The sequence below is a fragment of the Vulpes lagopus genome, chromosome 4 (assembly GCF_018345385.1).
Source record: "Vulpes lagopus strain Blue_001 chromosome 4, ASM1834538v1, whole genome shotgun sequence".
NCBI classification, from domain to species: Eukaryota; Metazoa; Chordata; class Mammalia; order Carnivora; family Canidae; genus Vulpes; species Vulpes lagopus.
Window position 1 is genome coordinate 93754697 of NC_054827.1, and position 144179 is coordinate 93898875.

At 39.2% G+C, this 144179-nt stretch overlaps 1 protein-coding gene and 1 non-coding gene across 3 annotated transcripts; both read right to left on the bottom strand.

Annotated features, from left to right (window-relative positions):
* Positions 1 to 17007: 17007 nt before the first annotated feature.
* GABRA5 (gamma-aminobutyric acid type A receptor subunit alpha5) lies at positions 17008 to 98907 on the bottom strand. 2 transcript variants are annotated; one of them, XM_041752893.1, is made up of 11 exons: positions 98840 to 98890; positions 97319 to 97378; positions 96774 to 96933; positions 83280 to 83401; positions 80683 to 80750; positions 80349 to 80569; positions 43487 to 43569; positions 27624 to 27767; positions 24497 to 24649; positions 21539 to 21750; positions 17008 to 17860 (listed from the first exon to the last, which is right to left on the bottom strand). In XM_041752893.1, exons 3-11 carry the CDS (start codon positions 96857 to 96859, stop codon positions 17558 to 17560), a joined length of 1392 nt encoding a protein of 463 aa, XP_041608827.1. In that variant the 5' UTR covers positions 96860 to 96933; positions 97319 to 97378; positions 98840 to 98890; the 3' UTR covers positions 17008 to 17557. The 2 variants fall into 2 exon arrangements, with proteins under 2 accessions (XP_041608827.1, XP_041608828.1); XM_041752894.1 differs by lacking the exon at positions 97319 to 97378 and having other exon boundaries at positions 98840 to 98907.
* Positions 98908 to 102298: 3391 nt separating this feature from the next.
* On the bottom strand, positions 102299 to 102402 carry LOC121490220. The gene has a single exon (XR_005987548.1). It is a non-coding gene; the product is annotated as a U6 spliceosomal RNA (small nuclear RNA).
* Positions 102403 to 144179: the final 41777 nt, after the last annotated feature.

The window sequence follows — 144179 nt, forward strand, 5'->3', positions numbered from 1 at the left end:
GGTAAGATTATGACCTGCGCCTAAACCAAGAGTCAGGGAGCTCAGCGGCCTGAGCTGCCCAGGTGCGCCACCTGCTGGTTGTAAAAGGTGATTTCTGTTGTTCCCTCTACATTTATGAGTTATTATATTATAAAAAGGAAGCATTTTTCTCTTATTATTTTCTGCATGCACTTCTAGTTTCTTGTTTTATTCAACGTATTTTAATACCTTGTTGTAATTATTTATTATTATTCTCATGCTATCCAAGATTTAGACAGTAGGAGCCTCTTCAAGCTGACTCCTAACTCTTTTTATTATGTCCCCAGTATATTTTTGAACACATTTTTAGTTTGGGGTGCGAGAAGATTTTCAAAGCCCACTCCTAATTTCCTTCTAGCCCTTGAAAGTCACAATTTCTTCTGGTCCCTTTTAATTGGGAATGATATTCAAAAAACAAGATCTAATTGTTCTAATGTACCATTGATGAGGCTTTCTAGAAGAGTGAGCTAGAAGATAAACATTCTATATATATTATACTGAACTACACTACACTATTATAGAATATTATATCATATATCATATCATATTATGTTATAGAATTAATGAGTACTGATGGTTCCCATAGTATTCTTCCTTGTCTTTGCACTTTTTAAAAAGATTTATTTATTTGTTTGTTTGTTTATTTATTTATTTATTTATTTATTTATGATAGACACAGAGAGAGAGAGCGAGAGAGACTGAGGCAGAGACACAAGAGGAGGGAGAAGCAGGCTCCATGCCAGAAGCCCGACATGGGACCCTATCCCGGCACCCCAGGATTGTGCCCTGGGCCCAGACGCTAAACCGCTGAGCCCTGAACCACCCAGGGATCCCCTGCCTTTGCACTTCTATCTGTAATTCTCTTCTTCCACACTGAAACTTCCAATTCTCAACAAAGTAATATATAAATTTGCTCAATCCTACAATTCAGGAGAGAGTGTTTTAGAATTACTATAATCATACTACAATGAAAAGCAGATTTCTAGACTGAATTCAAGATTTCTTTTCAGATCTTTTTGTCCTCTTTACGCTAAGAATACAAGGGGATAGTCAAAATATTGTGTTCAAAGTTATTTGGCTTAGGTTTTTTTGTCTTTCTTCCCCCAATGTGGGTATGGTATTAATTTAAACTGGAGCAGACTTCATTTGTTTCTATTTGTATTCAACTTAAGAGTTTTTTTTCCATTCGTGGTGAATTTAAATGTATTTTTAATATGTACAATATTAAAGTCAAAACTATACAAAAAAGGAATAAGAATACCCAGAAAAGCGTCATTTCACCCCATCTCTTCCATTTGCCCCTCACCACACATAGCTTTCTTGTATATAACCTAGTCTATGAAAGTCTGCTTCATGTTTTTCTTTTCTACCTTTCTTTTTTTACAAAAGATAAATAGGTGGATGAGTATTTTCTCATTCCCTTCCTTTTTTTTTTTAATTGCATGCTAGGTAAAACTTTACACATGTTGTTTCTTGGACTTCTTCAATAATATATCTTGGAAAACACTCTACAACAGTTAATGCATCTCTTAGTCATTTTATGTAGCTACTCTGTGAGTAAATACTACTCTTTTTAAATCATCCATCTTTGTTGGGGAATTTTAGTAGTTTCCAATCTTTTGCAATTACATATAATGCTGGATTACATAAGCTTTTTCATGTCTATTTTCATCCTTTTGGAGATGTGTCCATTTCCTTCATTTTTGTATATTTATATATATTTATTTACTTACATAAATATAAATATCTTATATTTTAGCAAATTGTCTTCCCATGCCCTTTGAGCATTTTTCTGTAAGATGTCTTCATATCTAAAAAAAAAGATGTCTTCATATCTTGTCTTTACACTTTAAAAATTTGTACTTTTATATATTATAGCTATTTTTCTATAGTATATGTTACAAATAATTCCTTCTCATTTGTCATATTTCATTTGACTTGCTTAGATTTTTCTCATTATATAAATTTTAAAAATATTTTTGTAGTCAAATCTATCAATATTTTATTGTATCTTGATCTCCATTATTAGATACTAAATTTCTATATGTAATTGGATCTGTCTTTGAGTATGCATTGAATTCCAATGGCTGTTTTACTACTAATGTGCTAGTACCACCATTTTAATTATAGAGACTTTGTACTATGTTTTAACATTCATTTGGGTTAGCGATAGCTCTTAGTCTTCTTGTACAATATTTTCATGATTTCTCACATATTTTTTTTCCAAATTAACTTTATTCTCAACTTGTAGAGCTACAAAAAACAAACAAACAAAACAAAACAAAACAAAAAACAACCCACCTTTCTTAATTTGTTTTTATTACTCATTTTACTGGAGTTCTATTAAAAGGAAAAATTAACTTAGGGAGAATCAACATCTTTATGATGTTGAGTTGTCCTAGACAATAACAGGGAATATTTTTTAAATTTAAATTCAGTTAATTAATATATAGTGTACTATTAGTTTCAGAGGTAAAGTGATTCATCAGTTTATATGATACCCAATGCTCATTACATCCTGTGCCTTCCTTAATGTCCATCACCATCCCCCCACCCCTGTCCCCTCCAGCAACCCTCAGTTTGTTTCCTATGTTTAAGAGTCTTTTATGGTTTGTCTTCCCCTCTGATTTTGTCTTATTTTATTTCTCCGTCCCTTCCCCTATGATCCTCTGTTTTGTTTACTAAATTTCATGTACAAGTGAAATCATATGATAATTGCCTTTCTCTGATTGACTTGTTTCATTTAACATAATACTCCCTAGTTCCATTCATGTCATTGCAAATGGCAAGATTTCTCTTTTTTGGCTGAGTAGTATTCCATACATATATATATATAAAACACCTTTTCCATTCATCTCTTGATGGACATCCGGGTTCGTTCCATAGTTTGGCTATTGTGGACATTGCTGCTGTAAACATTGGGGTGCGGGTGCCGCTTTGGATCACTGCATTTGTATCTTTAGGGCAAATACCTAGTAGTGCAATTGCTGAGTCATAGGTAGCTCTATTTTCAGCTTTTTGAGGAACCTCCATACTGTTTTCCAGTGTGGCTGTACCGGCTTGCATTCCCACCAAGAGTGTAAGAGGATTCTCTCTTCTCCACATCTTTGCCAACATCTGTCATTTCCTGAGTTGTTAATTTAAGCCATTCTGACTGGTGTGAGGTGGTATATCATTGTGGTTTTGATTTGTATTTCCCTGATGCCAAGAAATAGAGCATTTTTTTCCTGTGTCTGTTAGCCATTTTTATGTTTTCTTTGGAGAAATGTCTGTTCACATCTTCTGCTCATTACTCTTTTTAAAATATTTTTTTTATTTACTCATGAGAGACACAGACAAAGGCAGAGACATAGGCAGAGGGTAAAGTAGGCTCCCCACTGAACAGAGAGCTTGATGCGCGACTCAATCCCAGGACACCAGGATCACGCCCTGAGCCGAAAGCAGATGCTCAAACACTGAGCCACCCAGGTGTCCCTTCTGCTCATTTCTTGGTTGGATTATTTGTTCACAGGTTTAGAGTTTGATAAGTTCTTTATACATTTTGAGTACCAGCCCTTTATGTGATTAGACATTTACAAATGTCTTCTCCCATTCTGTAGGTTGTCATTGGTTTTGTCAACTGTTTCCTTTTCTGTGAAAAGCTTTTTATCCTGAAGTTCCAATAGTTAACTTTTGCCTTTGTTTCCCTTGCCTTTGGAGATGTGGCTAGCAAGGAGTTGCTATAGCCAAGGTTACAGAGGTCGCTGCCTATGTTCTGCTCTAGGATTTCAATGAATTTCTATCTCACATTTAGGTCTTTCATCTATTTTGAGTCTATTTATGTATATGGTGTGGGGAAATGGTCCAGTTTCATTCTTTTGCCTGTGGCTGTCCAATTTTCCCAGCACCAGTTGTTGAAGAGACTGTCTTTTTTTCCATTGGATATTCTTTCCTGTTTCGTTGGAAGATTAACTGACCATAGAGTTGAGGGCCCATTTCTGGGTTATCTCTTTTGTTCCATAATCTATGTGTCTGTTTTTGTGCCAGTACCACACTATCTTGATGATCACAGCTTTGTAGTACAGCTTGAAGTCCAGAATTGTGATGCCATCATCTTTGGATTTCTTTTTCAACATTCCTTTGGCTGTTCCAGGTTTTTTTCTGATTCCCTTGATTTCTCTTTCTTCTGTCTTATTGTTAATATATAGAAATGCAACTGATTTCTCTGGATAGATTTGATATCCTGCCACTTAACTGAATTCCTGTATGAGTTCTAGCCAGAAACCAAATGTTTCTATCTCAGACACACAACCTGTTTTGAGCCTCCAAACTCTGCAGAGTTCTGCAGCCCCACACTGGGACCCCACAGAAGGGAGGTGGGTCTTGCTAGGGTTCTGTCCCTTGTTCAGCCCCTACTTGGAGAGTGCCTAACCATGTTGCAGTTTATGGTAACACTGAGCTGACAGCCCACTCCTGGGCTTGCTGATTGTGGCCGACTTCCTCACTCCAATACCTGGGAACTCTGCTGCACTCAGGCCCCCCGTTCTTTCTTTGACCCCAGGGATCCTGAGACCATATTGTCCCACCTAGGATTCCATTCCCCTTCACCACCTGAACATCTTTCAGGTAGGGATGTACCTCACCAAACAGACTTCTAAAAGTTCTGATTTTGTGTTCTGGTGCTATTTCACTTTCTGGTAGTTGGCTTAGGGAGGCTCCCCCTCAATCCCCTGTAGTTTATCTTCTGATATATTGTCTCAGATTCACTTCCCTGCACCTTCTACCTCGCAAAAAGTGGTCACTTTGATATTTGTAGAATTGCAGCAATTCTTAGATCACCTGTTAGTTCATAGGTGTTCAGAATGATGTGATAGCTATCTAGCTGAATTTCAAGGACCAGACGAAACCAGGGTCCCTACTCCTCTGTCATCTTCCTCCCTCCCCTGTGTATTAGTTTCTTGATCAATTTGTTTTCTTTTCTCCCATGGGAAATGGCTTCTTTAAGCTAAAGCTATCTTTAATGAGGTTAATTTCAGTAAACTGTATTTCCTCCAAGAACTCGTCCATGTTTCTGAATAATGGTATGCTAAGTAGTCTCTTTTTGTTTTGACTTCTTTATGTTTTTCTCTGTATATATAGTATCATTTCTTATTTTGGGTGTGATTCCCTTTTTTTCCCAAAATGGATTGTACATTTCATTTTATTTATCACCAGAGTTTTGGTTCATTAGTTAGATCTACTGTTTTTATGTGTTCTACATCACTAATTTCTGCTTTTATCTTTATTATACTTACCTTGTGCTTTCTTTTGATCTATTTCATTGTTCTACTTCTAGCTTTTGGAGTGAGAATTTAATTATTTCTTTTTGCATTTTTTCATTCTTATTGATATAAGTATTTAAGAATAAGATTTTTCTCCTGATATGCCTTAAATGTATCCCATAGATTTTTATGTATCATTTAAAATTACATTTGAACATTTTTTTTTTGGTAATTTTGGTATTTTTTAATCTCCTTTTCATTCTTGTACTATTTAATAGAAGAATTTTTACATTTCTAGTTGGAAGAGACTTTTTTGAACTTTGTATTTAACTTCTAGTTTTATTACTAATGGCCAAAGTACTGTTCATGAAATTTCTACTTTAAAGAGATACTGTTTTTTTTTTTTAATATCGTGAATAACCTAATAAGTGTTTAATTTTGCTGCTGTTCCATGTATATTTGAGAAGAAAGTATATTCTTAATCATGAGTGTGTAATATTCAATATATGTCCATAAGACCTACTTCATTCTAGTGTTTAGGGTTTTTTGTTTTGTTTTGTTTTGTTTTTTTACCTTATTTACTTTTTGTCCTCTTGCTTTATTTTGCCCTAATATTGGTGTGTTAAAGTTTTTAATATTTATGTATTTATATCTCTGTCTTCTTTCATCTCTTCCAGTATCTACTTTGTATGGGTGATCATTGTACTCTTTAGTGTATTTCTAGATATTCTAACTATTATATCTTTGTAGTTGTGGCTTGTCATGTTCAATCACTTTACGCCTGAATGCTTCCTTGGCTGATGCCAGGATTTCAAACCCTGCTTTCTTCTAATTTTCATTTATTTACCTTGTATATCTTTGCTGTTACTTTTATATTTGGTTTGGGCCAGTATGTTTTGTGGGCATTTCTTCTATAGAACATAAGATTGAGTTCTGCTTTTAGAGCCTACTTAAAACTATTTTCCTTTTGATAGAAGAGGTGAGCCTTTCACCTTTATAAGACTCATTTTGGTACCAGGTCTCAACTTTCTCTATGTGTATCAGATGCCTTCTTTGTTCTTTTTGGATTTCATTCTGGAATACATTTTATTTTCCACTTCAGCTGTTTTGAATGCCCTTCTCTTTTGCCTATTACCTCTACAACAGTCAAGATCTTCCCCTTTCTCTCTTCATCCTGTGCTCATTCTTCAGTTTTATTCTTTCTGCTTTGTCACAGTATTTAACATTTGTATACTATTCTCCTACCCCTCATTCCCACCCTTTGAATTTTTAATCCAAAATTTAATATATTAAATACTCATGATCAGTTATTTTAACATAGGTTCCTGAGGCTTGCCAGGATTAAAAGTAATAAAATATTTACTTCATTGAAAATAATATGAGTACATTGAATATCCTAACTCCAGTCAGACACCCTCCTCCTGCTACATCACAGTCTATAATTGTCCAAGACTTTATTTTTATCTTTTATTTTCTTTCTACACATTTAACAATGTTTACATTATTTTTGTGTTAGATTTATCAACACATTCACAACAGTTTTGCTCACATTTCTTTCTTCCTATCATAACTCCTTCTAAGATCTGTTTCCATCTTCTAGAAGTTTCTTTAGTGTAGTTCATTTTGCATTAAATCTCAGACTTTATTAACCTAAATATGTCTCCACTGTATTTTCTTTCTTAAAAATATAGTTGTCTTGGGTATAGAATTCAATTTGAAAGTGATTTTCTCTTAACTTTCATTATCTTCTGGTTTCTCATATGCAATGGAGAAAAGAGATATCAATTTAACATTTATTTGGTCTTTTTTTCCTCTGTACTTTTTTTAAATTTGGAAAGCAAGGCAGTTTTAACTAATTAAGCATTTTTAATTCTATATAATTGCAGATTCACATGAACTTGTAAAAAATAATACAGAGAAATCTCATGTATCCTTTAATAAATTTCTTCCTTAGGTAACAACTTAATAAATGATGGTACAATATTATAGCCAAGGTATTAACATTAATACAATCAAGATGTAGAATACTTCCCTTACCACTGGGATCTCTCATGTTGCCTTTTTATAGCTATCCCCACTCATTTCCACTTCCACCTTTAGCACACCAACTTATGCTACCTTATGTCATATTTATTCCACAGAAATCTTGATCACTTTTCCCATACAAAAAAAAGGAAGAGATTCGAATGCCCATGAACATTTTACCTAAAAGGAAAGATGTCCAGACGTTTGAGTCTGTTCTATTTCATGGGCTGTGGCCACTGGTGTGTCTGGATAACCAGAGACTTGGAGGGAATATGGCTGGAATGTTGGCAACAAGGTGGTCTGGGGAAGATGTATATGGAAAGAACTTTTCATATGTGCAGTGAAGGAAGACATATGTCTCATGAGAATGCTCTTCTCATGCTCATAAGATGCTCATAAGATGACCTTATGACTTTTAATAAGTCAAAGCAGAGATGACTTTTAATAAGTGCGTAGAGAGTATGACCCATGCTTGGGATACTAGACAGCTTCTGTCTTCAGCTACTTATGTCATAGACCAGTAGGTGAATGAAGCCATGATGGCAAGAATAGAGGTTGTGCATAGACTCAGCAACATGGACTCAAATAGGGCAACATGGCTACAGCCACTGCCAAGAGCACAATCATCCAGCAGCAGGGAACTACACCGAGTCCTCAATATAGCACCAGTTCACATGGTAATCAGTTGGCTAGCTGGAGGTGGGTTTTTTACTTTGGATTTTCCATTATAAAAGGGGAAGCATTCTGTTCTTATTGGAAAAGATACTTTTTCTGGATATGAAGTTGCTCTCCCTGCCCATAATACTGTGTCAAAACTGCTTTCCATGGACTTAACAGAATTCCTTATCCACCAGCATGGTATACCAGACAGCATTGCTTTTAATCAAGAAATTCATTCACAACAAATTTATTACGACAATGGGCCCATACTCATGAAATTCGTTAGTCTTACTATATTTCTCATTATCCTACAACAGCTTTCTTAATAGAATGGTGGAATAGTAGTATAGACTAAATGTGTGTATTCACCTAAAATTCATATGTTGAAATATTAATCCCACTGTGATGGTATTAAGAGGGCCTTTGGGAAGTTATTAGGTCATGAGAGCGGAGCCTTCATGATGCAATTAGTGTCTACAAAAGAGAGTTGCAAGGCTTGCTTTCTTTCTCTCTGCTCTCCTTTATAATGAGGATACAATGAGAAGACAGCCATTTGAAAATCAGTAAGTGGGCTCTCAGCAGACACTGCCAGCACCTTGATTTTAGGCTTCCCATTATTTAGAACTATGGAAAATAAGTGTTTGTTGTTTCAGCCACCCAGTCTCTGGTAATTTATTATAGCAGCCAGAACTAACTGAGACAAATACCCTTTGAAGACTCAGCTATGACACTGGTTAATTGGCAATACCTTGCAAAATTTTAGTTCCCATCCCCTTGACCTTGGACTCTGCTAGTCTAGAGCTCTCAGTTCCAAAGGAAGGAATGCTTCCACCAAGGGACATAATGATTCCATTGAGGACTAAAAGATGAGACTGGCAACCCACCATTTTAAGCTCCTCATGCTTCTAAATCAATAGGCCAAAAAAGAGTCACTTCTGGCTAGATTGACTAACCCTGATTGCCAAGGAGAAATTGGATTACTCTTCCACAATGGAAATAAGAAACAGTATATCTGGAATACAGGAGATCTCTTAGGATATCATTTCGTACTCTCATATCCTGGGATTATAGCCAATGGAAAGCTCCAAGAATCCAGTTCAAGCAGGACAACTAATAGCAGACACCTTTCAGGACTAGATCTCGTTCACCCCATCAGCTGAAATGTTTGCTGAGAGTTAAGCAAATATGAAATTATTTGTGGAAGGAGGTATTTTTAAATACCAGCAACAACCATGAGGCCAGTTTCAGAAATGAGGACTAATGGTTACAAATATTTCTTCTTTATTTTGGTGTGAATATTTTTGTATGTGTATACAAATATTTTTGGGTTTCTCTTTATTATTCTCTCATCTAATATAACATGTATTGATAGTAGTTAATTTTATATCTCATTATTTAAGTTATAAGATATCGAGATGAATGAAAAGCAACCAAAGACTTTTTTTACTCATCTGGGGAAAGTGTTGCTGTATTTTTGGTTGTGGGTGGGTTAGTTGTATCAAATTATGCAGAGATATAACTTTGTTATTATCTTTATTTGGAGATTGAGGTTTGGAATGGTATACATTTCTAGTAAAGCATGGAATTTCCAGGTAGATACTATAAGTAGAAAATAACCATTTTAAACTGCTAAGCATTCCCAGGGCCAAGACAGAGTCCATAGCCAAATGCAAAAAAGGGAAAAAGTCAAGCTTTTCTTTAAAAGTTCCCATAGCCTATTTTTGTCATATGGATTTAAGTTAAAAGTTAAAAATTCTAACTAAGTTTGTGTTTAAAAATTGTTTTAGGGGCAGCCTGGGTGGCTCAGCAGTTCAGCGCCACCTTCGGCCCAGGGTGTGATCCTGGAGTCCTGGGATCAAGTCCCACATCGGGGTCCCTGCATGGAGCCTACTTCTCTCTCTGCCTGTGTCTATGCCTCTCATTCTCTGTGTCTCTCATGAATAAATAAATAAAATCTGTAAAAAAATTATTTTAAATAGGGACAGGGCATACTGAATTTAAGATTAATTCATTTGAAAATAAAGTGCACATCTCCTAAAATACCCTAATTCAAATTGGTCTAGAAGATATGTTGCAAATTCAAAAGTCCACAGGGTGAGGTAGGTTTCACACTGGAGATGACTGAAGCAGAGGGAGGGGGAACTATGGAGACCTGCAGAGTGGATTCCCTGCTAAGGGCAGGATGAACACATGCCTTGATTTGCTCAAGGTAGTTTTCATTTATGCCTGTTGTCCTGGTGTGATGATCAGTATTGAACCCCTCTTAAAAGTAACCTCAATAAGTACATAATTAAATTCCACTGTGTTTAGAAAACATACTTTTATTTTTCAATCTCTTTAAAATTGTTAAGACTTGTTTCATGGTACAGAAAATGTGCTATCCAGGAAAATGGTGCATGTGCATTTGAAAAGAATATCTGTATTTCTGCTGGTATACCATGCTGAATGGTGCATGTGCATTTTAAAAGAATACCTGTATTTTCTGCAGCATTCTATAGATACCAATCAAGTTAAGCTATTTTTGTCTTCTGCATCCTTGCTGATGTTCTGACTACTGTTCTATCAATTATTGAGAGTGGAGTATTGATATTTTCTACTATTGTTGTTGAACTGTCTGCTTCTCCTTTCAATTCTGTCAGTTTTTGCTTCATATACTTCATATATTTTGGGGTTCTGTTGTTAAGTATATACCTGTTTTTGATTTTTATATATGCTGATGAATTGAATGTTTTATCATTATAAATGTCTCACTTTGACAGTAGTAATATTTTTTGTATTAAAGTTATTTTTTCTGATATTGGTATAATCATGCTAGCGCATTTTTGGTTACTGTATGCATGCATGGTATATATTTTTTATCCTTTACTTTCAATCTACTTGTGTTTTTTAATCTAAAACCTGTCTCTGATTGACAGCATTTAGTTGGATCTTAAAAAAAAAAACAACTCAGTTGACAATCTCTGCCTTTTGATTGGAATACTAAATACATTTTCTTCAATGTAATTATCGATATGATTAGATTTACATTTTCTGTTTTGCTATTTGTTTTCTCATATCCTTTGTCTCTGTGTTACTTGTATTTGCCTTCTTTTGTATTAGATATTTTTTAGTGCATCATTTTAATTCCTTTTAGCACTGTCTTATGGCCTTCATGGTTTCTGATGAGTAGTTAGCTGTTAAGCTTGGGAGGATCCCTTGTACATGAGAAGTCTTTTCCTTTGTTGCTTTCAAGATTCTTTCTATGTCTTTGGTGTTCAACAGCTCAATTATAATGTGTCCAGGTGTAGATCTCTTAAAGTTTACTATACTTAGAGTTGGTTGAGTCTCTTTGATGTGCAGATTAATATTTTTATCAATTCTAAGAAATTTTGACCATTATTTCTTCAAGTATCTTTTCTTTATCTTTCTTCTCTTCTGGAATTCCCATTATGCACATGTTGGTCCATTTAATGGTGTTCCACAGGTATCTTAGGCTTGGTTTATTTTCTCCATTCTTTTTCTTTCTGTTCCTCTGACAATAATCTCTATTACCTGTCTTCAAGTTTGCTAGTTCTTTCTTCTACCTGCTCAAATCTGATATTGTGACCCCCTAGTGAATTTTTCATTTCAGTTATTATTTTAACTACAGAATTTCTATTTGATTCTTTATAAAAATAATTTCTCTCTCTATTGGTATTACCTATTTGGTGAAATATTGTCCAACTTTTACTTATGGCTTCCTTTTCTTTGATTATATTTATAAAAGCTCATTAAAGTCCACCTACTAAGTCAAACATCTAGATACCCTCAGAGTCAGTTTCTTTGGATTGTTTTGTTTCCTGTACAGGCTGTACTTCCCTGCATCTTTGCATATCTCGTAATAGTTGTTGAAAACTGAACATAATAGATGTATATTTTAGTAACTTTGAAATCTGATCATCCTTCCAACCTCCCCACTGTTTGTTGTTGTAGTACCTTTTTTGTTGTTGGGGATGAGATTTGTGGGTTTTTTGGAGACTCCTCAGGATAAGTTCTATAGTGTTTGTATTGCATTGTATTGTGAAGTCTCAGTTTTAATTCTTGGTTAATTTTAGTTCTTGCTTCTTGTGTGTGCTTCCTGCTTCAGCATAGCTCTCTCTGCAATTTCATTTAATCCTGAACATGCAAATAACATTCTAGATCCCCCAGAAATATGTCAGAGGTGTTCCTAGCCCACTGTGGACATGTAATTGCCTAGATCTTCTTTTTAAATTTTTGTCTGGGGTCCTTATTGCCCAGCTGATATCACAGCCTTAGGAAGCCATGTAATATACCTTCCCTGACTGCTACTGGTTTCTACTGTTATCGACTACACCCTGGGAATAAAGCTTTTCCATGAAGCTCCAAGTCAGGTCAAATAGTGGCAAAGCCCTAGGGACAGGGTTTTTTGTGGAGTTCTAAATCACATTAGCCCCCTCTGGTGGCAGCAAGGCTATTATCTTCATGTTATCATTCTAAAGAGTTGGTAGGGAGAGGGGAGTATCCCTAAGTTAAAATGTCACAGACTTCTCTGTTCTAACTTAGGTTTAGTAGTTTTTCTTCAATAAGTACTTTTAGTTTGTGTCTTTGGTTAAATTTCCAGAGTTCTGGAATGATTGGTTTTGGTAATCTTGCCAGTGTTGCCATTTTTTTTGACAGGAGAGAATTTACTGAAGTATTCACTCTACCGTCTGGAAGTCTCACCCATGGATAATAAATTTTATAGTCTCTCCAACTAAGGGGTTAGCCTGTTAGTCAAACCAAGCTGATTGCCACCATGGGGGGATGTGTTCCCACTAGTGTTGTTATTTGAAATATGGGTAAGTTCATAAAAATCCTGAAATTTTTATTTTATACCTTAAGAAAATATTTTCCATAAGTGGAATACAACTACCCTTACCCAAAGAGAGTTCATGACATTCAGTCCACCCACTTTCTAGTATCTATTCCATTAGTTCACCTTCATTGAGCACCTGTCACTGCCCTGGAAAAATGCTGGCTACTAGAGAGGCAATGGTAGCAAAAAGAATAAAGAATGTAGAATAAGAGTGACTTAAATTAGTATTGTCAATTACAGCTCACTTCAAAATCTGCTTTCTAAGATTATACATTATGAAATGTAATATCTGATCTTTGGTTTTGTTTGTCATTCATGTAAACTCAGAAAAGCTAAGGAAATACATTTCTTCAGACTTTTATATTAGGGAAATTCTAAGCAGTAAATATTTTTGAATCACAGGTTTCCATAAAGAACCCACGCTCATTTCAAGATAAGATATAGGGCATCTGAGTTTGGGATTGAGATAATCTATTGAAAATGACAGTGACAAACAGATAATCATGCAAATCTTTGATGAAATGAACCTTTTGCACATTTTAAAACCATTACTTTATATCACTGCAAACCTGGCAAGTAATTGCAATGATCAGAGTTATTCATATTCAAATTTTCACCATGTTTGCTCATGGCATTGATTGTCCCAGATGTGCTAGTTTTGTAAAAAAGACATTAAGACTAATTTTTAAATATTTAAAACACTGTTTTCACTGAGAGAACTGTGGCATTTCCAATTTTCAAAAAATAGTTCTTTTTGATTTGAAACCAGCTCTTACAATGGAAGTTAATGTTGATTGAAGACTTGATGTCATTGTAGTTATGTTTTCTCCTAGAGGTAAGACCCCGCCCAATGCAGTAACCATAATCATTTACATCAGTGCTCTGGCAGGAGCAATCATATCAAGATACTTGGCTCCAGTTAATAAGTGCTTCTCCCCATCCCCCACTTCCTTTCTCCACCCATTCCTGCGCCCTGCTTCTTCCTTCCCTACTACTTCCTCCTTACCACTTCCCCCACTCTCTGTTTCTCCTCTTTTAGATGGGGCAGGGGGAGGGCAGGAGAGTCCTGCACTGACAGATCTATTCTATCAAAAGGAGGTTCTAAGACCACAGAAATACATAATTTTTATATAAAAAAAATAACAGACGTAAAGGTCATGCTTTTGGGGGCACCTGAGTGGCTCAGTCATTTGGGTGTCTACCTTCAGCTCAGATCATGATCCCGGGGTGTTCTGGGATAAAGCCCACATTGGGCTCCTTGCCTGGAGAGGAGCCTGCTTGTCCCTTTCTCTTGGTCAAATAAATAAAATATTTTAAAAATTTAGAAAAGTCATGCTTTCAGTGCCCAAAACAAAAACAAACCAAAAATATCCTTTAAGGTGTTCTTAATAGATAATCATTCAACCAGAGCACAAAGCAAAATTTTTCATTTTAGATTACATTTTTGTTCTAAATCAACTTCCATCTGGAAACAGTCACGTGGCATTGTGAACTCAGAGTTAGGAACTATGAGAACTAAAAACTAGGCCTGCATTTTCTTCTAACATGTGATATGATTTGAGTCAATGGATTAATCTTTTTGGGTTTCAATATCTTTATTTGTAAAACAGATTTCTCATTTACCATACTTATTTTCTATACCTTGTTCCATAGGAGACATAGAACACTATTTCTAAGGCATTCACATACAAATAGGTTAGAAGATTTACAACCTCTTTATCAACCTTCAATGAGATGGGATAGTGCTTGCTATACCATTTTATTATTTTTTATTTATTTTTAAATAATAAATTTATTTTTTATTGGTGTTCAATTTGCCAACATACAGAATAACACCCAGTGCTCACCCAATCAAGTGCCCCCCTCAGTGCCTGTCACCCAGTCACCCCCCCCCTTCCACCACCCCTAGTTCATTTCCCCAGAGTTAGGAATCTTCCATGTTCTGTCTCCCTTTCTGATATTTCCCACCCATTTCTTCTCCCTTCCCCTCTATTCCCTTTCACTATTTTTTATATTCCCCAAATGAATGAGACCATATAATGTTTGTCCTTCTACGATTGACTTATTTCACTCAGCATAATACCCTCCAGTTCCATCCACATTGAAGCAAATGGTGGGTATTTGTCATTTCTAATGGCTGAGGAATATTCCATTGTATACATAAACCACATCTTCTTTATCCATTCATCTTTTGATGTTGCTATACCATTTTAACTTTGACAGTTATTTTAGAAGCATTTGAGCCCAATTATTGTATACAAGCTTTAGTCGAAGCCTGCCCAAGATAGATCCATAGATTCCTGAGAAATACAGAAGTAATTGCTGACTTATTAAAATATTATATTTATGGTAATGTCAAAAGAGATACATTTAAATACATACCCTCATTCTAAAAGTAGAGCAGAGTTATAATTATCTCCAAATTTTTTTTATATCTTGCCTTGTTATCGTTTTTCTCAAGGTGATTCTTTATTACATCTTCATTAAAAATAAAACACTGAAATATCTACAATACAAAATCAGAGAGCAGAAAGCTTACATGATCAGATCATTTTTAAGACTGAGCAGCATGTAAATGCAATAGGTGTATCTTCAAATTGGGATTCACCCAGCAGCGCTCCTAGGACTCCCTATAACAAAGGCTAGAACTTGTCAAGAAAATTACTGCAACTTGATATGGAAGACACCATTTTCCATTAGACGTTTAAGATGTCTGTATGTACAGCCATCTAGACCTAACTTATAGTATGCTTTTCTCCAAGCCTCAATGCAATGCTAAACTGTAAAGACTATATAGGAAGACTACAACTAAACAATCCATAAAATAGAAGCTTCATGTCATTTTTTTTAACCTTCATGTCAGGTTTTTTTAAAACCTGAGCCAGGTTTGCCTTCTGTTATGGCAGGTTTATGCTGTGGTGTAAGGAAAAGCACACACATTATTCTACAAATATAACCCCATTTATAATAGAGAAATGCTTCTTGTTTGAGGATTTAAGAGCATCTTTTTGTTGACCTTTACCTTTCTATGTGTGATATCCCGAAACCAGGCAGAAATAGTGAAAAATGGGCACTTACGTCTTTGAAGAACAAAATGATCTCTCATAATACTCTAATTGAATATGGTAGATGACCTTGAATCCCATGAAAACCCTTTTTAAGATTAATACTTGGAGTTCTCAATGAATGGATGTTAGGGGCATTTACATGGCTATTCAAGATGAAAGGTGTTGTTGAATATGTCTATGTGTATGTCCCTGGCCATGGCCATGTCTATCAAGCACAGTGAAATAAATTGGTATTAAAGAATTATGTATCATTATGTAGTCAATTTAGTCAGGCCTAATCTTGATACTGTTTGCTAACTATCATAAGTCCCCTTTATAATTCTGAGTCACAGAGAAGGCAGGAAGTATTCATTTTATATATGTCATTCCTGTAAATAGACGGTCCAAATGCAGTACTTTGTTATCACTGTTCATAAACAGCAAAGGGAAGGAGCAAGGACTGAGTAGTTACTTTGCTCATAACAAGCACCCACTGTGGGAACATCCTCAGGTAGGATCCTATCATATAGAGACCGATGTGACATATGTAATGCCAATGAACTTCTGGTTTTACCTATTTACCCAGTTACCTATTTACTACTCTACTCTAGAGAATTAGATTGAAATAGACATGAATAACCAAGAGTTTTTTTGCAAGCAAGTTCATGATTGGTTTTCTTTATGTCATTTTTAGGAAATGAGCCCCCCAAAATATGATTTTTTTTTTTTTAAAAAATGACATTTATCCATAAAATCAGTTCATTTTTTATTTTTTAATGAACATTTAAAGTTCATATACAAAAGCTAACAGAGCAATAAGTCAATCATGAAATAAGTACAAGGAAATAAAATGGAAAATAACTCAATTACAATTTCTCACCACTGAAGCACTACACACTGGTTGTAGCGAGAGGTGGTCAATGTTTCAGCCAGTGAATGCATATGCCAAAATCCAAGACTGTCATCACATCACTTTTTGTTTTAACAATTCCTTTTCTTTCTCTGATCAGTATTCAGTTGGGTAGGGTGGGGTGGGGAGAGAAATGTTTCTTTTCCTCAAAAAAGAAAAAAAAGATTTTTTAAGCAGTTAAATTTTTCCTTGGGGAAATATTTTATCTGTTAATCTATCATACCTTATATTTCTGTTATTAAATTTATCTGCATAAATATTTGCCTAATCTATTTCTTAGTGTAATATCATGCAATATTTTCTAATTTCAGAATAGTAAGAATTATCAAAGGCAATTAGTTTTGTACTTAAATGTCCAGTTTCCTTTTTAATGAAAAATGTGCTCTTTCTGATTTGTTTCTTGCAAGAGAGTTGGTCAAGTAATAATCATGGAGCATTTCCTAAAATATTTATTTGCTGGGAAAATTTGTATGAAATGACATTTGAAGTATAAAAAACATTGTTAGGTAACACTTGGAACAGTTAAAAATATACTTATCTTGTTTGTAAACTATCAGTGTAAGATACTGAGTATCTGAGTGTCAGAGCCATTGTCTCCTGTTTTTCTAGAAAGTTGTTTGCTTTATTTATCAATGTGACATCTTTGAAACATCCGACATTATATATAGAAACATCAAGACAATATTATTTGTACATATTATTAAACATGCAAAAATTTCCTGAAAGATAGTGCCCGAATATGGAAAATTCCTCTGAGCTCAACCTCTCCTTGGTACCATTCTGCTGGAAGTATGGCTCTCTTGGAGTTTGGGAGTTTGGTGGGTTATTTTGGAGAGGTAGCCCCTTTAATCACCGGTTCCCTATTCAAATATGTTGCCCAGTAAACTAAGTTGAAAGTGCCAAACAAGACTGGGAATACAATTCGGGACATTTTGTCAATCTTGCTGATGCTGTTGTAAGTCTTTTTGTTTTCAGAAGTCTTCTCTTCAGAAGGCTTTACTGAGGCTGACGATGCATTTGAGGTCACTGCTGGGGTCTGCTCCTTTGGGATGTTGGGGGGGTGGGTCATCTTCCCAGTAGTATAAGCATTTGTTGACTTATTTAGTATGAGTTCCCGCTCCTTTTTCTGCAAAATATAATAAGATTTTAAGGGCATGCCATTTGCAGGTAATTGTCAACTCATTTTTGAAGATTCTAAAGGTTTATCTCTCAAAAGAGAGACAGAGAAACATCAGCTTAGCTCTGGGGGAGGACAGTTCTCCAGACTTCTAAGCCTACAACCACACATGGCCAATCTTGAATAAGAAGTTCTAGAACAGGATAAATAATTTATGGTGAAAGATATCAAAATAGCAGGTGTCTTTGTTGAAGTGGATATTGGAAAGGGCTTAGTTGATTGGGAAGTGGCATGGTAAACTTTCTGGAGAGCTAGTAATTTTCTCTATCTTGATAGGGATTTTGTGTTACATAGGTGAAAATGTTCATAAAAATTCAGCAAATGTATCCTTAATATCTGTGTATTTTACACTATGCAAGTTTTTCTTTGAAAGAATCAAACTGTAAACAAATATTGAACTCTTGTTAATAATATATAAATGTCCACAAGAGCCAAAAAGTGGGAGGAGCCTCGGTGTCCATCGAAAGATGAATGGATAAAGATGTGGTTTATGTATACAATGGAATATTACTCAGCCATTAGAAACGACAAATACCCACCATTTGCTTCAGCATGGATGGAACTGGAGGGTATTATGTTGAGTGAAGTAAGTCAATCGGAGAAGGACAAACATTATATGGTCTCATTCGTTTGGGGAATATAAAAAATAGTGAAAGGGAATAAAGGGGAAAGGAGAAAAATGAGTGAGAAATATCAGAAAGGGAGACAGAACATGAGAGACTCATAACTCTGGGAAACGAACTAGGGGGGGTGAAAGGGGAGACGGGCACTGAAGGGGGCGCTTGATGGGATGAGCACTGGGTGTTGTTCTGTGTGTTGGCAAATTGAACACCAATAAAAATGAATTCATATAAAAATAATATATAAATGCACATGTATAAATATATTTAGTCATAAATGTACTATCCTCTAAAATTTACTTTGAAATGTATAAGAATATAAGATGGATTGAGAATGAGTGAATGCATGGATAGATAGATAATGGACAAATAGACAGTAGTGACATGTGCATAGTAAAATGTGCATAGTAGAGAGATTTTCATTATAAAATTCTCTATACATTCCTGTCAGTTTGCAAATGTACGTAATAAAATGTTGCAAAAAAATTCTGTTCCTTTAATATCATGCCATTAAATAAAATTTAATTGGAAAAACTCATTCATTTGGGGAATATAAAAAATAGTGAAAGGGAATAAAGGAGAAAGGAGAAAAAATGAGTGGGAAATACCAGAAAGGGAGATAGAACATGAAAGACTCCTAACTCTGGGAAACGAACTAGGCGTGGTGGAAGGGGAGGTGGGTGGGGGGTGGGGGTGACTGGGTGATGGGCACTGAGGTGGGCACTTGACGGGATGAGCACGGGACGGGTGGGCACTTGACGGGATGAGCACGGGACGGGTGGGCACTTGACGGGATGGGTGTTATTCTATATGTTGGCAAATTGAACACCAATAAAAAATAAATTTATAAAAAAACACATATAACACCCAGTGCTCATCCCATCAAGTGCCCTCCTCAGTAACAAGAGACTAAATTAAAAGAAACATATGGAAAAGATAATAAGGAGAAAGGAAACACATGGAGCAAGGAGCAGGAGGAAGCAAGTGAAAAGAGAGGTAGAGTAAATGTGGAACCAGATGCAAAGAGCATGGTGACCACCTGGGGACACGGTGAGGTAGGCTACAATAGTCCAGCGCCAGAGTAGGGACCCCCTGGACCACTCTTCAGAAATACTACAGCTCTTCCACATACCAGTGATCATGTGTGTACCCACACTGGTCTGCCAGGAGAAACTATGAATTTATGACACTTCAACTGCACAGCACCTTCCAGGCTTAAGGGGTAAGACCCCCAGCACCACAGTCTTCTGGAGAACAACATGTAGTTTTGAAGTTCCACAAGACACTGAAGTGTGCTGCTTATTCTAAAAGAACAGCGTGAATCTAGGACTAGATAATCCATGTTAGCTTCATCTCTCCCATCTCTCCTTCTCCCTTCAGGTCTGGATCTACAGCAAATGGTAATAGCAGTGGAGGCAAATGTGAAATTGGTGGCTGACATAGATAGTGAGCTTATATGACAACATTTTGGGGCTCTCCAATCATCCCTTCCTGCTATACTCATAGACATTAGTCTGAAGGCCTCAATTCCGTAACAGGTTGCTTTCCTACCCCGACTTGGCTATCTCCAGTTCACTGTCACATAGCCACCAAGACCCAGGCCCTTAGCAATCACTTAACTTCTGACAACACAGAGCTGAGTGTTGGGAAACCCTCTCTTCAAATTCCATTCATATTCTTCCCTTCACAAACCTCCTCTGTGGCTCCTTTTGTTTTTACCATCAGGAGCAGATGCTTTGGTCAAGAATCCCCAGTCTGCCTTTACAAGTGTTTTCCCTGGTCACCACCAATCATCCTCTATGGTCAGCTCACCACTATTCCCCCACTCCATCCCCAACCTCCAAAACACCCACTCCTGAGGCTGCTACTTGTCAAGGCCCTCCCTCTTCTCCCTTCTCTCTTAGGAAGGCCCAGCATGGATCCCTCCCAGGTCTTCCTCCAACTAGGGAAGCTGGACTTGGAAATGAGTTTTCTATGACTGAAACTCTGGCATGGGAGGGTACTCTTGGTGCTTGGAAGTAGGAAGAATTAGATAGATCAAGTTAACTCAGAACTTCTGACTTTTCCCAGGAAAGGAAATAGCTGTGTTAAATGCAAAAAGCAAGCATGAGGCCATCAATGAGACACAGCTGACTGTCCTCAACAAAAAGAGCATCCTGAGTTGCTGTTCCTGGTTTGTGGCCCTGGTTGGGAGGTCAGGCCATACAATTTCAGTCTTCTATGATCCTTGCCAGGGCTCTCTTCATACTGACTTCTCATGGACAGATTTTTGATTTTCAAGGACAAATTTTTATTTCTACCCTGATAACTTTGGCCTGCTCTTCTCTCAGAGCAAAAGCTTTGCCTATTTGTTTAATGCATGGTATAATTAACAGTTTATCACGTGCTGTTCCTTTTTTGTTCCACATAGGTTATTCTCATCTCCCCAAGGACATGGTTCAGCTTAGAATTCTGTGTAATCTTTTTTTCTTCAAGTATTCCTTAGATTCAGGCACCAATCACCTTCTAAATACCCAATGTTTAATTGCTTTGAACAGAGTAATGCTTTTGATAATTAATGTGCATCTTTTAAGTGAACCAAATCATCTCCTCAGTGGAACTAGGTATGTTTTGCTGCTTCCAGTAGGTCACATGCTCTCCTCACGTCCTTAAAGCCACTCTGCAGAAGATCTACTGCATGGTTAGGTGACAAAGCAATGAGCAAAAGAATGTATAATTCAAAACTGGACAAGTAGTCATTGAACAGACAGGAGACACTTTAGCAAAAATAACAGTCCTAAGTCTAAACAAGCCCAAGCCATTCACATGACATCAGACCTTTTGCTTGATCAATGCAGATGATTCAAAACAATTCAGGACCTGCTGCAATAAGACTTGAACATATGGAAGGGGCCATTTTTTCATGGGGGGGGGGGTGCAACATAGAGAGGAGAAACACCTGTCTTATATTTGATATTTTATGTCAGGCACATTTTCTTTGGAGGAAAGGGGAAAATGCAGTCAGTACCTTGACCTTGGCTGCTTCTGAGGCTTTTTTGCCATCCCACGCCCAGCCTCTCTTTGTGAAATAGTTGACGGTGGCAAACTCGATCAGCGCGGAGAACACAAAAGCGTAGCACACAGCTATGAACCAGTCCATGGCTGTCGCATAAGCCACTTTGGGCAGAGAGTTCCGAGCACTGATGCTGAGAGTCGTCATGGTCAGCACTGTGGTCACCCCTGTGGTTGTTAGTGACAGGGGTCAGGCAAGGGGAATGGAAACAGGAATCAGTACTGACACCGAGACCCCAGTAGAACACCTTGACCATGACAGATGAAGACAGGAAAGGAACTGGTTATTTTTATCCCTAGAAAAAGCCTCCCTTTCTATTTTAGTAACACTTAACACACTCATAGCATTTATAATATTTCTTATTTTATTTATCTTATTACTTGGCTCCTTCCTCTGGAATATAAACTGAGGAGGGTAAGGACCAGGTCTGATATAGACACATACTTGTGTCCCCACTGTCCTGAACCAAGACCAGCAGATAGCTTGTGTCCACCAAGATGGGTTGAATAGGTGGTATTTCTCTGTGGCAATGTGGCAATACCCAATTGTGAACAGGTAATGACATTCACACAGCATCTAGTGAAGTGTTTCACAAAATGTGCTATGCACCCTGTGAGTACTGGGATTGAGACAAACTGAAGAGACAGACTTGCTTTTACATGGATTAACACAATTTGCAGACTTCCAGGAACCAAGAACCCAGGTGCAATACCAGTTCTGTGTCTGAATCTGGGTCTCAGCACTTCACTCGATCCAAGAGAGATCACTCTTTCCTCAAAGCGATTGTGCGAGATGTCTGTGTCTGTCTGCCTTGGCTTCTGTGGGAGCTTTGCAGTGACCATGCAGCAAGGACAGACAGTTGGAGGGGGACATTCAGGACTGGCAGATTATGAGCCATCTATCTAGTCTCCAATAAGTGCCAGACTGATCTAAGCCACATTCTGGATGGGTGTCATTATCCCCATTCATAGGCGAAGAGCTTAAAGATTTAAACATACTTAGCAATGTACCCCATTTCACTAGCTGGCAAATGTGAACCCATTTTGGGCCCTTTACAGCCCTTATAGCTTCCACATGCTCTGTGCCTTCCTCCTCACCACAGTTTTGTCTGCATGAGGGTACACCTATGTGCATGGGGTATGGGTGCAATATACCTGTTATAAGTTGATTTTGTATCTCTCACAAATTCATATGTTGAGGTCCTAAACCTCAGAACTTCAGAATGTAACCTTATTTGCAAATGCAGCCTTTATAGAAGTAATCAAGTTAAAATGAGGCTGTTAGGGTGGATCCAATATGACTGGTGCCCCAGATGTGCACACAGGGAAAAAAGTGTGTGAAGACTGGAATTATCTGCCACAAGCCAAGGAACTACAGGAAGCTAGAAGAGAGGCCTAAAACAGACCCTCCCCTCAGAAGAAACCATTTTGTTGGCCTCTTGATTTTGGACTTTGTAGCCTCCAGAACTGAGACAATTAATTTCCATTATTTAAGCCACTCAGGGCATGATACTTCATTATGGAGCCCTAGGAAATCAGTAGGCATCTTTGATTTTTCTTAGAAATGTACTTCATATTGTGCTGGGGAAAAATGTTCTGTGCATGACCTTAAACAGGCTCCTTGCAACTTCTTGGGTCGTTTAACATCTTAATGTGCATTAAAAATCTCCAGGAAGAAACAGACACTAATATACAGCATTCTCCAAACTAATTTTTTTTCCCTGCCCACCTACTAAAGAGCTGGAGAAGTATGGCTCTTGAAACTGGCCATGTAGATGGAAGTAGAGAGATGATCTGACAGGAATACTCCTGGGCCACTCACTTAGAAACTCCCTGGGCTCTCTGGTTCCCTACAGACTATGGAAGGGTTAACATGAAATGTAAGTCTTGGTTTCCTTCTTTGTAATAGTAAGAGCTGAGGCAGGGGGTGTACCTTACAATTGGGAAATACGTGAGCATCCATTACCACAACTGACTTGCAAAACCATCTTGAGTATCGCTGTTCAAATGTAAGGAAGCAGAGCTTCAAGGTAAGAGTTAAATGCTCAACTATCTGCTATGCCGAGGTACCTTCTGAACTAGATCTTGCTAAACCCAATTTACGTCTTGGGGATGTCAAGTGATGTTCTGGATTCTTATCATATATAAGTATATATACATGTATATGTGTATATGTGCATAAAATATATGCATTATGCATATATGAAAATATCCATATATTCATATCATATGCCCCATCATAAATATGGTATATATGACATATAGATATGTAATTTCTTATTACCATAACACGTATGATGTATTGAATGCCCCTCAAGAGTTCATTTTATTTTATTGTGTTTTATTTATTTATTTTAAAGATTCTATTTATTTATTCATGAGAGACACAGAAAGAGAGGCAGAGACAGAGGGAGAAGCAGGCTCCATGCAGGGAGCCTGACATGGGACTCGATCCCAGTTCTCCAGGATCACACCCTGGGCTGAAGGTGGCCTAAACCACTGAGCCACCTAGGCTGCCTGTAGAGAGTTCATTTTAAAGTGGCACTCACATTTCAAAGAAAACCGCCTGATAACATACAAGTTAGTACTTTAGGAGAAGTGTGAAAATACCGTAGCAAATCTCACATAAGACAGATTGCTGGTAATTTCATATCTCAAAAAAAGGCTACCAGCAAAGGCTTTTCAAAACAGAAACAATGATCAAATAGACCATGCACCATTTCCTAAACCCTTGTTAAAGAGCCATCCTAAATCCTAATCCTTAACATTGAATTTTTAACTAATCGGTCTATTTGTTTTCCAGGTCACAGAACAGACAGTAGGCACTAAGGAAGAGTTTAGAGGCTATTGCTGTTTGGGGGTTGTTAGAAGCAGTCTCAAAACACCAGAGCAGGTCTGGCTGGAGGACACTCACCAAACACTGTCCTGGCAGGGACTGATTCTCTGTTCAGCCAAAAGGACACCTGTGATAAGATCACGGTCATTATGCAGGGAAGGTAGGTCTGGATGACAAAGTACCCAATCTTCCTCTTCAGATGGAAGTGAGCCGTCATGATTGTGTATTCGCCTGCAAATAAGCAAATTAATTCAGGACAACAACCTGTCCTAGAGTCCTGCCTGTTATTCCTGCTTCTGGACCAGAGGTGTCCTTCTCTCCATCTTCCCCTTGGAAAACTGTATTGTTGGAGTGAAGGATAGAATGGAGGATGTATGGATTCCTTAACTGTCATTTTATAAGTAAGTCTTTTGAGCCCCGGCGTCTGAAGAGCTTTTGCTGGTGGATGTTTTTCCTGAGGAAAATCAGATTTGTGTATTTTCCTAATCCCTGGTCCCAATCTGTGCCACTTTCTGTCCACCCCCTTGCTGCTACTGCCATCAGGATTTCAGGATTTAGCCTCTCCAGATATAACTCAGTACATCACAGAACCCTATTGCAGGTGGAGAGTTTTTCTTCCCATTTCTCAGCCAGGGAAGGCTGGAAGAAGCTAGGGGTGATCACCCCTGCTCCATGCTCCCTGCCAGAGGCCAGGTGGAAGCTGAGGGACAGCAGCCTGAGGAGGGAACCGGTCCTGGCAGCCCCTCCCTCCTGCCGCCCACCAGGGAGATTGGGGCATTCCCATGGCAATGCTCCTGTGCCTTCTCTGGATCTGCCTGGCAGTGTGGGAGGCCAGCGGGGACCTTCCGTTCATTGCTGAGAATGATGCCGCCCTGATGGTGAACTGGTAAGGAGCTGAGAGGGGTTCTGGTCAGAAAGTGTGTCAGTGGCTGTCAGCTGGAAAGTCTCCAGTGCTAGAATTTGTTGTTTTCATCGAAGTATAGTTAACATACAATGTTATATTGGTTTTAGGTGTACAACATATTGATTCAACAATTCTGTACCTCCTTCAGCACTCACCATCATGAGTGTAGCGACCATTGGTCACCATATAACATTATTACAATATCACTGACCATATTCCCTGTTCTGTACCGTTCATCTCTGTGCCTGCTCTCTGGGGAGATGCAAAGGCTGCTTTGAGAAGTAGAGGCAGAGTTAAGCTGATCTGAGGACAAGCGTTCTTTTGCTGAACTGCAATGAGTAGATGGTGTGGCTGGGGAGCTGGGTAGAACCGTGGAGAGAAAAGGCTTGAGGCCTCCCTAAAGCAGATCTGGTAGGAGTCATCTACTTGGGGTTGCTCTGCTGGAGACAGATAACAGCTCTGATGCGTGCTATTGGAATCAGAGCCCAGAGCACAGCATGGCCAGCTGCGGATGTGTCCCTACATGCCTCTTCTCAGCATGCCAGATGTTAGACTAGGCAAAGGGAACCATTAAAATCATATGGGGCAAAATCTGCCCCCTTACAGCAGCAGGCCATGCATTCTCCATTGTTCCAAGGCCGGTCAGAGCAGAGGACAGCGGCCAAGCAGACTCTAGCACAGCAGAAAGAAATAGCAGCAAAGAGCAGGAGGCTGAGATATATTTAATAGCAAGGACTGGATCTTTATAATGATGCAATTTTGCCTCTCCTCAACATCTGAGAAGAGGGAAATGCCATTCTATTTCTTGGCAGTAGGGTTTGATATTACACTCCTACTTATAATGCTTTAATTGCTGTTCTTTTCATTCTGTTATTTGAGTGTAGTTGACACACAATGTGACACTAGTTTTGGGTGTCCGACATACTGATTCAACAAGCGTATGCATTATGCTGTGTTCGCCACAAGTGTAGCTACCATCTGTCCCAATACATCCCTATTATACTGTCACTGACTGTATTCCTTATGCTGTGCCTTGTATCCCCATGACTCACTCATTCCATAACAGGAAGTCCATATCTTCCACTCTCCTTCACCCATTTTGCTGATCCCTTCACCCCCTCTCTCATTTGTTTTACTTTTGAGTTGAAGGTACCAATATCATATAATGTTTTTTTTTTGAAAGACCATCTCTTTGGAATGCAAATAGAGGCAAAAACCCCATTTATACCTTTTCAAAGAACTATATGAAACAATTCCAAACTGTAGAATCCCATTAGCATGGCAACTCTTTACCCCCAAACATCTACCATGCTACTTTTTCACTTGTTCCAATCAAATTAGGCCTACTTCCTCTTCCTTTCCCTCTAACTAGGCACCCAGGACAAAGCCAATGGGTAGGCTCGGGGAGCCTGTATGTAGAGGACACATGCACTCAAAATCCGTGAGCTTCCTGCCAGCTCCAAGGTTTGGCAGCGCTGACAAAGAGTGGTGCTGACCAGGGTACCTTTTGGGGCCAACCCATCCCCATGATAGGGCCCATTCCATCTTTGTTACACTTTCTTCTCTGCCATGGAGACTCTCTGGGGCCCTGGAGTCTCTTTCTCTGCTAACAGCCAAGCCTCCTGACTGCTATGGCTGGGCCTCCTGTGGCCAAGAGGCAGCCGAAGACACACCTTGCAGGTGCAGAAGGTAGAACACACTCTGTTCTTTTGGACACCTCACCCATTTTGTGTCAGGTGAAGCCAGGTTGCACGGTGCCTGTGGTACCGGCCTTGTACAGATGAGAGTGAGAGCCCCTTCCTGGGGAGGCCTCGGCTATTTCTATGCTGTTTGGTTGTGCTTTCCAAAATTCAACCCCTGGGAAATCTTAGAAATGTTCAAAAAGGAGGTAGGGGAACAGGTAAATAGGAGTACCTCCAGGAAGCTGTCTACTTTTCCTGCAGAAACTTCTGCTTCTGCATCTCAGTGCTTGAAACAGGGGCCGTGGTACATAAGCAGGTTCATGTGGCCTCCAGGCAGGGCATGCAATAACAGGGGTGTGTTCACATGAAGGCAAACATACCTGAGATGAATGCCTCCCACCACCCTTAATGCTGCCAGCCACTGCAGCCAATGCCTCCGTGTGCAGCTACAGGAACTGGGACCTGAACCGGAGGCCTCCTTGTGGCCAGCACTGCACAATGACAGCTGTGTCCCAGATTACTAAGTAAAACTAAGATGCACCTGAAGGACACCCCCCAACATACCACAGGAGCACCGAGCTCTTCCAGGGTGTGGCACTCTGCAAGCACTTGGTCTCACCTGTGCTGGTGCTGATGTTCTCGGTGCCCACTGTCTGCCCCATCAGGTGGTACTGGTTCAGCCTGGAGCCATCTTCTGCCACCACCACTGACTTAGTGGTGCCATTAGTCCAGACATAGACAACTTCGGAATTAGGATATGCATCTGTAAAGGGCAGGGGGAGAGGTGGTATAAATATGGCATCATTTTCAGCCTGGCACAACCAAAGATGTTTCTAAAAGTAGTAAGAGAGATGATTAGAAGGTTAAAGTTAAAGGACCTGAAGGATGCACATGGCAGTCCAACCACTGCAGACAGTGCAGGGCAGACAGGGCAGACACCACCACTGTTCAGGTCCTTCTCATTTCTAAAAATCTGAGTGGTCAGCAATCAGTGCCTTGTGCTTCCTAGCACGTATTTTCTCTGTAGGGTGCACTACTGCATGGGCTGAGATCACAGTTCTGGGGGCTTTCCCATCTCTGTGGTCTTGGGCAAGTCACTTATATTCTGTACTTCAGTTCTTCCATCTGCAAAACAGGGTGGTAATGGCAGCTACTTCTTAGGATTCCTGCTATCACGATACAAGCTCCATAATAACCTAATGCATACAGCACATAGAGCAGCACCCGATAAGGGTTCCACCTTGCAATTTGTATATTGCCCTGTTGTTCAAAGCTGCCCTGGTAGGAGGGTGGCATGGTAGGTAAGACTTCTTCCCCCTAGTGTCATGCCTGTGAATGTTGCCTTATATGGCAAATAGCACTGTACAGACAAGGCTATGGGCCTTTAAATCAGAAGGCTATGGGCCTTTAAATCAGAAGATTATCCTGGATTATCCCAGTACACCCAATATAATCACTTGAGCCCTTAAAAACAGAGAACTTCTTCTGGCTAGAGCCAGTCAGAGACCCAGATTAGAGAGATTTGAAGCATGAAGAAAGTGCTTTACCACCATTGTTGACTTGAAAGATGGAGGAAGGGGCCATGGAGTGTGAGCAGCTTCTGGAGGATGAGAATGAACCCCCACCCCCCTCAGGTGACAGCTAGCAGGAAACAGGGACTTCAAATCCACAACCATACAGAACTGAATCCTGCCAACAACCTGAATGAAGCCAGAAGTAGATTAACCCTCAGAAAGTAATGCAGCCCTGCCAACACTATACCTCTGGCTAATGGAACCCAGCACAGAGATATCAGGCATACATACTGTATACTGACCTATAGAACTGTAAGACGAGAAAGGTATTGTTTTCTTTTTGTCTTTTTTCCAGCTTTACCCAGATATAATTGACATGTAACATTGTGTATGCTTAAGATGTACAATGTAATGATTTGATACATGTACAAATTGTAATTGATTACCACAATAAGGTTAGTTACACATGTATTGCTTTAAACTGGTAAGTTTGTCGTGAAGCAATAGGAAACTAGAACAGATAAATGGAGAACAAACAAAGACTCCCAGAGGAAGGAGACAAATACACATATAATATGTAACAGGTGAATTAATGTTGTGGAGAACTACAAGCTATGAAGAGGGAAGAGACACAATTTTAAATGGCATTGTTGGGGAAGGTCTAACTTAGGAGACCCGAGAAATGTGCAGGAGCTGGCCACATGGCTGTCAGGAGGAAGAGCATGGGTGCTACAAAGGTCTTAAGCCTGAGGAGAAGCCACGCAGACAGGCAATGTAGCTGGACAGAGAAGAGGGCAAAAGGCAGAGGAAAAGACCAGATAGATGATATAGTGCCTGAAGGCCACATGACGGCCTTTGACTTTTGCTGTGAGCTAGTCAGAAGATATGGAGGTAGGGGTGAGGGGTTAATCAAATAAATGACATATTCTAACTTATGCTTTAAAAGGATTCATCTGGCTAAGATGGGAGGATAGAATGTAGGTGAGAACCAGGCAGGAATGGGAGACCACCTAGGGTGATATTAAAATACTCCAGGTGGAAGATGATAGTGGTGAGCAGTGGCTAAGAGAAGAAAAATTAGGAATACATGTCCAGTTGCTAAGGAATCCTGGAGCTGTGAGAGGAACAAGGTGGCTAGGCTGGGCATCTGGACAGGTTATTTGCACTTAGGAGGGTGGCAAAGATTCTGGAAGGACCTAGCTTCCAGTGAAAGAGCAGCACTGCAGGTGTCAATGTGTCAGAGTTGGGGATGCTGAGTGGACAGTTGACTGACTATACAAGTTATCTCATGGGAATGGTCCTGGGTGAGGACATGACTTCTCCCATCACCAGCAGACATATGTCAACTGAAGCACAGGCTGGTGAGATCACCTGAGGAGTGCTAGTGGAGGAGAGAAGGGGGTGGAGCATGACTTTCCAGGGTGCTGCAGGGTCTAGAGTCTGAGAAGGCGAGTGGAGAACAGCAAAGCCAAAGGAGCAGCAGGCACTGCAGTGGGAGGGCATGGGGAAGGGACTGTCGGGGAGGCCTGTGTTACAGGCTGCAGGTGATGGCTCAGGAACAGCCACAGACCGAGAAGGATCTAGCCACCTCAGCAAGAGCAGTAGGCTTTGAAGAACTAATAGGCTGTTTGTTCCAGTTGTCTCTTGAGGCCCCTGAGTGTAAACTAACACACCTGCCCCATAATCAAGCCCATGAGTCTCATCAGATGCCACATCCAACCACTCTGACACCTTCCGAATAAAGCTGTATGCTTTGCTGCCAGCTATTTAAACACAGGAGGACCCTCACTCCAGGTGGAAAAGAACCATTTACTCTCAACTGAGGAATATGTAGATGTATCAGGAGATAAGGGATGAGCTGCTGGCCGGGGAGGTCTACCAAAGTAGGACAGCATGCTCTGCAACTCCACCAGGACGGGCCCTTGGAGCAGTGTTCTGTTAGGTTGAACCAGCAAAACTATCTGCTTAGATCTTAACAGAGAAGCCAGAAGAATGGTCTCTGGAATGATCAAGAGTTCTACTAAAAAGTATGGAAATTTCTCCACTAATGCACATCTCCTTTATTCTTCATTTATGTGCAAAAAAAAAAAAGTACCCATAACAGTTAAAAATAATGAAATCAGCATGTATGTTGGAAATACTGAACTTACAGGGGAAAATAGCAGAATTTTCAAGACCCTCTGTGCATGACTCAAGCTCACCTCCTCCCTACAAGGTGGTATTCTGAGTTTTATGATAACCACTGCACTGTTTGCTTTGTAGTTTTACTTTCTGGGCAGACATTATTAAATGAGGAAGGTTTTTTTTGTTTTTGTTTTGTGTGTGTGGTGGGGGTGGCTTTGCTTATGTCTTCTTTGTTCATGTTTTTACCTATTCGATTCATGTTTCCTTTATACATTCTGATTCTTTTTGCTCTATGTGTTACATATACCTTCAAATTTGTGGCAATTTCACTGTCTTGATGGTTTCTTTTTTTTTTTTGATAAACATTAATTTTAGTCAAGTTTATCCATCTTTTTATCTTGTGGATCTTATTTCAGAGGCCCACCCTCCCTGTTCTGACATCAGACTACATTACACGTGCATTATCAAAGTTTTAATGTGTCATCCTTCACCCTTAGGGCCTTAATTACCAGGAGTTGATTATAGTTGTATGTATTTTCCAAACAAAAGTATCCAACAGCATTTTCTCCATGTGGTTCTCTGTGTTGCCATTGCCATCATCAAGCTGTCTCTCCCACCCACTCACAGAGTTTCCATCATGCACAGGCTTTCTCTTTGCAGATCTTCTGCTCTGTTCCCTTTTTCTGTCCTGGTTTAGAAGATACCAGTAGCTGGAAGCATAAGGTTCCCCCTCATTTCTTCTTCAGGGAGTCCTAGCTATTCTTGGTCATCTGCTCACCTACATACATTTTGGAATTGGCTTCCTTAAAAATACTCTGATGAGATTTATTTTAGAACTGAACTGGATCTATATATTATCAATTGGGAAGACATAACATCTTTTGGTATTGCATCTTTTTCTTTATGGACATGATGTGTTTCTCCATGTATTTAGGTCTTCATAGTGAAAAATGTCTGATAATAAGCTTTTTAGATTATTTTTAGATTATAATATAAGCACCTCATGTTACGCTTTGAGTAGAGAGGTACTCCCTTCAAAGACATCCCTCTTTTTTTTTTAATAAATTAATTTTTTATTGGTGTTCAATTTACCAACATACAGAATAACACCCAGTACTCATCTCGTCAAGTGTCCCCCTCAGTGCCCGTCACCCATTCACCCCCACCCCCCGCCCTCCTCCCCTTCCACCACCCCTAGTTCGTTTCCCAGAGTTAGGAGTCTTTTGTTCTGTCTCCCTTTCTGATATTTCCCACACATTTCTTCTCCCTTCCCTTATATTCCCTTTCACTATTATTTATATTCCCCAAATGAATGAGAACATACACTGTTTGTCCTTCTCCGATTGACTTACTTCTTAAACACAGGTATATAACTACATAAAGAGCCATGCCGCTCCACCCATGAGGTTCCCCTTTTAGAAAGCCTAGAGTGACCTAGATAGCTGGCCACTTGAGTCACTCACTTTTCCCTTCTTGTGCCCTAATTTTTGCTCTTCTATTTTAAATTTGACAAAGAGTGAAACTCTCAAACCCTAGTCACCCTAACCTAGACCCCAATAAAGGAGGAGCCCTAACTCTGCACTCTCTTTCCCTCTCTCTACCTGTGACTTGCTGTGTGGCCCAATGCACGCTGTATACCTTCCAGGACTTGAGAATAACAAATGTTTTTTCAAATGTTTCCTAGTGGTTGTTGTGGAGGTGCATCTTGCAATCATTATGGGAACCACAAGGGCTGATCCCACTATAGCACTGGCTCAGCTCAGAGAAATGTCTGTGGGGACTCACTTTGAGTAATGTGGCAAGGCAACTGCCCAGACATTCCTTTTTATTTTTATTTTTTTTAAGATTTATCAATTTATTCATGAGAGACACAGAGAGAGAGGCAGAGACTCAGGCAGAGGGAGAAGCAGGCTCCTTGAAGGGAGCCTGATGTGGGACTTGATCCCAGATCCCAGGATCACACCCGGAGCTGCCAAGGCAGATGCTCAACCTCTGAGCCACCCAGGTGTCCCCCCCCCCACTTTTTTTTAAAGATTTATTTATTTATGCCCAGACATTCCTCAGTGACAGCATCACTATTGATAGGCTGAGACCAACCCAAAAGAGTCCTCTATATTAGAATATATTTCAATAAGCTTGTATCATTCTCTTTTACTAGATCTTCTCCCCCTAGATGTGTGATACCTAATACTTTTTTCCAATAACCGATGTACCCTGTCCCTGAGCAAAGGCCATTCTGAGATCCATCTGCATATTAATGATGAAATGGAAGTAAACAGACTCTGTTATAGCAACTGATGAAATATTATGGATACTACCCTTAACTCATACTGCAGGTAAATATTGAGTGGTATTCTTGTCTTTTTTTTTTTTTTTTTTAATTAACATGACCTTCTAGTTTCAAGTTTTAGGTAATATAAAAGTAAATGTGGGATTGGATCTGCCCTGAAACAAGTGCTCTCTGTTGTAATTTCCTTTCTCTCCTGGGGAGATGGGTGGCTCTGGGTGCTGAGGATGTACATGGAGGCTGATGATGCCCTCTACTTTGGCAGGCTGCTTTCCAAATATCTGGTCATAGGCACCACGAGGCATATGCTGAGACGGTGAGATTTCTATTCCTTCCTACTGTATAAATGCTATAGGACCCTGAATATCAAAGAGCTGTGGCACTCAGACATGGACTTGAGCAGAGAACCCCACTGGATTCTGGACAAGGCTATGAGTGTGAAGCAGACAGTGGATGGTGATGAGATGGATTCCCTGGATTCTTACTGTCTGCAGACTGACTCAGGCAGCTTCCTTTTCTATTGTCCTATACACCTGCCCTGTATCTTATTCCCAGTTCATCTTGTCTCATATTGGGGAAAGCTCCTGCCCTGTGAAGCTGTGCCCCCTGCCCATTCCTCATAGCTACATTTCCAGTAAGGAGAGCTACAGATGTGCCACTAATACCTCCTCATTCCATTTCCCTATCCACAGGGGAGCTGTGTGTCTGAAATCTGGTCAAGAGAAGGGGTCCCCCACAATCCTTGGGAAATATGAGTATGTTGGAAAATGCGAATCCTGAAGCTCATAAGGGAACTCAAACCTCAAGGCAACAGGCTAGAGTGACCAGGGTCAGTTCTGAGAGTTGGAACATTTAGGAACACAGATGTGTCTAAAAGGGTACAGAACACAGGAAACAAAGCTTTCTTTGTGGAGCTGTCTCCTTGGTGTCAAATGTCAAGAAAGAAGGGAAAGGAAGCAAAGAGCATATGGGAGGCAGGAGAGAAAGGACATTATGACACATGGAGCATTCTGGAAAGTGGTAGAGGTCTTAGGGGCATGTGTACTCTCTGGTGGCCTAGAGGGAGGCAAGTGAGGAAGTGAGGACACAGAGTGGAGTTCTGGGCTGGTGGAGGTACTGAGATGGCCTGGAGACGAGGACAGGACTATGGAACACACAGACACAACCCCATCTGCTCTCCTGACTGCAGTGCTGTACATCACTTTCTATGGGGAGACTGGAGATGGCATGTAGTTACAGATGGCTCTCCTTGTGCTCTGAGGCTATATGACCAGGGAAGCATGGCTGTGCTGCAGGGATCGCTGGCTGGGAACAAGGCTGGCTCTGATACCTACAGATTTGCTGGACACACAAGCCTCTTTCTCCATTGTTGGTGAATGTGTGTGCATGTGGATAATAGTTATCTTATAATAAGGACCCAATAAATAATGGTTGTAACTGGATAAAAGTTACTTGAAATCACAAAGTGATATATGAGAGTCAATGCATACTAATAATTTATATCGTCTTACTTTTCAAACTGTTATCAAGTATTATGTGGCCCACTGATACTGATAATGTTAATAGCATTATTAATAAAAACAATAAGAGGCAGCATGGGCTCTGGTATGTCAGTTCAGCACTGGTGAGTACTGTTCTCTTCATCAAATTAAGAGTAGAATAAATGATCACTCCTGTGCATTTCATCTTGGGTATTTAGCAGCACTAAATTCTTCTCTTTGTGTCAGCTGTGTGGCATTTAATCTCTTAGCCAGGCACAACAGTAAATGGGGCAGTCAGGTTTGTTGTGCTATCATTTGTCATGATTTAGAGCTCCAGAAATATAATGCTCGCCTCCTGTCGACCATGTATCAGCAGAGCAAGGCAGGAAGGTTTGAAATGTTTTTACTCTTACCTAACTTGGGAATTCATCTCAGTTTTCTGAGTGTCTCTTTCTCCTGAGTTGACACTTTCTGTTTCTCTAGGTCTAGCTTTGCAAACCTTGATTAGGAAGCGGCCATGTCACTATTAACCCTTATTTACAAGACCTTTTCAAAGCAATGAGTGTTTGCCCACATATGGGAGAAATATGGCAACATGACTCTGGACTTACAACCAGTATCACTGTGGTGAGCCTCTATTTCCCCATCTCCTACGGGCACTGTGAGGACAAAGTATATTCATCAATGTCAAGTATTTAGCCTATGCCTGACATACAGTAGGTACTTAATAAATATTAGCATAATATTTATCCATATATAGCAAATATTACCCATATATTGGGAAGGATTCTTGGTGTGTGTCAGATGCAGTCATATGAAGAGATCTTTCCACCTGAATTCACTTTCTGTAAGTCAAAAGCAAATACAATGTGTGGAGACCATAGGTTAGCCTTATCTGCTAGGCTGCATGGGTACCTGGGAACCCAGGAACTGCCAATAACCAGGGAGGAAATCTGGTTTGCTTTGTGTATTCATTGCCTATGATGTTAGAAGAAATGTAGATTATGATACACCCCCAAAAGCAAAATTTTGGTAATCTGAAAACATACAGAATTTAAGTTCCCTGACAGCCATGTCCTCAGCCTTTCCTTCCCCCCCGAAACAGAAGCTGGGCATGAGCAGAATAACTGCCTCAGAAGATCTCACTGCCTAACCCCTCTATGATATTCTGCTGGGTCCTCAGCCTTCCTGAACCTCAGTATTCTGAGCTAATATCCAAGTCAACACCTGATCTACCAATTGCATAATCTAGATTACAAACTTCATAAGACATAAATGTATGTAGATAGATCATTTCTAGCAGCCTACTGGATACCCAATATCCCTGCTTTCAAATCATCAGTTAAAAGTCAGATCAGAGGGGCTTTGCCATGCCTCTTTCTTCCTAGAATCAATGGAGACATAAGGGCAGCTATTTACAAATGGAGAGGAACAGATAACATTTCTGCCTTGTCACCAAGAAATTACAGTGGAAGGTTGAGATTTGCTAGTCAAATGGCGCATAACCACTCCAAGGTCCAGTATGTAAAATTATGTAGTCACTGCCTTGACTGGTCTGACAGAGAGAGTCAAAAAACTGCGCTCTCCATGTTCATGGACTTATATGAGAACAAATCAGGCAAGAAGGACTAAGTGCTGTCACCCACCCAGCAGAAAAGGCCCTTCCCTCATGGAAATGAGTGAGGCACAGGGCAAAAGGCTAGAGGTAATATTAGGAGGAAATCCCTTCAAGTAATTTCCCACCATCTTGTAAACCAATCAGCTTTTTTAAACCTTGAAACCAGTAGTTCCTTCTAATTACTTTCAATTTCCTCATGGAAAATAGATTTCCCAAATTACCTAATCCTAAAATCGTAATGCAATCTTTGACTCATGTCCCCCTTTCATCCTGTATATCCACTTGTCACTTCTGGTCACCACCCTACCCTCAACTCTTAGCATTTCTAGTGCTTCAGGGCAAATTCCTAGCTCTTGGTCTCACTGGAGCACATTCTCCCCTTGCTCTACATACATCTCCCACTCCACCACCTATTTACACTTTCACATTTGAGTTGTAATGCCATCCTGTCATTTCTCAAAAGAGGTGTTCATCACCTCCACTAACTGACCCCCAGTCATTTTGCTTTGCTCTTATTTCTGTTATGCCTTCTACACAAATTCTTCCAGATTCCAGGATGATATTTTAAAATATCATCCCCTTAACGAGTTTCCCTGTCTGAATTCCAATTGGCTCTCAGCTGTACAGTGGTGTTTAACCTCATTATGTAATGCATCCATCAACTTTTTGGGGTCACAGCACCACTCATGCTTCTGTGATTCTCACTGCATCTAGCAGAAAGGAGAACACGTCCAGTGTATCTGTTAAATAATAATAATCAAGGTTAATTAGTGCATCTAAACTCAGACACTACACAGACAGGACTGCAACATGTTTCTAAGACCTCACAGATTCACACTAATGCTGAGTGGCTACAGGCTGAGCATGATGAATGCTGTTAATAGTGTCATAATTCCACATGTTTGAATGAACTAATAGCTCCCTACAGTGAGATTTACCCTGATTTTGTGAAATTCTCTCCACTGGATGTTTACCAAAGAGGCATCTGTATCTAATTTAGCATATATTTTCATGAATCCAGATGTAGTCTCATGATTTAATCTACTATTTAATGCATCATTCCATAAATAAAATGAACAAAAAAATTAAATTTTTTTTTCTTTTCTAAAAAGTCTTGATTTAAGCATTTGCTTCCAAATATAAGCCATGCCATTATCTTTACAGAATTTCCTTATGGACTAGGAGATATTCCTCTGTAAACTAAGGCTAATTTAAACATTTGTTTGAATTCTTGAGAGTAGAGATAGCAATAACTGAAATGTCTGTTAATTCAGTTCTGTATTAGAGAAGCCAGAGCATGTGGCTCATTAGAATAATGACACCTATTTGCATTCTTTTGTCTCCTAAGAGCAGAGAGATGTTGGATTGGGTAATTTGAAACTCATTATACTATCACATTTAGCCTCTGCACCATGCTCAGATGCCCATGGTATAAGTGAACTACTTGGCCAAACAGCTACTTTTAGTGAATCAAAAAGATGAAAGACAAGTAAGAAAAACTAAATACTAATTCTTCTCTTAAAATTATAATAAATGTATGAAGAAAACCCTAATTGCTTTGTATCTTATAGTAATGATATTAATGGCAGATAAAAATAAGCAATCAACATCTAAAACCAATTTTCAAATACCAAGCAGATAAAAAAGAAATTTGGCATGAGAGTTTAAAAACTCTACTGATTTCAAGAAATGTTTATATTAGTTTTGGGCTTTCTACTGAATTAAAAAAATACACGCGTGCACACACACACTAATTCCTCTTATTTGGTATGATTGTAGAAGTGATGATGAAATCCTATCAGATGTGTATTTTATCTCTGAATGACTTAACTGCAGTTGGTTGGCTGTTGAATATGAGATAATTTAGCAAAGGATTTAGAGGGTTACATGTTTTCGTTTACCAGAATTGCTTTTGTACTGCCTGTCCTGCACACCATTGTTATACCTTAGTATCACATTAACTTGAACTTATTTAACTAATGATGAAAAAAGTGATAATTTCACTTTTAGTGTTTTGCCTTTAACCAAGAGCATAATTTTCAAATGCAAAGAGGGGTATAATTTTAAGTCATACAACTCATTTCCCTCTTGGGGACAAGAACAATTCATTTCCCTTCAAGGACATCAATCAGTGATTCCCAAATAAGATGTCATACAGATCTTCTGAAGGTTTTGCCTTGAGTACTGATGTGCAAGCCATCCCAAGGCAATAAATGACTTAAATAAATCCTGTAGAAAGTCCCTTTTCATTATACTGCTTCTGCCAAATAAACATGTTTAATTTTCCCAGGCATTTAAGTTTCATAGTTTGAAAAAAAATTATTTCCATCCAACTTAAACTTTGGGCTCCTCACCCACAGTCACCTCTCCTAATTCCAAAAATCTCTTTGAAATGATAGAAATGATACAAAACCCCTGGAGTCAAAAAACTTCCCCTGCTAGTGGCAGTTGTTATCAGGTAACAACTACTAACCCTGGACACCATGTAAAGAAGAACTCCCTGAAGGCCCTGGAGAGTGAACAAATAGAGAAAGAAACTGGAGCGAGTTACCACTTGGAAGAAGGGAATGCCTTTTTACTTAAAAAGCTTTGAGTCAGAGCTGTGAGATGACTTAAGCTTAGATACATCCCTTGGTCTCACTAGCTTGAAGAACCAAAAGATAGTCTAGAGCTATCAAAATAGCATATCAAATTCATGTCCTTCTTGAATGCAAAATATTGCCATTCCACTCCAATAGCACCAAAATATTAATTCATTTCAGCATCAATTCCAACATCTAAAGTACAAAGTCTCATCTAAATATCATCTAAATCAGATATGGGTGAGACTCCATTCATCCTAAGGTAAAATTCTTCTTCAGCTGTTAACTTGTGAAACCAAACAAATTATGTGCTTTCAAAATACAATAGCGGGATAGACAGAGGGCAGACATTCCAATTCCAAAAGAGAAATCAGAAGGGCAGGGGTGATGAGTCTCAAGCAAGTCCCAAATCTAGCAAGGCACGTTCTTAAGGCCTGAGAATCTTCCTCTTTGATTCAATGCTTTGTCCTCCAGGCCCAGTGGGATGGCAGCATCACCCCAATTGCTCTGTGGGGTGCTGCTGCCAAGGCTGTCTGTAAGGACCCTGCCCACACAACTCTGCTGGGCTGGCAGTTCTGCTCTTTGATTCTGAGGCCTATAATGGTACTGGCAGCCCTTATGATCTCTGAATTGCCTTAGTAGTCATTTTTCCTAGTTTCTGTTTAAATGGCTGATCAACATAATGAGTGTTAATTTTACGAAGTCATTGTCCATTCACACCCTTGGTGTTCTCTCCATAATAAGCTTCCTCATTTTTCACAATAGGGCAGGCTAAAGATTTTCTAAATATTTAAGTTCTAGTTCCTTTTTGCTTAATAGTTCTTTCTCTCATTCATCTCTTTCTTACTTCTCATATTTTACTAGAAGCAGTTATGAGGAACTCAACACTTTGCTTAGACATCTCAACAAAATATCTGATTTCATTGCTTACAAGTTCTACCATTCACAAAACACTGGAACACAATTTAACCAATTGTTTTGAACACAATTCACTCAATTTATAAACAAGGATTGCCTTTCCTCCAGTTTCTTATATCTTGTCCTTCATTTCTGCTGAGACCTCACCAGAAGACCTTTCACACCATATATCTATCAGAATTCTGTTCATGATTATTTGTGGATTCTCTGGGAAAATTAAAGCTTTCTCTCCAGATCTCCTTTTTTCCTTCTGAGCTCTTACCACAATCACCAAGTCCCTTGACAGCAATATTTCCTTTTTCTATCATGCACCACAATTCTCTCCAGTCTTTACCCATTATCCAGTTCTAAGGGCACTTACATACTTAATTTTTTTAGGAAACATCCACACTTTTAAGTATTTGTTACAGCAGCACCCACTTCTCAGAACCAGTATATGTGTTAGTCTTCAGAGAAATAGAATCAATAGAACATAGATAGATACGCTTAAATATATATATATATATATATATATATATATATATATATATATATATATATAGAGAGAGAGAGAGAGAGAGAGAGAGAGGGAGGGAGGGAGGGCAGCTCAGGTGGCTCAGCGGTTTAGTGCCACCTTCAGTCCAGGGCTTGATCCTGGAGACCCAGGTTCGAGTCCCATATTGGGTTTCCTACGTGGAGCCTGCTTCTCCCCCTGCCTGTGTCTCTGCCTCTCTCTCTCTCTGTGTGTCTCTCATGAATAAATAAATAAAATCTTTTAAAAAAATTATTATGAGGAATTGGCTCATGTGAAAATGGATGCTGAGAAGTCCTTCAATCAGAAAGCTGGAAACCCGGGAAAAGCTGATGGTGAGTTCCAGTCTGAGAACTGGCTGGCCAGAGACCCAAGAGCTGATGTTTCAGTTTGAGTCAAAGGCAGGAAAAGACCAATGGTCCTGGCCAAGGCAGTCAGGCAAGAGGAGTTTCCTCTTATCATAGGAAGGTCAACTTTTTGTTTTGTTCAGGACTTCAACTAACTGAATGAGACCCACCCACATTAGAAAAGGCAATCTGCTTGCCACAGTCTATTAATTTAAATGTTAATCTTATCCAAAAGTATCCTAACAGACATCTCCTAGAAGAACATTTTACCAAATATCTGGGCATGCCATGGCCCAGTCAAGACGACACGTAAATTAACCTTCACAGAATTGAAAAATACAATAACCATAATACAAAGCTCAATACATGAGTTCATAAGCAGGATGGAGGGGAAAAAGGAAAGAATCAGTAAGTTCAAAGATAAAACAACAGAAATTAAATAATACGAAAAATGGAAAAAACAGGAGAAAATGAAAAGAGCTTCAGAACTTATGGGAATATAAAAAAAGATCTAATATTCATGACATTGGAATCAGGAAAAGAGAAGAGAAAGAACATGAGGGAGAAAATGTATTCAAAGAAATAATTGCTCAAACTTCTAAATTTGGCAAAAATCTATAGATTCAAGAAGCTTATTAGCAAGGCCCATGCGGGATAAACTCAAAGAAATCTACACCAATACAAATAATAAACTTCTGAAAACTAAAGACAAAGAAAAAAAAAAGCCAAAGAAAAAAATGACATCTTACCTATAAGGGAAAGATTATTTGAATGGCATCAGATTTCTCATCAGAAAACAAGGAAGCATGAATAAAGTAGCACATTTTTCAAGTGCCAAAGAACTATCAGGACAGAATATTATATCTGGTGAAAATATCTATCAGGAAGGAAGGGAAAAATCAAAACATTTTCAGATAAAGGAAAACAAAGATAATTTATTGCCAGTAGTCTATCCTAAAAAATGGCTAAAGGAAGTTTTCTAAGCAGTTATAAGATAAGCTTTATTATAAAATATGTTATCACATTATTATTTTTATTACTTTATTATAAAATATCTTGGAGCATTAAGAATTTAAAAAGAAGACAGTAAGTAAAAATATGGATAAATATAACAGATTTCTTTCTTGTTTTGAGTTTGTAGAACTAAGTTTGATGGTTCAAATAAAGACAACACTCTGATATGTTTCTAACTGTACAAAAAACATCTTTAAGACAACTGTATTATAATTATGGGAAGATAAGCATATTTAAAGTGAGGTAAGGTTTTTGTTTTTCAGTTGGTCTGGTAAAATGAAGACACTAGTAAATTGTGATAAGTTATGTATACAGTTAACCCTTAACAACATGGGTATGAACAAACAGGTCCACTAATACATGAATTTTTTTTGGTAAGTCAAATACAATACCATGAATGCATTTTCTCTTCTTTATGATTTGCATAGTAACATTTTCTTTTCCCTGGCTTACTTTATTGTAAGAATACAGTATATAATACCTAGAACGTATAAAATATGTGTAATTTGACTGTTTAGGTTATAGGTAAGGTTTTCAGTCAACAGTAGGCTATTAGTAATTAAGTTTTGGAGAATCAAAAGTTATACATGGATTTTCAACTGTATGGGAAGTTGGTGCCTCTGTCATGTTGTTCAAGGGTCAACTGTATGTAAACAACTACAGCAACAACTAAAAAAGCTATATAAAAATATACACAGTTCCCAATTTAAGATGGTTTGACTAAAGATTTTTCATCATGGTGGTACAAAAACAATATGCACTTAGTAGCAACTGTACTTCAAATTTTGAGTTGTGATCTTTTCCCAAGCTAGCAATATGTGGTTCTGGGCTGTAGCAGTGACCCACAGCTCCCAATCAACCAGGTGATTACGAGGGTAAACAACTGACACATTTGCAACCATTCTATGCCCATGCAATCACTCCATTTTTAATTTTTATACAGTATTCAATAAACTGCATGAGATATTCAATACTTTATTATAAAATAGGCTTTGTGTTAGATGATTTAGTCCAACTGTCTGCTAATATAAGTGTTCTGAGCACATTTAAGGTAAGTTAAAGCAGTAAAAGTAGAAATCTGACAAAGCTGCATACTATAGGATCCCAAATCCTATATCCCAAATATGACATTCCGGACAAGGAAATCTATGGATACAGTCAAAAGATCAGTAGTTATTAGGGACTGAGGGAAGGGAGGGTGAATCAGTGGAGTACAAAGGATTCTAAGGGCAATGAAACAGCTTTGCATGATAATATAATGGTGTATACACTAATCAAAACCTATAGAATATACAACACAAGAGTCAACCCTAAGATAAACTATGAACCTTGATTAATAATAATTTAACAATATTGGTTTATCGATTATAAAAAATGTAGTACATTAATACAAGTCTGCTGCTCAGTCTCAAAGAGCACATTCTTCTGCTTTCAAAAATGAAAACTTCACATAGCATAAATAAGCACAAATGATAGCATAAAGAAAGAATGGAACAGTTTGGTTCTAACCCTGCCTCCCAATATCTCAGAAGTGAGAATGAGGCTGTAGGCATACTTTGGGGCCAGTGTCCTCACTCCACTGTCTGGGATGGCTAGAATTCAAGACTTTCTACTAGAATCAGAGAGATGTTCATGTTTCCCAATATGTGTACAGGGTCAGTAGTGAGGGTGAATATGATAATGTCATTGCTCTCATGGAACATTTAGAAGAAGTGAGTTAAGACAGCAATGACTATAATGCAATAAAAAAAGATACTGGCTGGGTACTAGAAACTGGGTCTTGAAGATTGGCACCTTGGAGAAGGCAACCTGCAGTCTGAGAATTGAAAACAAGAAAGAAGTGTCAGGTGAAGGTCTGGAAACACTTCACCAGGATCAAATTCTAGATGGTTTATGCCTCTACTCATATTCTCTCAGTCACAGATAAGGAAACTAGTCTGTGAGGACAAATGTATAAGAAATCCACAGCATTGGAGTCTTCTCAAGTAGACTGCTATCCATTTCACATATGGAACCTAAATTCTGAATAAATGTGGAAATAACCCCAAAAGTATATCCATGGTTCTTACTTGTGAAAATAACTTACAGCTGCCAAATTTCAGAGGGCAAGCATGGGCATCCATCGGGAAGTCCTCAAGTTGCATTGGGCACTCTGCAGAGATGGTCAAGCTGAAAAGTAAGAGATGCAGACCTTTATTTTTTAAAAGATTTTATTTATTTATTCATGAAAGAGACAGAGAGAGAGGCAGAGACATAGGCAGAGGAAGAAGCAGGCTCCCCCATTGGGAACCCAATGCGGGACTTGATCCATGGACCCGGGATCACATCCTGAGCTGAAGGCAGACACTCAACCACTGAGCCACCCAGGCATCTCGAGATGCAGACCTTTAAATGACTTACCAATTCTGGCTATTTACTGAGCAGCCACCATGTTCCATAAAACCATGTTAAGTACTTCACTTATTATTTTAATTACCATCTTTCATGAAATTGTCTAAACTGTCCCATCAAATTATATAGGTTTGCATTGAAGATGATATCATTTAAAAATAAGGCTTAAGTCAAATCTAGTCAGTTCTGTATCTTGGTCTGTGTGTCTATACATACATTACCACTTGTAAAGCAATTTCAGATGGCTTTAAAAATGATTTATTGTTTGTTTCCCATCCCTTATCCAAAGTAATCTAAAAAACTTCTTTTAAAAAGGCTGAAAATATATTGATTTTCTATAATTGTTTATAAGCTCAAAAAATATAAATGGGCAACATAAATGCTCAGTGAAAATCTTGACCAGAAGCTGGCTACAATTATTGTATACTGGACTGATGACATGACACTGTAGAGAAGGTGAAATTGTATTATGACAGCAATCTTCTGTACAGCCTAATTGTTTTTAATCCAAGCCTTGTCTTCCAGATAATAATACTACTATCTACTACCACTGTCATCAATGACTCAAACAGCAATGGTCATAATAATATCCACCAGGTCTATGCCAGGCACTGTGTTAAGTGCTTTAGCTGCACTAATGCGTCTAATCAAAGTAGCATTGTAAGATTTGTTGCTATTAATATCTGAATTTAGAAGTCAGGAAAGTGATGCACAGACATTAAAGGATCAGGACAAGGATGTGGAGCTATTATGTCAGAAAGTCATCATTTGATTCTAGGCCCTCAACTGCACTGGTTCCCTAATGGCACATCCACCACACACCAAGTGGTAATGGGTTCTGTACACTTCCAAAGTGGCCACACTGTTGTGCTTTTATTTCACTACAAACTTCACTAATTAGGTAAATTTCACTAAATTTCCTTAATGCGTTAATCTTCTGTTTCTTTAAGTTTCTTAATCTACTATTTAAAATGAAATTAAATTACCCAGAATGAACTCATCTCATAAAACATTCACCTTTAAATAACTGTTATATTTATATTTTTAGACAAATAATAATTTGACATGATATTAGCACTATTGGTCCTTCCCTCTTATATTGAGTTTGGATCTTGCTATGTGCTCAGGGTGAGAATAAAAATGTAAAAACATTCATTTTTGCCTTAACTACTTCCTCCTGTTACAACAGATTAACCTTTTGCTATTAAATTGGGCACAGAATTCACACTTGATGATTACAGAGTAGCTAATGTATGTATTCTCTAAATAATGAATGTCACAAACATATGAGTCAGTCTCAAGCCAGTGGCTTGAGAGGCCATTCCCCCAAGGATGGAGCAATGCTCAAAAGGTGTGAATCACATGGACTAGAACACAGCACCAGAGTTTCACATTCGGGCAGGGATATGGTATTTAAAATGACACACTGTATATGTTCATAGAAGAATGTGGAAATGTACAGAGGAACTGGAAGGAGAAAACTACAAATAGATATCATTTAACATAATTTTACCGGGTAAATTTTGTTCAGGGTTTTTTTGACATGTATATGTATACATGTATACATGTATATGTATTTTTTTTTGTAAAATATATGTAAAATTCAGTCTTTTTTATGCCTAACATTAGGAATAGGGTACTTCCCATGTGAAAATCTCTATATAACGACGACTCTAAAACATGAATATTTAATTCTAGGATACAGATGTGTGGGCTATGTGTTTATATATATACATATATTACATGTATATATTATATATACACATGTGTACATAATATGTTTAATATTAAAAAATGTATAATAATAACAAAATAATGCATATATTAAACCAATTAGCTATTGTTAGACTTTTTTTTTAAACAGAAGTGGTTTTTTTTTTTTTTTTATGATAGTCAGAGAGAGAGAGAGAGAGAGAGAGAGAGGCAGAGACACAGGCAGAGGGAGAAGCAGGCTCCATGCACCGGAAGCCTGATGTGGGATTCGATCCCGGGTCTCCAGGATCGCGCCCTGGGCCAAAGGCAGGCGCCAAACCGCTGCGCCACCCAGGGATCCCCTATTGTTAGACTTTTAGATTGTTTACATGAAAGGCCCTCTCCTACATAACACAAACTATGTAAAAGAGCTATTATTAGAGACTATGAAGTGGATAAGTTGAATACTTAGAATTAAGGAAATTATGACTTAAAATGCCTGTGAAGAGAGCATTTAGCCAACACATAAGAAAATAATGCTTACTGTATCTGGCTGTTAGCAAATTTAAGACTTTTTTAAAAAATTTTATTTATTCATGAAAGACACAGAGAGAGAGAAGCAGAGACACAGGCAGAGGCAGGCTCCATGCAGGGAGCCCAACGTGGGACTCGATCCTGGGTCTCCAGAATCATACCCTGGGCCGAAGGCAGCGCTAAACAGCTGTGCCACCCTGGCTGCCCCAATTTAAGACATTTTTAAAGTAAAGCAAATAGTAGGACAGAACATTTAAAGGAGTCAAATATATTTTAAAAGATAAACTCACAATGAACTCAGATAATCTAGAATTTTCTTCAGACGCAAATTTTTAGTGGGATGATAGGAAGTATGTATAGAGCTGTAATGCCAAGTATAAAGCAATAAATATGAGAATAAGCACACAACATAACAGTGCTGTAGGAACTTAGAGGAGACCTGTTTTGATTTGGAGATTCTGTGCTGGTCTACAGCCTCTGTTCAGACAGGTTATGGATGCTGGTGTAAGGAAGACCCTGGGCTCAGTCAGTGGGAGCAGTGGGAGGTAGGGTGTGAGCAGGGCTGCTTCAGGTGATCCTGACTGTCTTAGCCCAGCCACAGGTATGAAGCATTTGAACCAGTAGACCCAGCTCTGCAGTCTTCAAGTTGCCCCCCACCCCCAAATGTTGACAACTTTACGGGCCCTAGTCTCATTATCAGAGTGATGTGGAGATGGTCTCTCCACAGCAGAATCTTCTCTCTAGACATAGCCATGTCTGCCAGCTCACATAACTGAGCTTCTGTCCCCCAGGAAACATACTACTGCCCACCAGGCCTGGAGGCTGACTTGAAGCCAGATGTGTTGTCTGAGTCCTTGGCAGTGTGGTGAATCATGGTTAATTCCTCCTCCCTCTCTGCTTTATGGTGGTACTTTGCTTCCATCTCCATGGCCCCTGGAGGCACCACCACCTGGCATTTCTATTGTTTGCCCCTACTTGTCAGAGAAGATCCCCTCAGGGAGACTTAACCTCCCACCCTGGGCACAGTGCTCACTCCTGGCTTTTTCCCCTTTTCCTCATGTCTTCCTTCTTTCTTGGCCAACATCATGTATTTATAACAAGGATTAAAAGTCTTCCTTTCTGCCATGGTGGTCTCATCTCTTTCTTACTCAGTTCATCTCATGTTCTCCTTTATTCTGGCTGTTTGGTGCTGAGAGCTGGTTACTTCTGAAACCGAATACACTGATATTTAAAGATGATAAGAATTGTATACACCAATGAGTTTGCTTTCAGCATATAGCTGGAGGAGCAGAGAGTTTAGTGATGGTAGGCAGAGACCAGTGGACAGAATTTAGCTGGATCTAAAAAGAAGAATATGTTTAAAGAAAGAATAATTCCAGCAAAAACACACAAAAAAAGATAGCAATTCTACAATTACTATTTCAATAAGTACTATCAGTAAAGCCTCATGGACTGTTCCTCCATTTTAAAAGGCCTCCTTAGAACTATAGTTCTAAATCCTGGAAAAATATACATCTATGATAATGTCTTCTAAAGGATGAATGTATTATTCAGCTAAATCCCCTAATAGCAAATGTTTCAGCCTCAGTAGGCAAACAACGTTTAAATTTTTGATCTCTTCAAACATTTCCAAAATGGCTTATGCCTTTATAATACTCAAAAAATATCTCTAGATAAGAGGAAGCCTTCCATTCATGGAGTCCCTGAAATGTAGAATGCCTCGATATATAACCAACCTCCTTCACACAGAATTGAGATCAAAGCACTCTAAAGAATAATAGATTGTCATAGCTCCAAGGAGCCAGTCAGGACACCTACTAGAAACTTTCACTTTCCAGATGAAGGAAATGAAACCCAAAAGGTTAAGAAATGTGCCTTATGGAAAAACTTTACTGAATTACTAGTAGAACCAAGAATCTAGTACTTTTTTCCCAGAGGCTGAATTTCAATTTTGCTTCCCAGTTCTGTTAAGACATTTACGGATTAACTCATTGAAACATATGTCCCAATTTTCAACAACATTTTATTTTTAGGGTGGGAAGGGGCACTTTGTGAGATAAACTATTTGCTTCAACTTGGATTTATATTATCCTAATTAAGGGTTTAGGATCCTAAACTCACTAGAGAGCTCCCTGCTTGACCAGGGGCAGCTCACATTAAAAAAAAACCCTTAAAATGGTTAAAACAGCCAAATCTAAAGTAGCTTTGCCATTAACTAACTGTGTAACCTTTGTAAAACTGCCTAACTTCTCTGGTCTAGTTTCCCATTTGAAAAAGAAAGAAAATAACAATTGCTTTTACTCTCTGAAAAAAAAAAAAAAGTTGATAAGTGTGAAAAGAGGCTTAGTCTCCAGATGTCTACTCAATAATTTCTTCAGATTTGAGCCTTCTTACATGAAAATACTGCACTAGTGCAGTAGGAGGTGTATTGGTGGCAGGCAGAAAAGTAGTCCTACAAAGATGCTCATGTCCTAACTCCCCACAGTCCCAAACCCATAGATATGTTACTTTAAATGACAAAGGAGCTTTATAGATGTGATTAAATTAAGGCCCTTGGGATAGGAAAGATTATCCTGGTTTACTCAGATGGGCCCAGTATAGTCACAAGTGTTATGAGAGAGAGGAGGAGACTCAGGGTCTAAAAGGAGATGTGATGACAGAAGTAGAGATCAGAGTAATGTGGCCATGAAACTCAGGAATGCAGGTGGCTCCTAGAAGGTTGGAAGAGACAAGGAACAGATTCCCTCCTAGAGAATCCAGAAAGAATTCCAGGGGCTTTATGCAACTGATACAATGATGAAATTGGATACTTAGATGAGATTTCCAAACAAAGTGTTGTAGTTGTGGCCTTTTTTCTTCCTGTTGCTTGTAGTAAAATGTGAGAAGAAGAAAAAGATAGGATGAGGGAATAACTGCCAACAAAAAGGGACCAGGACTTGATGATTTGGGAAATTCTCAGTCTATCCAGGTTGCAAAAGATGCTATAATTAGAAGATTAATTGTCAGGAAAAAAAAAAAAAAAAACGCCTTTAAAATAAAGACATGGGTGTAGTTGGACAGCCTTTTGCTAATGCCTCAAAATATCAAAAGGTCAGAATATTCAGTTACACAGTAGACTCTTTGAGATTAGGTATGTGACTCATGGGTCCCCTCAACTGTGTAAGCAAAAGACAGGAATAAAGATTAGATTATCCATGAAAGATTTAACTAGGAGTCTCTAGTAGTGTGAATTCCTGAGACACACATAAGAGACCTACAAAACTTTTGAGAATTTTATACCAGGAGAAACACTGCCAGTTTGAATTGAAAAGGACAGAGAGAGGGAATGGTGCTTCATTTTTTCCTGACATTTCCCCCCTTTCATATGGGAATATCTGTAACTGTTATATGTCTGTCCTCCATTTGATTTGGGGAGCAGAAACTTGTTTCTTGAGTTCCACAAATTCACAGATGGAAAGGTATTGTGCCTCAGGGTAGATCACACCCCCCCATCATCTGGCATAGCTGATTTAGATATGGAATAGATATGGAATAGATAACTCCAATAATGGTATTTGGAACTTTCGAGATGCCGAGATTTGGTTGAAATTATGGACTTTAATTCAATGCTGTAATGAGTTGTGACACTGGAGATATTGGGATGGGGTTAATATATTTTGCATGTGGGACAGACAGGAGTTTTGAGGAGGACCAGAAGACAGATTGTGGTAGGCAAAATAACAACCTCCAAAGATAGTCATATCCTAGTCCTTCTTATCTACCACAGCAAAAGGAACTTTTCGGGGGGACAGGATTAAGATTCTTGAGATGGGAAGATTATCCTGGGTTATCTGGGTGAGATATCCAATACAATCACAAGGCTACTTATAAGAAGAAAACAGGAGTGTGAGGCTCAGAGAAAGAGATGTAGTGATGTAAAGAGTAGTTCAGGGCTAGGAGCCAAGGAATGCACATATCCTCTAAGAAGCTGGAAAAAACAAGGAAATATTCTTCCTTAGAGAATTTAAAAGGGACCCAGTCTTGCCAAACGTTTGATATTAGCCATGTTAGATCTGCTTCATGCTTCTAGTCTCCAGAGCAGTGAGTAATAAACGTATGTTGTCTTAAGTCACTACATTTGTGGTAACTTGTTACAGCAGCAATAGGAAACTAATACAGGAGTTTCCCTTAAAAAAAATCATATTAATAATCAAATGGCCAGTTGTTAGAATGCTGAAGAGCAGCCCCATGTATATTTTGAAATCATTTTCCAAAGTTAAGAAATGTAGTAATATTAGCAAATTTATAAACAGCTCACAAAGTGTTTGCTACAATAAAAATTCAGAACTTGATAATGAAATAGCATCTCGTGCAAAGTATCCTGGCTTGGTCAGTTTTTGAGCTATACACCGTGCCTCAGCTACATTTACTCAGTGGAAACATAACCTTTCTGTAAAGTTCCTACAATAGCACTCAGGCAATATATGAAATTTGGGGGGAACTCTTAGAATTAAATATTAACATAGCATCTATCGATTGGTGTTATGGGAAAGAAATAAGGCTTAATTTGGTCTTGATACTTTTCTAGCCCTATGAGTCCTTGTAAAGAACAGATGAATGCTTAATGTAGATAACTTATATTTACCATAGCAGCTCCCATATGAAAGGCTGAAGGGTTTTGAGATAGAGCAAGGCTGGCACTGTTCACCTGGCATTCCTGTAGGCAGCATCTCTCTTGTATTGTAGCCTCACTGTGATGCCACTGGCTTATTCCCACCTGTATGGGGTTGTGAAAGGCTCATTCAACCCTCTAGTAGGGATGCTGCTGGATAAGTCTCCTTGCTCTATGGCAAGTCACATTCTCATTGCTGATGTAACTGTAGATTCACACTGCATGTGAGGAGCATCTTTTCTACTGTGAGGGATGTCAAAAGGAAGCCCAGCCCTGAGGGGTATATGCCTCCTCTTCCTATATTTGACTCACCTCTAGACTGGCGAATGGAGGGAAGTTTATTCATGCATTCAGTTATAGAGAATTGACATTATTAATACAAATATGTAAATATATTATATATACAAATATAAATTATATATATATATATTTAATAAGTCACTGGTGCTAGGAATACACATAGCCCTGCTTCTCCTTCCCCTTTGATATCTTCCTGATGCTAAAACCCTACTCCACCCGAGATTTCTCCCTTGTATGCCTGAATTCAGAAAAAAACTTCAAACCTTTTCATTTAATAAAAGAATGCAAGAAAGCATCTTTCGTCTTATAAAACATCACTAACATGATGTGCCATGCATACTATTGGTTAGTTAGGGTATACCAGTTCTTGGGAACCTAAATACAATTTATAATAATGTTTTGAGGAAAAATGTATTCTAAAATTCAGTCAACTACCTAAAAACTGAACTTTTTGAATTTAAACTTTTTGAAACAGTGCATGTTGGAATCCCAAGGTCATTGCCAGGCTCATCCATTCCTCTCCCTTTTTATTAGCTATAGTATATGTACTGATCCCTTCTGTGGTAGTTGTAGATCTACTGGCATTGTGTTGGGTTCAGACCAGAACTGAAAGCCTCATTGCTTTCAGGACCTGGCTGTTGTGCTCGTCCTGGTTAGCCAACCTCCTAAAGGAGCATCACCCTAACACTAATGACCCTACTGAAATCACAGGCAGTGGTTTTGCCTATGATCAAGAATAGATGAGATACCAAGTTCTTCAAGGGTTAGTGAGATATTGGAATGAGGAGTAGCCAATGGAGAGCTAAAAGAATAAAGGGTGCAGTGACCTGCTTAAAATGTAATAAAATTTAAATTCAGTTATGGGCAACCTGGTAAAAAGCAGAACTTAGGAAACTATGTGAAAGTTCCAATAAGAATATACTAAAATGATGAATGTTCTGATTCATACAATTGTAGAGTTCCATGCTTTAAAAAAATCTGTTATGAACATAATGAATATCTTCTTTTCAGCAATGGAGGCAAATTCTATGACTTACTTCAAGCTTGAGTTACAGATTTCAGTAACTCAATTTTAGTCAGTAATTTCAATTTTAGTCAGTTGAAGGCTAATTTATTCATCTTGTACTCATAATAAAAATGTACATGAGACCAACCATTGGAATTATGCTGGCTACAAGTTCTCTGTGAACTTTGCATACCTCTTCAGCTACTGGAAGCAATACTCATTTATGTCGAGAAAGTTAGTGTATGTGTGATAATTTTGCAAAGTTAGCATATTTTGTATCAAAAGGGGACATAAACTATTGATCTATTTTATTAACATGGCTATATCTATTAATACTCATGTTTCTCAGGAAGGCATTCTAATGATTAACTTGAGAGTGGAAGTATTTTGTTAAATTTTTATATGTATTCACATGGCCAGCACAATTCTTACTAGATCAAAAGTAGGAAAATAAAGACAAGCCTGAACAATAAAAAAAAGAATGCAGCAAAAAAGGAACAGCACAAATATGCAAGAAAGTTCCTTTCTCAAAATGAAATTCCAGTGTGTCTTTAATCATAAAGCATAAAATAATCAATACTGTAATGCAGGAGGAAGCAGACAGAAAAGGTAGTAGAATCAAACAGACCCTGCTTTAAAACTCTCATCTCAGGCTCTCAACATTCCTGGGCCTGAAATGTCTTCTAAAGGGGATTATACAGCTTATTTTACAGTGCCATTTTAAGTCCTGAATATAAATATGTAATGCAAGGTCTGACACATAATAGATACTTTAAAAATGCTAGGGAAGAAGTAAAGGAGACATCAGCAAAAGTGGTGAATTAGGGAATGCACAAAAAAGCAATGAAAAAAATGACAAAAAATTGTCACATCATCTCTCTCTCTCTCTCTCTGTTTTTTTTTTTTTTTTTTTTTTTTTTAAAGAAAACTGGAATCTAATAAAGAACTTAACAACAGCCAGGAGAATGCTTAATGAAGAAAAAAAATACCTGAATCACAGTGAGCAAGTTCTGTAGCATTTGAACTTACCCTATTACTAGCCCCCATTTCATAGTTCTGCAGTGACTCTGAAAATAGCAGCCCACATCCCTACTGTAGGATTCTGCGGGAGCTGAAGGTAGGTCCCTGAAGGACTGACTCAGGGTTTGCTTTAGTTTCAAATGACTCAAGAGTTTTCCAAGACTCAGATGTCCTCTAAGGGACCATTTGTTCAAAACATTTAAGCACAAATATATTCACCACAGCCATGGGGCAACATATACAGTGGGAGCAAACAATAGACAGACTGAAAAGTCCACGAATGAGAGCCTAAGGAAAGAGATACTTGGAGAAGTAAGGGCTGAACACTCCAGAGAATCTAGAAAAATATGTGCGTGTCCAGGACTGGATGCATGTTCAGAAAAGACCCAAGAACACTGAGTTCTCATCTCCAGCTGAGCTAAAGGCACTGCAAAAGCAGGACATGAAAGCTATGGAAGTTATAAACTGCCTGGCTGAGCATGGAAGGAGCAACCCAACACAAACAAAACTTATCTGCAAAGACTGAGAATTTTCATTTTTTGGGAAGTGTTCCAGATTTTAATAACATACAAAAATATAAATGCCAGTATTATTATATTTTTGGTTTATAATCCCTCTCTTACCCTATATTATTTAAAAGACAAATGAATAAGATGAGAATTATCAATTAATGTTACTGGCCACACTAAGTAAAATGATATAATTTGTGACAATAACAATATAAGGGAACAGAGCTATGCAAGCAAAATTTTTATATACCACTGAAACTAAGCCAGTATTAATTCAAACTTGATTGTCATGAATTTAGATGTTAATTTAAATCCCCATAGTAAACACTTGGAAAATAACTACAAATATATACAGTAAGAGAAAGGAGATGGAATTGAAACGGTACACTAGGAAAAAAAATTAATGGAACACAAAAAAGGTACTAATGGAAAAAATAAGGAACAGAAAAGAAATAAGACATATAGTAAGCAAATAGAAAAAAGGAAAAGTCTTTTCTTGTCAGTAATTATATTAAATATAAATGGAATAAAACTTCAATTAACAGGCAGAGACTAATAGAATCAATAGAGGAATATGAACTATGCTGTCTACAACAGATTCACTTTAGTTCCAAAAACACAGGAAGTTGAAAGTGAAAAGACTGAAAAAGACAATATATTCAAACCATAACCAAAAGAGAACTTAAGACAAAATTTGTTTTAAGAGACAAAAAAGGACACTATATAATAATAAAAGGCTCAAGCTATCAAGAATATATAGAAATTATATATACATGAACCTCACTTCAATACCTCACTTTCAATAATGGCTAAAAAAATTGGACAGAATATTAATCAGAAAATAGAAGACTTAAACAGAAGACACTGAAAAGCAATCAGACCAAACAACTGTATACAGAACACTCCAACAAACAGCCATATACAGAACCATCCAACAACAGCAGAATATACATTTTTTAAGGGCACATGGAACGTTATCCTGGAATGTTATCCAGGATAGACTGTGTGTTCACCCACAAAAAAAGCTTCAATAAATTTAAATACTGAAATGATACTAAGTATCTCCTCTGACCACAATGGAATAAAACTAAAAATCAGTAACAAAAAGAAAAGTGAAAACTTAATAAACATGTGGATATTAAACAACATTCCTAAGTAATAAATGAATCTAAACCACAAGAGAAATCAGAAAATAACTTTGAAATGAACGGAAATGAAAAACACAGCATACCAAAATGTACAGGATGCAACAAAAGTAGTCCCTAGATTGAAATTTAGAGCTATAAATACCTACATTTTAAAAAGGAAGAAACAACTTAATTTCATATGTTAAGAAACTATAAAAAAAGCAAATTAAACCTAAAACTAATTGAAGGAAAGAAATATTAAAGATGGTATAAATTATATAAAGAACAGAAAAAACAATAGCTTACTGGGCTTACTAAGAGGTCCTAGGGCATAGGGCATGCTAAGTAGTAATGTGAAACCCTCAGAGTCCACAACCCCAGTGCCAATCTTCCACACTACAGATAATGCTGTTTTCAATTTCTGAATCTTTTCTTCCAGATTTCTGAATGCTATAGATAATGAATGGAAAAATTTAGCCAGTTTTAGAGTATTATTTGACATGTTTTAACAAGCTGGAATCTTTCAAATGATGACACCCCATCCTTATTTTGGGGAGATAATAGAAAGGATGGTGTTGCAACAGGTAGGTGCATAGGAGGACACTTGATGTATAGGTGCATAGGAGGACACTTGATGTACTAAGTGACCCTGAGAAGATTGACCCAAGGGCAGCTACATCAGAGTGGCAGCCTGCATCTTCCATGATGCAAGGATTTGTGCTGAATCTTCTGTTGGTCTTTATTCTCTGAGCAGAAAGCATCTCGTTTTCCATAGAGACTTGACAGTGATTTTTCCATTTAGGACTGCCAATCAGTGCCATTGCTCTCAATTTCCATGACTATGGATTGACTCTCAATCTCTTTTTCATACTTCACATTTCAAAATGCTCTATTTTCTACTATGGTAACCTCCTTGTTTTATTGAATATAGTTGACATACAATGTTTTGTTAGTTTCAGATGTATAATGATTCAACAATTTCTACCTTATGAAATGCTCACCACAATGAATGTAATTACCATTTGTTACCATACAAAGCTATTACAATATTATTGATTTTATTCCCTATGTTGTACTTTTTATGTCTGTGATTCATTTATTCTATGACTGGAAATTTCTATCTCTTAATCCTCTTTATCTATCTTCCCCATCCCCTCACCCACCTCCCATCTGGCAACCACTGGTTTGTTCTCTGTATTTAGAGTCTATTTCTATTTTGTTTGTTCATTTGTGTGTTTTTAAAAATTTTTTAATGAAAAAATAATAGTGGTATATATGTAAAATGGAATATTAATTACTCAGTCATAAAAGAAAAATGAAATCTTGCCATTTATGACAACATGGATGAATCCAGAGGGTACTGTGCTAACTGAAATAAGTTAGACAGAAAAAGACAAATACTATATGATTTCACTTATATGTGGAAGCTATAGCAACTCATTCTGTGACAGTCCATCATTCCCACAAAGCCAAACAAGTATTCTAGACTATCTGGAGTTTCTGTGAATCAGGAAAGGTTTCAGATTTCTCTCATTTTTCTTTAAATTCCTGTGCTCAAGGCTATTCAGAAAAGAGTCATCAACTTAGAAATGGTGCATTATTTATAGCAATGTGATAAAAAAAAAAAGCAGTACAAATCTCCTCAATGTGTCAGCCATTGTGGATGCCCTACAAGTGGCATGACTGGTTTGCACCATACTAGCTGGGTAGATGGTGGCCCCCAGAAGGGCCAGTGAAGTATGGTAGAGAAATAATTAAAATTAGACAATGATACACAAAACCAGCTGGTTAACAAAGAACTAGGGACATAGTCACAATTTGAGAACACTGGGATGAGTTTCAAACTTTTGCAGAATGTGCATGAGGAGATGGTATCCTATCCTATAGGACATAATATATGACATAGGTCATAATCAGGGCTTGACTGTGTTTTAGAGCATCTAGGTAAGTAGACCGTACTTGGACCCACCGAAGCAGATGAATGTTCAGAGAAGAAACCCAAGGGTGATGCTAAAGGAACCCTATTCTCTCTAGATCCATGCAGTCAAGTCTCAGTTCAACCACATAAATAAGGCAAAATATATGCTCAACTTCCTTTCAAGAGAGCACACAACACAACTTGAGTGGCCGTGGATGACATGCTTTAGCATCTTTCCTAGTGAGTGAGGAAAGGAACGCCACTGGTGAATGGACATTATAGGAAAACAAAGGCTCATGCAGGGAAGACCAACATATGCTTCAGTGTCCTAGTGTTCTGGAGACCAAGAGGTGAAGACAAAAGAAAAAGGGAAACGGAGGAAACTGGGTGTGACTGGAAGGAGATCTTTGCCAGCCTTTGGCCAACTATTATAAATAGGTGACAAAGAAAGTGCAACAGTCAAAGCTGTGAGAAAACACATATTGTCATGTGTATAATGGGGGTGTAGACAGAAGTACCTCCTGTGTGAGGCTGCAGCCCATGGGGGCATTGCCAGGAGCCTTGCTTGTACCATCTCATTGATGATCTCCCAACTTGGGTGCATGCTACAGAGACTATTCCAATCTTCCTGATGGGAAGTGAGACTCTGAGAGATGGCATCGCCTGGGGAAGTGTCAGATCCAGACCACTGCCAGCCCATCTGATGAACAAGACTTCTGCTCCAGGCACATGGCTAACCTTTCCTTACATGGTCCAAGTATTCAGAGAGAATCGTATTCATTACATAGAGACATGGATCCCTTCCAGAAATCTTTTTTATTTTGATTTTTTCCCCCAAGTGAATGCTTTACTTGCTGGACATGGTGTTTAGACCTCCTGCACCCTGCGGTATGGGGCAGGACTTTCTCATCTGATAGCTTTGATGTGGCCTCTGACCTCACAACATCCTCTCCTGTTAAATGGAACAGTGATTCCTACTACTCCTGGATATCTGAGAAGGAAAGTAGATGTGTGGCCTATGTGGGTGGTCAGGAAAGGTTCTGATTCTTGCCCTAAAACTTCCCACAGCCCAAAGCTAAAGTAATAGCCCTGAATACAGGGATCCTTTGAATCAGTCCCTGTCCATCACTCAGGTCTTATTCCTGCTGCAGCACACAGTTCTTAACTCCTTCCTTCTGACTGCTACTTTCACATTTGTACGTTTGCCCCTATGTCTGGAATGCCCTTGCAACTCCACTGCTCACCCCAACTGCCGCACCTCCTCAAGACTTAGCTCAGGTATCACTTCTGTGAACCCTCCCCCTCTGCCACCCACATGCAATGTCATGCCTCTGCCCCTCACTCACTGCTGTATTCTCAAATTTGCCAGCCTCCATCTCCGTTTTATCCAAGTTCTACAGATGGTGTTCCAAGCACAGGTTTTCAAGGAATTTTAAATCAATGAAGGGATAGAGCAAGTGCAGAGAAAATGAAAGTGAAGGGTTGAGCAAAGGCAAGGAAGCAGTCAGACCATGGGTCAGCTCCTGGGGTCACTGCCTAGTTATTTAACACCCAGAGAGATCAGTCCAAACAAATCTGTCTTGCCTCGCCTCTCCCTGTTTAATAATATACTTTCATTTGGGAGATTAAGGCCTGTCCCCTCACTCCCACCCCTCGGCAAATGTGCCTACACATTGCTCCAGCTTTGGCACTGATATGTTCAGTAAGGATAGTCTCACTAGCTTAGCTGTGCAGCAAGAAAGCAGAGCAGAGAGGGGGAAGGAGTATGTTCTTCAGAAGCATCTCCAATTTTCAGTTATTCAGGTAAGCAAAGCATAGCTTGTATGCCTGGGGCCTGACAGCACACCAGGTGCAGGTGAACACCAGCACAGTGGACACCACCCAGCAGCCTCCAAGAGAGGTTCACGTCTGTCTGCCATCCCTAAGCTCAAGCACCAGCGCACTGACTGCCGGCTGCCCAGAGCGTGGTCTCTGCTGCTCCACATTCACGGAAAGGGCTTAGCAGTATGCTGAGAGCCAAATATAAAACCTCTAGTTTGACTGCATTTTGTCTGCACTACATATCTTCACTTTGTGGTCTCAGAGGCTACACAAGTTCAAGTTATTTAAGACAGAATTCAACCTTTCTCTGACCTTCTCAAGAAAGCCCAATGACCTTCAACTGTTCCCATTCATTCATTCATTCATTCATTCCCTTAAATCATTTTCTTGAGGAACAGTACAACTTCTGCAAGACAGATCTAGGAATCACATTTGACACTTCTCATACATCACTCCATTTCAATTCTATCAACAAATTCTGTCAATTCTCCCTCCAAAATGACTCTGCCCATTTTTTTTTCCCCATCCACGGCTTCTGCCTCTGGCAGATTTGTCATCTCCTACCTGGATATGGCAAGCAGTCCATAACAGCTCCTTGATTCCACTTGGAAGCCTGATTCCTTTAAGCCATATTTTTTCACAAGGCAGCATATTCCTAAGCTTAAATCACAACAGACGTCCCCAGTGCATTAGAATGGACCTCACTCCCCACATTAGCTTCCCCTTATTTCCTTAAAAATATTGAGCTCTGTACATCTACTCACACCACTTTTCTTACCTACCCAATGCTGCCTCATACTTCTAGCCACAACTGCAAAGTGAAAAAGAGCCTTTCTGGCCTTACCTTCAGCCTAAAGGGCCCCTCTTACTATTTTCCTATGTTCTTTTTCTTCTCTGTGTCTCAATGCTAACAGAAAATAACATTTCCTAGACTTATATTTAATAGTGCATATTTATTGACCTTATTAATATTGCTGAAAGCATTATGGAAAAAAATTAGATCAATTTTAAACAAAAATAATTTCAGTAATGCAAATTAGATTAGCAATGTTTACTATTTTCCTTTAAATGTTTATTAAAAATATTTATAGTTTATTTGGTTATTCATATTTTTAAACTGCTTTTCAAAAAAGATCACCCCAATTAAAATATTATAGGGAAGTGATATCACTGAAATGGCAACTTAGAAGAGCCCATCATCTGTAACCCCACAAAGATCAACACTTAGCTCTCCACGAACAAAAACAGCTTTGTTAGAGAACTGGAGTCCACTTAAGTAACTTTAGCAACACAATGGAACAAAAAGTCAGTGGATAACCACACAGAAAGCAAAGGAAGACAGCTTCACTTTGCTCCATCATCCCACCCCCCAAACTCAGAACCAAGAGGAGACTCCCCAAGTAGAAAGTGTACCCCCACCAGGAAAGGAAGAGCTGAGTGAGTGACCAGCTTTCCCAGCCTTTGGAGGCACCACATTAAGTTCCTGCTTCAGTTAGACCCAACCAAGACTGGCAAAGCAAAAGCATAAGTAAAATAGGTGGTGAAGAACGAGGAATAAACACAAGGGCTGCCAGTGGTGGCCACACAGCAGAAGCAAGAGCAGTTCATAGTAGTCTGCTCTGCCAACAAACCCAGCAGATTTTACTGCCAAAGAAACCACAGAGTAGCCCAGACACCACAGAACCCCTGCAGATTCTGCTGGCAGTTGCCCCACAGGTATTCACATTCACTGATGCCAGGCTGCCTGCGTCCCTCCCCACTGTGCCCCAGCCCAGGAACTTTAACTAGCCTTTCTGGCTGTGCATGAGCATGCCCCCACCTGCTCCCTGTCCTGTCTCCAACTCCCATGTGCCTGTGGTATAACCCAGCAATGGTAGTGCACACAGCCAGGACTCCCATGCTGCCAGGGAGACCTCAATTGGCCCCAGGCCTTGCTGCTTGTCCTGGCTCCCACCACTACATGCAACCAGCCCCTGCTACTACATACCTGCAGCTGACTCCGAGTGTGCACACCACTGACTGTAGCCACCACAGCCATCTGCTCTGGTCCCTAGCCACAGACCATGGAGATATTGCTGAGGACCCAATGGCCATTACAGGCTGCTTGCTGCAGTGCTTGCCAAGGGCCACACAGTTGTTGGTGCCGTGGAACCCAGTGCCTGAAGTGAAGAGATATAATACCCCCCATCATGCCTACCACATGGTCTGCATTTGGTACCCTATACCATTAGACTCAGGGTAATATCACCATATAGTGTGCCCCTACCAGCAGGCAAAAGTCAATCCAGAATGTTTGAAAGAGGTTCTTCTTCAAATGTGCAGACACCCATTCAAGGTTACTGAGTCATAAAGAATCAGTGAAATATGACTCCACCAAAGGAACTCTTCGTAACTGGCCCAAAGAAATGGAGATCCCAGAGTTGTCCAACAAAGAAAAATAATTGTTCTAAACATATCCTGAGAGGTACAGGAGAACACAGATAAATAACAACTTTAGGGAAGTAATATAAGATCATAATAGGAGATCATCAAAGATATGGGGGGGGAATCAAAAACAGTATCACTGGAGCTGAAGAAGACAATGACTACTTAAGAATTCAGTGGAAAGTTACAACAGCAGATTATCAAGCAAAAGAGACTATCAGTGAGTTAGAAGATAGTTCAACTGAAATTATCCAGTCAAAGAAGTTTAAAATAAAAAAGAATGAAAAGGAATGAAGAAAACCTCCAGAATTTATAGGACATTATTAAGGGAAAAATATACTATAATCAGAGAGGAGAAGAGAGGGAGAAGGGAGTAGAAAGCTTATTTAAAGAAATAATACTTCAGAATGTCCTAAACTTGGGGAGAAATTTGGATACCCAAATTCATGAAGCTAATAGACCATTCGAAAATTTCAACCCCAAACAATTCTCTCCAAGACAAATTGTAATAAAACTGTCCAATAACAAGGACAAACAAAAATTTTAAAAGCAGCAAGAGAAAAAAAGTCTCTCATACAAGGGAATCTCCATAAGGCTATCAGTAGATTTCTTTAGCAATCAGGCCAGAAGAGAATGAGATATATACCTAAAGTACTAAAGCAAAAAACAAAACACATACAAAAAAATTCCAATGAAGAATACTTTACCAGATAAAGCTGTCCTTCAGAAATGAAGATGTCAGAAAGACTTTCCCTAGCAAACAAAAGCTGAGGGAATTCATCACCAGTAGTCCTGTCTTACAAGAAATGCTGATCAAACTGAAACTAAGGGACATTGATTAGTTATATGAAAATATATAACATAACAGTTAAGGTAAGTATATAGCCAAATTCAGAATACTCTGTAATATTGTAGTATGGTGGTGTGTTAATAAAGGTTAAAGGGAAAAAGTATTAAAAATAATTGTAGGGATATCTGGGTGGTTCAGTGGTTGAGCATCTGCCTTCGGCTCAGGTTGTGATGAGGTCCCAGGATCAAGTCCTACCTCGGGCTCCCTGCAAGGAGCCTGCTTCTCCCTCTGCCTATGTCTCTGCCTCTCTCTCTGTGAGCTCTCATGAAAATATGAATAAAATCTTTTTAAAAATTGCTGCTATAATAATTCATAGATATACAATATAAAGATAAATCAGTTTTAACAATTAAAAACATAAAAGGGGGAATAAGAGAGTAGAGATATTTTATGTGATTGAAGATAAATTGTTATCAGCATAAAATAGATTGTGATATCTATAAAATGTTTTATGGAAGCCTCATGTAAATATCAATTCACAAAGGAAGAGAACAATAGAGGAAGAAAGAAATAGGTAACTACAAAACAACACAAGAAAACAATTAATAAAATGGCATTAGTAAGTTCTTACTTGTCAGTAATTGCTCAACGTAACTACATTAAATTCTCCAATCTAAAGACATAGAATGGCTGGATGGATAACAAAAGTAGACCCAATTACATGCAGCCTACAAGAGATTCAGTTTCAACCTAAGGATGTACACGGGCTCCAAGTGAGCAGATGAAAAAAGATATACCACGAAAATGGAAACAAAAAGAAAGGAAGAGTAGCTATGCTTATATATGACAAAACAGATTTTAAGCTGAAAAAATGTAACATGATATAAAGGAGGTCATTATATAATAATAAAGAGGTCAATTCATCAAGAAGATAGCAATCCTAAATATATATGCACTCAACACTGGAAAACCTAACTGCAATACTAAATGTAAAACCTAAATTGAATACTAACAGATCTGAAAGGAGAAACAGATAATGCAATAAAAGTAAAGGACTTCAATACCTCACTTTCAACAATGGATAGATTATCCAGTAAGAAAATCAATAAGGAAACATTGACCTTGAACCATACTTTAGACCAAACGGACCCAACCGACATAAATAACTATTTGCCAACAAACTGAATGACCTAGAAGAGATAAATAAATTCCTAGAATATACAAACTACCAAAAGTGAATCAGAAAGATGAATCAGAAAATCTAAAAAGATGTATAACGAGTAAGGATATTAAATCAGCAATCAAAACCTCCAAAAAAGAAAAGTCCAGGACCTGATAGTTTCATTGGTGAAATCTGCCAACATTTAAAGAATTAGCACCAATCCTTTTCAAACTCTTCCAAAAAATGAAGAGGAGAGAACATTCCAAAATCATTTTTGCAAGACCAGCATTATCCTGATATTAAGGCTTTCTTCTGGAAAGGAGTAGATAAACATCCCTGGTGAACACTGATGCAAAAGTTCACAACAAAATGCTAGTAAGTTCAATTCAACATTATATTAAAAAGACCACAGTACAGATCCACAAAAGACCTGAATAGACAAAGCAATCTAGAAAAGGAAAAGAAAAGCTAGAGGCATCACAATACCAGACTTCATGTTATATTACAAACCTGTAGCAATCAAAACAGTATGGTACTGGCACAAAAATAGACACCGAGATCAAAGAACAGGACAGAAAACAGAAATAAACCCAAGATTATATGGTCAATTAATGTTTAACAGAGTAGGAAAGAATATCCAATGGGAAAAGACAGTCTCTTCAACAAATGGTGTTAAGAAAACTGGACAGCAACATGCAAAAGAATGAAAGTGGATTACTTTCTTATACCATATACGCAAATAAATTCAAAATGGATCAGAGAACTAAATGTGAGACCTGAAACTATAAAAATCCTAGAAGAGAACACAGGCAGTAACTTCTTTGACATCAGCCACAGCAAATTCGTTCCAGGTAAGTTTCCTGAGGCAAAGGAAACAAAAGCAAAAATAAACTAATGGGACCGTATCAAAATAAAAAGCTTCTGCCCAGTGAAAGAAACAATAAAACTAAAAGGCAACCTATGGAATAAAAGAAACTTGTAAATGTCATATGTAAGTAAAGGTTAGCATCCAAAATATATAAGGAATTTATAAAAGTTAACAGCCCAATATTGAATAATCCAGTTAAAGGATGCCTGGGTGGCTCAGCAGTTGAGTGTCTGCCTTCGGCTCAGGGCAGTTTCCTAGGTCCGGGGATCAACTCCCAGATTGATCTTCCTGCAAGGAGCCTGCTTCTCCCTCTACCTATGTCTTGGCCTCTCTCTGTATCTCTCATGAATAAATAAATAAAATCTTTTAAGGAATAAAAAGAATAATCCAATTAAAAAATGGGCTGAAAACATGAAAAGACATTTCTTCAAAGAAAACATACAGATGGCCAACAAGCACATGAAAGATGCCCAACATCACTGATCATCAGGGAAATACAAATCAAAACCATGAGATACCACCTCACACTTGTCAGAATCGCTAAACTCAACAACATAAGAAACAACAGATTTTGGTAAGAATGTGGAGAAAGGAGAACTGTCTTGCACTTTGGTTGGAATGTAAACTAGTGTAGCCACTCTGGAAAACAGTATGGAGTTTCTTCAAAAAGTTAAAAATAGAACAACCTTACCATCCAGCAATTGCACTACTAGATATTTACCTAAAGAATACAAAAACAGGGCAGCCCAGGTGGCTCAGTGGTTTAGCGCCACCTTCAGCCCAGGGTATGATCCTGGAGGCCCGGGATCGAGTCCCACCTTGGCCTCCCTGCTTGGAGACTGCTTCTCCCTCTGCCTGTGTCTCTGCCTCTCTCTCTTTCTCTCTCTATGTCTCTCATGAATAAGTAAATAAAATTAAATTAAAAAACAAAAAAACCCCACACTAATTCAAAGGGATACATGCACCTCAATGTTTACTGCAGCATTATCTACAATAGCCAAATTACGGAAGCAACTCAAGTGGTCATTAACTGATGAAAGGATAAAGAAGAAGTGATATATACATACAATGGAATATTATTCAGTCATAAAAAAGGATGAAATCTAGTAATTTGCAATGACATAGATGGAGCTAGAGAGTAGAATGCTAAACAAAATTAGAAAGACAAATACCATATGGTTTCATTCATATGTGGAATTTAACAAAAAAAGAAAAAAACAAATGAGCATAGGAGAAAAAAGACAGACAAACCAAAAAAACAAGCTCTTAACTATAGAGAACAAACTGATGGTTACCAGACCAGAGGTTGGTGGGAGGATGGGTTAAACAGGTCATGGGGATTAACGAGTATACTTGTGATGAGCACTGGGTGATGTATGGAAGTGCTGAATTACTATATTGTACACCAGAAACTAATATTACACTGAATGTTAACTAAGTAGAATTTAAATAAAAACTGAAAAAAAGGCAAGATGGCAGAAGAGTAGGGCTCCAAGTCACCTGTCCCCACCAAATTACCTAGATAACCTTCAAATCATCCTGAAAATCTACGAATTCGGCCTGAGATTTAAAGAGAGAACAGCTGTAATGCTACAGTGAGAAGAGTTCGGCTTCTATCAAGTAGGAAGATGGGGGAAAAAAGAAATAAAGAAACAAAAGGCATCCAAGGGGGAGGGTCCCCGCGAGGAGCCGGGCTAAGGCTGGGGCAAGTGTCCCCAGGACAGGAAAACCTCCTGGAGAAGCAGGAGTTTCACCAATCTTCCCGGGGAAAGGCGCTCACAGGGAGTTAGAGCAGGACCCCAGGAGGGTGGGGATGCCCTCAGGCTCCCTGGGACACTAACAGGGCACCTGTGCCCCTGGGGAGAGCTCGCCACACCCCGGCGGCCGAGCTCCCTAAAGGGCTGCAGCAGGTGCCTGGCTGGACCCAGGAGCAGCTCGGGGGCGGCTCAGGCAGAGGCTCCATGCGGAAGGGGCTGCTGGGAGCACGTTTCCAGCGGTGCAGGCCCCCGGGGCCCAGGGCGCTGGGGGACACAGCCTAGGATCTGGCCTCCCCCCGGGACAAGCAGAGGCCAGGAGGACACAGAACAGAGTGGACGGTCCTGCCACTGGGCACCCCCAAGCTGTGCATATCAGCAGCCCCCGGCTCCGGAGCATCCAGGCCCCTGCAGACTGGGAGCTGCGGTAGTTACTACAGGAGCTGACTCCAGGGATGGAGAGCTGGCTGCCCCACTGTGGTTGTTCCTCCTGGGGCCTCACGGGATAAACAGGACAGCAACTTTCACTGAGCCATGCACCAGGCAGGGGGCTGAGCACCTCCCCCAAGGGCTCACACCTGAGAATCAGCACAGCAAGCCCCTCCCCCAGAAGACCAGCCAGACAAGGGAAAAACAAATTATTGACCAAGCAGCACTGGAGAGTTCCAGGGGAAGTCGAGGGATTTACAGTTTATTGAATCAGAGGACACTCCCCCTTGTTTTTTTGTTTTCTGTTTGCTTCCCCCCCCCTTTTTTCTTCTCTTCTGTTTTTTTATTTCCTTCTTAGTTTCTTTTTCTTTTTCTTTTCTTCTTTCTCTTCTCTCATTTTTCTCCTTTTCCCAATACAACTTGTTTTTGGCCATTCTGCACTGAGCAAAATGACTAGAAGGAAAAACTCACCTCAAAAGAAAGAATCAGAAACATACCTCTCCCACAGAATTACAAAATTTGGATTACAATTCCATGTCAGAAAGCCAATTCAGAAGCACTATTATAAAACTACTGGTGGCTCTAGGAAAAAGCATAAAGGACTCAAGAGACTTCATGACTGCAGAATTTAGATCTAATCAGGCAGAAATTAAAAATCAATTAAATGAGATGCAATCCAAACTAGAGGTACTAAGGACGAGGGTTAACGAGGTAGAAGAATGAGTGAGTGACATAGAAGACAAGCTGATGGCAAAGAGGGAAATTGAGGAAAAAAGAGAAAAACAAAAGATCATGAGGATAGGATAGGGGAAATAAGTGACAGCCACAGGAAGAAAAATCTACGTTTAATTGGGGTTCCCGAGGGCGCTAAAAGGGCCAGAGGGCCAGAATATGTATTTGAACAAATCATAGCTGAAAACTTTCCTAATCTGGGGAGGGAAACAGGCATTCAGATCCAGGAAATAGAGAGATCCCCCCTAAAATCAATAAAAACTGCTCAACACCTTGACATTTAATAGTGAAGCTTGCAAATTCCAAAGACAAAAAGAAGATCCTTAAAGCAGCAAGAGACAAGAAATCTCTAACTTTTATGGGGAGAAATATTAGATTAACAGCAGACCTCTCCACTTCAATTCCAAAACCAAAGACCCCACCAAAAAGGAGAATTATAAACCAATATCCCGGGGATCCCTGGGTGGCGCAGCGGTTTGGCGCCTGCCTTTGGCCCGGGGCGTGATCCTGGAGACCCAGGATCGAATCCCACGTCGGGCTCTCTGCATGGAGCCTGCTTCTCCCTCTGTCTGTGTCTCTGCCTCTCTGTCTCTCTCTCTGTAACTATCATGAATAAATAAATAAAATAAAAATAAATAAATAAACCAATATCCCTGATGAACATGGATGCAAAAATTCTTGACAAGATACTAGCCAATTGGATCCAACAATACATTAAGAAGATTATTCGCCATGACCAAGTAGGATTTATCCCCGGGATGCAAGGCTGGTTCAACACTCATAAAACAATCAATGTGATTCATCATATCAGCAAGAGAAAAAACAAAAACCATATGATCCTCTCAGTAGATGCAGTAAAGCATTTGACAAAATACAGCATCCATTCCTGATCAAAACTCTTCAGAGTGTAGGGATAGAGGGAACAATCTGCAGCATCTTAAACGCCATCTACGAAAAGCCCACAGCAAACATCATTCTCAGTGGGGAAGCACTGGTAGCCTTTCCCCGAAGATCAGGAACAAGACAGGGATGTCCACTCTCACCACTGCTATTCAACATAGTACTAGAAGTCCTAGCCTCAGCAATCAGACAAGAAAAAGAAAGAAAAGGCATTCAAATTGGCAAAGAAGAAGTCAAACTCTCCCTCTTCGCAGATGACATGATGTTCTACATAGAAAACCCAAAAGAATCCACCCCAAGATTGCTAGAAATCATACAGCAATTTGGCAGTGTGGCAGGATACAAAATCAATGCCCGGAAGTCAGTGGCATTTCTATTCACTAAGAATGAGACTGAAGAAAGGGAAATTAAGGAGTCAATCCCATTTACAATTGCACCCAAAAGCATAAGATACCTAGGAATAAACCTTACCAAAGAGGTAAAGGATCTATACCCTCAAAACTACAGAATACTTCTGAAAGAAATTGAGGAAGACACAAAGAGATGGAAAAATATTCCATGCTCATGGATTGGCAGAATTAATATTGTGAAAATGTCAATGGTACCCAGGGCAATTTACACGTTTAATGCAATTCCTATCAAAATACCATGAACTTTCTTCAGGGAGTTGGAACAAATCATCTTAAGATTTGTGTGGAATCAGAAAATACCCCGGATAGCCAGGGGAATATTAAAAAAGAAAACCATAGCTGGGGGCATCACAATGCCAGATTTCAGGTTGTACCACAAAGCTGTGGTCATCAAGACAGTGTCGTACTGGCACAAAAACAGACACATAGATCAATGGAACAGAATAGAGAATCCAGAAGTGGACCCTCAACGTTACGGTCAACTAATATTCGACAAAACAGGAAAGACTATCCACTGGAAAAAAGACAGACTCTTCAATAAATGGTGCTGAGAAAATTGGACAGCCATGTGCAGAAGAATGAAACTAGACCATTCTCTTACACTACACACAAAGATAAACTCAAAATGGATGAAAGATCTGAATGTGAGACAATATTCCATCAAAATCCTAGAGGAGAACACAGGCAACACCCTTTTTGAACTTGGCCACAGTAACTTCTTGCAAGATACATCCATGAAGGCAAGAGAAACAAAAGCAAAAATGAACTATTGGGACTTCATCAAGATAAGAAGCTTTTGCACAGCAAAAGAAACAGTCAACAAAGCTAAAAGACAGCGTACAGAATGGGAGAAGATATTTGCAAATGATGGATCAGATAAAGGGCTAGTATCCAAGATGTATAAAGAACTTATTAAACTCAACAGCCAAGAAACAAACAATCCAATCATGAAATGGGCAAAAGACACGAACAGAAATCTCAGAGAGGAAGACACAGATATGGCCAACAAGCAGATGAGTAAATGCTCTGCATCACGTGCCATCAGGGAAATACAAATCAAAACCACAATGAGATACCACCTCACACCAGTGAGAATGGGGAAAATTAACAAGACAGGAAACAACAAATGTTGGAGAGGGTGTGGAGAAAGGGGAACCCTCCTGCACTGTTGGTGGGAATGTGAACTGGTGCAGCCACTCTGGAAAAGGGTGTGGAGGTTCCTTAAAGAGTTAAAAATAGACCTGCCCTACGACCCAGCAATTGCACTGCTGGGGATTTACCCCAAAGATACAGATGCAATGAAACCCCAGGACACCTGCACCCCGATGTTTCTAGTAGCAATGTCCACAATAGCCAAACTGTGGAAGGAGCCTCGGTGTCCATCGAAAGATGAATGGATAAAGATGATGTGGTTTATGTATACAATGGAATATTACTCAGCCATTAGAAATGACAAATACCCACCATTTGCTTCGACGTGGATGGAACTGGAGGGTATTATGCTGAGTGAAATAAGTCAATCCGAGAAGGACAAACATTATATGGTCTCATTCATGGGGAATGTAAGAAATAGGGAAAGGGAATAAAGGGGAAAGGAGAAAAATGAGTGGGAAATATCAGAAAGGGAGACAGAACATGAGAGACTCCTAACTGTGGGAAACGAACTAGGGGTGGTGGAAGAGGAGGTGGGTGAGGGATGGGGGTGACTGGGTGACGGGCACTGTGGGGCGCACTTGATGGGATGAGCACTGGGTGTTATTCTATATGTTGGCAAATTGAACAGCAATAAAAAATAAATTAAAAAAAAACTGAAAAAAGAAAGTCTGTACAACATGATATTCAGGATTTATTCCTGGGATTCAAGGATGTTTCAACATCACAAGGTAATAAATATGAAACACCACATTAATAGAATAAAACATAAAAATTATATGATTATCTCAATAGATGTGGAAAATTTGACAAAATGCAACCGACTTTCATGCTAGAAACACTGAACAAATTTGGTATAAAAGGAACATAACATAAAGAAGACATATAACAAGCACTCAGCTAACATTATACTCAATGGTGAAAGTCTGAAAGCTTTTCCTCTAAGATCAGGAACAAGTCAAGATCAGTGAAGAAGTGTTCACTTTTTCACCTTTCCTATTACATAGTATGGAGTAATGGCCAGAGAAATCAGTTAAGGAAAAGAAACAAAAGGTATCCAAATTGGAATTAAGGAAGCAAAATTCCTCTTTGTTTGCAGATGATATGATCTTATAAAGACAGAATCCTAAAGACTCAACCAAGAAACTGTTATAACTAATTAATAGATTCAGTAAAGTTGCAGGAAACAACATCAACATACAGCAATTAGCTGTGCTTCTCTACACTAACAATGAGACATTTGAAAATGAAATAAAGAAAGCAACTCCATTTACAATAGTACCCAGAAACAATAAATGTCTTAAAAATAAATTTAACTAAAGAGGTTAAAAGATCTCTATGCTAAAAACTACATGACTTTTTTTTTTTTTAAACTACATGACTTTGATGAAAGAAATCAAATGAAGAAAATACAAACAAACACAAGTCCTGTGTTCATGGATCAGAAGAATCAACCTTGTTAAAACATCTATATTTCTCAAAGCATCTGTAGATTCAGTGTAATCCCTATCAGATTCTAATGGTATTGTTCACAGAGATAGAAAAAAAATCCTAAAATTTATATGGAAACCACCAAAGATCCTAAATAGCTTTCTTCTTCTGAGAAAGAACAGAGCTGGAAGATCATATTTCCAGGTTTCAACTATACTGTAAAGCTGTAGCAATCAAAGCAGTCTGGTAACCTGACTTAAATAAAAACACATAGACCAATGAAACATAAACACATAAACCAATGGAACAGAACCAAGAGCTCAGCAATAAATCCTCATGTATACATTAAGTAATGTTTGACAAAGGAGCCAAACAAACACATTAGGAGAATAGTCTCATAGAATTCAATACCAAAAAAAAAAAAAAAGTCAGATTTTTAAGTGTGCCAGGGCACTGAAAAGATGTTTTTCCAAAGAAGACATATAAATGGTTAACAGATACATGAAAAGGTACTCGACATCACTAATTACCAGGAAAATGAAAATCAAAACCACAATGAAATGTCAGCTTACATCTGTTATAATGACTTGTACACTGTAAGTGGGAATGCAAATTGGTACAGCCACAATGGAAACAGTATGCAGATTCCTCAAAAAAAATTAAAAATAGGGATGTCTGGGTGGCTCAGTGGTTGAGCGTCTGCCTTGGCTCAGGGCATGATCCCGGGGTCCCAGGATCCAGCCCCACATTGGGCTTCCTGCATGAAGCCTGCTTCTCCCTCTGCCTGTGTCTCTGCCTCTCTCTGTGTGTCTCTCATGAATAAATAAATAAATAAAAATCTTTAAAAAACATTAAAAAGAGAACTGCCATATGATCCCGCAATCACACTTCTCAGTACATATCCAAAGGAAATAAAACTAAGATCTCGAAGAGACATCTGCACTTCCACATTCAGTGCAGCATTAGTCACAATAGGCAAGACATGGAAGGAATCTAAGTGCCCTTCTATGGATAAATGGATAAAGAAAATGTGGTATATTTATAAAATGGAATATTATTCACCCATGAGAAAAATGGAAATCCTGCCATTTGTGGTAATCATAAATGAACTTTGAGGGCACTATGCTACATGACATAAGTCAGAGACAAATACTATATGATTCTACTTACATGTAGAATCTAAAAAATCTGAATTCATAGAAATACAGAGTAGATTGGTGATTGCCAGGGGCTGGCTGGTGCGGGACATGGGAAGATTTGGACAAGGGTATAAACTTGTCAGATGAGTAAGTTCTGGGACTCTGATGTGCAGCATCATGATTACTTTAATACTGTATTATATACTTGAAAGTTGCTAAGAGAGTAGGTCTTAAATGTTCTCAACAAAAACAAAGGTAGTTATGTGGTATGACAATAATTTTGCAGTATATAAGTGCATCAAATCAACATGCTGTGCACTTACACTGTGTTATATATCAATTATATCTCAGAAAAGCTGAAAAATAAATATATAAGTAAAAGATTGTAGCATAAATGCTTTAACTATCCTTAAACTATTTTAAATGTTATTTAAATCTGAGGATTCTCAGCCTCAGACCATTGTCTTTTCTTCAACCGTATTGGCTGATATGCTGTGTGTTGCAGCTATGATCAGGGCCAGTGGATAAAGACGACCACTCATTTTGTTGTTGTTGTTGTTGCTCTTAAACCAGGCTGATTGGAATGGAACTTTCTGTGATAACCTAAATGTCCTATCTCTGTTCTGTCCAATACTGAAGCCATTCCACATCTAGCCATTGTCCTCCTGACATACACTAATATGACTAAGGAACAGAGTTTCAAATTTTATTTAACATGCCATATGTGTCTGTAGGTTACTGTATTGGACAAAAGATATTATAGGAAAAAAAAACAAAAAACTTGTGACTCCAGGTCACTTGAGAAATATGTTAAGTGTGGAGAACTCCGCCACTTTTTCCATCTTTTCCATTAAGCACCACTTTTCCTTCATTTCCATACCCATCAGCAAATTCCTAATTATTTTCAGGGTAAATACAGAAATCTTCACTTCATTGGCCACATTACCAAGACAATGACTCCTTTTAATTTAATACTACTCAAGATACTTGGCTAATATTTATGGATCATTCAAACTCTGAGCATAAAGAGGGATGAGATATGAAACCAATATCCGCATTGGTTAACCATCATCTTAGTTGATAATAGGAAGGATGGTTATTCACTTTTTTCCAAATGAGGGGAGGGAAGAACTTTCTTAGCATCTCCTTGAAAGTAAGTCAGCACCCTGGTGACCCAATGGCTTGGTGAGAAATTCAAGTTGATTACACATTAGGGAACTGTGGAGCTAAGGATGGATTTCTTGGCTCTGAGCATCCTCAGATCTGTTGCAGATATACCAACTGCATTTTTATGGGAACACAGCCCAGAGATGCAACAGTTTATTTTCCCTGAAAGTGTTTTTTGAAACCAGTGCTTTCCCTGAATCTGATGGAGCAGCAGGGCATTCAGGAACTCTAGCCTAAACTGACATAGCACCACCTGGTGGACCTTATTTTCACACGTGTTGGCAGAAAGGAGTGCAGTTTCCTATTGTACATTTCTTAGATATTATATTAAAATAGATATAGGCAGGTGGAATTGGCATTTGGGCTTTAGTGATAGTCTAATTCCTCATCTGTCAACTGGTGTAATGATGGTACTAATATCTTAGTGCGTTATGAGCTTATGTTTCTGAAGTACCCAGCACATAATGAAGGCCACATACGTTTTTGAAAAGTAATTAGCAGATCAGCTTAAGTGTTTCTTTCTTTTCAGACATTACCTTTGGGAGGTTGGGGGCCTGGGGCTGGGGGCCTGGAGCCAAGGCCCTAGCCAGCAGCTGCCTGGGACTTTCCACCCAGAGCCTGCAATTGTCACCTCCAACCTTTTGAAGACGTGGCCCTGAGCTTGCAGGTGGCTCATTTCCAAGAAGGTCCCTGCCTGGACAGAAAAATGAAGGGCTGCATAAGGAGCCTGGATTCTCTCTCAGTAGGAGAGAGTGTCTGACAGCCTCCATGGGGTCATGACCTCAGAAGACAAAAATGTGCTGGAGATGGCCCATTTGCAAAGGATGAGGTGGTCCTTCATGAAATGTGTTCCTGGCAGTTAAAAGTCCAGACTGACCAGATTGAATTGACCCAAGATAATTTCAGCCATGTTTCAAACCAAAATATGCAAGAAATATGTATTAAAATGTCCTCACTTGTATCTCACAAGTACAGATTGTTAGCCAAATATCAACTCGAATCTTTATAATTTGGCAGAAACCTATGCACTGAACATGTTTGTGAAAGAGAAATTCTGCAGGTCCCCTATCTCAATCCCTCAAACTAAGGTGTGAGAAGCGGCAGGGCCTACAGTAAGAGATGGCAGTGTCGTGCTTCTATCATCACTGTCCCTGCATAAACATGCAGGATGTTCCTCTTGAGGGCCAGCCCAGGCGCCAAGTGCAGGGAATGAGATTACTCAGGGTGCCACAAAATACAGAGGACCCAGAGGTGAGCCAGTGTGCAACAGACTGATGGAGAGCAGAAAACATCAGGAAGAAATCTTAGGGAAGTCTCAGTTTTTGGTGGCTGAGGAAACTGAGGGAGGTTGTGGATGTGTGTCTGATGGAATGATGGAGATCAGAGCAGTGGTGTGCAGGTCAGGATGCTGGTCCCCAAATTAATACCATTCTCAGCCAAGACAGTGCACATACTGTTCTGTGGGAGTCATTTCCCAAAGGGAAAGAAGCAAGCCTACATTATTAGAAATCTCAGGATGAGTCAATTTTTGGACATTGGTGTTAATCACATCTTGTGTAGCAAAAAGGGGCAACAGTCTATCTTTATCTTTGTGTATAATGTGTGAAGGAAGAAGTGATAGAGAGGATCTCCTCTCCCACTGTTGGAAAAAGGGAAATTGCTAGTTTTTCTAGAGAACAACTTGGAAGTGGGTATCAAAAGACCTCTCTTTTGGCCAGCTCTTGGAATTTATCCCAAAAATATAATTACAAATTTGCATGGCAATGTTGTTTATGACAGAGAAAATGAAAATGAAATGAATTTTTGTTAAGACACCATATAATGACGGGATATCCATATGATGGAATGTGATGGACCTTGAAGTTTCAATGATGTTTAATGATGGGGGGGGGAAGTTTTCAATATATTTTAAATTATAAAAGACACTTACAGAACAGTTTTCAGAGAGTGAGACCACTCAAAACCTATAAGAGAGTATATGTGCAGACATACACTCATATACACAGGTGTGCACTTGTGCCTACACATACATACGTACATGATACACCCCAAATTACTAACAGTGATTCTCTTTGGTCTGAGTGTTATCATAGTTGTATTCCATACTTGCTGATTTTCCATGTCTTACACTTTTAATTCATATTTTAATCCTTGTCATTAACATAAATGTTATCTTAAATACTGCATGATTCAGCTAGCACATCTGTTGGTATCACAAAAATCATTTTTATCTAGACACTGGTGTGTGTGTATGTGTGTATAAATACAGATACATCGATGCTTGTATGTGTATATAGGGGTACAAATACTTATCAGTGCCGTTAAAAACTTCTACCTGTAAATGTATAATTTCCTTTAAATATGTTATCCACAAGTCAAACATGTATAATATACATATAGCTTCCTTCAAGTTATAACCTGAACTGATGCTGCCAATGACTATGCAAAAATGTGAGTATGCTGCCTTCCAGTGGCCATTCCGGGAATAAGTGTATATACTACCAGTTTTCATACATTCTCAGAACCTACAGCTATACTGCTCAGGAAGAAAAGAAATGAAAAACAATGACAAAAATGGCTCTAAGAGATAAAATGACCAAGAACTCATGACTACTAAGAGACTGAGTCAGAATTTGAGCTTAAGTAAACCTAATCCTAAGCACATGCTTTTTACTGCATCATAGTGTCTCAATGCAAAGCAGTGCTTTCCACTGATGAAAATCTAAAAGGAGTGTAAGCACTGATAAATATACACCTTTCTATTAAGACAGGTGCTAAAAACACATTTAATAAAGATGCTGATGAGATCTGTATGTGCAGGAAACTTTGAGAAGAATGTTATTTCAGGGAATAGATGATAGATTTCCCATGATGCATGTAAAGAAGTGTTTAAAAATAATTGTAATAATTAAATTTAAAAGTTCTGTACTTGCTTGGTAGGAAAGTGTTTTTTTTTTAAAGATTTTATTTATGTATATCAGAGAGAGAGAAAGAGAGGCGGAGACACAGGCAGAGGGAGAAGCAAGCTCCATGCTGGGAGCCTGATGTGGGACTAGATCCCGGGACTCCAGGATCACGCCCTGGGCCAAAGGCAGGTGCCAAACCACTGAGCCACCCAAGGAGTCCCGAACAGTGTTTTTTCTTTTTTTTTTTTTTTAAGTGAAGAGATGTGTTTGCCATTTTAAAATGCATTTAGAGTAGTGTTTAAAGACACATATAAAATGACAAATACCCACCATTTGCTTCGACATGGATGGAACTGGAGGGTATTATGCTGAGTGAAATAAGTCAATTAGAGAAGGACAAACATTATATGGTCTCATTCATTTGGGGAATATAAAAAACAGGGAAAGGGAATAAAGGGGAAAGGAGAAAAAATGAGTGGGAAATATCAGAGAGGGAGACAACCTGAGAGACTCCTAACTCTCAGGAAGTGAGAAATGAAATGAACAAGGAAATGAACAAGGGGTGGTGGAAAGGGAGGTGGGCGGAGGGTGGGGGTGACTGGGTGACGAGCATTGAGGGGGGCACTTGATGGGATGAGCACTGGGTGTTATGCTATATGTTGGCAAATTGAACTCCAATTAAAAATATGTAAAAAAATAATAATAAAAATTAAAAAAGATGAAGCCAAAAAAGAAACATATAATAAAATTGTTTATAAAAGTTATACAAAAATATGCCTTTATCAAATAAAAATAGCAATTCAAATACATTTTGTGTAAAAGTGAGAATGTGAAGTGGTATTCAGTGAATGACTCTGTCCAGTGCTTTCACTACATGCAGTGCATCCTATGACCCCCAATGGCCCAACAGTCTGCACTGTAAAATATTTGCCTGGATGTCTCTATTACAGGCCTTTTCCAAGATGGTCTTGGATAGAATGGCAGCCAGGGTTTCTGATATAGGTAGAACTGTGTGGTACTAGTACAGTCTGCCTTCTAGTAAGCTCCTTCTTACCTATCGTGGTTTTCTACACAAGAAACTAAAAGAGACTTGCTCTTCTGCTAGAGGCTCAAAGACCAGGGGAATATGCCCTAAAGTGATTCTCACTGTGTGTCTTACAAGAGTTTGCACTATTAAAAGATGTGGGGAACAGAGAGATGAGAGGAGGACATTGTTTCCCAGCTCACATATTCATAAAGGAAAATGGATCATCAGATTTGACATGCTTCCTGAGAGATGTGCTCATTCTATACTGCATGGGCTTGTCCCGGTGTGGAATTGGGACCCACTGCTACATGATGACAACCACAAGTTCTACCCAGGGGAAAGAACAATTAGCAAGGCTGGTGAGAAGGATGAGTCCTTTGGTCCCTAGATGGACAGATGTGAAGCTCTGGGCTCTGCATCTCCTCTCTCCAGCCCTGCAAGGGAAGGCCCGGGAGATGGCTGTGTTGAGGTTCCCTTTGACGTTTCCTGGCCGCCTGTCTAATGTCCAAAGCACAACCTAGGGACAATCTGTAAAATGTATCACTCTGTTAGTTGAAAGATTGTCCTCAACAAATTGTTCGGTAGTCTAGAAGTGTTCTCTCCTTGAGGGTCCAACCGGAAATGTGTGTTGCTCTCTATGGAATTATACTGAGCAGCTGATGATTTTTATCTTTACATCCTATAAGCAGATGACCCATTGGTGGTAGAAAGTTCTCCAGAACAAAAATTGGCAATGGCTTCCAGACAAGCACCTAAGAATTTTTGGCAGACATTTTGAGAGCAAATGATAACAATAGCTTATTTTACCTTGGTGTCTTTAAAATCGCCTATTTAAAGAATTCCATCTTAAGAACTGTGTGTATCTTTGAATGCTACTTTAAATGATCTCTGGAGCATGGTGGGATTTTTACATAAATAAACCCCATCTATGTACCATAATCTTTATGGAGTTACTTTTTAGAAGTTGGTAACGGCACTTTAGTAGACATTTGTCTCAGTGCATCACATGAATGCTCTTCTACACTTTCATATTTCATCTTTTTAATTACCTCCAAAGTCTGAATAAAAATGTAAAAATAGGGGCTCCTGGCTGGCTCTGTCAGTTAAGAGTTCAACTCTTGGTTTCAGCTCAGGTCACGACCTCAGGGTGGTGAGATCAGGCTCTGTGTTGGGCATGGAGCCTATTTAAGATTTGCTCTCCCTCTCCCTCTGCCCCGCCTTGCTCCCACATAAGCACTCTCTCAAAAAAAAAAAAATGTAAAAATACAGTTTTTGTTGGAAAATGTGAATTTTTAAGATTTCTTCCAATGTTTGGTATTATAAGTAACATAATAGAAATCTCTGTGCATAAAGCTTAGTCTATATTCCTAATTATTTCCTTAAGGACATTACATGGGAATTACGAGATCTAAGCATATCATTGCTTTTGCAAGGCTGGACAGAAGTGCTAAACAGAAAGACTGTTTAACTGTTTAACAATGACAGGGTGCTGGTGCTGAGACATCAATGGCTGTCCAATTAGTCCTATCACTCCGTCTTTGCTAAATCAACAGGTAAAATGCTATCAAATTATAGCTATAGCTCTACCACATTGAAACTCTTAACACTTTCAAGTGGAAGTATGTGCACTTTCCAAATGTGTATGACCAAAAGAGAAAACTCATTATCAACTTTGCAAATCATTAGCAGACTTCCTCTGCATAAACAAGGAAAAAATAACTGCCAACAAGTTACTCTGGTTCTCACCATCTTCCTTCTGGGCATGACATTTGTACGACAAGAATAAGAAAAAAGCTAGTATATGTCTAGTAATGCTGCATCCTCCAATTTTCTAGTGTGATGGATTAAGCAAGGAAATTGCTTAGACCAGAATTCAAATTTCTGCTGCCTTTCTCACTACCTGTATGACATTGGGTTGATTACCAAACCTCTCTGAGACTCATTATCTTTGTTGGTTAATGAAAATGACATCATAGTGGCCAGGCTATCTGAAAACGCAAGAATCCTGTGTTTGTGAAGTTGCCAGGTACATAGACACTCAGTAAGCGGCCCCTCTGCCACCCCTTCTCCTTCTAAACAAGGGGCCTACCTAATGCTGTTCAAGCAATCATGCACCAAGATTAAAGCATCCCACTGTCTTAGGCCTAAATACACTCTTTCAGTGATAGAAACCAGGTGTGAATCAAGGTCAATAGTCTGTGGGGACTAGGGGTACTTTTATTCTATGAATAGAAAGAAGGCACACAGCAAGCTCACATGGTGCCCCCACATTAATGGCATCCAATCATTCATGCCAAACAGCACCTTCCAAGACCTGGAACTTTCCATGCCTGCTCTCTGTTTCCAAAGCTGAACAAAGTACCTTTGGATTCACTGCACAGATTCCCTTTTACAAGAATGATGACCAAAGATGAATTTTCAACACTTGAGATATTTTGTAGCCTTTCAGTATACTTCTCTGCATGGAGAAGGTGCTGTCCCAGGGCACTGATGTTCACAACTCATGTTTCCATCCATGGGTAAAATATGTTCAAGACCAACATAGGGAAAAGGAAAGAGTGAGACATAGTAAAATGCTAAGGTGTGTATGGGCTCATTTATCAAAATGATAAGATAGAGGCTCTTTTATCAGAATCCTTACTGGGCTATTTTAAGAAAAATCGAGATCTATTGTCAAACAGGTTTGGGATACAATGTGTCAAAACATTCCTTAGAACTTATGTTAGCACATGCAGCCTCAGAAGATGACAGCATCAATGTTATTTCCACTATGATTACTTCTTTCAAATATAAAGTTTATTGTGAAGAATTTTACGTAAGGTGGAGAGAGAAATCCCAATAATGACTGTACAAATGCATGTCATTTAAAAAATTTTTTAACTTAGCTTTATGGCTTTTTTTTTTTTCTGAATGAAAAATTTTTTTTTCCAAAAATACTTAGGCCCACCATGGAAACTGAAAAGCTATAAAGGAGTCTTTGTCACCAGTCAATGTATTGATTTACTTAATTGCAATGAATAATTCAGAATTTTAAAAAATAACTATGGATAATTTTAATTTAGAAATACTAAAATTTAACCTCAGCATCTAAATGTTGTCAAAGCATATAAGAAATGGGTTTTTTAAATTTAAAAGGGGGCAGAACTGCAATAAAAAAAGGATACTCCTTTGGGCTTTTTAAATAAAATTTTTTATAAGATAAAATGTCCCTAACTTACATTATCTGGGTCACTATTCCAAAGATGCTCCCTATGTTGAACCAAAAAAAGATATATAGTCATCTTTATTTGGTTGGTATATATAGCAAACACAAGTACCTACAGAGTTTGGGTAAATAATCTACATGGACATCAGACAGGGCCAGAAGGTAAAAACTACCCTAAACACGCACGTGCTCGAACACACGGAGCAAGGTGTGAACCCATGAGGCTGTAGGGCCCCCGGGCAGGAAGGAGGCGTTGGGCGCCCTGCGCTGTGCTCCAGAGCGGAACAGATGCACCCCCAGCCAGCAGCCCCGCCTCCAGCGCGCACCCCGTCGTCTGTGCAGGGGGATTCCCACCCCCGGGCGCTGCCCGCCCCCTTCCCCGCCCGGACCCCCCCCAGCCCCACCTCCAGAGCGCACCCTGTCTGCCCAGGGGGGCCCCACCCCACGCGCGCTGTGCCCTGTTGTCGCACAGGTGCTGCTCACCGCATGGTGTAGAGCAGCGTACCGTCGTCCTCCAGCCTCAGCAGCTTGTTGGGCGTGGTCATGTTGTGGGCAATGGACTTTTTCCCGTTGTGGAAGAACGTGTCTGGGGTCCAGATTTTGCTGGCAAGGAGATTGTTGAGAGGGAGGCGCTGCATGGGCCCTTTAAACCGAAGCCTTTCATCTTTCCAGCTTTGTCGGAAAAACACATCTATGGTATATTCCTGATGCAAAGGAAGGCAACCAAGTGATAAGTCAGTGGAGAAGGCCCTTGGGGAGTTGGCTCAGAGACCACTGAGAGCAATGTGGGGGGTGGGGGGCGTGCCTTGAGACCTACCATCTCGGTGTCGGATACTGGGCCGAAGCTGGTGACGTAGATGTCCGTCCGCACCTGAGTGATTCGTTCTGAAACAAAGACACAGGTTCCTGCATGGGCACCGGGCACGGAGCTCACAGGGAACCACCCATCACAGCGTACTCATGTCCTTAGTCTAGTAACCAGTTTCACTCTTGGCAATCACAGGGATTTAATAATGTGTTTATTGACAGACACCAAATGAAACCAAGCTGCTCCAAACTAGAGCAGAAATAAAATGCCCACCGTGCAAGGAAAGGATGTTGGCTCTCATTGTATTTCTTGACCTATGAGGATCAGTCATGAACAGAGGGGGTCTGGCTGTGAGACCTCAGGTGGACTTTAGTTTCCTCCTCCCTAAGCCTGGAACAATACTCCCAACCTCACAATGTGAAACCCGCTCTCCCATAATCAGCAGCTTTTAAAAGGGGTAGGCACTTTTGATGGGGGGATAAGATCTGAAGGAAGGTCTAATCAAACTGGGTGGTCTCTGGGGAAAGGATATATGAAAAAGTGTCCACGGTGTAGTTTGGGACAGGACCGCTTAAAAAGTTGCCTCCTGGGTAGCCCAGGTGGCCCAGCAGTTTAGCGCTGCCTTCAGCCCAGGGTGTGATCCCAGAGACCCAGGATGGAGTCCCACATCAGGTTCCCTGCATGGAGCCTGCTTCTCCCTCTGCCTGTGTCTCTGCGTCTCTCTGTGTCTGTCATGAGTAAATAAATAAAATCTTAAAAAAGAAAAAAAAAAAAGCTGTGTCTCACCTTATGTTGCATTTTTAAATTGTTAGAAATTTCCATCATGACAGATTATTATTATATGAATTACAATAATTGAACTCTATAAAGCACTAAAAAGTAGCTAATAATATTGGGGGACAGTATGTGTTTCCTGGGCATCATCCAGGCCCTGGGACCTCCTGTGGTCATGAATGGGGGCCACACTCAGAGTATACTATAGTTCACTATAAATAACACCACACCACTGATAGCATTGCTGAATCACAGCTGGGGTAGGGGGAGATGGGGACATTTTTTTCTCTGGACATCTCATTGTGTGGTAATCATATAAGTGCACCGTGTGTATTTATGTGAGTGCAGGTGTTAGGATGATGCTGGGTGCTTTCAGTAACTGTGTCCCACTGAGATGCCAGCCCCAGTAGGCAGCCCCTCTGGCTCTCTGTGGTGGTCTCAGGATCCTGCCCCACGGGAGTGTACCACATGCTGGGTGAACGAGAGAGTACCATATAGCAACCACTCACTGGTCTCTACATGCTTTGATCCTCGTATATGTATTCAGAGGGACAGGGGCTGCTGGATATAGGAGGCCCAGGAGCATAATTCAGAGGGCGGAGTAAGACAATGTCAAGGAGGCTTTTTGGACTTGTCTTGCTAAAAAGGTAGAGAATGTCAATTCATGCTTTAAGTGCAATAATGGAATAATGTTAAAAATGCAATAATGGAAAAGAACTGCTTTTTCCTCTAAGAATGTAGTTGGCTAGAGTGTCTCTAACTTACCTAATGGAGCAAGTTCAAATGCAGCACATCTAAATTGGGATGCAGTGAGGGGCAGGGAGGAGGGGAAAGAATTAGCATCTCACTTGCCAGAGGATACAAGTTGCTGCCTGTGCCAGGTTTCTGGTACAGTAAATGCCTGTATGTGCTGCTTACCTTGTTACAATCACAGCAATATTCAGAGGTCTGAATGTAAGATTTCCAAGCTAATTAGCTGTAGGGGATTTTTTGAAATTGAATTATGCAGGAGACAACAGATTCATTCTTTAAAAATGTACTTTGTATATATGGCCACATTTCTAACAACAAATGCACAACATAGGGGCACCTGGCTGGCTAAGAACATGGCACATGCCTGGAAACAGCACAGGAGTCTCACCACAATATTAAGCTGTTCTAATTGTGCCCCAAAAGCACATTTTGCTATCCACTTCTTTTTTTTTTTATCAATTTCCATGGGGTTAAGGTAAATACAAAAATTATGGTCCCAGTGAAAAAAATTAAACATACAAAAATGTAAAGAACAATTGCATGAATTGTGGAAAGAATTTGCACCAATGTAAGGGTAGGAATTTGGTGCCTGGGTGGCTCAGTGGGTGAAGCATCTGCCATCAGCTCAGGTCCCGGGACTGAATCCTGCATCGGGCTCCCTGCTCAGCCCAATGTCTGCTTCTCTCCTTACCCTTCTCCCCCGTTCATGATATGATCTCTCTCTCTCTCTCTCTAATAAATAAATAAATAAAATCTTGAGAAATAGAGCAGGAAGTTGATTATACATTATTTTTTAGCATAAAGTAAACTTGGCTTTAGTAATACCTAAGAACTGGTTCTTCCCTAAGCAGAATGGATGGATGATCTGAGGAAAAGGGAGTTTGCAGAGAGACCACACCCCCCAGCTTCTTGTACCTGGGAAATGACAATAAAAGATGCACAAGACTTTGCAACAACCATCAGTTCAAACTCCTGGCAAGGAAGCTTTTTACTGACTTGTCCGAATCACAGCAGATGTGAGCTTGAGACTGAGTTTAAGCACAGACCTAGTGGGCTGCAGCTGAGGAGAACCTACTCACCTCCAAGGCCAGGCCGCAGTCTGTTGTCATAGCCATCCAAAAGCCCATCCAAGATCCTGGTAAATATTGTGATGTTGTCATTGGTCTCATCTTTTACTGAACTGGTTGGCATTTGTGCAAAGCTTTTTAACAGAGAAACAAGAATTCAAATTTTCATTAAGTATTTTTTATAAATTCTTCTCAAAATATAGAAACCAGAAATAATATGATGACTTGTCTTGGAGGGAGAACACCTGAAAATAATCTCTGCTACTAAGCTAGGCTATTGTTTTTCATAGATAAGCCCTGATTCTTGAATTTCCAGAGATTGTGCTGGCTCTGGGCTGGTCATCAATCAACCTAATTTCAGGCTTAAATTCCATCCTTCCCTGATTCTGAGGAGCAGTTTATATTTAAGATTATAGCCATTTTTTAAAACATTAACCATCACACATAGACTACCAGAGCACAATCCACTCTTAGGGCATTTCAGAAGTTTTGTTTAAACACAGGAAGCCCAAGTCTTCATATTGTTAATGAATCACCTGCAGTGAGCAGTGGGGTCTGGGGAGGATGTTCAAAAACTATGCATTTTGAAAGATAATTTGAAAAGTATCCTTCAATTTCAGTGCAGCCCTAATTGGGAGTATTTGTGCTGTGATCATTATGCCAGAATTAGAGCATACAGTGATAGAAACAATCAAGTTTGTGAAATGTCTTTGGGCTTCCATACTCATCAGCACTGCTTATTGCTGGTACATTCAGCTCCAGCCAAAGCATGACCCAGAGGCCATCATGAATTATAAAGACCAGTCTGAAAACCCTGATTAGGGTTTACTCAGTATCACCTCAGATCAGGTACTCAGGAAGCAGAGTATTCTGAATGACCCAGCATGTCACACTCATAGTAAAGCCCCAAGAAGAGCAAGCTAAACGTTCAAAGATAAAACAAGAACAGTCCTAGTCTGTCTAATTCAGTGCAGAGATCCAAGCACCAAAAGTTTATGGAGATGATCTGGAGCAGATGGAAATGAGAAACTGCCCTGAGCATATGTGGACAAACTGAGGAAGTTAGTCAGGAGGGAAAGAAAGTCTTAAGTCTAGGGGATGGTAATACACCTGAAGAACATGGAGCCCACCAGAGGTTTCTACGGCTGCTTTCAAATGTTGCAAAAAGCAAGATGTTTGGAATTACCAAGAACTTGACCAACACATATGGCTCTGCTTCAAGTAGAATTTATGCAGCTGCAATCTGGCTGTGAAGTTAGCGCCCTCGGCACTTGGGAGAAGAAGAGGAGATCCCTGGAACTTCCCTGAAGTGCCTGCTACGGTGCCCCAGCTCTACTTATGGCAATTTCTTTTCCATAAATTGTCTGAAATGAGAGTGAGACCTACCATCAGCAGTTGGATGCTGAGGGCAGAACCGATGTATGCCTGCCCCACCTACTTCCTGAAACTCAGCCATTTGTATTGATCGCATCTAAACAGATCAATTCTTTACTGCTCTAAAGCTATTTCCTTTTGAATGAGAGAGTACAAAGTTCTTTTGATCTAATTCTCACATCATCATTAAGCATGTAGCTGAAACTCTAACGAGCTAAAGAGTCCTGTTTGTATGCAGCCCACAGACACCATTTTTTTATTCCTTGACTTAGTGTTTAAAAATATTAAATTCCCTTTTTTCTGACATCCACTGAAGTTTCACACTTTAGAATGATGAAGTACTCAGTCTCACAGACCTAATACCAGGACAAAAGACTTTATGCTGTCCTCTGGGTTTATGAGAAAAAGAAACTGTGACATTTTCTACTTGCTCAGTTGAGTAAACTGCTCAAACTTGTCGGGCCTCACTGTCGACTTCTTATGGTGTTCATAACCTTATCAGTAGGTTTGGTTTTTCAATTCTAGGCTATGCCCAGTTGGGGGGGGGTAGGGGTCTTTGCTGGCTGTTTGACTTAGAATAGAGGGGAGAGCATGTACCCTAGTAGAAAAAGCATATCACTTTCTTGTATAGTCTAAAAAGACAAACTTCCAGAAACAGAGTAGAATGGCAGTTATCAGCAGCTAGGGGTGGGAATTCTGGGGATGTTCTTTAAAGGGTACAAACTTGCAACTAGAAGATGAATAAGTTCTGGAGATCTAATGTGCAGTATAAAGATTATAGTCAATAGTACTGTATTATAAACTTCAAAATTGCTAAAAATTCAAGTCTTTTTTTTTAAGATTTTATTTATTTATTCATGAGAGACACAGAGAGAGACAGAGAGAGGCAGAGATGCAGGCAGAGGGCGAAGCAGGCAGAAAGAGCAGCAGGCTCCATGCAGAGAGCCTGACGTGGGACTCGATCCTGGGTCTCCAGGAACATAGCCTGGGCTGAAGGCAGGCATTAAACTGCTGAGCCACCTGGGCTGCCCAAAAATTCAACTCTTAAATGTCACCACACAAAAAATGTTGTCTCCACGAATGACATGATGGAGGTGTCAGCTAAGACTACAAGGGTAATCATATTGCAATATATAAATGTATCATATCAATACATTTTACTATTTCAAAAATGTTTAATTAAAAAATAATATCACTATGAATAAGAAAAAATAAAAGAAAAAAACATATCAATGTTTCAAGCATATTTTCCTAAGCTATTTATTATCTGTTATAAAATGTTCTTAAATTACATTTGATCCAAACAGGCTTGGCTGTTGGAAGACAAACCTTGACTACATAACTGACCTCTCAAGATGTTCCAGACACTGTGTACTTGTTGGGGTCATCTTCATGACCACTGCTTCCCTTGGCCCTCGGGTGCTCTACTTCACCACAGTATAAACAAATGCCATCCTATCTGGCTCTGAATCCTATTTCACAAAATCAAAATAATTGCCAATAGCAATGCAATAGGATGCAATGCTAAAGAATTCCAAATCTCACCTTCTATTTATTGACCAAAAAAACTTTTTAAAGGGAGGGGATATATTTATACCCCTTCACACATCATTTCACTTTCTTTGGAGGAATTTCAGTATCTGTCCTGTTCTGCCATAAGTGCGTCTTATAGTTATTTGTGGGCTTATTCACAATAGAGGTCATGGCTGGAGATTTGCTGTGACTTCTCTGTATTTACTGAAGTTAGGACCTAGGAGGTAAGGAAATAAATTCTAAAAGAATCTCTGAAAATGCTTGTCAGGGCAGGAGTTGCAGTTTCCTCTCAGGAACAACTGGGAGGCCTTCTGGGATCACAAAAATGGTTAGTTTGCAGCATGTTTATGAAAAGCAACACTTCCAAAGCCATGAATAGGAAGGCCCTTCCCTTCTCACAGAATGCATGTGATATGCCTGCACACAGGAGAATCTCACAGATGTTTGGCAAACTTACTTGTGCCTCTCTCAGGGTGCATAATCTTTAAGGACTGTTTCTAAGGTACAGAGTAACTTTAGCTTGTTTTGTTCCACTTTGGTTAGTTGAAACTACTCGAAAAACAAAACAATACAAAAACTCTAGGCTATGCCATCAGTGAGCAATAATGCAGTTATATCTATGAGGCCTCCAGGTGGAAATAGAAGATGCCCTCATCTCTTTGAAGACTCATTCCATTTAGGTTCAGAAGGCAAGCTCGAGCTTGCCAGCATTCCAATTCAGTTTTTCTTAACTGTATTGACTATAACCAAGAAGCTCTGCTGATCCTTAGGTCAACTGTGAGTACACAATTGCTTCAAGGATAAACTAAAGGCTCAGCTCTCTGGGGGAGTGGATTTTTTGAGCTGGGGCCAGTTCCCCATTATTACAACAGTCTTGGACACATCAAAAACACTTGAAAAATTTGGTGGCTGACCCCTCAGCACTAGGATTAATTAACTTGGTTCTCTTAAAATATGAACCATTACATCTTGTCCATGCAAATAGTTCCAACATTGCCACATTACTGATGTTCCAGAAAGGGAATCATAAGGGAAATGTAGAACTGACCATCCATATTAAAACATCCTTAGATTTCCTTGCTCAAATGTCAGTCCATACAAAAGACACAAGGACTTGATAACTAAACTTAAACTCTTACAATGATTTTTTAAGCTTGAAAACTAAGGAAATTAGGCCAGCGGGTCCTATATTCTAACCTGAAAATTGTGCAGTGGGCAGGGACATGGATGGACATGGAGAGGTATGGAAGGGCTTCTCAAAAACCTATGCAATGCTACTTCATCAGATTTGAAGTTCTGGGCCATTCAGGGACTTCTGATGAGGTGGAATGGGGGAATGAGAAGCTCAAGAAATTTGGTCCACTAATGGATTTAATGAAGTGTTTAAGAAAAATAAATATGAGAATCTTTGGAAACAGTAAACTCTTGCAATTATGTAAATTTCCCACCCTTTCCTGTTGTCTTACATCTGGTTTCTTCAAGGCATTTGATTCTGGACTCCTGCATTAACTTCTTTCTGATTTCTAGGCCCTAGAGACTTAACTTTAATTGATCCAGGAGAAAAAGGCACCAGTATTATTTTAAGATCCCCAGTGATCCTCATGTGCAGCCATGGTGGCTCAAGGCCTATCTAGATTGGAAATGGAAAGGCTGCTCTGTGAGCCAACTGCCAGAGTGACTCTAAATGACCCCAGGGAGCGTCTCTCCACTATGTCTTCAAGAGGGTATATGTTTGGGCTCAGTGCATATTCCAACAGCTTGGTTCAACAAATGCATTTTGGATATGAACCCCTTATATATCTGGTATTTTGGTGAGTACTGAGTATGTGAAGAGAACAAAGATAGTATCCCTAACCTGTAGGACACAGCTGTGTCCTAAAAGAATCCGTTATAATCACAGAGTATTTCAATAGACTATGGTAAATGTATCTATGTGATACACAAGACATTCTAAGAAACCAAAGGAAAGATACGGAGCTCTGTCCAGGGCTAATGGAAAAGAATTGACCTGAGCTTTCAAGCATGGGGATCCAGTCTCAAGCCAAAGAAAGGGATGATGAAGGGGTTGTGATCAGTGGCCTCAGGAAAGGAAACAGTGATGTTTGCAGAGAGTAAGAAAATAAAGTAATGCATGTCAGTGAGAAATAGCACACATCAAACCATAAAGGACTTCACATGCCATGCTGCACTCCTAGGGTCCATGCTGAAGGTAGTGGGAGCTTCAAAGGATTTAAATAGAGGGCACTTTCTTTCCTTGGGGCCCTTGGGCATTTTGTGGATGATGGGCTTGGCAGGAGCAAGGCTAGAGGCTAGAGGTGGAGGTGGATGGGGCCTTCCACAAGATATTTGAAGTGGGGGGATGAAGGAGGGAGTCTGAGTATGGCAGGATAGGGAACCCCAACCAAGCCATCCTCCAAATTAACCAGTTACCACACAGAGTTAACCCTGCAGCAGAATCCATGCATTACTCTGAAAGGCGAGTTGTGTTATTAGTTCAATCTAAGTTATTAGTTTTTGAGGAACTGTAAAGGATTTTATTCCAACATACCTTTATCTATTTATCTATCAGTATTATAATTTCTAACGATGATAATTATAGTAATAACAATATGCTGCAGATTCCAGCTTTAAAGGTACTTCATTTTACCAGGTGATGCTTGATGGCGTCTTATTTTGGCATTTAAAAAAGAGTACAAGTTCAGCAGTTATGTCATCATTCCTGGGGTTTAGAAAAATCTGTTGAGTATTACCACAAATGTTGCTACTGAAGGCAGGGAGTGACACATTTCTTCATGATGTTATCTCTGCTTATGTTGACAGCCATTTTTGATTTACATAAAATGAGATCAATAATGGCAATGAACTTACTTTGGGAACTGAACTAGACTGCTTTTAAGTGGCAGTTGCTCTGTCTTCCTAAGTTGCATTTCTTTCTGCATTCTTTCCCCAATATTTAATTACTTCTGAGAAATAGATCTTTAGTTTATTTGCTTGTCACTCAGCTCATTAAATAAGTATCTCTAGGTGGCACCATTTTGTGATGTTTCCTGAAATTTCCATTGCACACCACTTTATTCATTTAAAAAACTACGTAAAAGAGGGGGGGATCTCTGGGTGGCTCAGTGGTTTAGTGCCTGCCTTTGGCCCAGGGCCTGATCCTGCAGTCCCGGGATCAAGTCCCGCGTTGGGGCTCCCTGCATGGAGCCTGCTTCTCCCTCTGCCTGTGTCTCTGCCTCTCTCTCTCTCTCTCTCTGTGTGTTTGTGTGTCTCTCAGAAATATATAAATAAAATCTTAAAAAAAAATAAAAACTATGTAAAAGAAAAGTACAAACATGGTGAACACTAGCTAGGTAATGAAAGACAAAATCTCAAGTTTCCAAATAAGAGTTCTTCCCTTTTATGGGAGAAACATGGACTTGAAATGTGTCTCATGTGGACAAAGTCATGGCCATGAAATAGTATGCCATGACTCTTAGCTTGCTCCCACTGCTGTGGCCCCACTGCCCAGTCCTGCCTGTCAGCTCCCTACACAGTGCTCAGCCTACCCCTGGTGCTTCTTTCATGTAGCCTCTACTCTTGTCTCTATCACTGCAGCCCAGCTCAGAATCCTATAGCCTACAAGGTAAAACACAGGCCTCCCTTCTCACAGGCCACACCCCCTTCAACTAACGACAATACCCACTTCCCTAGACTCTCCCCAACCACACTGGATACCCCATATGTGTGACTATGCTGCACACAAAACATCCTGGTGTTTATCACACATATTTTTCCCTCCCTCCCTAATCATTCCCATCAGTAATTACATCTGCAATAACATAAGGTCTTTAAGACATTTCTCATTCACCGTATTTTCCCTTCTCGTTATCGTTCCATTCTTTGCCACTTTTCTCAAAATCTACTGAAGAGTTGTCTACACTAGAAATCTCAGCTGCCTCTCTTCTCTTCTCTTGGACCCACTCCAGTCTGGTTTTCATTGCCTGCATCCTAATGAAGCCTCACTTCTGAAGGCTACTGCCAAGTCCAACGATCAAGTCTCAGTCCTCACCTGACCACATCTCCCTTCTTACAACACTTCCTCCACCTGGCCTCAGGATGCTATCCTCTTTGTTCATCCTATCTTCACTGGCCTCCTCCTCTTGCTTGCCCTCACCCCCTTGCCTTCCTAAACTTAGAGCACAGTTGAAGACCTTTCTTTGGTTTACACTCAATCTCTAATGGGACTCATCCAATCTAATGGCTTTAAGTACCTCCTATAGATGAAAGACTTGAAATTCATGTTTCCAGGCCCCATCTTTTTCTGACCTCTGGATCTCTACATCCAACAGCCTGTCTGGACACGTGGATATCTAACCAGGCTTAATATGTCCATAACTGCACTCAAAATTTTTGCTAAAACTTTTTATCCCACTGTCTTCTGCAGCTTAATAATAGGCAACTGAACCCATCATGTTTTCAGGTTTCCTACTTAAACCCAGTCAAAGACCCTCTTTGACCTACAAAATAATAACCAACTGCTCTTCCTGTACTATTTAGCATGGTCTACAAGGACTTTCATGATCTGGCCCCTCTCCCCTCCCCACTGACTCTCTGATTATGCCTCCTACCAATCTTCCCCTTCCTTACACTGGTCTTGTGGTCCCTACCATGCCAAGCATGCCAGTGCATTCGCTGCTCCTCTCATCTTTAAACTTTCTCCACACATTATGCTCATGTCCTTACTTCCCTCAGATGTTTGCTAAGGCATCGGACTCCAGCACATTCACTGTCTCTTACTCTGAAGGATTCCTCATAGTAATTGTGATCCAACTGACATGTTTTTGTTCATTGTACACAAGAATGCACCTTCCTTAAAGGCAGGCTCTACTCTGCCCACCGCAGGATCTCAGCATGAAGAACAGTACCCAGCACATAGGAAATACACACTGATACAGCAGCAAGGCAATGTCCTCTTGTGATGCTCACCCCCTAATCCCAGTCTGTGACTGTCCATGTGCTACTTTACATGGCCAGGGAGACAATGCAGACATGATTAACATTATCGATTTTGCCGTGCTCCGGCCCGGGCCCAGCACCATGCTTGCCTTGTAGGTCTAGTAAATCTTGGGTGCCTCCTGGTCAGAACTATCCAAAAAGATAGCTAGCCTGCACTTAGCACCATCTCCTACCTGGTCTTGTTTCAGCATTTAGCATACATTCAGCAATGTATCCTTCACATCAGCCCTGTAACATGGGATCCATTATTAACTCCACTTTGAGATTAGGAAACTGAGTTGTAGGCAGGTTTAAAAATTCTTCTGCAGTCACACAAGTGTGCAGCAACAGAGATCAGAGCAGCCTGACTACTCTCCGTCAGAACGGTACCCAGCGTTATCCCTATACATTTGATAGGGGTCCTAACACAGGAACCAATTTGATTGTAGAGTGATGGACAAATTTTTTTGTTTGTTATAATTGAAAATAATCTGATCCTAGATTTAATTTATTGTTAGGTTTGCTTTTTTGATTTTGAAATGAATTATTAAACAAATACAAATAAAATAGAGTTTTCAATGAACTGCTAAAGCCTGTTTCCTAGCATATCTTTCTTTTTCTCATATGATTGCTTCTCTATAATATTTTATTTCATAAGACATATTTTGTGTTTGATTTTATTCGAGCAGTGGTAGACACACTATCTTTAGAACGGTGTTATTTGAGTTCTGGATTAGGACATTCTTTTGTTTTCAGCATATAGCTTTCCACCCCCATTCTTTCCCTTTTGACTGCACCTTATGTATCAGGACATTCTGGAGAAGGTCCTACAATGGAAAGCACTGGCCCAGGGCCTAATGCTGGTTCTGCCACTTTCCCATGAAACTTAGACACATTTCCCTATGCCCTTCAGCCTGAACCTTTTGCATCCATAAAAGGAGGCTTTTGTAGTAGAAAATTAAATAGTACAGGTTTTGAAACTGCCTTCTAGAAATGAAGGAGATATACCCATATAAACACTGATAATTACTGTTACTACCAACAGAGTTCTATGATAAGATTTCTTCTTACTTTCGGTTCTAATATTTTCCTCTAAAATTTCACGCCAATTAAAATATGCATGTTATGGAATTGCACTTTTGTAAAAATCCAAAAGCCCGCATTCTCCTTCTCCCCTTGAAACAAGTCATTGACTCATCTTGGAGCTGATCGCCTGACCAGGTCAGCTGGGTCAGCACTGGCCGACTGTCCTTCTAAGCTGTGCTTAGCTCACTGCCTGTTGGCACGACAAACATGCTAAAAGTTTCCTCTCTAAAGCATTGTAATATGGAAGTATTTTCTTTCGGTACCTTAAAAAAAAGGTTGGGCATTACTGTGTAGCAAGGTTCTAGACACGTAAAATTTTTGCTATATGCAAGAACTACCTATTTGATCTCTGGCCAATCCTGTAGCCTCCACTTAGATGTTCTCCACAATTTTATAATTGTTACAATTATAAAATTTGAATAAAATATATAATTTGTCCTGGGCCTCATGAAGCTGCAGCTATAATGCAGGAAGAACTTGCCATCTGGGGATTCACAAGAGAGAACTTGCCATTTAAAAAGACATTGTGAGTACTTGAATGATTCAGAGAGAACATACTTTCTGCTCTAGTTCAAAGAAAAGAACTGTCCTTGAGAATGTGTATGAAAAAGCTCTCTTCACAAAACCAAAGGTCCAGGTTAATCATACTCATATAGACAGATAAAGAATAACCTTAGGTAAAGTTATTCTTTATCTGTCTCTGTTCATAAGTTATTTCTACAAGAACCTGGTTTTAATTGTTAATTATAAAACATTGTTTTCTAAAGTATATTTGAATTATAGCTCCCATGTAATAAAATTCTAATGCAGTTTTTCTTTCCAATAGATAACCCCTAAAATATATTTAATACTAATAAATGAATGGAAACGGATTTTATCTTATTCTTAAATTGATAGTCCTCAAATTTACCTTAAAAGTTATTATTGGTCAATCAAGTCCGATAAAGTGTGATTTTTCAAATGACAATAAATTAATTCCAGTTTAAATTTAATATTATGTATTTTGACATTACATTGATTCAAATACTGTTGCACTAACTTTTCTACACCATGTACTTCTGATTACTGGTATTGTTAAAATAATTATGCCTCAAATAATACCACATCATGAATGTGACATAGCATAAGGCTGACAGTCAAATAAGGCCTCTGTTCCATTATATGTTTGACTCATGCTCTGTTATATAACTTAAAACTAATAAAAGAATTACAAAAACTATTGAAAATGAGTTGCTGGTGGCTGATCAAATTGAGAGAAGCTAAAGAAACAATACTCGTATATTTTCAAAGCGACTTCACATTAAGTATATAATCACTACACATATCGTATTTATCACATTTATAAATTCTCTGATTGCCAAAACCACACACTTATCACAAAGACTGAGTATATGCACAAAAGCTCACATTTGCCTCTTTCCTTTTGCTCCCTGACTGGTCTTCTGTTACCCTCCTTACCAGTTGTCTGGTTTCTTTTATATATTTGCAGGAGTATTTCTCTTATCCTGAAATATTCAAATTTAGGGCCTTGCATGCTTCCCCTTTCATCTTTCTTTGGAACAAAAATCACACAAACTCTTTTTTTAGGGGAAAAAAACAGAGCTTACCATCACTCTTTCCCCCCACCCCACAGCCCATTCTCAGAACAGAAAACTCGCTCTACCCCAACGCAGAGAATGCTTTCCAGAATTATATTCCCTTCCTCCATAGATTGGTTTGACTCAGACCTGCCCAACAAGCTCTGTATAGCCAAGGCCACCGGGGCTAAATCACTGGGGAGTGCTAAGTAAAAATCCTAGCAGTGGGACACCTGGATGGCTCAGCGGTTGAGCATCTGCCTTCGGGCCCAGGGCATGATCCTGGAGTCTGGGATCAGGTCCCACATTGGGCTCCCTGCATGGAGCCTGCTTCTCTCTCTGCCTATGTCTCTGCCTCTCTCTGTCTTTCATGAATAAAATCTTAAAAAAAGAAAAAAAAAGAAATCCTAGCAGTTATTGGCTGGGTTAGCTCTCCCTCCCTCTCACCTTCCGTGATTGTAAGATTGGGCTAATGGTGCTTACTTAGCTCACAAGGTTCCTCATAGGATTTACCTAAAACAGGTGTAACATAGTAATGAGTGCTCCATATTGTGATAGTTATTATTTTGTCAAGATTTTAAGTCAAATTAGTGTTATGAAAATTTCTTTGCATTTTAACGAAGTCATTCTTAAGTACATTTCAAGTAATAAGCAAGTGAGAGGAGCATTGTATAAGAAGGAAAATCAATAGAAACTTGTGCTCCCCAATGTTAAAATGGTTTTGCGGCTGGCCAGGCTTTTTGAAACCCACCTTTCCACTTTGCTAGAGACCCTATTTCACTGAATGCAACTGGACACACAAGGTTTGGAACTTGATGTAAAATTCCACTTACAGGAATATCTTCTAATAGAAATGACCTCAAATACTTAAAAACAGTTTTAAGCCAAATATGTTCACATAGGAAAATTTGTAACAGCATAATCACAAAGGATGTAAATATCCCAAATTAGAGAGGTAGCAGATGATGAAGCAAGCATTCATGCACTGTAATAATATTCATCCATTTTAAAATTATATATTCTAAAGAGCCTGTAATAACAAAAAGGCATGAAAAAAAGCACAGTACAAAACTGAAGGTGCAATATGATCCCAACTATATAAAAATATACATAGAGGTAAGTGGAAGAAGATACCAGAATATAAAAGACGATTGTTTCTGTGTGGTGGAATTAAGGACATTTCCTTTTTTTTTATGTGATATTCTGTGTTTCACATATTTTTTGGAGTTAGTAGGCATTGTTTTAGGATGGATTATTGAGCATATATCTAAAATTCAAAACTTCTCCAATGGCTAATTCTCTAGGGAGGTTGAAGGGTTTTATACCACTTGTTCTGTGTAGCTTCTAGAAACTAACAATGATCTTTTTTGAAGTTGACCTCAGAAAGCCACCAAACTAAATAAGATATAAATACAGCTGCACCTAATGGCTAACCTCCACATGCACATTACTTCGTATTTCAGACTTGCAGCCACCAGGGAGTTTGTAGAAACTTCATGCCTACGGAATGTAAATTCACGATAATATATATGACCAAAAGCTTAAAAAGAAAATATTTCCAATCCTCTGAACTATTGCTAAATATATGAAGTATGTCAGTAAACATACTAACTATCTAATGCATTAACTTGGAAATGTGAATACTGGGTATGACTTCAATGTTTCCAATCAGGGGAACATCAGAACCATCATTGTTTATAGGATTTAACAGCTATGAGAGACTTTGGAAAGGAAAAATTTTCATTGAACAGATAAGGAAACTGAAGGCAGGATATGGGAGGTATCAACTCAAGATGAGCAGCAAGGCAAGAATAACGATAAATGCTCTGTTCCCAAGGGAATACTATGGCTGAAAAGGCTGTAGCACAGGCACGTCCGGTGCATGTTAGCATGCATGTGCTGCCCTCCTCACAATGCAGAGGGATGGGCATGCCCCTGGCTGACCTCGATTACAGTCCCAGTGTGAGCATTTACCAGCCTTGGCACTTGAGGATGGTCACAGTCTCTCTCCTCTGTAGAGACCAGGAAAGGTCAGAAGAGCAGAAAATGTCCACAGGACAGAGAATGTCATGCACCTGCGGGGGTCCTCCCTACTGGCCAGAGAGAAGGGGTTTCTCTCTGGGTGGTAAGACAGCCACCATGTGCTCAAGATCCCTCCATAATTTATAGGAGTACAGAGTACATCATGGAACTTTTGGAACTGATTTTTATAGAACAAGTGCTTGGCAACTTTTATCATAAAATTTAATTTCATAATTATACTCCGTCGACTTCAAGTTATACTCCTTTTGATTAACCAGAACAATTTGGGGGCGGAGGAGGGGAGGAACATCAGCCCCTATAAGAACATTCACCTGGAATCAATACACTTATCCTAAAGGTCAAGATGAAAGAGCTTAAAGGAATCAATAATGCCTGATGCCCCAGTGTGTCTTGTAGATCTTCAGACATGTGTATTTCCTAATATCTGCGCCTGCATTCGGGTGGTCAGTGTTCAAGGCCTTTGGCTCAGGACAGGACCACTACAGGTCCTTGTCAATGCCATGCAGTGTGGGTATAGCTTTTAAGGGTATTCCTTTGCATAATGGAACCACATAGGGCAACCAAAACATTGAACACTATTTTGTCTAACAAGTAGTAAGTGTCCTTTATGTATGTGAACTTAGGAATCTTGTTTTAACCTGAGTAGGAGAAAAATGATTCTGAAACCACCTCTGCTTCCATTTCTGAAAACATAATCTGCCTCTTTCCTCTGACTCATTTGAGAGATCCCATAGGTGGGACAGCCCTGCTCAAAACAAGAGCATGGGGCAGGGCAAGGACTCTATTTATTTTTAACAAACTGAAGGGCAGGGGACTGCAAAGACAGCAAGGGAGGGTTTGCTGATGTACTAGTCAGCAAAGTTTCTTAAAGGCACTTGTGCACCAAACCTATAAGATAAAAGCATAGACGGTAACTCACCCAAAGTGACTGGCTAAGTTCATGGAAATACAAAAGAGAAGGAGGTTTTTTATCATGATAAAACTAGAAAACATTCCATTGTCCATTCCCAATGAGAATAATAGCTGAAGCGGATGAATTTGTAAGAATAACTGTTCCTTTCTCCAACTTGATCTTGAAGCTGAAAGGTACACAAAGAGGGAAAGCACATAATATAAATGTTCTTGTGTCATAGTTCTTGAAATCAAATCACAACTGCAAGCACACACAATTTACAAAGAAACGATCTGGCCATCCTTCTCAGCACAGCTCCACATTGGGTTGTTATCTATGTCCACAGGGCAGTAAGTTGTGGCATGAAAAGGAGTTACAATAGGGCTTAATTTCCACTTTTACTCAGAGTGCAGACTCATTCTAATTCGTTTTTTTCCGCGTCTCAAATACTTTGTTTTACTTTTCAGCATATTATCAAATGACCCAATAGTCTTCTTATTAGAATAAATGTTTGAAGTTATCCGATTAACTGTATTTTGCATCTGTCAAATCCACAAGTGGAATCATTTTACCTTTCTGAAATATTTGCCACGGGTTCAAAGCCAGCAAGCTACTCCTTGTTCTGCAAGGTGCTGAGAGAAAGTATGTGGAAAGAGGGGAAAAAAGGCACATTTAAGAAACAAATCTACAGGATCACGATAGTATAAGAACTGCTTATAAGAAAAGGTTGCCACTTTCTCAGCATTCTGCCCCCATCAATAAATAACTTAATAATCATTGCATTTGGGGAAGTCTCTGAGCTCTGTGCTGGGACCTAATTAACGCATCTGAAGTCCAGGCAGGCACAGTCCCTGGACTGTGGCTCTGCAACTAACCCTAGCGAAGGCACATATTTCTCAATATGCGCATAACGCAAATAGGTGCACGCGATAGACGAACCCCCGCGTGTTCACGGGTACATTTTCCCAAGGAGACCCCAGGGAACTCCGGAATCGGGCACATACAACAGGTACTTCCACCCCAGGAACTAAGCCCTCCTGCCAAGAAGGGCAGGGTGCCGTGCGGTGGTCGCCTGCTCGCGTCCCGGGGCTTGTCGCCTGACCCGGGCCCTCCGGGCGGCGGGCACCCAGCGCCGCATGCGGGAAGCCGGGGCGGCGCCGCCCGCGCCCGCGCCCGCGCCCGCGCCCCCGCCCTGAGCCGGGACCCCCACCGCCCCACCAGGGGCTCCACCCCTTCCGCCCCCAGCCCCGCTCCAGCTCGCGCGCGCAGGTGGGCGCGGGGGCGGCACTGCGGAGCCGCAGCCTGGCCCGCCTGCCGCCCGCACCCGCCCGGTCCGCAGCCGCGTGCCCGCGCCTCCCGCTCGCGGACCCTTCCCCTCTCGCTTCTGGCCTCAGGCACATTCCCCGCTCCAGCCCCGGGTCCGAGCCTCCTCCGCGGGGGGCGCGCTGCCGCGGCGGCCGGGAGACACCGGCCTGGAGCGCCCCGCACCCCGCCCCCGCCCCCCCGCCACGGGGTCCGCGCCCACCCCGCCGGCAGCGCCTCCGAGCCCCAGGCTGGGGGGCCTGCGGGTGGGCGAGTTCGCCGCCCCCCGGCTCCGGGGCCGGCGGCAGGGTGCCCGCACCCGCAGCCCCCCCCGGGGAGCCCCGGCGTCCCCGCCGCCCGCCGGGCTGTGCCGCCCAGGCCGCCCCTGCCGTGCCCCGCAGTCGCCGGCCGTGCCCCGGGGAAAGTTTGCGCTCGCGGCCGCCCCGGAGCCCCGCCGGCTCCCCGCCTCCCCTCCCGGGCCGTGCGGCTCGCCGCTCCCGAGCCCCGAGGGGAGGTGCTCGCCGGGCCGAGGCCGCCCTCCTCTCCCTTCCACGCATCTCCCTACCCGGCAGCCGGGGCGGCGAGCCGTCGGCGGGGTGCCTCCTCCTCCCCGCCTGCCCCCGCTCCCGCACAGCTGGCAGGCGCGCAAGGCCGGGGCGCGTCACCGCCCGGTTCTCCGCGGCCGAGCCGCCCCGCGCGCCACGGCCCACAGCGCCCCACGCCCCGCGCGCCCCAGGCCCTCGCGCCGCGCCTGCGGACCCGCGCCCGGGCTCTAGCGCGCTCGCCCTCACCTCTCCCGAGCGCCACATGTCGTCTCCGGGCTGGAGGGACGGTCCTCTGCAGAGGCGCTCCGGCAGAGGCCGCCAGACTCTCACCGAATGCGCCCTCGGGCCGGCTCGGCGGAGGGGGCGGGCTCAGGGCCCGGCTCACGGCCCGGCCTGCGGTGGGATGGGCGGTGCCTGAAGTTTCCCCACGGCCCTGGGGAGCAGGTTCCGGGCCCCCCGGAACCACCGCGGGTTCCCTCCACACAGCAGAGGGGGCCGATGGTGTCCGCACAGCGGCAGCCAGAGGCGGTTCTCCGAGGTTTTTCCTTGGCTCCAAGCCTAAGCGCCTCCCTAACCTGCTGTCCCTCCTCAGGCCTCAACACACACCTCTATGTCCTCATCTCCTGTGCTCTTTAGGAAGAAACTCCCTAATGAGGCTTCTTTTTTTTTATCTGCAATTCATAGCTACGGGTGGGGGGTGGGGGGTGGGGGGTGGGTGGGTGCAAATCCCAGAGCAAAACTGGGATTAGAATTAAACCCTTACCTAATCGCAAAACACACACACACACACACACACACACACACACACACACACACATATATATATATATATATATATTTTTTTTTCTTCCTGAAGTTATTTAGTTATTTCTTGACAAGAAGCCATCTGTCAATAACCAGGGATCATGGGACAGTGGGTCTGAAGACCTGGAACAGCGCTGGGAGCTGCGGAAGCTCCCCCCTGGGGCGCTCTGGGGACCAGGACATCCTGCACTGCCACTGGTACCCATGCACATGGGCTTCAGTCCTAGGGTTCTGGGTTATGTCTGTCTCAGTGGTACATAGCCAGAGAGATGCACGAATGACAACTGAAAGGAAATAGGGTCCCTTTCAGGCGGCACAAATAAGACAGATGTAAAAGAAGGTACATTCCTTAATTTGAAGATTGCAGCATCTTCTTTCCTCTGGAGTGGGATGCCTCTTGACTATAAAAACATCCGGGAGAAAATGTTCAAGATTTAAAGTTAAACCACCCAGAAAATGGTGAGACTTATACTATTGTTCCACATCTTTTGTGACACTGCATTGTGAATAGTCACTTTCAACAGGATAATTGTGAGAAAAGGCAAATTTCTAACTCTGCTCACACTCTTTCAGGGTGTGAAGTTACTTTATTCTTCAGTTCAGCTCATGTCATGCATTCCAAACCCAAGCTACCTGCTGGTACTTTTGCACATTTCAAAAATTTTGAGATTCTCCAAAAATGACTGATTGTCAATATGTTTCTGAACAGGACATTAAAAATGTATGAATTTTGCAAATATACAGGAGGTGTTACTCTGAATATACATTTAGCCACAGTATTCAATAATTCTGATTCTAGTGGTCCTGCATGAAATATAAATTAGATAAAATGCTCATTTTCTGATTCTAAACTGGTTAACTTGAACACATACATTTCATCATTTTCTAATTTTTCAAAAGACCCGTCCCTGAGATAAGTCTGCTGACAGTCAAAATCATTAAATTAAAAACAATCAAAATCAACTAAATATAATCTTCATCTTTTAGGTGTTAGAATTCTAGGCTTAGATATACCAGTTGCAGCTACTTTTCTCTCAGGATTAAACAGCATAAGGCAAATGAAAGAGTTCAAATAACTAGTGAATTTAAAGTTTTCCATATTATGAAACAAGATCATTCAGAAATATTTGCAACAAAATAAAATGCAGATAAGCCAGAGATTACTTTTGGATTAGTGAGAGTTATGGACATTAATTCTTCTCAATAATACCTTACCAAAGTATCATTGACAAATAATGAAATATCCACTATAAGTGAATTTCTGTTCTTTTGATGAATTAATTTTGAAATATTCATGTTTTGGGTAAGTCTTCTATCAGTTTAATTACAATGCATATTATTGAACGTATGGAAATTATCTTAAATAAAATCTAATCTTTAAAATAGTACTGAAGCATGTGGCTTAGATACTTACCTCCTCCATGTGATAAAATGATGACCTAGTCTCTCTTCTTAATTTTTATGAACATATAAGAGAATTTTAGGTCAAATGGACCTGAGGGGATAGTGAAATAATGACATAATAAAATTCCATAGAAACTCATATTTAGAAGAATATTTATTATCATTTTAGTAGTTTTTGTTTTGATATAGAATTCAATGTTTCCCTGAGAAATAATGGTCTATCAGCTGAATTCCCATTTGTTCCATTAGCATTTTTCCCTTTTATTGAATGACATGAAGCAAAATAGTTACAGTTCTGGAAAGCAGTAGAGGGCACCCCAGTTCCATATAACCTTAGGGTTAACCAGTCTCCATAAGAATTTAGTTTCCAGTGCAAGAGTCTAAAATAGCTGAACTTGGGGAAGCTGGGCAATGGGTGGAGCACTTGCCCCCAATAACACCCACTCTATGCCACCCAAAGCAGAGACCGAGAATGGAGGCTCTGTTTATGCAGGTAGGTGTAGTAGACATGGCTAAAACATGAAAACCAGTGTTACCATGAGGAAGCAGAGCTTGATAAGTTGAGTGGAGGAGGTCCTAAATCAAGAGCCCACTTGTATAGAATAAGGTAATTTTGTGGGACTGTGTGTAATTTTGTATTTATGAAGAATTAGGGCAAAGAAAGCAAGAGGTAAGATGGGAGCAGATATACAGGGGCCAGGTACAAGAAGACAGGAAAGTGGAGAAGGAGTTAATTTCCTCCTGCAAACAAGAAGGAGCTACTGAATAGTTTTGTTGGTCAGGAGAGGGACATGATTCTAGAAGAGACTCACCCTGACAACTGTAGAGAAAGAGTGTTGGGAGGAGGCAAATCCAGGCTAAAAGCAGGTAAGAACATCACAGTGTCAGCCCATGGAGGGAATTTAATAAATGCTTGAGTTATTTCATTAATGAACAATAAACTGATTGATTCTCAGGTATTCAAGGCAGATTTTTAAGTGCTTTGCTCAAACAGAAACAAGAGAGTCTTGAATGTTAAGAAAACAGAAAGGTCAAGTCTGACTAGAAGAAAGAAAATTCATAGAGAAATATGACAATTAATTTGATCTCTGAAAAAGTATTTGGACAGGCAATATCATAAAAAGCAATAGAGGGGCACCTGGGTGACTAGGTCAGTTAAGCATCTGCCTTCAGCTCAGGTCATTATCTGGGGGTCCTGGGATCTAGCGCTCCATCGGGGATCCCTGCTCAGTGGGCAGTCTGCTTCTCCTTCTCTCCACCTCCCACTCCTGCTGTATTTAGCTATCTCTCTCTCTAATAAATAAATTAAAATAAAATAAAATAAAATAAAATAAAATAAAATAAAATAAAAACGAAAGAATAGGAACAAGGGTAGAAGGTACAGGGTGCACTATGTAATAAATGCTCCATTCAGAGAAAACACACTCTATATTTCTAATTTATTATTTATTTCTTTTATTTTCACTTTATTTATTTTATGTATTCATTCATTCATTCTTAAATATGGAACACTTCACAAATTTGTGTGTCATGGTTGCATAGGGGCCATGCAAATCTCTGTATCATTCCAATTTTAATATATGTGCTGCTGAATCAAGCAGTCACTTGACTTAAATTAGATTTCTCATAGTAATTATCTAAAGGATACATATAGACTATAACCATGTTTTAATTAGCCAGCTCTGTTTTAAGATGAATTTATTTTTAAAATAAATTTGAGATAAATTAGAGACAACAATTAAAAGCCAGGTTTCTCATAAATAAATAAATAAACAAAAGAATGAGTAAGTAAATACTTCAGGTTTCTTAAAAGAGAAAAAATTGAAAGCAGATTTAGGAATAATAGGCATACATTCCCATCCTCTCACTGTACCCCACTCCATTTATATTAGGCATGGGCTCCTTAGAGCAATGTAGTCTATTTTTTCTTTCTTACACTTAGCCTGTCCCCCTCACTTACATTACCTGACAAATTGAAGCAATTGAGGTTTTTAAAAAGATTTACAATTTTTTATTCTGATTTTATTTTCTGTGTATTAGGCTTGTTAGTTATATCCATTTTGTTTTGATTTTACTACTTGTTCTAGAATTTAAAATAGATACTTTTAAAGTATTACATAGTCTACCTTTAAGTAACATTATATCATTTCATGTATGGTATATGAATCTTAGCATATATTTCTAATTTTTTTTGTTCTATTTGCTGTTGTCATGTACGTTACTTCTACATGGGTTGTTACTCAATTGTCTCTTACATTAACAATCAATTATCTTTTTTTAATTGTGGTAAAATGTGCATGATGTAAAATTTACATTTAACCGTGTTTAACTGTACAATTGTGTGGCATTAAGTTCACTCAGTTTGTTGTGCAACAATTATCACTCGCCATCTCCAGAACTTTTTCATCCTCCCCAGCTGAAACTCTAACTATTAAATAATTCTCCTCCCATTCCCTGATTCTCAGCTCTTGGTAACTATTGCTCTACTTTCTGTGACTACAGGATTTGACTGTTTCAGTTACCTCATATCAGTGGAATCATATAATTATTCTCCCTTTGTGTCTGCCTTGTTTTACTTATCATAAGGTTTCCAAGTTCATACATGTTGTAGCATGTAACTGATATTTCATTCCTTTTTAAAGCAGAATAACATTCCATTGTACGTGTGTACTTGAAACTTTGTTTATCCATTCATGTGTCCATGGACACCTAGGTTGTTTCTACCTTTTACCTACTGTGAATAATGTTGCTATGAACATGGGTGTACAAATACCTGTTCAAGCCCCTGCTTTCAGTTCTTTTCTGTATATATCCAGTAGAGTCATAGGGTTAATTTTGGGTGAACTGACATACTGCTTTCCACAGTGACTGCAGCATTCTGCATTCCTAAGAGCAAGAGTTCTGATTTCTCCATATCCTCAACAACACCTAATATGTATTTTTGTTTTGTTTTTATAATAGCTACTGTTGTGTTGATTTGCATTTATCTAATGACTAGTGAGGTTGAGAATCACATCATGTACATATTGGCCACTTGTATACGTTCCTTCAAGTAACATCTCTACAGATTTGCCCATTTTTTAATAAAAAATTTATTTTTTATTGGTGTTCAATTTACCAACATACAGAATAACACCCAGTGCTCATCCCGTCAAGTGCCCCCCTCAGTGCCCATCACCCATTCACCCCCACCCCCCGCCCTCCTCCCCTTCCACCACCCCTAGTTCCTTTCCCAGAGTTAGGGGTCTTTATGTTCTGTCTCCCTTTCTGATATTTCCCACATATTTCTTCTCCCTTCCCTAATATTCCCTTTCACTATTATTTATATTCCCCAAATAAATGAGAACATACAATGTTTGTCCTTCTCTGATTGACTTGCTTCACTCAGCATAATACCCTCCAGTTCCATCCACGTTGAAGCAAATGGTGGGTATTTGTCGTTTCTAATGGCTGAGTAATATTCCATGTATACATAAACCACATCTTCTTTATCCATTCATCTTTCGATGGACACCGAGGCTCCTTCCACAGTTTGGCTATTGTGGACATTGCTGCTATAAACATCGGGGTGCAGGTGTCCCGGCGTTTCATTGCATCTGAATCTTTGGGGTAAATCCCCAACAGTGCAATTGCTGGTTCATAGGGCAGGTCTATTTTTAACTCTTTGAGGAACCTCCACACAGTTTTCCAGGGTGGCTGCACCAGTTCACATTCCCACCAACTGGGTAAGAGGGTCCCCCTTTCTCCACATCCTCTCCAACATTGTTGTTTCCTGCCTTGTTAACTTTCCCCATTCTCACTGGTGTGATGTGGTATCTCATTGTGGTTTTGATTTGTATTTCCCTGATGGCAAGTGATGCAGAGCATTTTCTCATGTGCGTGTTGGCCATGTCCATGTCTTCCTCTGTGAGATTTCTGTTCATGTCTTTTGCCCATTTCATGACTGGATTGTTTGTTTCTTTGGTGTTGAGTTTCATAAGTTCTTTATAGATCTTGGAAACTAGCCCTTTATTTGATCCATCATTTGCAAATATCTTCTCCCATTCTGTAGGTTGTCTTTTAGTTTTGTTGACTGTATCCTCTGCTGTGCAAAAGCTTCTTATCTTGATGAAGTCCCAATAGTTCATTTTTGCTTTTGTTTCTTTTGCCTTCGTGCATGTATCTTGCAAGAAGTTACTGTGGCCGAGTTCAAAAAGGGTGTTGCCTGTGTTCTCCTCTGGGATTTTGATGGAATCTTCTCTCACATTTAGATCTTTCATCCATTTTGAGTTTATCTTTGTGTCTGGTGAAAGAGAGTGGTCTAGTTTCATTCTTCTGCATGTGGATGTCCAATTTTCCCAACACCATTTATTGAAGAGACTGTCTTTCTTCCAGTGGATAGTCTTTCCTCCTTTATCGAATATTAGATGACCATAAAGTTCAGGGTCCACTTCTGGATTCTCTATTCTGTTCCATTGATCTGTGTGTCTGTTTTTGTGCCAGTACCACACTGTCTTGATGACCACAGCTTTGTAGTACAACCTGAAATCTGGCATTGTGTTGCCCTCAGATATGGTTTTCTTTTTTAAAATTCCCCTTTAGGGAGCTCGGCCGCGGGGTGTGGTGCACTCTCCCCGGGGCGCAGGTGTCTGTTAGTGTCCCAGGGAGCCTGAGGGCATCCCCGCCCTCCTGGGGTCCTGCTCTAACTCCCTGTGAGCGCCTTTCTGCCCCGGATGATTGGTGAAGCTCCTGCTTCTCCATGACGGGGCTTTCCTGTCCTGGGGACACTCGTCCCGGCTTTAGCCCCGCTCCTCGTGAGGCCCCTCCCTCTTGGATGCCTTTTGTTTCTTTAATTCTTTATTCTCCCGTCTTCCTACTTTGATAGAAGCGTGAACTCTTCTCACTGTAGCATTCCAGCTGTTCTCTATTTAAATCTCAGGCCAAATTGGTAGATTTTCAGGATGATTTGAAGGTTATCTAGGTAATTTGGTGGGGACAGGTGATTTGGGGACCCTACACTTCCACCATCTTGACTCTCCTTCAGATTTGCCCATTTTTGAAATGGATTGTTTTTTTTTTTCATTTTTCAGTTATAGGAGTTTTCTTTATTTTCTTTATTTATATTTATTTATTTTCATTTTCTAGTTTTAGTTATTTTTCTTTTTCTTTATTTTTATAAATTTATTTTTTATTGGTGTTCAATTTGCCAACATACAGAATAACACCCAGTGCTCATCCCATCAAGTGCCCCCCTCAGGGCCCATCACCCATTCACCCCCACCCCACGCCATCCTCCCCTTCCACAACCCCTAGTTCCTTTCCCAGAGTTAGGGGTCTTTTTTTTTTTTTTTTTTTTTTTTTTTTTTAAATGAATTCTTTTTTTAAAGATTTTATTTATTTATTCATGATAGTCACAGAGAGAGAGAAAGAGAGAGGCAGAGACACAGGCAGAGGGAGAAGCAGGCTCCATGCAGGGAGCCCGACGTGGGATCCGATCCCAGGTCTCCAGGATCACGCCCCGGGCCAAAGGCAGGTGCTAAACCGCTGCGCCACCCAGGGATCCCGAGTTAGGGGTCTTTATGTTCTGTCTCCCTTTCTGATATTTCCTACCCATTTCTTCTCCCTTCCCTTCTATTCTCATTCCCCAAATAAATGAGAACATACAATGTTTGTCCTTCTCCAATTGACTTATTTCACTCTGCATAATGCCCTCCAGTTCCATCCACATTGAAGCAAATGGTGGGTATTTGTCATTTCTAATGGCTGAGTAATATTCCATTGTATACATAAACCACATCTTTATCCATTCATCTTTCGATGCACACCGAGGCTCCTTCCACAGTTTGGCTATTGTGGATATTGCTGCTAGAAACATTGGGGTGCAGGTGTCCCACCGTTTCACTGCATCTGTATCTTTGGTGTAAATCCCCAGCAGTGCAATTGCTGGTTCGTAGGGCAGGTCTATTTTTAACTCTTTGAGGAACCTACACACAGCTTTCCAGATGGCTGCACCAGTTCACATTCCCACCAACAGTGCAAGAGGGTTCCCCTTTCTCCACATCCTCTCCAACATTTGTTATTTCCTGTTTTGTAAATTTTCCCCCATTCTCACTGGTGTGATGTGGTATCTCATTGTGGTTTTGATTTGTATTTCCCTGATGGCCAGTGATGCGGAGCATTTTCTCATGTGCTTGTTGGCCATGTCTATGTCTTCCTCTATGAGATTTCTGTTCATGTCTTTTGCCCATTTCCTGTTTGGATAGTTTGTTTCTTTGCTGTCGATTTTAATAATTCTTTATAGATCTTGGAAACTAGCCCTTTATCTGATACGTCATTTGCAAATATCTTCTCCCATTCTGTAGGTTGTCTTTTAGCTTTGTTGACTGTTTCTTTTGCTATGCAAAAGCTTCTTATTTTGGGGCAAGATGGGGAAAGAGTAGGGTCCCCAAATCACCTGTCCCCACCAAATTACATAGATAAACTTCAAATCATCCTGAAAATCTACCAATTCGGCCTGAGATTTAAATAGAGAACAGCTGGGGGATCCCTGGGTGGCGCAGCGGTTTGGCGCCTACCTTTGGCCCAGGGCGCGATCCTGGAGACCTGGGATCGAATCCCACGTCGGGCTCCCGGTGCATGGAGCCTGCTTCTGTCTCTGCCTCTGTGTGTGTGTGTGTGTGTGTGTGTGTGTGTGTGTGTGACTATCATAAATAAATAAAAAAGAAATTAAAAAAAATAAAAATTAAAAAAAAATAGAGAACAGCTGGAATGCTACAGTGAGAAGAGTTCGCGCTTCTATCAACGTAGGAAGACGGGGGAAGAAAGAATTAAAGAAACAAAAGGCATCCAAGAGGGAGGGGCCTCGCGAGGAGCCGGGCTAAGGCCGGGGCGAGTGTCCCCAGGACAGAGGAGCCCCTTCCCAGAGAAGCAGGAGCTTCACCAATCATCCAGGGCAGAAAGGCGCTCGCAGGGAGTTAGAGCAGGATCCTAGGAGGCCGGGGATGCCCTCAGGCTCCTTGGCGCCCCCGGGAAGAGTGCGCCAAGCTCCCTAAAGGGTTGCAGTGCGCAAGGCTGGACCCGGGAGCAGCTCGGAGGGGCTCAGGCGGCGGCTCCGGGGAGGGGGCTGCGCAGCTGGGAGCCCGAATCCAACAGTGCAGGACCCGGAGCCCAGGGCGCTGGGGACACAGCCCAGGATCCGGCCTCCCCGGGACAGGCAGAGGCTGGGAGGGCCCAGGACCGCAAGGAGGCTCCTGCCCTGAGCTGAGCAGATCAGCGGCCCTGCCCTGGAGCATCCAGGCCCTGCAGACGGAGAGCTCTGTAGTCACTGTGGGAGCTGACTCCAGGGCTCCAGAGCTGGCCACCGCCACTGGGGTTGTTCCTCCGGGGGCCTCACGGCATAAACAACCCCCACTGAGCCTCACAGTGGCCTCACCGGATAAACAGGATACTCAATGAGCCCTGCACCAGGCAGGGGGCAGAGCAGCTCCCCCAAGTGCTAACACCTGAAAATCAGCACAACAGGCCCCTCCTCCAGAAGACCAACTAGAGGGACAAGTTCCAGGGAAAGTCAAGGGACTTAAAGTATACAGAATCAGAAGATACACCACTGTGTGTTCTTTTCTTTTCTTTTCTTTTCTTTTCTTTTCTTTTCTTTTCTTTTCTTTTCTTTTCTTTTCTTTTCTTTTCTTTTCTTTCTTTCTTTTCTTTCTTTCTTTCTTTCTTTCTTTCTTTCTTTCTTTCTTTCTTTCTTTCTTCTTTCTTTCTTTCTTCCTTTCTTTTTTTTTTGCTTTTTGATTTCTGTTTGCTTCCCCCATGCTTTTTTCCCTTTATTTCGTTTTCTTTCTCTTTTTCTTCTCTTTTTTTCTTTTTTGCTTCCTTTTTTCTTTTTTCTTTTTCTCTTTTCTTTCATTCTTTCTCTCCTCTCTTTTTCTCCTTTTCCCAATACAACTTGTTTTTGGCCACTCTTCCCTGAGCAAAATGACTAGAAGGAAAGCCTCACCTCAAAAGAAAGAATCAGAAACAGTCCTCTCTCCCACAGAGTTACAAAATCTGGATTACAATTCAATGTCAGAAAGCCAATTCAGAAGCACTATTATACAGCTACTGGTGGCTCTAGAAAAAAGCATAAAGGACTCAAGAGACTTCATGACTGCAGAATTTAGATCCAATCCGGCAGAAATTAAAAATCAATTGAATGAGATGCAATCCAAACTAGAAGTCCTAATGAAGAGGGATAACGAGATGGAAGAACTAGTGAGTGACATAGAAGACAAGTTGATGGCAAAAAGGGAAACTGAGGAAAAAAGAGACAATTAAAAGACCATGAAGAAAGATTAAGGGAAATAAACGACAGCCTGCAGAAGAAAAACCTACATTTAATTGGGGATCTCGAGGGCGCCAAAAGGGACAGAGGTCCAGAATATGTATTTGAACAAATCATAGCTGAAAACTTTCCTAATATGGGGAGGGAAACAGGCATTCAGATCCAGGAAATAGAGAGATTCCCCCCCTAAAATCAATAAAAACCGTTCAACACCTCGACATTTAAGTTAAGCTTGCGAATTCCAAAGATAAAGAGAAGATGCTTAAAGCAGCAAGAGACAAGAAATCCCTGACTTTTATGGGGAGGAGTATTAGGGTAACAGCAGACCTCACCACAGAGACCTGGTAGGCCAGAAAGGGCTAGCAGGATATATTCAGGGTCCTAAATGAGAAGAACATGCAACCAAGAATCCTTTATCCAGCAAGGCTCTCATTCAAAATGGAAGGAGAGATAAAGAGCTTCCAAGACAGGCAGGAACTGAAAGAATATGTGACCCCCAAACCAGCTCTGCAAGAAATTTTAAGGGGGCTCTTAAAATTCCCTTTTAAGAAGAAGTTCAATGGAACAATCCACAAAAACAAGGACTGAATAGATATCACGATGACACTAAACTCATACCTTTCAATACTAACTCTGAACGTGAACGGGCTTAATGACTCCATCAAAAGGCGCAGGGTTTCAGACTGGATAAAAAAGCAGGACCCATCTATTTGCTGTCTACAAGAGACTCATTTTAGACAGAAGGACACCTACAGCCTGAAAATAAAAGGTTGGAGAACCATTTACCATTCGAATGGTCCTCAAAAGAAAGCAGGGGTAGCCATCCTTATATCAGACAAACTAAAATTTATCCCAAAGACTGTAGTGAGAGATGAAGAGGGACACTATATCATACGTAAAGGATCTATCCAACAAGAGGACTTAACAAACCTCAATATATATGCCCCGAATGTGGGAGCTGCCAAATATTTAAATCAATTAATAACCAAAGGGAAGAAATACTTAGATAATAATACACTTATACTTGGTGACTTCAATCTAGCTCTTTCTATACTGGATAGGTCTTCTAAGCACAACATCTCCAAAGAAAGAAGAGCTTTAAATGATACACTGGACCAGATGGATTTCACACATATCTACAGAACTTTACATCCAAACTCAACTGAATACACATTCTTCTCAAGTGCACATGGAACTTTCTCCAGAATAGACCACATACTGGGTCACAAATCGGGTCTGAACTGATACCAAAAGATTGGGATCATCCCCTGCATATTCCCAGATCATAATGCCTTGCAATTAGAACTAAATCACAACAAGAAGTTTGGAAGGACCTCAAACACGTGGAGGTTAAGGACCATCCTGCTAAAAGATGAAAGGGTCAACCAGGAAATTAAGGAAGAATTAAAAAGATTCATGGAAACTAATGAGAACGAAGATACAACCGTTCAAAATCTTTGGGATGCAGCAAAAGCAGTCCTAAGGGGGAAATACATCGCAATACAAGCATCCATTCAAAAACTGGAAAGAACTCAAATACAAAAGCTAACCTTATACATAAAGGAGCTAGAGAAAAAACAGCAAATAGATCCTACACCCAGCAGAAGAAGAGAGTTAATAAAGATTTGGGCAGAACTCAACGAAATCGAGACCAGAAGAAATGTGGAACAGATCAACAAAACCAGGAGTTGGTTCTTTGAAAGAATTAATAAGATAGATAAACCATTAGCCAGCCTTATTAAAAAGAAGAGAGAGAGGACTCAAATTACTAAAATCATGAATGAGAAAATAGAGATCACCACCAACACCAAGGAAACACAAATGATTTTAAAAACACATTATGAACAGCTATACGCCAATAAATTAGGCAATCTAGAAGAAATGGATGCATTCCTGGAAAGCCACAAACTACCAAAACTGGAACAGGAAGAAATAGAAAACCTGAACAGGCCAATAACCAGGGAGGAAATTGAAGCAGTCATCAAAAACCTCCCAAGACACAAAAGTCCAGGGCCAGATGGCTTCCCAGGGGAATTCTATCTCAAATGTTTATTTTTTTAATTTTTTAAATTTTTTAAATTTATTTATGATAGTCAGAGAGAGAGAGAGAGAGAGAGAGAGAGAGAGAGAGAGAGAGAGAAGCAGGCTCCATGCACCAGGAGCCTGACGTGGGATTCGATCCTGGGTCTCCAAGATCGCGCCCTGGGCCAAAGGCAGGTGCCAAACCGCTGTGCCACCCAAGGATCCCTCTATCAAATGTTTAAAGAAGAAACCATACCTATTGTACTAAAGCTCTTCAGAAAGATAGAAAGAGATGGAGTACTTAAAAACTCATTCTATGTGGCCAGCATCACCTTAATTCCAAAACCAGACAAAGACCCCACCAAAAAAGAGAATTATAGACCAGTATCCCTGATGAACATGGATGCAAAAATTCTCAACAAGGTACTAGACAATAGGATACAACAGTACATTAAGAAGATTATTCACTATGACCAAGTGGGATTTATCCCTGGGATCCAAGGCTGGTTCAACCTTTGTAAAGCAATGAATGTGATTGATCATATCAGCAAGAGAAAAAAGGAGAACCATCTGGATCCTCTCAATAGATGCAGAGAAAGCATTTGACAAACTACAGCATCCATTCCTGATCAAAACTCCTCAGAGTGTAGGGATAGAGGGAACATTCCTCAACATCTTAGGTTTTTTTTTTTTTTATGTATTCTGGATATTAATCCCTTACCAGATATCTGATTTGAAAATATTTCTCACATCATTTGTGTTGCTTCTCTATTCTGTTGATAGTGCCTTTGATGCACAAAATTTTAAATTTTGATGAAGTTCAATTTGTCTATTTTTTGTTTCTGTTGCATGCTTTTGGTGTCATATCCAAGTATTCAATGTCAAATTCAGAATCATGAATCTTTTCTCTATGTTGTTTTCTTTGAGTTTGATACTTTTAGCTCTTACATCTACATCTTTGACCTATGTTGAATTGATATTTGCATATGGTATTAGGTAAGGGTTCAGATTCATTCTTTTGCATGTGAATGCCCAGTTTTCCAAACACCATTTGTGGAAAAGACTTTTTTTCTCTCACTGAATGGTCTTGGCACTCTTTGGTAAGTCATTTGATCCTATAAGCAAGGATTTACTTCTGGGCTTTTTAGTATGTCTTTATGCCTATACCACACCAATTCATCCATTTAAATTTTGTATACCATGGAATATGTAGAATTCGTCAAATCATTTTAGTGCTGAGGGGGGTTTTTTGTTCGTTTTTGTTGCAGTTGTCCTGGTGGCTTGTTTTGTATTGTAAGGTGACACTTGCTGACACGAGTACTAAGGCACTAAGAGGAAATACACACAGATACGTCTTTATAAGATGTTTGGGATCCATAGCAGGATTTTTTTAGTTTTGTTTTTTAAGAGGGGAAAAAATTACCAATAAATACTCATTTAGCACCCAAACCCCCTCGGAGGTCTTAGTATCTTCAAGCTATAAAATTGTTCATCTAAGCACAGCCCGTGGAGTGTAAATTATTTAGCGAGGCTGTAAACCCTGCTCTGCTCCAAAAACAAAAGCATAACTTAACCGTCTACTTGGTTGTCCTTCATTGTACAATGAGTTGGCAATGGCAAAAAAAAAAAAAAAAAAAAAAAAAGTCTCCTTGCCCATGGTTTTTTCCCGTGTGTTTTAGCTATACCCCATCACTACATTGTGAAATTGCAGAAGAAACAAATACCGTAAAAAAACTTAAATCGGTTTCCAAAGTGGTCTCGACATTTATAATTCATATCTGTGTTGGGTGGTTGTCATAACCCCATCCTCTGTACTCAGACATCACGACAGGTCTATCGGGGAGGTAGTTCATGGTTTACAGCCTTTGCTTTTTAACTGTCCCGTTTCCTTTAAAGCACAACTAGCTGCTTGTTTACAAATGATATTTTTATGTATATTTTGTATAGTGTATTACCATTTTTGCCAAATATGTTTTTGCATTTTGGATGAGTAAAGAGTACTTAAGGTTGCATTCATGTAATACCTGTTTGTTGTTGTAAACCTCTCCAATCAGCTGGTAGAAATTCTCCTGTGTTCTATTTGGTCAGTCTCCTGTGATTGTAAGATGTGCTCCTCGGTATTACTCCCAGCTGTAGATTTACCAGCTTAAAAGTTAGGATCTGTGCAATAAAGTGTTTGCAGTCTTATTTTCTCTAAAAAATTCCCTATGGATGTCATAATTGTTGTATATTGAACAAATATTTATACTTATGCAGTTGCATAACATTGAAATAAAAATTTAGCATGAAAAAAAAAAAAGAGACTGACTCTGTAGAAACTTCACAAATCAGTGGGAGTCCTCCAACTCCATACTTCTATTACAGGATTGTTTTAGCTATTCTGTGTTCCTTGAGATCTATGTGAATTTGAGAAAATGTTTTTCTATTTCTGCAAAATAATGACATTGGGATTTTGATAAGGATTGCATTACATATACATATCCCGTTGAGTAGAATTGACATCATAGCAAATTAAGTTTTCCAATCACCAAAGAAGGAATGTTTCCCCATTGATTTAAATAGTCTTCTGTAATTTTTTTCAGCTATATTTTGTAGTTTTCATTGCAGTCTTTCACATCCTTGGTTAATTCTTAGGTATTTTATTTTTGCTATGATTGTAAATGGAATTTTTAAAATTTCCTTTTCAGATTTTTCATTGTTAGTGTATAGAAAGGCAAATGATTTTGGAGTGTTGATTTTTATGCCCTACAACTTTGCTAAATTTTTTTGTTAGTTTAACTGTGTGTCTGTGAGTGGAATCCTTAGTGCTTCTAATATAAGATGATATCATCTGTGAACAGAGTTAATTTTACTTCTTCCATTCCTATTAGATATCTTCTGTTGATTTTTCTTTCTTAATTTCTCTGGCTATAATTTTCCATACTAGATAAAAAAGAAAGGGCAAAAGGGTGTATAATTGTCTCATTTCTAATCTTAGAAAACCAGTGTTAGTTTTTCATCACAGAGTATGATGGTAACTGGATTTTTCATACATGGCCATTATTTTGTTGAGGTAGTTTCCTTCTATTCCTAGTTTGTTGAGAATTTTTATCATGAAAAGGGGTTGAATTTTGTCAAATACCTTCTCTACATCAAATGAGATGATCAATAGAGTTTTGTTTCATTTTTGTTTTATGCATTCTGAAAATTTAGTGTACTGCATTGATTGATGTCAAGCATCCTTGCATTCCAGGAACAAATCCCACTTGGTCACGGTATGTAATCCTTTTTAATATATACCTGAATTTAGTTTATTGGTATGTTGTTCAGAGTTTTTGCATGAATATTCATAAGGGGTATTGGTCTAGAGTTTCTTTTCTTTTAGGGACTTTATCTGCTTTACTATTAAGGTAAAGATGACCTCATAGAATGAGTTAGAAAGTGTTCCTGGGGAGCCCCAGTGGCTCAGCGGCTTAGCACCGCCTTCAGCTGGGGGTGTGATCCTGGAAACCCAGGATCCAGTCCCACATCAGGCTCCCTCCATGGAGCCTGCTTCTCCCTCTGCCTGTGTCTCTTCCTCTCTCTCCTTCTGTGTCTTAAATAAATAAATAAATAAATAAATAAATAAATAAATAAATAAATAAAATCTTAAAAAAAAAAAAAAAGAAAGCGCTCCTATCCTCTTCATTTTTTTTTTTTGGAACATTTTGGAAAGGATTGATGTTAATTCTTTAAGAATATATTAGAATTTATGAGTAGCCTGATCCTGAGTTATTGTTTGTTCTTTTGGTTTATTTCTAGATGTTTTTGATTTCTGATTTGGTCTCCTTACTAGTTATAGATCTCTTCAGATTTTCTGTTTCTTGTGATTCAATCTCAGTAGATTTTGTTTTTCTAGGAATTTGACAATTACATTTACTTATCCAATTTTTGATATACAATAGCTTTTATTGCCCTCTTATAATCATTTTTATTTCTGTAAAATAAGTAGTAATGTTTCCATTTCATTTCTGATTTTAGTAATTTAAATTCTCCCTCTCTCCTTTTTTAAAAGAATGTCTAACTAAAAGTTGGCCAAATTTGTTAATTTTTTTCAAAGAGCCAACTTTTGGTTGTGTTGATTTTTTTCTGTTTTTCTGTTTTCTATTTCACTTAATTCTGCTCTAATCATTATTTCTTTTCTTCTACTAGCTTTGTGTGTAGTTTGTCCTTCAAGTTTCTTAAGCTGTGAAATTAGCATGTTGATTTGAGATCTTTCTTCTCATTTAAAGTAAGTGTTTACAACTTTCCTGTCAATATTGCTTTCATTGCATCCCATAACTTTTGGGGATATCATGTTTCCATTTTATTTTTTCTCTAAATATTTTCAAATTTCCTTGTGATTTATTTTTTAACCGCTGGTTGTTTTAAGGCGTGTTGTTTAATCTCCACACATTTCTTACTTTTACAATTTTCCTTCTATTATTTATTTCTAATTTCATCCAGTTATGGTCAGAGAAGATACTTTTTATGATATCTGTCTTTTTAAAATCTGTTGAGACTTGATTTTTGGCCTATGAAATGGTCTATCTTGGCATAGATATCTGAGAATATATCTCAGATATATCTCAGAATATAGGCCTATCTGAGAATGCCCATGTACAGAAGACGATCTGTTGTTGGGTAGAGTGTTCTGTATATTGCTGTTACATCTAGTTGATTTATTGTGTTAAGTCCTTTATTTTCTCCATGTATTAGTGCTCTTTTCAGATATTTTCCTGTGGTTGACTTCTAGTTTCATAGAAGTTTGGCCTCTCCTTTCCATTCAGAGTCCCCTTTAATATTTCTTGCAAGGAGTATGGTCATGATCAGATTCCAAGCAGTGGTTATGCTTTAGTTTGTGTTATCTGAGAAATTATCTTACTGTCTATTCAAAATGACAGCTTTGCTGGACAGAGTATTGCTGGCTGCAGTTTTTTCCCATTAAGCACTTTGAATATATTACGCCACTCCCTCTGGCTTGCCATGTTTCTGCTGAAAAAAATCTCCTATCTTCATTATGAGTTTTCCCTTAGAAATCACTCTCATCTTTGTCTTGCTGCTAGTGATAAAGTTTTTTATCACTATATTTTTCCAATTTAATTACAACATGCCTTTGTGTATGTCTGCTTTTTTGATCTTGATGGGATTTCTCTGCACCTCCTGGATCTGGATATTTGTTTCCTTTCTTAGATCAGGAAAGTTTTCAACTATTATTTCTTCAAATACATTGTCTGCCCCCCTTTCTCTCTTCTTCTTCTGCTACTCCTACAATTTGAATGTTATTATGTTTGATGGAATCACTAAGTTCCCTAAGTTTATTCTCCTTTTTGTGTAATTTTTTGTTCTCTTTTTAACAGACTGCTTTCCATTTCTCTGTCTTCTAAGTTATTATTTCATTCCTCTACTTTTTCTATTCAGCTATTCATTCCATTAAGCATGTTTTTCATTTTGTTTATTAAACCTTTTATGTATCTTTATCTCTACTATGTTATTTCTTATCTTTGTGTTAAGGGTCTTACTCATGTCTTCCACTCTTTTCTCTAGCCTAGTAAGTATCCTTATGGTTATTGCTTTAAGTTCTCAATCAGACATGTTACTTATGTCTTTTTCACTTAGATCTCTAGCCATGGCTTTGTCATGTTCCTTCATTTGAGATCAATTTCTCTGTATCATCTTGTATTCCTCTCTGTATCTGTTTCTTTGTGTTAAGAAAGTCGAGTGTGTCTTCTTTTGAAAGTAGTGACTTTATGAAGAGGTCCTGGAGAGTCCTGCAGTTCCATGTTCCCTGTACACCAGTAGCTGGCAAGTGTTTTTCTTATGCACTGCTGTTGTTTCTGAGTCACCTTTCTTTTCAGTGCAGTCTTCCGCACTGACAGTCTGAATGTTGTGGGTTGTGCTTGTTTTCTGTGTTGTTAGTGGCACCAGGCAGGCCAACTCTGAGGGGGATCTTGGGAGCAGAGTGGCAGTGTTAGCAAAATTTGTGTTGGGCCACTAGTCTTATGCTGGGCCCACCAAAGTACTGCAGCAGCTGGAAGCTGCACACTAGGATGGCTGTGGGTATAAGGCTGTGTGCAGTATGAGTGATGTTTGAGTGCAAGTGGGCCTAGCACAGGATGGGTGCTTGGCTGTGCATAGCACATGGTGGCAGCTTTCCACCTTGTGGCTGGGCATGGTGCACTACAATGGCTGGGGGTGTGCAGTTGGGCTGTGTGTTGCAGTTGGGCAGGATGTGTGCACAGCTCTAACACAATTTGCTCTGAGCCCTGGGTTGAGGCTACAAGTATCTGTGCAGCCCTGCCTCTCACAGATGGCTCTGTGCTGATATCGGGGGTAGGGGATGAAAACGGTACTTTCCAGCTCCCTCCCCTTTTCAAAGAAGTCCCCCAACACACTCCAAAATCAGTTTGAACAAATCTGTCTCACATTTGCCCCTGGTATTGTGTAAATTGCCATTTTTGTGTTCCCTTTCCATGTAGGCTGCTGTCTCTTTGCCTCCTCCCCATCACCCAGTGCTAAGTCAGCTGACTTTTAAAGCTCCAGGTTCCAAGTCCCACTGGTTTTATAAACTTACATAATTTAGCCCCTCTGGTTTTAAAAGCTAGTGAAGATTAGTCTTCTCCATGTGAACTTCTGGTGCAATGTCTTTTCCCTCTGCCCTCTCTGCACTCATTGCTCCTTCCCTCCTGGGCAGACTCCTTTCACTTTTCTGACCTTCCTAATCTTTCAGATGCAGCTTCTTCTCTACATTTAGCTGTGGAGTTTGTTCTGTCAGTGTTGGATCATTTTCTGGTTATTGGCTTGGAAGTGGATGATACGTAGTTGTAAACATGGGACAGGATGATTCCAGGATCCTTCTACTCTGCCATCTTCCCAAGTTCTCTCAACTCTAAACTGTTTTAGTATAAGCACCACAAAAATGACTAAATGGTTATAAAATACTTACCTTATGAGTGAAAATACATATTTCACTTAATGACTAGTTCTATAAATTTATACTACTTTCTGTTACTTTAATAAATATTTAAATAAATTTTTAAACATCTATCCAATAGTTGCTGGGGAAATTTGCAAATTCCCAATCAATTCCCACCTTTATCACTATATTTTGCAAATGTAATTATAATATGTCTTGGTGTTGGCAGTTTTTATTGATTTTGACGGGAGTTCTCTATGCTTCTTAGATCTGGATATCTGTTTTCTTTCCCAAAGTAAGGAAGATTTTAGCTATGATTTCCTCAAATAAATTTTCTGCCCCTCTTCTCTCTCTTCTTCTGGGACTCTTATAATACAAATGTTATTATATTTGATGGAGTTACTGAGTTCCCTGTCTACTCTCATGATCCAAAATTCTGCTTTCTCTCTTTTGTTCAGCTTCCTTATTTTCCATTATTTTATCTTCTATATCACTTATTCATTCCTCTGCTTCTTCCATCTTGTTGTTCATTACATCCAGTCTATTTCAAATCTTAGTTATTGCATTTTCATTTCTGACTGTTTTGACTCTTATCTCTGTAATAAGGGTCTCTCTGATGTCTTCCATGCTTTTCTCAAGCCCAGCAAGTATCCCTATGATTATTGCTTTAAATTTCCCATCAGGATATTATACATATATATAATAAATATTCATATATAAACATATATTTTATGTATATCATAAAATATATTTTATAATTAATTTCATATTAGATTATAATTTCATAATTAAAATATATTATATATATTAAAATACATAAATGAAATATAAATATTTATTTTATTATGTCTCCAGCCATGACCTTATTTTGTTTCATTTAGGATGAATTCCTCCACCTTGGCATTTTGTCCAAGTCTCTGCCTTATTCTGTGAGTTTTTTGCTTCTGAAAGTAATGGCTTTATGAAGAAAAGGTCATAGCTCTAGACACTTCCTGGAGCTTCAGGTGTGTGCTGCATGCACTCTGTACTGTGTTTTGGCTGCTCTATCCTTTAGCCCAGGTCACCTGCAGAGGCTCTCCTTATCTGCTGTGGGCAGTATTTGGACCTTGGCCAGAGTGTGGTGAGTTTTAACCAGATGTGTTCTGGTCTGATTGTTCAATGAGACCTGATGCTACTTCCACTAGGACTGAAGCATTACAGAACTCAGGTTGGGAGACATGGTGTGGGCAGGAGTTTCTGCTGGTCTTTTGGGAAGGGGCTCAGTGTATTGGAATTGAGGCACACTTGACCAAGAAGATAAGTACTGGCAAAGTACAGTGCAAGGGGGCAGGACTTGGTGTAGGCGGATTAGGCAGCCAGTGTCAGTATTGTGCTATTTACTGCAGGAAGGTGGCTCTGTGTTTATGCTGAGGGGTGGGGGAAGGAAATGGTACTAGCCAGCTTCTTTGACCCCAGAGAGGGGTTTCTGTGCTTGCTACATTGAGGGAAGCACTCCTAGCAGAGTGAATAATTTCCCTCCTCTGCATCCCAGGCATTTTTCAGATCTTAATTTTCATGCTATCTATCTCCATGTTGTTTGCTGCCTTGTCTCCAGGAGCAGCACAATGCACTCCAGGCTTCATCCCAGCCAAAGCTGCTGACTTTTAAAAAGCCAAACTTTAGGGATATAGTGTATGGAGGGATCTAGCTGATCTTCTGGGGGAGGGTCTCATGGTACTGGAACTGATACAGATTTGACCAAGAAGGGCAGTTTTGCCAGACTGCAGGGGTGTGGGACTTTGAGAAAGTAGGCTAGGCAGCTAGCATTGAGACAAGCTACCCTCAACTGGTGGCTCTGCATTTATGCTGAGGGACGGGAGTGTCCACTGGCTATTTTGTCCCAAGAGAGGCATCTCTGTGAATGCCCTCTCACAGATGCACTCCAAGAAGAGCAAATAATCTCTCCCTGTGCGCCTCAGGCATTTCTCAGATTGCATTGTCTGCTCAGGGTTGTTTGCCTGCCTTCTCTCCAGAAGTAGGGCAGAACACTTAGGGCTCTATTCCAGGTAAGCCCGCCAACCTTTAAAACTTCAGTCTTCAAGTCCCACTCACTGGTTGCAAAAACTCATGAAAATCAGCCCCTCTCATTCCCCAGACAATGGCTTTGGGAAAGTGTTCTTCTTGTGTATTCCCTGTGTGCTACTCTCTGTCTCATCTCTCTCCACAACTACAGGTTCCTCCCCTCTACAACACCTGTGAGCCATTTCTCCCCCAAAATGCATCTTCACACATCCTACTGTTGTCCTCCAGGTAGCCTCTTCACTCCTTCTAGTTGTGGAGTTTGTTCTGTCAGTCCTCAAGTCAAGTTCTTGAGTTTTCAGAATGATTTGATAGCTATCTAGTTGTGTTCGAGGGATGAGACAAGCCTAGGGTCCTACTATGCCGCCATCTTATCTCCCCTTACTCAAGCATTTCCTATGTTATAGATGCTTGAGAAATACTAAATGTAAAAGAAACTAAAAGACTCAGGGAACTTTTTATCAGATCCAAAGCCTGGTCTTCTGTGTTTTTAGTAAATTTTTGGTTAACTTTCTCAGAATTTTTGTCATTTAAAATGTGAATAAAAGATGCCTGTATCTATCTGTTTATGTTACTCACTTATTTAAAGGAGAAGCACTCACAATTTTCAAATGCTCATTTATTGGGATTAGCAAAACACATGCAATAAGGTCAATGAAGCATGGTGTACACTGTGATGAAAGTTATGTATAGTATCATAGATGAAATCTTACTTCTGAAAAAAATAAAAAATAAAAAAATAAAAATCTTACTTCTGAAGTGAAGATGATCAATTGATCAATATTAAATATGAATTTACAACATAATTTGGACCCTAACTCAAAAATTTTACTAGGACAGGGGAAGATATAAAAATAAATAAAGGTAACATATGCATAAATCTAATGATGAGATAAAGTATCAGTGAACTTTACATAGTTTCTGACTGGAAACATGATTAAGTAGTGAGAATGGGGCAGGAACTTTAAACTTCTCTAGGAGGTGGGAATGAGCTCCTCATAAACCACTCTATCACAACATTTTACAGGCATGAGCTAGTACTAGATCTTGATGTCTACTACTAGTGGTATAACAAATGCTTTCCATTCCTCCCAAAATTTTATATAAGTCCACTGATGTGAAGCTGAAACAATATTTAAAGATATTGTTTAAAGATAACAATATTTATAATATTTATAAACCCTTAGTTTTTGAAACACTACCCATATGTGGGCATAGACTAGTTGCTTTGCAAGCAGAGGAGGACAATAATTATGTGGCAAAAAGTGATTGCATCCTTGTTCTAATTCAGGGCTTCTTTGGCTTGAAGAGTCTATTCTTTGATGTTTCTTCCAAAAACCATTTACTTATTATTGGAAATAATTACATATAACTATAGTTATGTAGAAGCTACACATTCCTCTGCTAGAAAATATAGTGAATTCCACACAATTGGTCAATTTACGGGTATTAATAACAAATGTTTTGAATAGGCATTTGCTGGACAGTGCCTTGGGGAACCAAATTACATCACTAACCCCACCCTGTAAAGGAAGTGTAGTTCTGAAACAAGGATGGTTAATGAACTCTGGTTGGGTTTAGGACTGAGGAACAGATTGAGAGAAATGGACACAACAATCTGCCAAATAGAACAGCAGTCTTGCTACTTCATTGAACTTCAAGTTACTAATTCCTTTCCTCTTGGAGGACTTTTATCTACACTCTTCTATTATGGGGAATAGTAATACATTTTGATTTTTTAAAAAAGTCCTGCACAAGAAATTAGCTAAGAGGAATGCTTACATTAAGAAGTCATTAAATTACTTTCAGAGCCATTCTCTGAGGAATAAAATGTTATAATGCACAAATAAAGATAATACGGTTTTGGAGAAAGCAGGCTATCATCCACGTTTTCACAGGCTGTTCCTACCCTGTGTCAAAAAAGTGTCCAGGAAGAGCCAATGGGTCTTTTCTTGGCTTTGACTTTCACCACTCGCATGACTGTCCACATCTGAAGACCCTTCTATGGATCCTCACCAAAGAATCTACCATTTTCCACTTCCCCTTTCTGACTTCCATGTGACCTCCAATGACCCCATCTTGTATCACTACCAATGCTAATTACTGCCAGTTGGACAAGCTGCCCTTTCACTGTCTAGTTTTATTAAAACATGGCTCTTTGAGTTTGTGTATGCTGACATGTTTTGCATGCTTGCACTCAATGACCTCAGGCTTATGATTGTAGAGATCAAGCCCAAGGGCAATTCTTAGACTTGGCATCTTCTCTCTTCTCCAATTTTGGTGCTCTGCTCTCTTCTAGAGATCTCAGTCCTCTTTGCATTGCAACATGTTTCATGGAATTCCTTAATTCCCTAGAGTAATAGGTATTCAGCAGATTCTCCTTTACCAGTGCTTTCAAGATGCCCCAATTTGAACCTTAAAGAAATCAAGGATTAGATTTAAATTAAAATCCTTGGTGCAAGAGTTGATTTTTTAAAACAGAATTGTAAGGTCTTTGATCACTTTTGGCTCTGGGAATATGTCATTGTGTATTCCCTGTAATATTAAGAGAAATAAAGCATTTAATAGTCTATAGCTATTACAGATAAAGAAAATATCAAATAAATATTTTCAAGTTATAAGATGAAAAAGCATGGCATAAATTAATAAAAATCTCTTTTTCTGGTTAGTCTTTCAGCAAAAAAAAAACAAAACAAAACATTTGTCATGCTTTTATACATAATGAGAAGTGAAATGAAAACAAAACCTAAAATACCTAAAGACCTTGTTCTTTTTTTAACAAAATATATAATAAGAAAATTAGTTGCTCTTTGTTATGTAAAAAAGCTCTTTTCTGCCTTCCAAGCATTATACAAAAATTAAATTTTATTATTGTTGAACAATGGCCAAGTAGAAGTGGTACACTATTGAAAGAGTGCTTGCATTGTCTCAGGTTATAGCACTGGCATGGTGAGTAAGAATCATTTCTCAGCCATGAGTCCTTACAGTTCTAATACCACCTGCCTTCTCAGATCCTCTGTTTTTTTGGAGTAAGGAAGGAACATCAACAACAAAGTCATGCAAGTGAAGGCTGTGGAGAGCAGAAGGGCTTTCATATGCCATCAGAAGATATTTGCTGTGACACAGCACTGTCCTGGTGTCATTCAGCTATCTAAGACTGATGTTCTATCAACAGCAGAGTTCAGATCTTTGCTTCCTGGGAATAGTTTTATACCTTATTTTACAATAGTTCCATTTTGGTGTGTGTGTGTGTGTGTGTGTGTGTGTGTGTGTGTTTGAAGTAACATTTTTTAAATTAAGATATAAGTATTTTAACTTAGTCCAATTTTGGAAGAAAAATATTTTAGCTTGATTCATAGCCTTATTTTTATGTTTAAAATTGTGTTGATCAAAGATTGTACAGAGTAGTCTTATCCCAATTAAAATAAATATTTTCACAAAGGTTTCAAAAGGCAAGCAAACTATTTCACAGTTCCAAAACATATTTTCTTGCCTGGTTAAGGAGACAAATTGTCACCTTTCTAAATTATCTTATCAAAAAGTAGTATGAGAGCATCTAATGAATTATCTCAATGACCAAATTAAGGCAAACAAGATAATGTATTTGGAGGTTCTGAGAAATATGGCACATACATGCAAAGCACTCAACAAGTGGTACTATCATTGTTACTATTTTAATTATTTAAAACATCATGAACCTCGTTTATACACACACACACGCACACATATACCTAAATAAGAGGCGATTATACATAATAGAATTATCTAATGAAGACCTGGAAAAGGCAATAAAAGGATAAAATAGCATGCAGTAAGGTAATAAGAGTGCAGTATCATAGGAAAGCTAAAGGAGGTAAAGAATTATTGAAGAATAACAAGGCCAATTCAGGGTAGGAGATCAACGTACGATCAATCCAGGTTCATGGGGGATCATCCTGGAAAAGAGAAAATATACCAATTATCATTAGACTTTGACATCTCAAGATAATACTTAATGGTGAAACTTATTCTAGAATTCAAACTGGGCATAACATTTGAAAATCAGTCAATGTAAATCACTTCATAATAGAGAAAGTGGAAAAATTATGTGATTATCTCAATGAATAGAGAAAACAAAAGAGGGAATTTACTTAATTTGAAAGTAATCTCATTTAAAAACCAGCAAAGGAGCACCTGGGTGCCTCAGTCAGTTGAGCTTCTGCCTTTGGCTCAGGTCATGATCCCAGAGTTCCCAGATGGAGCCCTGCATCTGGCTCCCTGCTCAGTGGGAAGTCTGTTTCTCCTTCTGCCCCTCACCTCTCTCATGTTCCACCTCTCTCTCTCAAATAAATAAAAAAAATCTTTAAAAAAATTTAAAAAGTAGAAAACTTCATATTTAGATGAAATAGTTCCTCTAAATTGAAGGCTAATAAAAGGATTGTGAATGTTCTCGCTTTTGTTAAGCATTATGCAATAAGGTAAAAATATAAAATTAAAATATTAGAAAATAAGAAATAAAACTGTCAGGGATCCCTGGGTGGCGCAGCGGTTTGGCGCCTGCCTTTGGCCCAGGGCGCAATCCTGGAGACCCGGTATCGAGTCCCACATCGGGCTCCCGGTGCATGGAGCCTGCTTCTCCCTCTGCCTGTGTCTCTGCATCTGTGTGTGTGTGTGTGTGTATGACTATCATAAATAAATAAATTAATTAAAAAAAAAGAAATAAAACTGTCATTACTTATATTATCTGTCCATATAAAGTCCAAAAAACCTAAATATAAATTAATATAATTTATAAATGTATTTAAAAATTTACTAAATAAAAGATAAAACTAGCTTTATTTTCCATAAACCAGCAATACAATTAAAAAACTTTTAAAGGGGATCCCTGGGTGGCGCAGCAGTTTAGCGCCTGCCTTTGGCCCAGGGCGCGATCCTGGAGACCCAGGATCGATCCCACGTCGGGCTCCCGGTGCATGGAGCCTGCTTCTCCCTCTGCCTATGTCTCTGCCTCTCTCTCTCTCTCTCTCTCTCTCCCTCTCTCTCTCTCTCTGTGACTATAATAAATAAATAAATAAATAAATAAAAAATAATAAATAATTTTAAAGGAAAATTCTTTATAATGGTGTGAAAATGTCGAATATTCAATAATCAACATAGCAAAAGATGTGTAAAGTCTTCATATGGAAGTTATAAAATATTACTCAAGTAAATTTCCGAAGACCTACATAAGCATGAGAATAAACCATATTTATAGATCGGAAGATTCAACATTGTAAAAGAGTAATTCTACGCAAAATATTTTAGAGCTCAATGCAATCACAATCAAAATGCCAACAGGATTGTGTGCATGCATGTGATTTGAGAATTGATTCTAAAATATTCAGTTAAGGGAAGAAGATTCTGGGAAGATGACAGAGTAAGAAGGACCAGTAATCTGTCTGCATACACACAATTGAATTGACAGAATCTGCCTGATGTGACTATTTTGGAACTCTGAAGTCCATTGAAGACTTGCAATTTCCAGGGAAAAACTTGGTTGGTATATTGGTTAATTTTGGTCAATCCAGCTCTTAGCACAATAGCAGCCATCCGTCTTCCACTCCTCAGCGACATGGCAGGCACATGCGTGCATTTCAGCAGTTGCTTGCACTCAGCTTGCAAGAGCCACAATCAGCAAAAAACACCCTGTCCTCTAAATATTGAGGATATATACTTATTATTGACTGCTGCTTCTGATCATAGAGGTGCCAATAAAGAAATAGATGCCATGGCTTTTGCACTGTCCTTATTATTTCAAATGGACACATGCAGTTGCAAGGATTTTACATTTTATGGGAAATCACACAATTTTAAATCTAAGAGAACAATAAAAAATTAAGAATGACATTTTAATATCACAAGTGTCCACTAAAAAAATGCTATCAAGTATACAAAAGTGGAATCCTATATTTAATCCAAAAGGAGGCAAGAAAGAACATAGAAACAAAACAACAATAAGCAAAAAAGGGGACAAATAGTAACATAGGTTGACCAAAATCCAATTACATCATTAGGTAATGGAATTTTAATGAAATAAACACTGCTATAAAAGACATAAAATACAGAGTGGATGAAATTAAAGAAGCAGATATACATGGTACTTTCACCAAAATAGCATGTATGCTGGACCATTGAACAAGTCTCAATATTTTAAAACAATTGAATTTACAAAGTATGTTCTCTGATCACATTAAATTAAATTAGAAATTAATGAGTAAAAGCTTTCTTAAAATTTACCCAAGTATTTATAAATTAACAATACATTTCTATGTAATCCATAGGTCAAAAAAAAAACACACAAGCTAAACCAGAAAATATTTAAAACTGAATAATAATGAAAACACAATATATCAAAAATTGTGGGGTGAAGAGAAAGGGAAATTTTAGAACTAGAAATGGTTCTGATGAGATACCAAAAAGATCTAAATTTGGTATTCCAAGATTTTACCTTAAGAAGCTAGCTAAAACCAAACCAAACCAAACAAAACAAAACACAGTATCTGCAAATCAAGCAGAAAGGTAATAATAAATATAAGAGCAGAATAATGGAAATAGAAAATAAAATGGAAACACTAAATCAATAGTTATTTCAGAGAAAAAGTCAATATCAATTAATAAAGCCATAGTTGAACAAGAGAGTAAGAACATAGTTACCACTATTTCTCGGCAGATATTTGCTTTGTGATAAATTGTTGAACTATATATTTGCTGTGTGCATTTTTCTATATGTGTTTCTTTTACTATAAAATGATTTAAAATGGAGAAAAGAAATAATTACACACATACAGACACACATATATGTCAATATACATCTCAGATATATCTATATATCTATATCTATATATAGTATGGTAATCATGGCAATAGTAGAAAACATGGGAAATATTTTATACATTTCCCAGCTTCAACTGTATCAACTCATTATCATTGTTGTTGCATCTCTACCTGCACTTCATTCCTTCCTCCCCTCAGATTTAAGCGAATCCAAGATATAATACTCTTTTATTGGTAAATAATTTCATTTGTTTTTGGTACATATATTCTAAAGTTAAAAAAAGCAAGTTGCACAACAATGCCTATACAATGATGCTAATGTTAAAAATATATATGTTTACATATTTATTTGTATTTGTTGGCTGCATATATAGGAAAATCCTGGAAATTGACACAAGTGAGGACATAGGCATGTTTTGCCTTTCAAAACATATGTAAAAGACGGTTCTCTTGCAGGATATAGTGCTTCATATTATGTTTACTGCTCCCAAATATACATGTGGCACCCCCTTGATAGCCATCTCAGCGTGTATTAAAAATAGGAATGCAAATACTTTTAGAGATGACTAAATCTTTTGTCAATAAGGAAAGGAGATTTCTGTGTCTGGAGCTTAAACACACACACACACACACACACACACACGCACACACACACACCAGAAAAAGTTTACTGTAGATAAGTAAATAAGTAAATGGGCTAAAGGGCTGGCAAGGACAGAGACAACATGTCCAACATAAAAATTCAACATGCCTTGATCACATACCATAGCAAGTAACCAAATGTGGAAATAAAAAACATGGTCCTCTCTTTGCTGTATCTGCTGTAAAAATGGTGAGCATTCTCAGCAACCAGACTGTGGACATTTTACAAAATGTACACATCACTCTGAAGGAACACCTAGATTTTATGAGGGACCCCAGAGGAATCCTGCAGAGGAACTTCAATAACATCAGTGTGAAACTCAGTTTCTTGCAAAGAAAGTAAGCAGCTTTAGTTTGATGAATGGTAGAGGAAAAGATGGAAACTAGTTACTATTTCCACTATCAATTTTGACATACAAGACGTGATCAAGGGTTTTCTGGAGCCTCCATTACAGGAGGAGATCTTCCTTCTCTCCCTGTCTTACCAAGGTTGTTATTCAGGAGAGTTGGTATGTTGTGTAGATTTACAATTTCTTGGGTGCCAATATATTTACAGGATTTGGATGAGATCAGGTGTTGGTTGCTTGATATTGAAGCCCAGTAAAATGAGTTAATTCCTGAAAGAAATTGGCATTGAACTTATATCAAATTCAGCTGCCTTGATTCATCAAGCCATGAAAGTTAAAAAAAGAGAGAAAAATGGAAGTATCTATTTTTCTAAAAAAAGTAAGGTGACGAATTAGATGCAGAAATTGTTCAGCTATGGAAATGAGATGCTAAGTAATACCTAATGCCTATTAATGATATTTTTATTAAAGATAATACAATTATTTTTTTGACCAAAGAAAGCCCTGATACATACCTACCTTTTTTTGCTAGCTTTATTGATATATAATTGACATAAACATTGTACAATTTTAAGGTGTGCAACATGTTGATATCAAATATATAGCAAAATGATGAAGACCTTAGAATTAGCTACAGGTGTTAACCTGTGTCATGTCACATAATTTGCCATTTCTTTTTTGGTGAGACTATCTTAACATCTACTTTCAGTAACTTTCAAGTATGTAATACAGTATTATTAATTGTATTACCATTCTGTACATTAGATCCCCAGAACTTACTCATTTTATAACTGGAAGTTTATACTGTGACCAACATCACCTTATTCCCCCAGCCCCCAGCTCCTGGTAACCACCATTTTACTCTGTTTCTATGAGTTCAACTTTTTAAAAATACCATATATAACTGAAATAATACAGTAGAAATCATACAGTATTTGTTTTTCTGTTTAACTTATTTCACTTAGTATAATGCCCTTAAGGTCTATCCATGTCACAAAAGGAGGGATGCCCTCCTTTCTTGTGGTTTAATAATATCCCATTGTGTAAAGACATATATGCTATGTTTTCTTTATCCATTCATCCATTGATAGACAGTTCAGTTGTTTCCATATCTTGGCTATTGTGAATAATGCTGTAATAAACATGGTTGTGCATATATTTCTCCAAGATCATGTTTTCACTTCCTTTGGGTATATTCCCAGAAGTGGATTGCTGGCAGTTCTATTTTTAATTTTTTGAAGAACCCTCAAACTGTTTTCATGGTGGCTGCATCAATTTATATTCCCACCAAAAGCGCACAGGAATTCCCTTTCTCCACATTCTTTCCAACACTTGTTATCTCTTGTCAGTTTGGTGATGGCTATTCTATCTGTGTATCTAAGATCATTAGGGGTATTGCCCTGTAATTTTTTTGTGATACATATTCTGAAGGAACTGACAGTTTATTTGGGTGGAGAAGGTAAAAAAAATCTTATAAAAAATAGAACATGACAAGGATGGAAAGATGGCAGCAGAGTAGGAGGACCCTAGGCTTGCCTCATCCCATGAATACAACTAGATAACTATGAAATCACCCTAAATATCCCAGAAATTGACCTGAAGACTGGAAGAACAAACCCCACAACTACAGGTAGAAAGGAGACCACATCAAAGAAGGTAGGAAGTGCATAGACACACTATGGGTTGTGTCTATGGGAAAGAAATGGATTGTGGCTGCTGTATTGTGGCGGGGTGGTGGAGTCACAGTCATGAAGAAGGGCAAGAGATAGATTAGCACTCAGGAGAATGTGCAGGGAAAGTGAATCCCCGGAGTAATTGGCTTGGAAAGTACAAGGAGCTGAATTCCATGACGTCTGGCAAAAGAAAGGCTGGAATTTTAAAGGTTAGTAGGCTTGGCTGGGATATAGCCCAGAAGCATTGTGCTGCTCTTGGAGAGAAGGCAGGCAAACAACCCTCAGACACACAGCATGGAGACAGAGATCTGAAGAGCACTTGGGGCATATAGTGAGGAAGTTATTCAGTCAACCTGGAGTGCAGCCCAGAGAGATAGCATTCAAAAGAGACACCTCTGGGAAAAGGGCCATTTCCCTCCTACCCTTTTCAGCATGAGAACAGGGACACCTCTGAGAACCAGTGCAGCATGGACATTTGCTAGTTGTTTACACCAAACCATACCCCCTGTGCTCCAGTGGAACCACTTCAGTCTCAGGATGATGGGTTCCCTCCCCAAGAAGACTAGTGAAAATTCCTGCCAAAATCACATATCCCAATGCAAGAGTTTGGTGTAGTTTCATTTCCAGTGGCAGTGACAATTGAACTAATTTCACAAACACACTATAGCATACCTACTTAAAACACACCACATCCAGGCTAGGGAACAAACAGTGCCCACAGCAGGTAAAGAGAGCCTCTGAAGATGACTGGCCTGAAGGATAAAGCAGCCAGGACAAAACAGCAGGACACATGCAGCACACATTAGAGACATCTGTGAAAGTGGCAGTCCTTGGGATCAGGGAACACCTCACTGCAGAGCACTCCAGGACCTCATTCTTAAGGCCATTGCTCTCAAGAACAAGAGATATAGCTGACTTTCCTAACACAGAGAAACAGGCACAAAGACAAACAAAATGGTTAGACAAAGTTATCTCATAATAAAGAAGAGGACAATGCCATGGCCAGAGATCTAAGAAAACAGACATAAGTCACATGCCTGATAGAGAATTTAAAATAATGAACATAAGGACACTCACTGCACTTGAGAAAAGAGTGGAAGACATGAATTATACTCATAAAACAGATAAGGAATAACATAGTAGAGATAAAGGGTACAATTGATGAAATGAGAAACACTTGACAGAATAAAGAGCAGGCTGGGAGAAGCAGAGGAACTAGTTGGTGACCTAAAAGACAGAGAAATGGAAAGTAACTGGTTGAATGAGAGCAAGAGGAATTATGAAAATGAGAATAGACAGAGAATGAAGTCTCCATCAAATGTAATAACATTCATCTTATAGGAGTCCCATAAGAAGAAGAGAGAAAAGGGGGCAGAAAATTTATCTGAAGAAATAAAAGCTGAAAACTTCCCTAATCTGGGGAAAGAAACAGATATCCAGATCCACGGGGGCACAGAGAACTCCCATCAAAATCAATAAAAGTAGACACACATCAAGATATATTATAATTGAATTGGCAGAATATTGTGATAAAGAAAAAATCTTAAAAGCAGCAAGACAAAAGAAGACAGTAACTTATAAGGGAAAACCCGTAAAGTTAGCTGCAGATCTGTAAACAGAAACATGGTAAGCCAAAAGGAGGTAGCATGATATATTCAACATGCTGAAGGGGAAAAATCTGCATCCAAGAATACTCTATCCAGCAAGGCTGTCATTCAGAATAGAGAGAAAGATAAAGAGCTTCCAGACAAATAAAAACTAAGGGAGTTAATGACCACTAAACCACCCTTGCAAGAAATATTAAAGAGGACTCTGAATGGAAAGGAGAGGCCAAAAGTGATAGTATAAATTTGGGAAACAGAAAAGCAGTGAAAATGAATATTTCTGTAAAAAATTAAAGAACTCACAGAAAAAAAGAATATAATACCCATAATACCATACATCTATAATGTGAGGAGGAAAAATAATGGATTCAAACTTCAAATATTATCAACTTAATATGCACTGCTATATGCAGAAGAGTTATATACAAACAATATAGCCATATATCATAAACCACCAATAATTAGCAAATAATAAAGAGAAAGAAATCCAAATATATCACTAAGGAAAATCAACAAACCATGAAAGAGAGAAAAAAAAGAAAGGATCAGAGAAAATCTTCGGAAACAACTACAAAATACATTTAATATATATATATAGTCTCTCTCTTATGTATTATAAATTATATATACTTTAGTACTTTGAACTTAGGTTGACTAAATGCTCCAATCAAAAGACATAGGATGACAGATGGATTTAAAAAAAAAAAATCACAAGATCCATCTATACGTTGCCTTTAGACCTAAAGACACCTACAGACTGAAAGAGACAGAATGGAGAAACACCTACCATGCAAATTCCATGTATTCAATGGAATATTCCTCAGCCATTAGAAAGGACAAATACCCACCAATTGCTTCAATGTGGATGGAACCAGAGGGTATTATGCTGAGTGAAGTAAGTCAATTAGAGAAGGACAAATATTATATGGTCTCCTTATTTGGGGAATATAAAAAATAGTGAAAGGGAATAAAGGGGAAAGGAGAGAAAATGAGTGGGAAATATCAGTGAGGGTGACAGAACATGAGAGACTCCTAACTCTGGGAAGTGAACAAGGGGTGGTGGAAAGGGAGGTGAGCGGGGGTTGGGGTGACTGGGTGATGGGCCCTGAGGGGGGGACTTGACAGGATGGGCACTGGGTGTTATGCTATATGTTGGCAAATTGAACTCCAATAAAAAAATACCAAAAAAATAATAACATGCTACTATACAATAAATGGTCAACTGACAAATCAAAGAAGTAATTAAAAATTACATAGAAACAAATGAAAAGGAAAACACAGTGATCTTAAACCTCTGGAATGCATCAAAATATTTCTAAGAGGGAAGTTTATAGTAATACAGGCATTCCTCAAGAAGCAAGAAAAATCTTAAATGAAAATCTAACCTGACACCTAAAGGAGCTAGAAAAAAGAAATACAAACAAAACTTAGAAGCAGAAGAAGCAAGGAAGTCATAAAGATTAGAGCAGAAATAAGTAATATAGAAAGAAACAAATAAACAAATGCAGGTCAATGAACAGGTCAATGAACCCAAGAGCTAGATCTTTGAAAACAATCAACAAAATTAAGAAATTTTTAGTCTGATTTATCAAGAAAAAAAGACAAAGGATTCAAACAAATAAAATCACAAATGAGAAAGGAGAAAGAACAACCAACACCACAGAACTAAAAACAATTTTAAGAAAATATTATTAAAAACCATATGCTGATAAATTGGATGTTAGAAGAAATGGGTAAATTCCTAGTAACATACAAACTACCAAAACTGAACCAGGAAGAAATAGAAAATTTGAACAGACCAATAACCAGCACTGAAATTGAATCAAAAAACAAAAAAACTTCCAAAAAAACAGAAGTCTAGGACCAGAGGGGCTTCACAGGCAAATTCTACCAAACATTAAAGGAAAGTTAATACCCAAAATAAGTCAGAGAAAGAAAAATACCATATGATTTCACTCATTTGTGGAATTTAACCAAACAAATGAGCAAAGTAAGAAAAAGAGAGACAAAGAAACAGACTTAATGATGAAGAACAAACTGATGGTTACCAGAATGGAAGTGGGTGGGGGGATGGGTTAAAAAGATGATGAGGGCGATCCCTGGATGGCTCAGGGGTTTGGCGCCTGCCTTAGGCCCAGTGAGTAATCTTGGAGTCCTGGGATCGAGTCCCATGTCAGGCTCCCTGCATGGAGCCTGCTTCTTCCTCTGCCTGAGTCTCTGCCTCTCTCTCTCTCTCTCTTTCTCTCTCTGTGTTTCTCATGAATAAATAAAATCTTTAAAAATAAATAAATAAATAAATAAATAAATAAATAAATAAATAAGATGATAAGGATTAAGGAGTGTACTTGTGATAAACACTGAGCGCTGTATGAAGTATTCAATTACTATATTGTACACCTGACACTGATACTATATATTAACTAGAATTTAAATAAACCCACTAAAAAATAAGGAAGATTTAATATGTATAATTCTCAAACTATTCCAAAATATAGAAAATGAAAACTTCCAAATTAATTATCTGAGGCCACCATCACCTTGATACCAAAACCATATACAGACACCAATAAAAAGACAACAGGCCAATATTCCTAATGATCATAGATGCAAATATCCTCAACAAAATACTAGCAAACTGAATCCAACAATATATTAGCAAAATCTTTCACTAAAATCAAGTGGGATTTATTCCTGTTTTAGAAGCATAGTTCAATATTCATAAATCAATTAGTGTGATGCATCACATAAATAAGAGAAAGGATAAGAACCATGTGATCATTTCAATAGCTTCAGAAAAAGCATCTGAGAAAGCAAAATCTCTATGCATCATAAAAATCCTCAACACTGTAGGTTTGGAGATAACATACCGCAATACAACGAAGGCCTATGAAAAACACACAGCATCATACTTAATGGTGAAAAATTGAGAGCTTTTCCCCTAAGGTCAGGAACAAGACACAGATGTCCACTCTCACCACTTTTATTCAACATTGCACTGGAAGTCCTAGCCACAGCCATTAAACAACAAAAAGAAATAAAACACATCCAAATCATTAAAGAAGAAGAAGTAAAACTTTCACAATTTGTAGATGACATGATACTATATATAAAAAGCCAGAAAGACTTCACCAAAAAACTGCCAGGATTAGTAAATATATCAGTAAATTTGCAGGATACAAAATCAAGTTACAGAAATCTGTTGTATTTCTATGCACCAATAAAGAAACAGCAGGAAGAGAAATAAAGAAACAATCCCATTTACAATGGCACCCCAAATCATAAGATACCTAAGAATAAACCTGACCAAATAGATGAAAGACTTGTACCCTGAAAACTATAAAGCATTGATGAAAGAAATTGAAGAGGACACAAAGAAATGGAAAGGTATTCCATGCTCATGGATTAGGAAAATAAATATTATTAAAATGTCCATACCATGCATAGCAATGTATGGATTCAATGCAATCCCTATCAAAAAGCCAACAGATTTTTTACGGAAAAGGAACAATTGACCTTAAAATTTGTATGGAATCACAAAGGAGCCTGAATAGCCAAAAAGCCTTGAAAAATAAATAAATAAAATAAAAGCAAAGCCAGATGTGTCACAATTTCAGACTTCAGGTTCTATTACAAAGGTGTAGTATTCAAAACACTATGGTACTGGCACAGATAGACACATAGATCAATAGAAATGAATAGAAAATCCAGAAATAAACCCACAATTATATGGTCAATCTTTGACAAAGAAGGAAAGAATATCCAAAGGGAAAAACACACTCTCGGGCAGCCTGGGTGGCTCAGCGGTTTAGTACCGCCTTCAGCCCAGGGTGTGGTCCTAGAGACCCGGGATTGAGACCCTGTATGGAATGGAGCCTGTTTCTCCCTCTGCCTGTGTCTACGCCTCTCTCTCTCTCTCTCTCTCTCTCTCGTTCTCTCTCTCTCGGTCTCTCATGAATAAATAAAATCTTAAAAAAAAAAAGAAAAAGACACTCTCTTCAACAAACAGTGTTGGGAAAAGTGGACAGTAACATGCAAAATAATGAAATGGGACCACTTTCTTACACTCTACACAAAACTAAACTCAAAATGGATTAAAGGTCTAAATGTGAGACCTGAAACCATAAAAATCCTAGACAAGAACATAGGCAATGCGGTCTCTGGCATTTGCCAAGGCCACATTTTTCTACATATGTCTCCTGAGGCAAGGGAAAGTGAAGCAAAAATAAACTATGGGAAATATATCAAAATAAAAATCTGCGCAGTGAGGAAACAATCAACAAAACTAAAAGGCAATTTATGGAATGGGAGAAGATTTTTGCAAATGACTTATCTGATAAAGGGTTAGTATATAAAATGTATAAAGAGGGCAGCCCGGGGGGCTCAGGGGTTTGGTGCTGCCTTCAGCCCAGGGCCTAATCCTGGAGACCCCGGATCGAGTCCCATGTCGGACTCCCTGCATGGAGCCTGCTTCTCCCTCTGCCTGTGTTTCTGCCTCTCTCTCTGTGTCTCTCATGAATAAATAAAATCTTTTTTTTTAAAAGAACTTATAAAAATCAACACCCATAAAATGAAGAATCCAATCAAAATGGGCAGAAGACATGAATAGACACTTCTCCAAAGAAGACATGCAGATGGCCAACAGACACATGAAAATTGCTCAACATCACTGATCATCAGAGATGCAAATCAAAACCACAGTGAGGTAACTTCACATCTGTCAGAATGGCCAAAAATCAACAACACAAGACACGACAAGTTTTGGGGAGGATGTGGAGAAAAAGGAGCCCTCTTGCACTGTTGGTAAGTATGAAAACTGGTACAAGCGCTGTGGAATACAGTGTGGAGTTTCCTCAAAAAGTTAAAAATAGGACTACCTTGTGATCCAGAAATCACACTACTTGGGTACTTACCCAAAAAATACTGGAGGCACCTGGGTGGCTCAGTGGTTGAGTGTCTGCCTTCGGCCCAAGGTGTGATCCTATGGTCCTGGCATCGAGTACCACATCAGGCTCCCTGCATGGAGCCTGCTTCTCCCTCCGACTGTGTCTCTGCCTCTCTCTGTGTGTTTCTCATGAATAAATAAATAAAATCTTTAAAAAAAAAAGAATACAAAAATACTATTTCAAAGCAATACAGGCACCTCTATGTTTATAGCAGCATTACTTACAATAGCCAAACTATGGAAGCAGCACAAATGTTCATCAATTGAATGGATCAAGATGTGGTGTGGCAGAGTGTGTGTGTGTGTGTGCACACACGCGCATGCACATGTGTATACTGAAATATTATTCGGCCATAAAAAAAGAATGAAATCTTGTCATTTGCAATGATATGAATGGAGTTAGAGAGTACAGTGCTAAGTGAAATAAATCAGAGGACAAATACCATATGATTTCACTCATATATAGAATTTAAGAAATAAATGAGCAAAGGATGAAAAGAGAGAAAGAGACAAATCAAGAAACAGACTATTACTTTTAGAGAACAAACTACTGGTTACTAGATGGAGGACATGGAGTGGGGATGGGGATTAAGTAGTGCACTAGTGATGAGCATCAGATCTGGCATGGAAGTGTCAAATCACTATGTTGTACACCTGAAACTAATAATACATTGTATGTTAACTAACTGGAATTTTTTTTCAAAAAGAATTAGAATGTGATGAACACTGTAAAAGAAGTAAAACAGCAAGTGTATGTAGTCTCACACTAAATCCTTTCAGTTTGGGTAAATATTTTGCAATTACATGCTCTATATAGTGTATCTAAGTGTTGTAGCTACTATATCTAAATGTTGTCAATGTAACAGAGCTATCTCTAGGTTCGTGTATATCTGCAGAATATTTCACCTGTCTCAAAGAAAAGGTACTACCTCCTGCAATGTTACTGTTGTTAACTTCTGATTTTGTTTTGTTTGGATGCTTTCCATGCTTCACAATTCTGAATTACATTATTTTTTAAACAATGCCATACTAATTTAAATGTCAGCATAAATTAAGATACTTTTTAGGTGCTTTTATGAAATTAACATAAAAGGGTCACACATTTAAAAAAAAACACAATGGTTTATCTTGTAGTAAGCAAAGAGGCTTTCTAATACACATTCAACCTCTATGGAGCTGTTGCAATGTGACTAAAATAAATGACTGAAAATTGAGACTCTCTGGATTGTTCTACAAAAACCAGAAGAGTGGAGTATTAAGAGTAGTAGGTAGGAGTATAGGTGTTGGGACCAGACAAATCTGAGTCCAAGCACTGACACTGCAGCTTCTTAATTGGGTAACTCCAGACAAGTGATTTAGTCTCTTTGATCCTTGAACTCCCCTCATGGGAGCAAAGTGGAGAGTGAGTGAGGTAATGTATGTGAAGATGGTGTATCTGCATAGCCCAAGTGCTCTGTAGTTATCTGCTCTCACACTGTGTTCATCTAGTTACAGGTCTATGGAAGAAAGATACACTTTAATACAAAGAGGAGTGATCCCTGGTGGCGCAGAGGTTTAGCGCCTGCCTTTGGCCCGGGGCGCGATCCTGGAGTGTGTCATTCAAAGCCACTTCTTGATTTTCTGTTTGGATAATATTTCCATTGATGGAAGTGGAGTGTTAAAGTCCCCTACAATTATTATATTACTATCAATTAGTTCCTTTATGTTTGTAATGAACTTGTTTATGTATTTGGGTAGTCCCATGTTAGGAGAATAAATATTGACAATTGTTTTATCTTCTTGTTGGATTGTTTTCCCCTTATGATTACATAGTGTCCTTCTTTTCTCTTGTTACTGTCTTTGTTTTAAGGTCTATTTTGTCTGATATCAGTATTGCAACCCCAGCTTTCTTTTGACATCCATTTACTTTATAAATATTTCTCTAACCCCTCACTGTCAATCTCCATTTGTCTTTAGATCTGAAATGAGTCTCTTGTAGACAACAAATACATGGGTTTTACTTTTTTATCCACTGTGACATTCTATGTCTTTTGATTAGAGCTTTTAGTCCATTTACATTCAAAGTAATTAAGTATGTACTTATTGCCACTTTGTTACTAGCTTTATGTTTTTTTTTTAATAGTTCTTCCCTATTCCCTTCTTTTCTTGTTCCCTTTTCTCACAGTTTACTGGCCTTCTTTAGTGATATACTTGGAACCCTTCCTATTTATTTTTTGCATATCTATTACCAGTTTTTTTATTTTTATTTTTTACCATTAGGTTTATCTATAACATCTTACACATATATCAGTTGATATTAAGTTGATGGTCAATTATGTTTGGACCCATTTTTTACTCCTGTCTTTCTCCTACATTTTAAGCTTATGGTATCGTACTTTATATCCTTTTTTGGTGAATCCTTTGACTAGTTTACAGATATACTTATTTTTACTAGTTCTGTGCTTCCTGCTTTTTTACTGTTTATTATTATCTTGCCTTTCCACTCAGAGAGTTCCCTCTAATATTTTATATAGGGATATTTTCGTGGTCATGATTTCCTTACATTTTGTTTTTCTGGGGAAACTCTTTCTCTCTCGTATGTTGAATGACAGCCTTGGTGGATAGAGTATTCTTGGTTGTAAGTTTTTTTCTTTCAGCATTTTGTATTTTGAAAATATCATGCTATTCTCTTTTGGCCTGCAAAGTTCCTGCTGAAAAATCAGCTGATGGCCTTATACAGTTTCCCTTTTATATAACCGCTTTATTTTATCTTACTGCTCTTAAAATTCTGTCTTTATCACTACCTTCTAGGACTTTAATTACTACATCTTGGTGTGGACCTCTTGGGTTGATTTTGTTGGGATATTGCTGTGCCTGATCTTAATGTCTTTTCATTACCTAAATTCATGAAGTTCTCAACTATTATTTCTTAAAATAATTTTTCTGATCATTCTCTCTCTTCTCCTTCTTGATCCATATAATGCAAATTTTATTATGCTTGGTGATGTCACTAAGTTTCTTTAGTCTTTTTTTTCATTTATTATTATTTTTTCTCTATATATTATTCAGATTGAGTGTTTTCCATTGTTCTGTCCTCCAGGTCACTGTTCCATTCTTTTTTTAAAGATTTTATTTATTCATGAGAATACACATACACACACACACACAGAGAGAGAGAGAGAGAGAGAGAGAGAGAGGAGGCAGAGACACAGGCAGAGGGAGAATCAGGCTGCATGTGTGGGACTCAATCCTGCCTCTCCAGGATCACACCCTGGGCCAAAGGCAGTGCTAAACCCCTGAGCCACCTGGGCTGCCCGACTGTTCCATTCTTTTGCTTCCTCTGGTCTACTATTTTTTCCTCTAGTGAGGGAAAAAATTTTTAATTCTAGTTATTGAATTCTTCATTTGTGATAGGTTATTTTTTTATGTTTTCTATCTCCTTGTTGCAGATCTCACTGAAGTCTTCCACTCTTTTCTCAACTACAATGAATATCCTTGTGATCATTGCTTTAAATCCTCTATACATTTTGTTTAGCTCTCTTGCTGTGATTTTGTCCCAGTCTTTTATATGGGATATATTCCTCTATCTCCTCATTTGTTTAACTTTGTGTCCATTTTTATGCATTAGGAAAGTCAGCTACATCTTCTGCTTTTGAAAGTAGGGGTGTTATTAGAAAGAAGTCCTATAGTGCTGTGTAAAGTAATGTCCCCTGCCACCCAAATCTGACACTTCATAGGTGTCTCCTATGTGTGTTGCATGTGCTCTATTACTGTGGTTGAAACATGTTTGCCTTCAGTCCAGTTGTCTGAAATGAGTTTCTTTGCCTGGTTAGGGCATGATCTGGTCCCTGTGTTGTTAGAGGCCCAATCTGGGGCTGCCTTGGACTGGAGTTGAATCATACTAGATGTTTGTCAGAGATGCAGTAGCACTGAACTTCAGGGTGCCTTCTATTGTCCCTTTTGGATCTTTCATTGATAGGTGGGTATTGCAGTCTGACCTGCTATCTGCACCCAGTGCATTGCTGAGGCTGCAGTTGGACTGGTGTGTGTGATTATCTTTCCTTCAGTGTGTAGGAGTCACTTTGGAGTGGTACTGACTGCTGACAAAGGTTATTTGAACACTGCCAGACTTGTGGCACCACCTTGGGTGGGCTTTGGCTAAGGATATGTTGGAGGGGGTTAGGTCTTCAGGAAAATGTGGCGGAAGGGTTTGTAGAGCCAGAAAAGTTTGTGCTGATTTTCTGTGGTGGGGACCTGCAACTGACCTTGAAAACTCCTGCCCAGTCTGTCTGGAGTGGGTGAATTGGCAGAAGTATGTGTGGGATGGGGCATCCTGTTCACCTAGCAAGCTAGGTGAACAGTCTTGGTGCTGTGTTGGTTCTCACGAATGTCCGTGTATCTAGGCTAGGGATGGGGGGGAAATGACACATGCCAACTCTTCTGTCCTTGGAGAAGCCTCCCAAAGATCCTTGTCCCTCCAGTCTGTGCTCTGAAATTAGTAAATAAATATTCTTCCCATATACCCCAGGCATTTTCCAAACAGTTTCTATGCTGTGCCTCAGGGAGCTCCTTTTAAAGACAGGGACTCCATCCTCGGGCTTTTCCAGAGCTAAGCCCTCTGATTTTAAAAGTACCAGGTTTTAAGCCCCACTGATTATTATGTCCCTCTGGTTTTCTTTTTTTTTTTAATTTTTTAAATTTATTTATGATAGTCATACAGAGAGAGAAAGAGAGGCAGAGACACAGGCAGAGGGAGAAGCAGGCTCCATGCACCGGGAGCGCGACGTGGGATTCGATCCCGGGTCTCCAGGATCGCGCCCTGGGCCAAAGGCAGGCGCCAAACCGCTGCGCCACCCAGGGATCCCTATCCCTCTGGTTTTCAAAGCCAAATGTTATGGGGATTCATCTTCCTAATACGGGTCCCCACGGCTTAGGGTGGGAGTCTGATCCTCTCCCCTCTCCACACTTGGAAGATATGTTGCTGTGTTCCTCTCTGTATGTCCTGCACATCCACTTGCTTCTGACCACATTTCCACCATTATTACCCTCTTTGATATGGCCTCTTCTCTACATCTAGTTGTGGAGAGTCTGTTCTGCCAGTCTTTGGGTCATTTCCTGGGTTTTTTTACATTTATGTGGGTGTTATCTAGTTGTATCTGTGAGATGAGGTGAGATTAAGATTCTATCACTCTGCCATGCTCCCAGAAAGTCCCTAGAATTATTCTTATTGGTTATCCACAAACTCTCCTGAGGTGGATACTCCTCAGGAGTAATTGGATTGCTCCAATTTACACAGAAGAAAAGGCATGGAAATTGTTATTAACTGATCTGAAAGCATGCTTTCCTGGCTAGTACCAGAAGAGCAGAGGTTTATATGTATGTAGTGGGAATCCACTCTATGAAATACACCCACAGCAAATTTTCATTTCCATCATTATTGGAGGAGTAAGTATCAGAGGTGGATGAGTATATGATTGCTTTGGGCTAGGCACTGTGACCCACAAGTGGTGTGTAGTCATTTAACATGCCTGTTAGAACACACCCCAGACAACACCTTACACTTTCAGAAATCTTGGAATAGGTTATTTTTCAGTGGAATTAGCCTTTCCTAGTGGAATTACCAGAATAATGCACTAGGAATGCTATTAGCAATAACTCACATTCATTGATTTCTGTGGATTTAATTGGGGTCTTGTATCTCCACCTTTGATTTTCTTCCCATTATATTTCTTATTTCTTTCTTATTTATTTATTTATTTATTTGGAAAGGAAATCAAAGGAAATCAAAGGAAATGCTTTCTAATGGTAGAATTTAATGCATTTGTGGCAAGGGCATAGACTTATGTTTAGGTGGTAGATCTTTCCTGTCTTCAAATCATAAACGTTTCCCTTTATTTTTATCTTGCCTCACTGTTCCCATGTGGTGTGAGAACAATCATTAGGCTCTGAGTCTTTGGAATTAGATTTTTAAGGCATTTATTATACTTTTTCTTTTTAACTAATGCAAAATTAATTACATGATTTTTTCCTCTAATGGTTACTTTATATCTCACTTATTGCATCCCATTTTTTCTTACATGTCATATTTTCAACACTGTAATTTTCCAAATATTTTTCATTTTCCCTTTAATTCAAGACTTTTTTAAAAAAGATTTTATTTATTTATTCATGAGGGACACAGAGAGAGGCAGAGACACAGGCAGAGGGAGAAGCAGGCTCCATGCAGGGAGCCCAACGTGGGACTCGATCCTGGGTCTCCAGGATCACACACCAGGCTAAAGGCAGTGCTAAACCACCAGGGCTGACATAGAGACTTTTTAATAGAAAAATTGTTATGGTACAGATGGAGAGATACTTTGTTGCTTTTTGTTTATCTATTTCTTTTCTAGCTATATTGCATGGTACATTCTTCCTTTATAAGTTATAAAGTTTTTTGTGGCCTACTAAATCATCAATTTTAATACATTTTTATGTGTACTTGAAAGAAAGATGTATTTTCTAATGACAGCGCTTTGAGATTTATATATGTAAATATATAATCCCATATATAAAATCATATATATGTATATATATGCTCTAAATCCTGTTTCAACTTTTTAATCTGGCTTTGTCTGAATTGTGTTAATGTCTTATTATTTTTATTTCTCCTAGAATCTCTTTAAATTTCTACTTTTAAAAGTTTCTTCTTTAATTATGCCTAGATAATAATTTTTATACATTCATGGGCAAATGTAATCTTTTTATAAAATGCCCTTCTCTTTCTCACTTAATACTTTTTTCATTAGATTGCATATCTTTTCTGAAATGATCACAATTCCTGCATTTCTTTAAATTAATAGACTTTTTTTAAAAGCAGTTTTTGGGGGATCCCTGGGTGGCGCAGCGGTTTGGCGCCTGCCTTTGGCCCAGGGCGTGATCCTGGAGACCGGGGATCAAATCCCACGCCGGGCTCCCGGTGCATGGAGCCTGCTTCTCCCTCTGCCTGTGTCTCTGCCTCTCTTTCTCTCTCTCTGTGTGTGACTATCATAAATAAAAAAAAAAATTTTAAATAAAAATAAAAGCTTTAAAAAAAACTAACGTTTAAAAAAGCAGTTTTTGGCTTATACAATTGAGCAGAAAGTACAGAATATCACCAGATACCCTTCAAAACTGTCAAAATCGTTTTTCTAATTATTAATTTAATAATTTATAGTAATAATTATAATAATAATTTCTAATTATTAACATATTTCCTGTGATCTGTGAAGAGGGAAAGTTTGACTTCTTCTTTGCCAATTTGAATGTCTTTTATTTCTTTTTGTTGTCTGATGGCTGAGGCTAGGACTTCTAGTACTATGTTGAATAGCAGTGGTGAGAATGGACATCCCTGTCCTGTTCCCGATCTTCGGGGAAAGGCTCCCAGTGTTTCCCCATTGAGAATATTTGCTGTGGGCTTTTCGTAGATGGCTTTTAAGATGCTGAGGAATGTTCCCTCTATCCCTACACTCTGAAGAGTTTGGATCAGGAGTGGGTGCTGTACTTTTCAAATGTTTTCTCTGCATCTGTTGAGATGATCATATGGTTCTTGTTTTTTCTCTTGTTGATATGATCTATCACATTGATTGCTTTATGAGTGTTGAACCAGCCTCACAACCTAGGTATAAATCCCACTTGGTCATGGTGAATAATCTTCTTACTGTATCATTGGATCCTGTTGGCTAGTATCTTGTTGAGAAGTTTTGCATCTGTGTTCATCAGGGATATTGGTCTATAATTTTCCTTTTTGGTGGGGTCTTTGTCTGGTTTTGGAATTAAGGTGATGCTGGCCTCATAGAACGAGTTTGGAAGTACTCCATCTCTTTCTATCTTTCCGAACAGCTTTAGTAGAATAGGTATGGTTTCTTCTTTAAACGTTTGATAGAATTCCCCTGGGAAGCCATCTGGCCCTGGACTTTTGTGCCTTGGAGGTTTTTGATGACTGCTTCAATTTCCTCCCTGGTTATCAGCCTGTTCAGGTTTTCTATGTCTTCCTGTTCCAGTTTTGCTAGTTTGTGGTTTTCCAGAAATGCGTCCATTTCTTCTAGATTGCCTAATTTATTGGCGTATAGCTGCTTCTAATAACTTT

Bases quoted from the DNA above. Each gene is read 5' to 3' on its own strand.
- GABRA5 (XM_041752894.1), bottom strand. From the start codon at position 96,859: ATGGACAATGGAATGTTTTCTAGTTTTATCATGATAAAAAACCTCCTT. The intron at 80,751-83,279 runs GTGAGTAGGTTC...TCTTTGTTTCAG, and splicing joins ACTGCGGCCTGGCCTTGGAG to AACGAATCACTCAGGTGCGG. The intron at 17,861-21,538 runs GTACTGACTGCA...TATATTTTGCAG, and splicing joins CAGAAGCAGCCAAGGTCAAG to AAAAAGGAGCGGGAACTCAT.